At 37.8% G+C, this 144,179-nt stretch overlaps 1 protein-coding gene across 3 annotated transcripts; it reads right to left on the minus strand.

The window, feature by feature from the left end:
• Nucleotides 1-20,707: 20,707 nt before the first annotated feature.
• Nucleotides 20,708-108,798, minus strand: RAB28 (RAB28, member RAS oncogene family). Of its 3 annotated transcripts, none has more exons than XM_045550386.1 (7): nucleotides 108,500-108,763; nucleotides 103,844-103,940; nucleotides 98,631-98,719; nucleotides 85,410-85,539; nucleotides 39,850-39,953; nucleotides 34,836-34,913; nucleotides 20,708-20,967 (listed from the first exon to the last, which is right to left on the minus strand). In XM_045550386.1, the coding sequence occupies exons 1-7, from the start codon at nucleotides 108,572-108,574 to the stop codon at nucleotides 20,926-20,928; spliced, it is 615 nt and encodes a 204-aa protein (XP_045406342.1). In that variant the 5' UTR covers nucleotides 108,575-108,763; the 3' UTR covers nucleotides 20,708-20,925. The 3 variants fall into 3 exon arrangements, with proteins under 3 accessions (XP_045406342.1, XP_045406340.1, XP_045406341.1); XM_045550384.1 differs by lacking the exon at nucleotides 20,708-20,967 and adding an exon at nucleotides 27,347-28,292 and having other exon boundaries at nucleotides 108,500-108,798; XM_045550385.1 differs by lacking the exon at nucleotides 20,708-20,967 and adding an exon at nucleotides 29,542-29,634.
• Nucleotides 108,799-144,179: the final 35,381 nt, after the last annotated feature.

The following is a 144,179-nucleotide window of genomic DNA, read 5'->3' on the forward strand; positions in this document are numbered from 1 at the left end:
TGCTAACACAACCATTGGCAGAGCTGATAAAGAGCAGCTGGACAGAGCTCCCTCCAGCTCTCAGATCACCCCAGCTTTTAGGGGATCAGGAAGTTGAAGGCGTCCAGGATGACAACAGCCAGCAGCAATGAGACTGGTCACTTGATGATAACACCTGCAGGCCACTGCAAAGGCTCACATGCAAAGGCCAAAACCCATGGATCTGCCCCCACTGGCAGAGGAGAAACAATATTGATTCTGCCTCTGCTCACCTTCTAAATCACACCTTAGTGCCTGTCCTTGATGAAATCTAACATGGAACTTGGCTGCAAGGAATTCTGGGGAATGTCATTCAGCCCCTGTGATTTAGAGAAGAGCACAGAGTTTTCACCCTACATGAATGGGAATGGCACTGACATTAGCAATCAACTCTCCTGCATAGTCAACTCGCCGTGATTTTCTACTGATAAATGTTGTTTATGTAATAGTGGGATCCCTTCCCTACTATCCCAGCTCAGCCTAAGTCAGCTGATATGCTCAGTTTAGTGCCCCAAGTTGAGAACCATAGCTTTTATCTCCTAGGTGTCCACAGGTCCCCTGAGTTTTACAGTTGCCCTGAGGGAGTAGCAGGTAGGACTCTCCCAGTGGCAGAACTTAGTTCCCTGGAGGCATGGTCAGGGGTGGGCTATGGATATAGCACTGTTTCCCCTCAGACAAAGCAGTTGGCTGGCACTGACCAGCACAACTGACATTCAGGCTGTCTAATCCTGCTGCTCCTCTCTTCCTTGCAGCTCCAGCCCCACCTCATCCCACCTGACCTCCCACACAGAATTCCCTGGAGCTTATTTAATACCCTCCCAGCCAACCCTAATGTGCCATCAGAAAGAACCTCAGTGGAGCATTAAAAGAGACTCGCTAACTAATAGCAGTGAAAACTGGTTCCCTTCTCCTTAGGGTCCTCCTCTGCACAAAACATCATCCAATTTCTATTCTCCTGGAGAGACATTTCTATCAGTCCTGGGAAAGATTACTCCCCACTTTAGAATGGCCCGAAATATTACTTCTTTGACTTCCAAAAAGGAAGACAAAACAAGTCGAGTGTTCATGTAATTCTGTAAATATTTTAAGGCCATGGAGCACCCCCAGCTTCAGGAGGGTTCCCAGGCACTAAGGTTGAGGCAAAGAAGGAACAATTATGGATGTGAGATCTCCCTGGATTAGGACTCTCCTGCGTTCCGATTGATGAAAATTGTGACAGTCATTCAGGGTTGCACATTCACAGAAGGGCAGCCATGATCAAATCCTATCATGTGCAAATTATATTTTATGGAGAACAGAATTGTCTTTATTTGTTCCAAGTAACTTGACAACATCCCTATCCGTAGACTGTGTAGAGGAAGCGAACCCAAACACAATGTGTCTCCTAATACAACACTGAAATCACAAACACATTTACATTGCAGAGTAAATATTCAAAGCACACTAGTGTGGATGAGGCAAAAATTGTGTTCCTGTGGAAAAACCAAATACTCCACCTTCTTGGGTGTTTAATGTAATCTAATAGATCCATCATATGGTCCTTACTCCTAAGAACACTTTTCTTGACCTTTCTGATCACAGATTCTTTGAGAATGTGGTGAATGGCGAACCCTGCAGTGGCCTGTTTGCTATAATTTTATCTGCTCCGTGTGCTTTCCCAACCCCCTTCTCCTGGACTCTTTTGGGACTCCTCCCCCACTCCATGAGTTTCTATAAGACTGCCAGTATCAATGTTTAGGGATAGGATGCAGAGGCGACCCACGTTGACCAACCAGAATGCCCTAGTCCCAGTAAATGGTGACAGCTGTCCATGTGGCCCATACAGGAGGTTGAGAGTCATTTTCTTGTCACTGGGTGGTACTAAGCTGAAAGTGTGAATGTGGAATCATCCTTAGTGAACCCTGAATCAGAATAAAGTCAGAGGCCAGCTGAGTTGAGAGGTAGAGAAAGAGAGAAACAGCACAACCAGATTTAGCTACTCTGGAAGTTGTTAGAGCCCTGGGTATGAACTCCTGGAAAATAAGCCAATAAATTATTGTTATGCTCAACGTTTGTCTTATCCAACCAAAAAAATTCAGGATTAAAGATTCCCCTCCCTAAAAACCAAAGAAACAAACAAACATGCATGTAACTACGCACACATAAAATAATTCATGCAACTTCAAGAATTTGATGCTTATAATATCAGTGGCTAAAGCCCTTCTAAGTACCATAGGTTAAGAACCCCTGCCTGTCAAGTTTCCTAGATGCCCTTAGAGTAGAGCTGATTTTACCATCAAAACCTTCTTCCTGTGCATCAGGTTCTTTTATATGTTAAAATGTGAGACCCTTGGAAGGTAAATACCACGAACCATTACTAGTGAGTAACAACCATTAACAAACATTCCAAGGATAATAACTGTGATACAGAATAACCTGCATAGAATTATTTGGCCACAAGAGGATGAATAAGTGACACTTGGCTCTTACGATTTGAGTTGGAGCAAGTCATTTTTCCCATCTGAGAAGTTTCACTATTTATATAGTGAAAAGTTTGGACAGGTTTCTAAGGGTCCTTTCACTAATGGACCTGTTAAATTAACCACAAGTGCTTCTCCCATTTTCGATCATAATACAACTTAAAGCCAAGTTGAAAAAGAAAATATTTCTTCCATGAGCATAGCACTTTGCCCATTCCCCATCCGCGAGTCCCAGTGTTATGAAGACTAGCTTTGCTTTCTTCTCCTCCAAAGGAGTTTTTTAGAACAGTATGCAGAAAAGCATAGCAGAATAATAAATGTATCACATTACCCTTTAGTGGCTATTCCTTTAGTTATTCCAGAAAGACGCCAATCTCAATTTCTTTAGGTTCAGCAATCTCCTTAGGAAGCTTGGGAAATGAATGTGCTAATATGTGTATGTAAACCTATTAAAAAACAGAGCAAAGCATTTTAAGATAAAATGCCAAAATGTATTAGAATGTTCTCATTGGAGAAATAAAATCTAGATCTTGTGATTTGAAACATGGAAGTATCTTTGTGCTACACCCATCTCAAGAGAAATTGAGTGGATGAATAATTATAGCTGAAAATAGTGTTTTTCTTTTTTTTTTTTGATACAAAAAGGTTTTATTTATTGTTTACATTATTTACATAATAATATACATATATATATATATACACTTATAGCCTATGCATCTCTATTTACAGACGCAGTGCAATATCATATACCCTTAAAATGTAGGAAATTACAACGGTTTTTAACTTACATTTTCTTGATAATTAGTGATATTGAACATATTGTTCATACACCTTTGGCCATTTTTATGCCTTTTGTGAAAGGTCTATTCAAATCCGGTGCTCATTTTTAAGTTCACTTTTGATTTTTTTACTTTTGAATTGTCTGGAGGGTGTGTGTATGTATGACACACATACACATTTATCTGTGTGTGTATATATATATATATAAATACATATATATGCACACAGATATATACAAACAGCATACACACATATATGTGTGTATGTATATGTATATATACATATATAGAGCTGAAAGGGACATACATATGTCTGTATCCTCATTAGCATTAGCAGAAAGTTTATTAAATCATATACACATTATATTGATCCTTTATCAGAAATACTATTTAAGTATCCTCCTATTCTGTCCATTCTGTAAGTTTTCTCTTCACTCTTCACTTCATTATTTTCTTTGCTGTGCAGTAGAGTTTTAGTGTGATGGTATCTCATATACAAACAATCGTTGTCCATACCAGTGGCAAGGTGTTTTTCATTTCTTTCTTTCTCTTTCTCTCTGTTTCTTTCTTTCCCCTATCCCTCTCTCCTCTTTATTTATTGCATGCCTCCCTCCCTTCCTTTCTTCCTCTCTTGCTCCCTTATTTCTTTTCCTATTTCTTTTGAAACATAGTCTTTCCTTGTCACCTGGGCTAGAGTACAGTAGTGTCATCATAGCTCACTCCAACCTCAACTCCTGGGCTCACGCAATCCTCCTGCCTCCGTCTCCTGATTAGCTGGGACTACAGGCATAACCACAACACCAAGGCAAGGAGATGTTTCCTATGTTTTTTTCTTGTAGATTTACAATTTTATGTCTTGCAGTTACATTTTTATGTCTTACATACTTCTATTTTGAGTTGATTTCTGTGTATGGTTTGAAATAAGTATCTAGTTTTATTATGTTGCATCCTGAGCTTTTGTACCCCCATGATGAGCTGAAATAAAAAAAAAAGAAAAAGAAATAGAGAAATAGAATAAAACTGGAGGAATCACATTATCTGACTACAAAACATAATACGAAGTTAGAGTAATCAAAATTGCATTGCACTGAAACAAAGACAGACATATAGATCAATGGTATAGATTGACAGACCAGAAATAAATCCAGGTACTTAGTTTGACCAAAGCACTAACAATACACATTGAGTAAACACAGTCCCTTCAATCAATGCTATTAAAATAGCAGTATCTATGCAAAATAGTGTTTTTCTTTTCAAAAGAGAGGAGTAGGATCCCAGTCTGTGTGCCCAGCCTAAGAGGTATTCACAGCTGACCATGATGGAGGTGGAGTGGGGACCCAACAGGATATATTTTAATATTGGAGAAAAATAAGAGTGTCCTAGTAGGGAAAAACTCACCCTAAAGAGTGTGTGCTCCTTTTTACAACTGTGGCCAGAGAGGGATGTGTTTGCATCAGGAGAGCAGGTCTAAAACAGCTAGTGCTAAGAGTCAGGCAGCCCCTAGATCCTATGCACAGGGCTCCAGCCTGATTCGTGGTAAGACAGCTGCTATAAAAGAGCAATAGAAGTTAGAAGAATGAAACAAGTGAAGCACAAGGTGTCCTCAGCCTTGAAGCCAACAGCCTAGGCAACAATTGGACATGGTGTGTTTGTGGCTAATTTCAGCAGCCTTGATGCAGCCACTGGTGGGTGTCAGCTGCCGCTGTGAAAGCTTTGGCAGACACTTTCTGGAAGATATGTTGCTTCAAAAATTGAGAGCAATAGATGAACATAGCTGAAGCCACACACTCCAAGAGGACAATTTCTCACAACACACAAGATATACCACCTGCTTCTTGAGATTGTCAGAACCATTTGTAAGACTTTGAGGGGTATCTGAGGAAGTCTAGAGTTTTCCCCTGGTAAGGCAGAGCTGCTTTATTTTTCATATTGTGTGGCATTTTATGCAGAAAGCTACCTTATTTTCCCTCAAGATGGCATGGCCTGGGGAGCCATAGTGCCAGTAAGGTAAGCCAAGTGGAGCTTTGCTCAACAGTGGTCAGAAGATAATCAGAATGTGGAAATCTTGGGTTGGGTTCTAGCATTTCAGACCCTCTGCCCAAATCAAAATTAGAGATCCAAACTGAGACCAGCTGCCAGATTTCCAACTCTCTCTCTCTCCTCTCTGGATTCCCTATTTCTAAACAGATGCTATACTGTTTGCATGGATACCTTTGTACGGACACACCTGGTGATTGTCAAGGTGATGAATTCAGATTGGAACATTCCAGACAGAAATCAATGTAAATGATACTTTAAAACCATGCGATTGAAATGATGGAAGGGTGGGCAGGCTTGTTTGCTGGTGAGTGAATATTCTACAAGTCATGGCTATTACCATTACCTGGTCTGTAATCCAAGAATCTGCACTTTGTACAACCCAACACCACAAAACAAACAGCTCAGTTAAAATATGGGCAAAAGACATGAATAAACATTTGTCCAGAGAAGACATCCAAATGGCCAATAAGCACAAGAAAAGATGCTCAATATCGCTAAGCATTGAGGAAACACAAAATAAAACCACAATGAAATATCATATCACAGCAGATAAATGGATCAACAAAATATGTTATATACATACAATGGAATATCATTCAGCCATAAAAAGGGATGAAAGTCTGACACAGGTTATGACATGGACGAAGCTTGAGGATGTTATGCTAAGTGAAGTAAACCAAACACAAAAGGACAAATATTATGTAACTCCACTTACATAAGGTACCTAGAGTAGTCAAATTTTTAGAGACTGAAAGTAAAATGGTATAGAATGGTGGTTGCCAGAGGGTAGAGGGAGGGAAATGGGGAGCTATTGTTTAATGGGTACAGAATTCCTCTTTGGGAAACTGAAAAAGTTCTGCAGATGAATGGTGGTGATGGTTGAATGTACTTAATGCCACTGAATTATACAATGATGAAAATAGTAAATTTTATGTTATGTATATTCTACCACCATTAAAAAAAAACCGTACTTTTCCTCATTTTCACATGTCTTTGAATAATGATCATGCATCTAGGTTTAGAGTCTTTGGCCTTTGTTGGTCCTATACCATTGGTTAGATGGATGCCCTGTCACCAAGGCCTGGCTTATGTCACCCTGATGAATAAAGTTCTCACTTTGAAGGCTCTCATTTGCAGACATGACTAAGTGGATTCACATGATCCTGTGCAACCCAGGCTACCATCATGTGGCAGAGAACAGGAAGAGACAAAGAAATATTGGACAACTGTGTCAAAATGTTAAGCCCTTGCTGTCTTGAGTGGCTGAAGGAGCCATTAGAGGCTCGGTGCCTACTAGAGGGCGCAGGTATCTCATCAACCAACTTCTTAGCCTACTCGGCTCTAACTTATAGATGTTGGCTTCATATATGTGGCACATGTGGTTTACAAAAAGGAGAAGCAGCAGCAAAGAAAAACCCCCACACCACTCCATATGCTTATGAAGCCCTTGTTTAGAGTGGCTCAAAAGGGAAGTTCTTGAAAAGGAACGTTCTTGGCCTATGATGTCTCTTCCCTGAAATTTCCTTCTGTGTGTATCAGAATTGCTTCCTGTTTTCTACAGCTCTACCTGTCTTTCTGGACATAGTATCTCAGTCCCAGCCTATATAACTTCCAAAGGAAGCAAAGATTTTGCAGGTAGTAAATTCTGAAATTTCTCACCCTGTAAAAGGGACATTGAGTGACATGGTAGATATTTTCAACACTTCTATGGAATATTAAAAATTATACATGGCTTTGTCTCACTTCAATTTCCTCTGCTTATATATTGGAGATTTAGCTGAGTGATACCACAAGACCATTTTCTTTTGGATTCCATTTTCTTTACAGTGGCCAAATTGGGAGTCAAAAGGTCTTCCACTTACAAACTCTTGTCGTATCTCCTGTCCTGTGGAAAAATGCAGGTACCTTGGCAAATCCAGTGAGGAATGAGTTTGTCAGCCTGCACCATGAAGTCCTTCCCTCTCTTGGTAACCCTAATCTCAAGGCCAACGCATCTGACTCTCAGATGCCTGTGGCTGCCTAAACCCTTACCCACTGCCCTCTCCCATTATAGGGTCTAACTAATTGAAAAATGGACAGAAAGTCATGTGGGATAAAATTTCCAACATGATTCACTGGGACTGATGAGGGCAACTTCTCAAAATGCCGCATTCAATTCCCTGCTCCATGATTTGAAGGGAAGAGTGGACAACCACTCCCCCTCCCTGTGTCAGACACAACAGTGAGCATACAAACTGATCTCCGTGGTCTACCACATGCCAGAAGCCAGGCTGGGAAACTCGAGATAAAGCCTACAGAGGGAGAGGAGAAGGGAGGGAAGGGGAGGGACAGGGAGGGCAAGCAAGGACACATTCAGGAGCAATAAACTTTAATACAGTAAATCCAACAGTGACTAATTTAGGATAATAGTCTACTTTTTAAAATAATTCCACTGAGTCAAGTAGCAGACTGTGAGGTGTAGACCCACTTGGCTATTCATTATTTCCCAGTGTGGCAGCCACTATTGGTGGGACAACCCAACTGGCATACTGACATTTCCAGCCCTTCTGTCTTATCTACAGTTTTCATATTACTCTAAAAGCTAAGACCTCATCTCCCAGCCTAACCTGAAACTAGGGGTGGCCTTGTGACAGTCCAGCTCCAGCCAATGAGATGTAGAAAATAGTCCCTGGGGAAGGTGTCTGTGGTAGGCAGAATAATAATTCCCAAAGTTATTTAGAGTTATAGAACATATCTGTAGATATGTTACCTTCCTTGGCAAAAGGGATTTTGCAGATGGGATTAAGGTAAGGATCTTGAAGGAGATTACCTTGGAATACCCAGGCAGGCCCATTGTAATCACAAGGGTCATTATAAGTGAAAAAGGGAGACAGGAGAGTCAGAGAAGATGTGACAACAAAAGCAGAGTCAGGACAGGCATGGTGGCTCATGCCTGTAATCCTACCACTTTGAGAGGCCAAGGCAAGAGGATCACTTAAGGCCAGGAGTTTGAGACTAACTTGGGCAACATAGCAAGACCCCATCTCTACCAAAAATTTTTTTTTAATTAGCCCAGCACAGTGGTGCACAACTGTAGTGCCAGCTACTGCGGAGACTGAGGAAGGAGGATCACTTGAGCCCAAGAGTTTGAGGTTGCAGTGATCTATGATCGCACCACTGCCCTCCAGCTTGAGTAACAGAGCAAGACTCTGTCTCTAAAAAAAAGAAAAGCAGAGTCAGAGTGATGTGAGAAAGGCTCAGGAGACATGCGCAGCCTCTAGAAGATGGTAAAGGCAAGGAATCAGACTGACCCCTACAGCCTCCAGAAGGAGCCCAGCCCTGCTGGCACCAGACTTCAGATCTCCAGAACAGTAAGATAATGAATGTGTGTTGTTTTTAGCCACTGTTGTTTTATGTTAAGTTTTGTGGTAATTTGTCACAGCAGCAATAGAAAACTAAGACAGTGTCTTTTACCAACGGACACATTTCACCTGTTTTCTCCTTCTCCCGTCTTGCTGCAGGGGATGGGGATGTGGATGGGGAGTGGATTGCAGCCATTCACATGAGGATGAAACCCTCAATCTTGGGACATCAGAGCAAAAAGAGTCTGGGTCCCTGATGAGCCACCAGCCCTCAGCTGCCCATCCCTGAACTTCTTGTCACATAAGACAAATGAAATGCATGATGTTTAAGTCACTATAGTGGGACTGTGTGCAGCGGTGTGCTGGAGTGGACTCTTACCAGCTTGTGAGAGGAAATGGTTAAATTTTCAGGAACTTTGTGAGCCGGTTGTTAAACAAAGACATCATTAAAAATTAAGTTGTAGCATCTTGTAATTAAATAAATTACATTTAAAATGAAGGTAATAAATACTCAAAACTCACCACTTGCTAAATATTTTACAAAATATACTGTTATCTATGTGCTTGGGTTTATATGCATTTCTTTTGTCTGAATGTTGGAGATACCATGTATCTCCCAACTCTACCGCTACATATTATAGTACATACCGTACTACATACTATATATCTTCCCAATTCCACATTCAGTGGCATCACATTGGTGGCTTGAAATCTGCCATGCTGGGACAATTTATACCATGGCAATCCGCAGACACTACAAATCAGGCTTTATTTTTCCCCAGAGAGTCCATCATTAAACATTTACTGGCCTGCCACTGGTGGTGTATTTCTACAGCCAAATATTAATACATTTCTAACTAACACAAATATTAATACACTTCTAACTAACACATCCATAATAATGGTACTTAAAAGTTTCTTACTGAGCATGCCGCTTGTAGTAAGATATGAGCTGCAACTTGTCAACTCAAATTTTATTTGTACAGAATTGGATTCTCCTAGTTTTCTCTTTTTAAAAACATTTAGGTACTAGGCACAGTACAAGGCAGATTCTTTCTTAGTCTACCTCACACAATCCTTATTGCATTCCTAGAAGGTAAGCTTTATAACCCCGTCTTACAGATGAGAAAACCAACATTCAGAATAATCAAGGGATATGCCAATGATCTGTGACCAGTTAGCGGCCAAAATAGAATGTGAACATGATTTCGTCTGACTCAGAAATCTGTGTTCATTCTCCAGCAACACAATGTGTTTTAAACATGGTAGTCACCAAATAAATATTTGTTGAGTTGTTTAAACAAAAGGTAACTATTCTAGAGAGTTGGGGGACCCGAAATGCTCGGTTCATGTGCAAGGCGGCGTCTTTACCGTATGTGCAAAAGACATTGGCACCAGGCTGCCTTTCCTGAACATCAAAGAGATCCCAGAAACACTTATGGTTAGAAGATTGAGTTTCATGAAAGTATTAAATTTATGTTTTTTCGAACAGCATCACCGTGGTTACAAGTCTCTCATCTTGAAATAGAGAGTAATTTCTTCCTTTGCTGGTTGTCAGCCTGGCTCCCAATCATTGCCCCCAGAGCTGGCAGAATTTCAATGACTCTAAAATTAATCTGTGGGACAGAGAGTTTATCCAGTGCCTTGAAATTCTGGGAGCTTTGCTGTGGTCTCAAAGTCAGTGCCTGGGATGGGAGGTCAGGAGGTCAAAGGTGAAGTACCAATTCTTTGTCCAGTTGGGGAACCTTGGATAATCCTGCAGATGCATTTCTCCCCTAGTTTTATGATGGGAAACCCCACAAATTATTCTGAACTAGAATGATCATTAACTAACATAAAATTGCTAGACACATACATGGGATTTTAAATTAATTTATTCAATGTTTATTTGAATTCCTGAGGAAGACAGACATGTGAACAGATAAACAATGTGATGTGTGTAGTGAAAACGATATGTACAGGCTGCTAGGATCACACAGAACCTGCAGGTGATTAAGCCCAGTGAGATGGGGAGAAGAGAGCAGACAAATCTTTCTGCAGGAGATGCCCGAGTTTAGGCTTAAAGAAAAAAAATTGAACTGGATAAGAGAGAAAGTATAATAGGAGATTATAGGCAAAGGAAATAATTCACTCACTAAGCAATAAATTGGTTAAATTACAAGCCATTCAGTGTTATAAACCATAAAGTCTAAGACACAGAATGGCAGAAAAACAGCTAGAAGGGAAGCAAGGGCCAGGACCTATGGAGGACCAGGATACCACACGAGGGTACCTGGACTTTACCCCACATGCAATGGGAAGCCATCAAAAGTTTTAATCAGGGGTGGCATAGACACGTTGGTGTTCAGGAACTACACTAGAGGCCCAGAGATCCGTTAAGAGGTTATTGCAAAAGATTAGGCAGGAGATGAGGGCCAAGGATGGAGCCATGTGGGAGGGCAGAGGCTCAGCATATAGAGTCAGAGATGTTTTTCGACATAGGGTTGGGTTAGATCATAGGCCATAGGGATTGAGGTTAGAGCTAGTCTAGAATAGCCCCTGAGTTCCTGGATTGGGCACCTGGCTGGATGATGGAGGAGCAGGTGTGTGTGGGAGAGGAGTTATAGAATGAGTTCAATAATAGCTGTGTGTGTGTCATCCTAATGGAGGTGTCCAATGGGAAATGGAGTTTTCATGGAGGACCCTGCTTGATTCACTTTTGACTCCAATCTAGAGAAAATCCTGGCACACACAAGGCTCTTGACAAATATTTGTAAAATGGAAGGATGGAAGCCTAAATAAATCTTAGGTTAGAGGTAGAAATAGAGATTTTCAGAGTTACCAACTTACTGAGTACAGTGGTTAATTTTATGTGTCAACTTGAGTGGGATAAGGGATACCCACAAAGCTGGTAAAATGTTATTTCTGGGTGTGTCTGCGAGGGTGTTTCCAGAAGCGATTACCATTTGAGTCAGCAGACTCAGTAAAAGACATCTGCCCTCACCAACCCAGTTGGGCACCATCTAATCCACTGAGGAATCATAAAAAACAGAAAGGCAGAGGAGAGAGAATTTGTTCTCTCTTCTTGAGCTGGGACATCCAAGTTTTGCCTTCAGACATTGGCACTTCTGGTTCCTGGGCCTTTGGACTCCACAGCTGACATCAGCCACCTCCCAGTCTCTCAGGCCTTCGGCCTTGGACCGACTTACATAACTGACTTTCCTGATTCTGCAGCTGAAGACGGCATATCTTGGGAGTTAGCCTTCATAATCGTGCGAGCCAATCCCTATAATAAATCCCCTCTTATATTTCTATATATATCCTCTGGTTCTGTTTCTCTAGAGAACCCTAATACACTGAGAGTGGTTAAAACTGAGAATGAATAAAACTGCGGAGGAAGAACATCTCTAGAGCAAGAAGAGAAGAGAGCCAAAAGCAGGGTCCTTGGGAGAAAACGCGTTAGGTAAGACAGACGAGTGCAAGGAGGTAGAGACTGAGGACACAGGCGGGTGGAGGAGGTGGGGCAGAGGCCCAGGAAGCAGGGACATCACAAGATGCAGAAGACACGTCCTACTACACACCCTGAGAAAAGCCCACGAGAGCCCTCTGGGGGCCTTTGCAAGAGCAAGTCCCCAGGGCTGGAAGAGACAGGAGCCAGAATACCCTGAGATGTGATAAGGGGGCGAGGAGAGGAGTTCTAGAGAGTAATAGGAAGACTCAAAGAAAAGTGGGTGATGTTTTAAGACAGGACAGCCTCGAACATGGCTGGAAGTGTTCAAAAGTTGGAAAACAGGAGGCGGGATTGTCTGTGCTGTACGACCCCATAGGAGGTCTGAGGGCCAGAGACTGACAACAAAAGTGCAGGGAATGGCCTGAGACAGAATGAGTGACGCAGCTTCGTCTGAGACTGTGAGAAAATACAGGCTGGGTGTGGAGATTCGTCTGTGAGTGCAGAGGATGCCACCCGCACCATTGGCCATTGCTAAAAAGGTGGAGAAATCCTCTATGTCCAAAAATAGAGCAATGATAATATACTTATGACATACCTACTCAAGTAATCATTTTATACTCATAAAAAAGTTACTTTACATAGGTAACCATATGAAAAAAAGTATTATAAAGTGATGCTGAATTAATTAAAAGGATGGAAGATTACAAATATAATAATTGCAATTATTTTTAAAAAGATATTTCAGAATAAATTCTCAAATAAAAATATTAATACCAACCATGATTGTGTTAAGGTAGAGAGATTTTGTGGGTGCTTCCAGTACTTTGTTTTTTATTTTCTACAATTTTATTGAATTTTTATTTTGAAAATTCAAAAAAAAAAATTGGACTGACTCTATAGTCAGTTTTCCATAGGCCATAGATTCTTTCACATGAATTTATCTAAGAATCAGAGCTTCAGAAATCATTTCCCTCTGCTAGAAATCTTTCTCCCATCCTTCAAGTTATACATGATGGGACCTTCTCTCCTGCCTCATAACTTCGCACCTTTTCCTTCACAGCTCTTCCCCTGGAGAATGTGAAGGCTGCCCCTAGCGTGAATACAGGCCTTCAGCTGGCATGTCCAAAGCAGTGCGGCCAACCCACAGGAAAACTTCTGTCCTCACCATAGGGCAGGTGGCTGAGGTGCCAGCCAGTGCTGAAGTTAGTGTTCCATTTGACACTTTGCCTATGGTCTTGTCTGATTCTGAAATGTAATCAAGCAGGGACTGTAGGAAGGGAACCTAGGGACTGAAGTGAGATAGAACTGGGTTAGAATTTCCCAGCCTTCCTATGAGGGCAAGACAATTATGGAAACAGAGCTTCTGTCTCTGCATTTTCCGATGGAGGTAATGAAACCTACTTCACAGACTTTTGAGAATGAAATAAAAAAGGATCACATATGTGTGTATATGTACATGTTTTATTTTACATATATGACTATGCTTACGTATCTATATCTATATTGGCTTTAGAACTGAGCAGCCTGGAGTTTGCATTTGGATGTGTTCATTTACAAATTATAATGTGTGAGACCTGAAACAAGTTACTTAACTACCTTGTATGTTCGCTCTCATTTGTACAATGGGAATAACATTACTATCTTTGTGGTTGTTTTAAGAACCTAAAAAGTGCCTAGAAATAGGCCCTTCTTAATAAATGGCTTTTATTATTACAAAAGTTGCTAGCACATGGAAGGAGCAAAGAAAAGACAATACTGTGTCTCTTTACAACAGCAATACAATTACAGCCAGGTACATATTTTTCCCTGCTTCTGCTCAACAAGTCTCCAGAGTTAGCAGGGATTCCAGGCTTGTCTCAGGTTGTCTTTTGTTTTAGAGTTGGCACACTGGCTATGCCAACTTGCCAAAGTGTTACAGACTTAATCCGAGAGCAGCGAGAACGGAATCCTGTAGTGCCAGATTGTAAAGGCTATGACAAGCTGGAGAGAAGGAGCACAGCATGCGGGCATATGCGGGGAAATCTCTCTAGAACAGGTCAAATATTAGAGCCTGGCTGCAAAGAAGAGCAACGTGACACTTGTTATCAATGCCACTCATCATCTTTTGAATATATTCCTACTTTCTGCTAAACTCCTACATCATCAGTCCCACCTCTCCAAGCTCAAAGCCATAAAGCTTGCCATCCTAGGCAGGGTTGCCTGTGAGAATCTCTGCCAATGAGCCTATTGAACCCTCGATCCAAGTGACATGGGGGAATTCCTAATCTAAATTATTGTGTTGCTTAGCACTACCTTTTTTTCAATGACTGAAGCATACCTGAACTAGCTTAGGTAAGCCCATGAGTTTCTTTCCAAGATGCTGCCCCTCACAGTACCTAAGGACACAGGTACTGTATTTGGACTCCAGGGCACACTGGAACAGGGATTCAAATGCCATCAAAAACTCTGTCTCCATCTTTCATTTCTAAGCCACTGTTTCATTCTTAAATTCAGTAATCCTAGAGAAGGATTCACCCCTTAGCTGGCCAACTTGTCTAGAGAGGGTGAGTCCCATTGCAACATTCCTGTTCCTGCTTCCATTTGAGGATGAGGTAGAGGCAGAGAGGTCTACTGTAGGCATCAAGTGCTAATTTTAGTATTTATTAAGTGTAGGGCTCTGTGCTAGATTTGGGGAGAGAAGGGCAGCAAGGGTACCAAAAGACTGAAGAAGATCCAGATTCATCCCTCAAGGAGGCTCCCACTTTGGAAGAGAAAATAATATAACAAAGCCTAGCAAGAGCCACCACTACGAGTAGATAGAATCAAATCCCATCATACACAGGCTTGGATTCTGAAGGCAAAAAAGGCCCATAGGCAACTACGTATGCCCGACTTGAATCACACCCAACACGAGATGCTCAGGGCATGAGAGAGAAGCAGAACCAAAGCAACTCAGATAACCCAGGTTCACATCTCCCAGCTCACACTCCAGGTTACATGTTCACTGAATAGACTGGCCAGCAAAATCTCCCACACTATTTGGAGTAGTCCTTCTCCTTGGCATTGTCTTTTACTCAGTACATGGAGGTAAATCTACAGGGCTTAAGTGCACATGGGATGTGATGCATCCACTTACCAAAACCAGGATGCAAGGCCAGGGGTGCCTGACTTTTCAGTCCATGATCCTGCACTTTACACTAGGATGTATCCCAGATTTCCCTCATCCCCCATTCTCTAAGCCTTTTAAAGCTGGAGGTCCTCTCCTCCTCCTTGGAAACCCCTGGCCCCCATCCCAGGAGCAGCACAGAGCTCAGCTCGGGTGGGTCCACATGAATTGGGTTTGGTTGGGCTGAGCTGAATTAGGAGGTCATCTGGACAAGCACAGAGGCACACTGACTTCAGGGCAGCTGGTGGGATGCCATTCGTTTTCCTAGGTTGTATATGCTATAAAGCGCTTATCAAGGGAATGTTTACAAATGGAGGGACCTTGCTGTTTTTAACAGATTAACTGCACCATCTTGGCTCCGTGACCTGACAGCCCATTTACATGAAGTTTTAGTTTACACTTGACTCTTTTCCTGTACAGTAGGCAGATAAAGAGGCCACCGGGTTGGCAGGGAGGAGGCTGGCCATGCCCAGAGCTTCCATTAAGCAGTTAAGCATGGGCTCTTCAAGCTGTGTTACAGCCTAGAATCCAGCGAGAACCCACACTTCACTCTTTCCTAAATAGTGATAGAAAACCTTCCATCCAGCCCTGCTTATCACCCTTTCTGAACAACCCACACCAAGGCTCCTGTCCAAGCAACACAGAGGAATTTTATCGTTGTTGCCTCAATCAAGTGTTCAGGTCGCAATCATGCCCGACAGGCTGTAAGGACCCCGGGGCAGGCCCGTTCTAGTTTCTGATCTGGACTAAGAAAATCTGCCCTCTGGGAAAGTTAACCAACATCCACTGTGCCCTAATCTGTGTCAGCTGCTCTCATTTCCTTGTTCTCCTTTAACCTCAGAACTATCCTGAGAGGTGGGTATTATTACTCTTCATTGTGTGGATAAGAAAACTGAGGCTGAGAGAGATGAAGGTAACCAAAATGACGCAATTTACAGATGGTAGAACTGGAATTCAGACTCAGGTCTGTCACATTTGAACACAATACCACGTGGCCTAATCCAGATATCCTAACTTTTCTAGGAAAAGGAAGTGCTTGTTGTTTTCAGACCCCTTGTGGTAGACGGGGCTGACAGCGAAATCCACTAGGCAGTTATTTTTAATAATCAGTGAGCATAAGAATCAAGGGAGTTTGTTGAAAGTGCAAATCCCCTAGATCTAGAGACTGTGGACCTGTAGTTTAGCCCAAAAGGCTGCATTTTCAATAACGAGCTGCTGCACTGATTCTAGAGTTGGTTGGCTAAAAGTCATTTCGCAATTGCAGGGGAGTCCCATTCGCTCCAGCAGTGTGGGACATCAGGTGAGAGGATTATCTGCTTCCGTCCCATTTCTTTCAAGGGCTTCACTAGCACCCGATGACTGTACCTACACTGTCATATTCTTTTGGATGTCCACCCAATAGTCATGCTTCCCTTTCTAGAATGTCAATTTGGCTAAGATACTTTGGCTGAGAGCTCATCAGAGCTCTCTGGAGTGTTCACGTGTATGTACACACATGTGTGTGTGCGACAGGGCCCCAAGTGAACCCAATTAAATCAGCCTCTAAGGGTAGAACCTAGACATCTGTATTTATTTTAACAGTTTCCCAATTTGTCTTCAGCCAGAGTTGAGAATGACTGGCCCTAACCATTTCCCTGATCACTGGTCTGTGATGAACATTTGGTGAAATTTTGGCCAACAAAAGGGATGAGAAGTCTTCTGGGAGGTGGGGCTTTGTGGAACATTTTCCTCTTTCTTTAAAAGAGATGTGAGGATAGGATGAGACCTCATTCCCTTTCTCACCTTTGAATTGTGTGATGTAAAGATGTGACACCTGGAGTTATTGCAGCTGTCTTGGGGTCATGAGGGAGCAGCCTAATAGCCACAGGCTAAGGAAGGCAGAGAAGAAAGGACAGAACGTGAGAACTTGGTAGTGTCTTTGGGCAAATTCCACAACTCTGGAATCACCTTACCCTGAGAATACTTCTTATGGGAGGTGATTAATATTCTTCAATTGTTTAAGACACATTAAGTTGGATATTCTGTTACTTGCAGCCAAAGAATCTCAACAGATATACCCACTAATAAGTTTCACCCTGCTCACTTCTCTAACAGGGGCATAAGTACATCAGCAGCTGGGGACCACCATGCAGTAAGGCCAGAGCTCAGTCTTGTTGCCCAGAAGGCTGAGTGCAGTGAGCCTTGGGCATTGCCATTAAATAACTAGTTACCTCGAGAGCTATTCCAATAATAACTGTGACATTTATTATGCACTCACTTCGTGCCAGGGAGCTTACAAAGCAAAGTGCTGTAAGTATGCCATCTCATTCCATCCTTAAAATTACCCAGGGAGATAAGCATTATTATTCATGTTTTACACATTAGGAAACTGAGACCCAGAGAAGCTAAGGAATTTGACCACGGCAATTGCATAGCTCGTGAGTGGCAGAGACAGGATGCTAACCCCAATCTGTCAGACTCTCAAGATATTTCTTCTTTCCAGAGACCGTGTTGTTTCATTTCCCTATGACATATGAAGCTCTGTGTGTTCACACATTCACCAAAGTGCTTAACGATTCGAATAAAAGGCATTCATCATTGTAATCCCTAAAGGAGATAACAGAAATATTAGCAAAGGCCGAAGTGAAAACAGTTCAAGTGAGGCCTAATTTTTTACAAGGCCAAGGAATGATTTACTTTATCACAGCAAAGAATTTTATTTGACAAATGCATACTTCATCATCTCTGGTCTGCTGGAAATGTAAGTTTACATTTTTCCTAGCCATAAAATTAAAATAATTCTGGCTCCAGAAACGTAAAAGAAATCCCATTCTGGGTTCAAGTATTTCCCTGGAAATTTAAGTGCTAAATATGGAGGCTGAATGAGCACTGATTCTGTCAGGCAGGGCAGACTCCAGAGTCAGTAAGGGCCGGGTTCAAATCCTGGCTCTGCCTCTCCTCTCGCTCATCATGTGACCTTGGACAAGACACTTCCGTCCTCCAAGTCTCAGCTTCATAATCTCTAAGATGAGAATTACAACTCCCACTGCGTGTCTGGGATGAGGATTAAATCAGATAGCCTGTGTAAACTGTATGGCAAAGTGGGTGTGCTACAAAGTTTGGCTGTTATTAAAAACGTACATAAAGGACCTAATGTGGTACCTGGTGCACAGCGGCTATTCGATATACCTTTGATCCCTTCCCTCTGTCTTCCCTCTTCTGTTCCTCATCTTCAATTGTCTTCGGGGATGGGCCTCCAAACACAGCACCAAAACTGAACTGGGCCAGATCCCCTCCATACTTGGTTATGGAAGGAGTAAGAAGACAACACCCACATCTTGGTTTGCTCAGCATTCTGGCAGGTTTTTACAGCATCATCCCTACCCCCTGACCCTGCACAGGGCGGCTGGCCAGTCTGTTAGCGGGCTACCTGCCAATTTGGAAGACAAATGTGAGAAAAAGTCACAGGATCAGAGCAAGGAACACAATAAGGGCTGGGGTGGAGCGAGAGGAAATGGTTAAGTTGGCGCAAGAGTCAAGCGTTCTCTGGGAAGCTGGAAAGAGACAGTCGCCCACGCCCAAGTCAGAGTGGATTTCAGCAAGTGAGGGGATTTCAAGGCAATCTAGACTGCTGGTGGGAGAAGCAAAAGGCAGGCCTCGGCAGGGGATTACCTGTCCATAATCTAAGGGGGACCCGTTAGTTCTCTGTTAGGGGTGGTTAGCCAAAACTGCACTCCAAGTTGCGCTGAGAAAGGCAGACAGAAAAGACCAATAGTTCACATGCTTGCTTGGAATCATTATGTTTTTCAGGTCCTTCCCCCTCATAATTAGAGCCTCATTTCTACCTCATGAAGTTCTCAGGGTAGTCACCATGGTTACCATCCCCATTTTACGGATTTGCAAACCGAGGCTCACAGCTGGCAATACGCTCTTGGAGAGGTAGCTGTACAGAGAGACAAGTTTGTCTAGTGGTTCCCAAATAGAATCCAGGGCCCTGCATCTGGGGTGGAGCCCAGGTGACTCTTCTGATGATCACCCAGCGTTGGGAATCACTGATGGTACCCAACAAACTCACTGCAGACAAAGAAACGGAGCCTGACACAGGGAGGAAACTGCCCAACATCACTTAGCTGGTTAGCAGCCATGACAAGGTTAGTCCATCCTTCAGCCTACTGTCTTCAGGACAGAGATCTTCCCAGTTCACCCCATAGGCTGTTTAGCTATTCATGACAACCTGCATATAGATAGGTTTCACTCATTCAATAAACCTTTACTGGGGATATTTTGGTGCCAGGTGCCAGGTTATTGGTCTTAGAGAGTTCATGGTCTGAAGGAGAATGGGCCAAACTAGCCTCGTAGCTGCAGCAGGGCATGGTGGTGCCACGAGAGGAGGAAGCTTGATATACAAGCCAGGGGCAAAGAGGGGGGTTAGTAACTTCTGCCTAGTGGGCTTCAGAGGAAGAGAGTAAAAAAATAAGGAAAACAAAGGCTCCTTATATGGGAGCTTGGTTACTTTTGTTTTAATAAGCCACTTGTGTGCCGTGACTTTATACAACTCAAGTTAGAATAAACGATTTTGAGTGAAAGGTTTCTAAGGATATTTACTGGGTATATAAGAAAACAATCTGACATTACTAAAATATGTTAGGACCAAAATAGAGGCACCAGGAAAACTTCCCTCTGGGCATGGATCTTCACTACCGTGCAGAGCTCCTATCTGCCTGTGCTCACGACTGTGGATGAGAGTCAGTCCTCATCAGCGCCGTGCAGGCGACTAGACAGGTCAGCCCGTCCACTAAATTTACGTGAGCAATTTACTGTTTCTAGTGTTGCCAAGGTCACAGGGAAGTGGACACTGTCATCTGTGATTAGCAAGATAAGTTAGAACAATATTTCTGAAAGACAGTTTGGCAAAATTTATGAAAATAAATATTTTCAAAACATCCTTTGAACCAGCCATTCTACTTCTAGGACTTTAACCTGAGGGTAAATACAGAAAGGCAAACATAACAAAAATACAAATAGGATGTTCAACAAAGCATAGTTTATAATAATAGTGAAACATGGGGAAAAAAATGTCCACAGATAAAAGTATGATGAAATAAATGATCATGCAACTAGACACTTGAAAATCATGATGTCATTAATAATGATGATGTGTATTTATGCTTATGGGTGTAGGAAAATGTTTACAATACCATTTGGTACAAAAAACAAATTTCAAATTAGATATTTAACAAGTTATAGCTAAGTATAGTTTCCAGATACGTGTATTTATACATAGTGAGACCTCTTGACAGTGGTTTTTCACCAACATGTCAACCATACTGCACAAGGGAGGTGATGATTTTCATTTCTTTATTTTTCTTGGTATTATTTTATAATATTCATATAATCAGAATAACAGGGTTCCTTTCACTTGGAGATTAAAATTTTTGAAGAAATCTAGTCCAAGGCACTAAGAAACTCCAACCTGATTTAATGGAGATTATAATATTCGTTCTTTATTTTTAAAGGCTTTCCTTATAAACATATACTCATGTAACTCATTTCTATATTCAGTCATGAAAACAGTTTGTTCATTCACTTGTAACCGTTTAATCAGCACCTACTATGAACTGGGCACATGGACAGCGAGGAGTGAGGAGTACAACATGACGGTAAAAAGTCAGGCTTCTGGGCCAGGCACACCTGGATCTGCACCCCTGTTGCATCTCTCCCCAGCTCTACAACCTCAGATGGGCCACGAAACTGCTCTGAGTATCAGTTTCCTCACCTGTCAGAGATCATATAAATACTCACTGTATTAGTTTATCTATTGCTATGAAGGAAATTACCCTAAGAGTTAGAGGCTTAAAACAATGATGATAATTTAGTATTACATCTCATAGTTTCTGTGGGTCAGGAATTTGGGGGCAGCTGAGTGTGTCTAGCTCAGGGTCTTCCATGAAGCTACAGTCACATGAAGGCTTAACCAGAGCTGGAGGATTTGCTTCCAAGCTAGCTGTACCAAAGGACGGGCAAGTTGGTGTTGACTATTGGTGGAATGTCTTCCCTCCGTGGCCCTCTCCACATTGCTGCTTGAGTGTCCTTACAGCATGGTGGCCAGCTTCTCTCAGAAGGAGCCATACCAATCACCAAGGTGGAAGTTGCAATGCCTTTTATGACCTTGTCTTGGAAATCACACACCCTCAGGTCTGTAAGTATTCTATGAGGCACAGGTTAGCTCTGATTTAATGTGAGAGGGGATAACAGAAAGGTGTGAATGCCCAAAGGTGGGGTTCATAGGGGCCTTCTTGAATACATCAGATGAGAGAAAGTTTACACAGAGCTCAGTGGGCTTGTACTGCACCCACAACAAGCCATGGTGGTGGTAAAGAACACACGTATCTGCACTCAACAAATGGGCCCCAGATACCGGCTCTGGTCCAAAGTTCTGGTTTTTCAGATGAGGACAATGAGCCCAGAGAGGTTAAGTGCTTTGACTAGTCATACAGGCAGCTGGTTTCTGAGCTTGGAAAAAAGGCAGGTTTTCTACCTTGCCTCTTCAGCGTCCCTCTTTCCCTAGATGAAATCCCAGCAAAGATGCAGAGGTGAGGGACCACTTACTAGAACAAAGTGCTCAGCAAGTTGCAGATGAACAGATGTTTTAGAAGCAAGAGTGGGGAAGCTGTTAGAGGATTCTGCATGTCAGGCTGAGGAACTCATTTTGCTTTGATGGAAAAAGCTATAGGGAGCCACTGAGGAGTTTTGACTTTGAAAGTGACTTAACTCATTCTCACAGCTGTGAGTGCAACAGAGTGTGGCAATCTCTGAAGGACGAGGCTGTTGGAGCGACCCAGGCATCAGGGGGTGCAGGCAGCAGTAGTAGGAAAGCAGAAGGGGCCTGAGATACACAGTGTCTGGGAATTATATCCATGGCAATCTGTGGACTCCAGGTTAATTAAAAATTGAGGGGCCAAGTCCAAAGGCTTAGGTGAGGGTGACTAAATGAGCTGGTATAGGGACAGTGCTAGCAATGTCTGCCTCCCTCCATCCAGCCTACGGCCCTGAGTCTGCTTTAATCTGCAGCGTGGGAGGCCCAAGAACATTCAATATGACTTGGAAGCAGGACTTTAAAACAAATAGTCCGCCTTTCCTCCTGTTTTCAGCTCTTCAGCGTGGAAAACCAATGTGATGAAGGGCTAGCCAGAATAAAATGTTCTGAGCTCAGCTTAAAGGGCCCCACTCTACTGAAAGGCTCACTTCCCAGGGCTGAGGATGCAATGGCGGGAGAGTTGTCACACTCAAGGCTATCATCGGTCCAAGCCGCGTCTTTCCTTTCCAATCTGCTCTGACCGCATTACTACAAATGGATTCTCTCCCGATAGTTAGGACGCTGCAATGCCCTGCCAACTAGTCTGCTTCCTCCCCCATGTGGAAGCTCCCAGAGGGCAGACACTGTGCCTTTGCAGCCCACATCGCCAAGGCCTTGCCTGAACACTGTGATTTTGCTCTCTGAAAAAGTTTGACAAATAATTTTCTCTCCTAATTTCATCAGTTCTATGGATCCAGAAACAGGTTTACAGTCACAAGGGTTTTAATCTGGCCTCCAGAGGGCTGAATCCATTCACATCACCAGTGTTTGTAGATTTACCACGTTTTCAGGAAGTAAAATGCCTTGTTCTAACAAAATAGTAAGACAATTTTCTAAAAGAGGGAAATAAAGTGACATGAGAAAGAAACCCATGTTTTCTAACTGGCACGAAGCTTCTGTATGGGCTAGGAGTGACCCTATTTGTACGTAGGTGTTAGTTGGCCAATATAACTTGAAAACTGGATTGGAATGGCTTTAGACAGGACATGTGCTCTCCAGCTCCTCAGTCACACATCCTATTGTCTTAGGTGCTTAACTGCTATTTACTTATTTACTTAGCAACCTAGCCTCTGAAGGCACATAAATTTGCAACCCTGCAACACGATACAACACCTCATGAAGCACATAGTAATAACATGTACTGGGTGTCAGGCAGGTGGGTGGGTATATTCACACCTAATGGGTACAGGGCACACTGGGGGATGAACACACTTGAGGCTCTAACTCAGGTCGGGCAAAGGCAATACATGTAACCTAAACATTTGTACCCCTATAATATGCTGAAATAAAAAAAAAGACACCTCATGAAGCAATCCCTTCCATCTTTGGGAAGCTCGTTTGCGAGGTTCTTTCTTAGGCTGAATTGAAATCTTCCCATAGCTTCTACCTATTCATCCTATTTCTGGGGTACTCTATAGATCTTACAGTAAAATGAATCTTTTTCTAAAGCACACACCCTCTTATCTATTTGAAGACTACCAACAGTCTCTCTGAGACCTTCTCTTTTCCGTATTAAGCATACTGTCTTCTTTCAACTGTTTCCTACAACATTGAATCCCCTCACTATAATCAAAATGTGCCTTATATATCTTCTTAAAGAGGGGCATCTACAAAGGGAAAAATTCTACAGGCAGGGTCTAATCCTTTGCAATTCAAAATGTAATCCAAAAGCCAGAAGCATTTGCATCATTTGGGAGTTTATTATAAATACAGAACCGCAGACCCACCCCAGATCTACTGAATCAAGATTCCCCAAGTGATCCATATGCACACACCTACTCAAAAAACAGAGACTCTTTTTGCATTAATGTAGCCTAAAATTGTATTAGTTTGAAGGGCAATTATGTTACACTGTTGACCCTATTTCCTATTATCTGAAATGTCTGGGTTTTTCCACACTTACTGCTAAGCCACATCTCCTTTTATTGTATCACAGTTTTGCATGTATGAGTCTGATTACATTTTAATGAGTTATACATGTGCCTAGACTAAGATCTTGAGGGAGAACACAGACCGTGTGCATCTCTGTCTTTGGTACCAAGCAAAGGCCCTGGTAAATAATTTTTGCTTATGCAAGAAGCAACCAAAAAATAAGATAAACTAACACTAGCTTAAATGATAAAGAAAAATTGACTCATGCTATTAAACAGTTGAAGGCATGGCTTGATCCTGGGCTCAAACATGGTGCCAGGACTCAGGTCTTCCCCACTCTCTACCTCTGCTTCCTTGGTGTCAGCCCTGTCCTTGGGCAGGCTCTCCTGTGGCCTCGAGATGGCTGCCAGAGTCACTCAGGGCTACATCCTTTCGTACTCTAGTCCAGTTGGCAAAGAATCTTCTGAAAACTTCTAAGATGGAAGCTTTTTTTTTTCCTTTCCTTTTTCAGAAACCTCAGCAAACATCCCCTCTGGTTTCATTAGCTCTGATGGGAGATCTCAGCTCCTTTCTGAGCCAACCACTGCTGTGGGGGTCGATTAATATCCTAATGGGTTTAAATTAGTGAGGATCCACTCATAAGGAGGTGGGTGTGGCTGAAAATGGAGGAAGGCTCCATCAGGAAATCGTGACACTTACACGGGGGGAAGTGACATGCACGCTAGGGAGGCAACGCATAGACGTCTCCCCTAATGCTTAACGGGGGGTCTGCATTTCAGTTTCTTTTGAATCTTGCAGCTGTTTTCAGGATATCCAACATCATAGCAATCACTAGCACAGGTTATGGCCAGAAAACTTTTCTATTTTTAAACGACACAAAAAATTCTTATGCTCCATCACGTTTTTTCAGTGATCAACTTTAAAGGGCCCTGGCTTACCTCCCCCTGGAATAATAAAGCAGTCACAGGAGTTCTTTGGGCCACTCCGAAAACCACTCCAGAGCGGTTGGCCGCACATAATAGAGGGTGCACTTGAAGGGCAGTGTCCAATAACCAGTTCGGGTTGAAGACTTTTGTGTTTTTCAAAAGCTCAATAAGCAGCAGAAGTGACCACAATGTGTTTGAAACTCTATAGCATATGTCTTCAGGAGACAAAGTGCCTAAAACTAGATGGAAAGCATTATAATTTTTTAAATTAAAAACTGTAGACAGGAGAGGTAACAGTCAAAGTAAAATAAGCATGAATCCTACGTTTTTGTTTTAAAAATAAAACCTGAGGTATGGGGAAAATTGCAATATGGAATTCAGAAATCTGCTTTGGCCATATGCTGTATTGCATGTTCATTGTGCCTGCCTTCCTTGACCTAAAAGACTCTCAATGAGTGGCCATGCTTAGCTGGGAAACACATAAAACCAGCGAAGGCAGGAAGGGGGTGCAGGGTGGGGGCAACTTTTGTCTTCACTTCAGTTATCAGAGGGAAAACTTACCGCCAGCCCTGTGGACACATGCAGGTAGCCAAGGTAGCTGGTATGAGAGGCTACGTGGCCCAGCACAGGCTCATCACTTCTCAAAAGGCCAACTTAAACCCAGGCCTGTCCAACTCCCAGGAAGGACATCAGTTGTGTGATCTTCACAAATGACAGGCAGCCTAACACTGATGTCAGTCTAGTCCATTCCATCTCAGAAACATTTTGTGTGGCTCCTGGCTCTACCACTTACTCAAGGAGAGACTTTGTATAACAACTTACTCTTAGCTTCAGTTTCCCCTATCAGAGGGGATAATGATTTCCCTCTCACAGATTGGTGTGAAAATGAAACAGCTTGTGTGACAAGTGCCTAGAAATGTCCAGGACAGAACAAACCTACGAAGGTCATTTTCTTCCCTGTCTCCTACTCAGCCCCATTCAGTGGTCTAACTTTATAAACACGCAACTAAAGGATTTTGATCTCACAGAACTTTTGCAATTTCTCTCTGCCTCTTCTGAATGCTTGTAGCACTCAGCTTGTACAATATGTATATGTTAAGTCACACTTTAAAGTACCATAATAATTGTACTAAGGAAAAAAAAGAACTTTTGAAAATCCTCAAGTTTTCACATAGATGTAAAAACAACACAAAATGACCAGAAAGAGCATGGCCTCACCCCTTACTGAATGTAAACCTTGGGCAAGGTTAGTTTAATAGTAGGCTTCAATCAGTCACAGCTTTTAAAATAGCACCACCACCAACAAACATCTCTACCACTCAATTGTAACATCCTTGAGGGGTGAGATACCATTTACTCAACTTTATATTCTCCTAAAGGTCCTAGCCAACTGGCCAGCATATATAAGACAGATGTTGAAAGGAAGGATAAATTATACTAGCTTGAAGAGTTTATCATCTTAGAGGGTTAAATGGCTGCTAAGTTGTTATTAAATGAAAAATGTAAAAATCAAAGTAGAGAGAGGTTGGACCCACTGCCTAATAAGTACAATTACAATTTTAAAAATCTTTTCTTAATTTTTTTTGAATTTTTAAAATCTCTGGACCTAGAGACAGAAGATCAGTTCTAGCTTTGTGATTCCATGACCTCGGGCAAATTGCTTTTTCTCTCCACACTTCAGTCTCCTTAGCCACACAAGGATGTAAAATAAGTTTTACAAAATCCCTTTCAGCTCTAAGATTAAGTGTCCAAAATTTCTACACACACTTGTGGCAAATCTCTTATGAGAAAGGCACTCTACTAGGCACTCTGAGACTCATGAGAGAGAAGAGACCCACAGCTGCCCTTCAATGAGCTCATGGCTTATAAACAAAAGATAGGGACACAAAGAGCTGTGATTCAAGGCAGGAAGGGGTAGTGGCCATCTGAGAGGTACTAACCTGAAACTTTCAGCTGTGGAGATGAGGGCTGGCTTTGTGGAGGGCATGGAATTAGTTACTGCTTCAATGTAGCAAACACAGAGCAGCCATCATGGCAGGCACTGTGCCTTAGCACACACACAAAAAACATACCTATGACCAAGACAAACAAAGCCCTGCCCTCAAGATGCCTAACAGCTGCCTGGCAGGAGGTAGACACTTAGAGACTGGGCGGGGGGTAGGGGGGGTTCCCAGCAGAGGAATCTGTGGAGCAAAGAAAGCAGAGCATCACAAAGCAAACAGGAATGAGCCCCTAGCTCTGCCTGCACAGAGGTAAGGAGTGCACAGTGGAGTGGCATGAGAAAAGATTGAAATGGACCATGCAACTGGTATGGAGCCCCTGAAATGCCAGGCTATGGAGTCTGGATCTTCATCAGTCCAAGAAAATAATCTAACAATTCTAAGTGGCAGAGTGTACATTAAACTCATAGGATCACTTTGTATCCAAATACAATTTGTATCTTATACTTTGTTTTTCTGTAATAAAAAAAGAAGATGGCTGAAAGGAAATTCCCTAAAACAGTAATTTAAATAAATTTATTTGTGAGAGAAAAACATCTGAACATCAGGTACAGTCTGACCCACAATGATCCAACAGTATGTCAAAACTCATTCTGGGAGAACTCTTATGCAGTTTGCAGGAGAAATTCCATGTGGAGCATCAGCTGAACATTTATCAAAATTCAGACAGCCATCTAACCTATTACACAATACATAATGAACATGATACAGTAATAAAAATACAATATCAAATACTCACTACTTTGTGAGTTACAAACTACAATATAAACAATTTAGGCCCCTTTTTAAAAAATGAAAAAATATTTCTGTTACAGCCTTATTTCAAGCATTTTCAGTTAGATACAGCTTTATATATTTTCACTTACAATAGATAGCAAAAGAATGCCTTCTTAAGTATCTGTAGGTAAAATATATTACTTGTTTCATGTTTGCACTCTAGAGTATACTTCAACACATATGAGTTCAGATAAAAGCATGAAACTGTGCTGTGGCAAAATCCTGGCTGGCGATCAAAGACTTGGAGAGTTTTCACATTTAGTTAAAAAAATTTACATCAGGGAAAAAAGAAGCGAGGAGGACGTATAGAAAGCAACATCATTCTTTTTCAGTGAAGCAGTCTAATTCCAGAGAATGGGCTTTGCATTTTGAATTCAAAGTGTGTGGTCCCAAAGTTGAATTCTTTTGAATCCAAGGAGCTGCGGCTGTGAGGCAACACTTAATGATGAAGGGAGTTGGGAGGAAAGTGTTAACTGAACTACAGAGATGGTCACTGATAAAACAAGTTCCTACAAGTCCTCAGGCCCACCCAGAGGTGAAGGGCAGCCAGAACTATCAACACAAAAGAAAAACTTGCTCACTGAACTGCACACATAGAGCTTCTAGGAGGGTTAACAGTTCTTGACAGAGGTTCCTGGTTGTAGTTTACAATATCTGCCTTCACCACCCTCTGTCATAAAAGAAAACAGAGTTATTATCAGGACATCAGAACATTTAGAAAGAGCTCCTTAAAGTATATTTTTATTTTCTGAACTTTGGTGAACTCCTGATGATAGATATCATAAATGAAGCAGAAACTGATATTAAAAGAATCAACTAGAACAAACTAACGGAGAGTTGGATTTTTTTTTTTTTAATAAAGGAGGCCATAGCAACCCTGTTATTGAGTCTTCCCTGGTTTTATTACATTAACTTGAGGTTATCACAAGTCTCATAAAAAAGTGACAAATCAATATGAAAAATCAAACCTTGATTATAATTTAAAGCAGAGGAATTAAAATTAATCATTCACACATATTTGAATTCATAGACAAGACCTCATTGTTTGAAAGTAATGTCATTATTTATTAATATTTCTGTAAGTCATTATACTTAGCCATAACTTTTCTTAGACTGTTTATAGCAGTTTGTGAGTTAGTGAGAAGAGGTATAAATGTTAAAGAGGACTCACATGTAAAGCATATAAGGCAAAAATGTTTTGAGCAACCCATTTTTAAAATTTTCCAATTTTTAAAACTTTCCTCCTAAATTCCTAACTTACTTCCAAATAGTTCATTATTGGGTTATGAATAACAACCCTTAACAAAGTATGATATAATGAGAAATTTTCAAAATTATCTCATATTCATGTTTTTAAAATAATTTAAACCAAAAGATACTTTTAACTCTTCCCTCCTTTCCTCTAACACACACTTCAAGGAAAATCTGAACCGATGAATTTAGCAGTATGTCCTAATATTCATCTCTAAGTAATAATTTAAATGAAAACAAATCCTTTACTGTTTTCAACTCTTTTACCAAGTCTGCACACACAAGCAGACAAAGAAGGGTAATTCAAGGCAAATTTTAAAAATGCTCTTTCAATTACCAGGCTATTTCAAAAATTGGTAAGGAATAACTAATGAAATAACTGTCTCAATTCTCCACTTCACTGCACGTGTAATAAACACAACCATAAAGACAAATATGTTTGAAAGTAACTGAAATGTTATTTTAATTTGTTCCCAATTTCTTGTATAATTCATAAGTCTCCTGGCAAAGGACCAATTTTTCGGTTCTAAAACAGGACTTATGCAGCATTAATTTCCAATAATGTATAATAATCTGAATTTCCCTATTCATAAGGAATAAAGAACAAGATAGCATTCACTAGTTCTCCCCCCCACACACACAAAATTATAATTTATCCATTAATACCTGCACTACTGTACTGAACAGATTCTGCTCTGAGCAGAGCTGGTATGTTGATTATCTTCTTCCGGATACTTCACTATTTCTGCCCTGACAATACGCTGTCAATTCCGTACAACATAAACAAGACAGAATAAAGAATAAAAAAAACAGACAAAATTGAAAAGTATGTTCAATGACTGAAAATAGAAGAGAACACTAAAGTAGAAAAAGAAAATTAACATATAAGTTTAAACATCTCACCAAAGAAACAGCAAAATTCATAAAAAAGGCAAGAAAACGAACAAAGACCTAAGAAACATTATTCTTTACAATTCTATTTAATTATTGAAATAGATATGTCCACTGAGCTTCCCACACTGTGAGTTCCATTTCTGATAACAATTCCATATAACATGCATAATGCCCAGTCTTTAAGAAAACTATGAAGAATTATGGGGTTTTTCTATGCTAAAGTACAGAAAAAGTATTAATTCAATTTGTAAAAGCATTAATTCCTTTTTAAAAACATTGATTCCTTTGACAAACTTTACTGAGGATCTACCACGTGCCCATCACTCCATACTGGGAATGTACGGGTCAATTACACAGGGTCTAATGGAATGAGAAACACATACACAACGAATTGTCACACAAGTGAAGCACTTTACTAGTGGATTTATAATATGCTGTGGGAACACAGAAGGAGGAGTAATTAATTATTTTTGAAGGTGAGGAGAGGAATGCCATGTGCTATTTATAAATTTTTATATTTAATAAATTTTATTACTTGTCCAAGACTTCCTTTCTATGATCACTCCCCCATTCCTCCTAACCCTAACCTCCATGCTTCCAAATTCCATATAGAAATAGACAATTTTAAATGGGTAGGTCATGTAACAAAATTCATGAAATATAATATTTAAGCACAATAGCTGTTGCTTTCAAATATCTAAGAGTTTTGCTAAAGAATTATTTGTTAGTGCATTGTTACATTTTTAATTGCTATACCCCTTACGATGAAAAGACCACATGGGACAAATATGTATACAGACATAATATGCTGCCCAGTGCTTTCAGATTTGAAACTATCTTCATTTTTCCATATGATTATAAATATCTTATTTTAGAAACCTGCCCTTCATAATAGCATCTATTAATTTATTAGCATGTATAGAAAAGCATCTTGATATGGGCTGCTGTTTGCGATGACATTCATAAATAAAGATTCAATAAACAATTGAGAGTAATCAAGAGGGTGCTAATGCACATTAATTAGCCTTAGGGGGCTTCTGCTTAAGTTCTCTAGCAAGCAGCATTAACTTTTGGACAAGACTCATGATTTACTAGGCACTCAGCCTGATGCTATCAACAGAAGCATTACCAACTGCCAAATGAGGTATGAGAGGGGTACATAAGTGAAATATTGTACACCACTATCTGACCTCCCCAAACCTAATTGTTTCATGCCAAATTATGGGTTACAATGAAGAGAAGGGATTTTTATAATCAGTAAGCAACTCATTAATCTAACAAGAGGTTGGTTTAAACCCTATCCTATAAACATAACTAGGTTACTGATCTAGTGCTCAAGACATTTTCGGCAAAGCATTGACTAACATAAATGACTTGGATTTTCATTATTAATTTTCATCAAATTAATGAAGAATTAACAAAGCAGCATCTTTCTCAGGGGTCTTGACTGTTTAACATAAAGCTTTGTACAATGTTTCTGAACTGGAATTTATCATACCTAAGGCTCTACAGATTTAAAACTTTGCTTTCTATGAGTAGAATAACATAATTTCCATGTCATAAACTTCATGGTAGGTGGTTTCACTGTAGTTGGCTTGTTTATGAGCCACTTACTGAAGTTTTCAGAGAAAATGTTACCTACAAAACACCAATGTTTATTTTTGGCACCACAAAGCACATTTAATTATTCTCTGCTATTAGTCAATGGAGTAAAAATAATGAAATGGCCATAGAAGAAAGGAGTTGTGTGGGTAAATGCCAGCTTACCCCTGATTTTGTTAGAGCACTTGCAAGTGGATACTGGAAATGGAAGTGGTAACTATCCAGGCTATAAGCAAGAAAGCAACCTAGAGGTTGGGGCAAAAAGGTGCAAGGAGTATAGATGGACTCTTGGAAAGACACTAAAAAGATAAATTTGGTTGATCATGCACCTACATCTTAATCCAGATAGTAGTAATGTATTTATCATTGCAAAAGCCATAGTTTGTCATGGAGTAACACACTCTGAGAGCTAAACCATCTGTCACTATCATTCATTCAAAACCAGTCACTATCCTAGGTATTGTAGACATTCAGGTAAATAATGCATGATCTCTGTTTTTGAGATGCCTAAAATTCTAGCATGGAAAACAGTAAAGCATTAAAGAATGTTCTGATTGATATACATTAAAAGTACAACAAGATTACAGATCACCAGTTAAAGCATGGATATAGCATGTTAAAAAGCATAGTTCGTTGCACACAGCAGGAGCTTAAAAAAAAAAAGCTACTCTTCTTCCATATAATAAATGGGCTATTATATGTTACCAGTAACATTCATAACTTTGGGAAAGTTATTTCACCTCTTCAGTCTTCACAATCTCATAATCTATAAAAACAAGGTTTATCTAGATGATCTCTGAAGTCCTATCTGGTTTTGAAATTTTATTTAAAAAATTTAAAAGATGAATAGAAGAAAACAAATTTGGGACACGATATGGAAATCCATTAAGCAATGTTCAATATCTGAAGGTTAGAGCAGTATGTAAGAAATAAGTATATTCTTCAAGGAAGACAAGTGGTGTTTAGGATAAGAAAAGAATTCCAGCACAGTTTTCACAAATATATTGGAGGAAATAATAAAAACATTAACATTTGGGTAAGAAGAAGCTAAGTTTCTTAAGGGGTCCTTAAGAAGTCAGTATTTAGTAAAGCTGAAAAGTAGGGAGGGCCCTTAGGATCAAGGGTTAAATGGGTGCTTTTTTTGTACAGTTCTATGCTAATTAAGACTCAACTAAAATCTTGAGCATGCCTACTATACGCCAGGCCCTATGTTAGACACTTTCATATATAATATGAAAATAATCTGAGGGGACAATAAGAAGTACGTATTTTTAGCAAGTTTAGTGAATATCTTAGATACTACAGAAATTTTTGTTTTTAAGAAACTAATGCATACCTAGTTCAAACCAAACAGAAATTAACTGTCAAATAAAATGTCAAGGCTTAAAAAGGTATCAAGACCTCTTAACACCAAGTATATATGCCAAAACCTCCTTGCAATTCAGACTGAAAGAGACATGATACAGAACTATGCACTGTCTTCATAGATTATCTAATGTGTTATTAAAGAGCTGAATGCTGGACTTCCTAGAGAACAGCAGTTATAAATTTATTTTTTCTCTAAAGTTTGACCACCTTGCAAATAAAAAACATCTGAACAATCTGAGAAACTAGAACCCTTGGTAACAATAGTCCCAATTTTTACAATAGTTGGGAGGAGAAAGGGGGAGACTAGATAAATAATACAAATAAAACTATTAACTAAATTGAGGAGTGTGAAAAATGAATCTATCCCATCCAACCACACACAAAAATAACCCATCATATTAATCTATCTAAAAGCTGCTTTTATTTATTTCCCTGCCTAAAAATGATTTCCCACTGTCCATAGGTTAGATAAAATTCATCAACTTGGGATTCATAAATCCCCATAATCCGTTCTCAAACTATCTTTATTCTCCAACAATGAACGGTCATTTATTTTAACCAAAGTGCTCCTCTGTTCCCAAAATACAACCTATGCTTTTCTAGCCAGGAGTATTGTTCATACCAACTCCTCTTTCAGCCCTTTTCTTCCCCTTCACTCCAAACTGCCCAGTATACTTTCCCTGGAGGGGAAATGCTAGGGCACTGTGTCCGATAGATGTGGGTTCAAATTCTAGCACCACTGCTGACTAAGTGATCAAGTTACTTAACCTCTCCAAAGTCTCAGTTTCCTGACCATAAAATGATGACATTTCATCTGCCCCACCAAGTTATTGTAAGGATTAAGTGAGATAACACAGTCCTGGTACATAATACATTAATTTTCTTCACTGAAGTCAGGAACTACATTTTAAAGTCCTTTAAATCTTCTTTAGACTCACCAATATACTGAGTATATATGATCAATAAATTGTTTATGATTGCTTGACAATCATTCATAGACTCTCTAATTAATCAAAAACAAACATCATTCAGAAAGAGAAGTTAAAAGGAGAGGAATCACTTGACCTCTGGGGTCTGCCAAGGTCTGTGTGATCAAGCAGATCATGGTAATTTCTCTTGTATCTCCTAGGCCAAAACTTTTATGTATCTGGGAGTTATTTAAACAGCACAAAATATCTTAGCACTGTGTCTGGCCATAGCAAATACTGAAATAAATGTCTTTGAATGATGAGAATTAAAAGTATTAAATTTCCAGAATTCCAAATATTTTAATTAAGTCCTAGAAATAGACAGTCTAACAATTTTCAACTGATATTAGCTCTAATCGCTTTAATACACATACACACACACACACACACACACACACACACACACTCTCACCATGAGAATAAGATACAGAACTACTAACTCCAGAAGAATTCAAAAATTTAAAGATAGGAAAAGATAATTATACCTTTTCAGCTGCACAGGGCAGGGATAGAGTGGAGGAAATTGAGGGAAAATGTAATTAATTTGTTGCTTCTAACCAAACTGTTTCTGAAACTTAACTTTAAACTATAAGCTCTTGCTCTTATTTTTCATTCTATCAAACATAGGAATTACTGTGCAATTATACTGGTATTTTTAAGTTCTTGACTGCTGGTAGGCATGTTTACTTCTTAGTCTCATAGAACTATCTAGGAATAGTGAAAGAACTCAGAAATCCCCAATAATTAATAATACTATTAAATTAAACAATAAAATATCATTAAGAACTAATATCATTACAGTCGAAGATGATTAAGCTCTGAAAGAACTTATATAAAGAAGTACAAAACAATATGGTCAGTACTTTAACCCATTAATTAACCACTGATGAAACGTTTATTATATTAGTATCTTTTTTCCAACAAAAGGGACAAAATGAGGTTTCAAGGTTATTATAATTTGGCAAAAAGTTAACATTCTTCATCTTCTACAATAAAGACTGATCTCACACACACACAAATCTTTTAGGGATATGTACATAGAATGCATAAATGGGAAAGGATTCATGTGTAGAAATTAATGTCTTGTAATAAACCCATTAAATTTTTAAATAGAAGTTTAAGATAATCACCTGTGACTGCTCTATTTCTGCTTTGTTTAATTTGATTCCAAGGATTTCAGCAGCAACTTTCTGAAAACACAGGAAGACCTACATAACAAAAATAGGTTTAAGTGATTTAAAACAGGCATGCTTAAGTTACCTTCAAATAAATTGAATTTTCTAAAAAATGATAAATAGCAAGAATTGCAAAAATAAAATGTAGCAATTCCAAAAATAGCTTTATTTGTCAAATATACAGACATTTTAAATGTAATAATTTTTTTTAAATGATTAAACCATAATTTGAAAATCCAAGCAATTCACTGCATTGGTCTAAACTTACATTTATCTCTAAAAACACACATTTTTAAAGATATAACATGACAATTTCAGCTACCACTTTAAAAAACAGCAAAAAACAACTAAAAATCCCACACCTACCAGCATAAAAACTCCCATAATTCCTGAGGAACATGAAAATAAATCAATCTGTACTTTACTACCCTGGTTTTTCCGTGCCAATTCTATGTTGATCTTTTGAGCTGATTTTAGTCTATCTTAAAAGGTCTTACTTTCCAACCCTTTAATAATCTTTGTGGCTCTCATATCAATTTAAACTCAAGATTCTCCACATCTCTTGAGTAAAGCAACTTGGTATTTACTCTTTACTGTATTTTATCAGTTCAAAATACAGAAACAATATATTCTTGAACAAGAATCAGTAGATTCTTGAACAAAAATCTACAAATACTTTTCTAATAAGCAGCCTTTCATAGTCAGCTCATGTGGGGTCAACTATGAGTATTAGAGCTCCAATCTAACATTTACTATAATATAACTTATCTTTGCTTCATAAGTGTCCTGCCATATTCTTACCTCTATTCATCTCATGAATACTTACTGAATATTTACTACAAATTCACTAATTTTATTTCTAATCAAAAAGAGATACATATCCCTGAAAGGCTTATGCCATTTGTACCCCAGAAAGCATAATATATTTTAGTTCACTGATGGTCAGTACTCAAGGAACAACAGGAAAGCTACTGTGGTGAAGTGGAGGGAAAGAGTAATTATAAAAGAAGGTGAGCAAAGAGATGAAGGGAGTACCAAGCATGTAGGATCTGGCGGGCTATTGGAAAGACTCTGGCATTTATTCTGAGTGAAAAGAAAGCCACGGGAGAGAAGCCTGATGTGATTTTTATTTTAACGGGATCAACCTAGCTGTTGTATTGAACATTCATCAGAGAAGATCAAGAGTACAAAAAGAAAAATCAGCAAGGAGACTAATGTAAGAGATTACGGAGGCTGAACCAAAGTGGAAGAAGAGATGGTAAGAAATAGTCACCAGGTTATGGATACATTTTTAAAGTAGAGCCAGCAGGATTTGGTGATAGCTGGATGTAGGGTATGAGAGAAGGAGAGGAGTCAAGGACAACTCCTTGGCCCAAGCTTAACTGATAGAATAGATGTACTATTTGTTGAAGTGGGGAAGACTGTGAGAGATCTGAGGAGGGAACAGTAAGAGCTCAGTTCTGGATGTGATAAACCTGCAGCCTATTAGACATCTAAGTGGAGATGCTGAGCAGGCAGTTGGATACATGAGTCTGTAGTTCAGGGAGGAGGTCTAGGCAAAGCTGTGAGACTAAATCAAGTCACTAAGGGAATAAGTTTAGGAAAAGGAATATCCAAGGACTGAACCTATATTTAGGGGTTGGAGAGATAAGAGGGAATCAGTCAAGGGAACTGAGAGAGTAGTTAATGAGGTCAGAGGAAAACCCAGGAGATTAAGTATCCTGGAGGCTAAGTGATTAAAGTATTTCAAAGAGGAGAATGTGATCAAGTATTTTCTATGCTGCTACTAAATCAAGATGAGGACTGAAAACTGACCATTGGATTCAGCAAAAAGGAGATCACTGTTGACCTGGATAACAGGAGTTTAGGTAAAATACTGGGGCAAAATTCTGCTGGAAGTGTTGAAAAGAAATTGGAAGGAGAAGAACTGGAGATAAGCCTTTCAAAACATCCTGCTGGAAAGTGAAGGAAAGAAAGAAAGCAATAGCTAAAGAAAGATGTGAGATCAACAGTTTTCTTGTTTTTAAAATAAGTCATAATATTTTGTATGCTGAAAGAATAATCCAGCAGATGGAAAAAAATCTGATGCAGGAAAGAGAGAGAACTGCTAAAGCAATATCCTCTATTAGGCAAAGAGAAATGGAACTATTACACAATGGAGGAGTTGGCCCTAGCTAGGAGCGTAGATCCCATGGTAACCAAAGGGAAGATAGAAGATACGAGAACAGATGGGGTTGTGGGGTAGGATGAGGGTAGATGTGGTGGCTGGAGTATGTGGAAGTTATCTTCCGTTTGTTTCAAATTTCTTATAAAATAGGAAACAAGGTCATCATCTGAAAGAACAGATGAAGATGTTCTGAACATATGAAGATAGAAGAGAAGCTATGAAAATAGTCATGTAGGTGAGGGGGAGAATGATAGACTAGGGACTAGGGATATATAGTATAGTTACCAAGCAACATTAAGGGTTCACTTGAGGTTATTGACTGTGATGCAAAATGAAACATCCACTATGCCTCTGTAATTTTCTCTGGTCATGTTCATGGCTGCAGCCATAGAAAAGTGGAAGTTTGGTTTATGGCAGAATTAAGGTTTAGCCAAGTGAATCTGACAAAGTAAAAGAGGGAAAGAGAGTTGAGGATGTATGCATGGCAATAATTTTGACTGCCATGAGATTTAAGTTTGGAAGACAGGAAAATGAAGACATGGAAGGTGGTTAGGGATTTTGAAAAGGTGTTAGGATCAACGTCTTGTTGGTCTTGCTAGGCTTAAAGAATGATTGGATTCTCTGTCTCCAAGAATAAGAGACAGAGGATAATTGGTGGTTAGTGAATAGAATGCCTTATACTGAGGTAATAGAAGGGCAGTAGTAATTTGTAATGATAAGATCTGAGGTATGTACAGGAGTGAGCGGCTGTGGTGGTGTGGAGGAGAAACAAAGGTACTGAAATCACTAAGAATTATGACAGAGGTAGTATGAGAGAAAGTACAGTAAGCTAGGAGCTCAACTCCTTAAGCAATGAGGGGCAGTAACCTGGAGTTGGAATTGATTACCAGTCTACATGTGATTCCACAAGAACAAATCGATTCAAAGTAACATTTAAAAAGAAAACAATGAGATTTTTTAATAGTGGTTAAACATAAGCACACAAAAAATACTAAGTGGTTAAAAACAAGCTAAAATACTAAACATTAAAATAATTCTAAAACAGCAAAAGACCCCTAGGAAGTTAAGTGAGGGTAGAAGCACAATCAATCCATGAGTTTATCAAGAATTATTGATACTGAATTTTCTTAAATGGCATGTGTGGGTATGTACCCATGTTCATATTATCCTGGGGGAAAGGCTTCCAGGAGACCATATTTTTAATGGGCTTGACCCCCAAAAAAGATTAAGCACTCTTTATGTTATTTAATATTTATCCTATGCATAAAAATTATAAAGGATATCATAAATATAAAACATCAAAAAGATTAAACCATAGAAAAATTTCAAACTTCTTTTGGGTGAAAAATGTCAGGAAAATTAACAAACAAAAAATGGGGCAGTGGGGAATATTTGCAAAAATTATGACAAATGGCTGTTATCTGTAACATAAAAATGGTCATAGAAATTAATTTTTTTAAAAAATAGAAAATTATAAACAGGTAATAAGCAGAAAATAGTTGATAAAATTTTAAAAATTTCAACCTCAATTGTAATCAGAATTTAAAAACTGAAGTGGTTTTTTTTTTTCTTAATATGGTTTGGCCTACCAATGTGACAAAGATTTAAAAATAAATAAATAAATCCTGAATGTTAAAAAGGCAATCATACAATGCTGGTGATAGTATAAATTAATTTAGCCTTTCTGGTGGTAATTTGGCAATGTTCAATCCCTTTTAAGGACTTTATCTAAAGAAAATAACCAAAACATCAAAAACTTATAGATAAAATTTTATACTTAGAACATTAGGTCCAAAACTTAGAAACACCCTATATATTCAAGAATAGGAATATGGTTGAATAAATTTTTGAACATTTATTTAATGGATTATTAAATCTATTTAATGATGCTGAATGACATGGGAAATTTTTCTACATACAAAAATATTAAGTAAAAGGGTAAAATAGACCGGGCACAGTGGCTCACGCCTATAATCCTAGCACTTTTGAGAGGTCAAGGCTGAGGCAGGAGGATCGCTTGAGGTCAGGAGTTCAAGACCAGTCTGAGCAAGAGCAAGACCCCCTCTCTGCCAAAAACAGAAAAAATTAGCCGGCCTGGTGGTACCTGAGCCAGCTACTTGGGAGGCTGATGCAGGAGGATCCCTTGAACCCAGGAGTTTGAGGTTGCAGTGAGCTATGATGATGCCACTGCACTTTACCCTGGGGTGACAGAATGAGAGTTTTTCTCAAAAAAAAAAAAAAAAAAAAAAGTAAAACAAAATTATATTTATATTTTGGTCCTAATTTTTTAAATAAATATTATTGTGGTTAAGACGGTGAGCCCTGGAGTGTCACTACTTGGGTTCATAAATCCTCTCGCTACCACTTCCTAGCTGTGTAACCTAGACCCCATTACATAACTTCTCTAAAATGGAGATAATCAGAGTAGTCCAGTGCCTATAACAAAGTAAACACTCAATAAATGCCATCTGCTAGCAGCAAGCAGCAGCACTAGTATTTTTGAGCATCAGAAAAAGATTAGACGAAATCATATAAGATTATGAATGGTCATCTGTAGATGCTGGGATTATGAATGGTTACATTCATTTTAATTCTCTGCATTTTAAAATTCCCTAAAATAACCATAAAATTATGTTAAATGAATTATAATATAAACAGAATAGACATGTTATAGCTCACCTATTTTAAGCCTTCAATAGGAATGAATTTTCTCCAAAAGTAATGGAAACATACTTCCTATGAATGTTAGTAAATAAAAGTAAAACATCACTTTTAAAATGCAATATTCATTATTTTACTTACAGAGTCTCCTGTCTTGGCTGAGACAAAGTGACTACTAAAACCATTTTCCTGGCAAAACCGTAAGTGTTTTTCAGGTTTTACTGTTCGCATATGCTCCAAATCAACTAGAAAGGTGTTAAAGAGAGAACAGAACTCAATATAATATTAGTCAATCAAAACATTTTTAACATGTTTAAGTTTGACTTACTTTCCAACATCATATCCCAGCTTTGACACTAGCTGTGCAATCTTGGGCAACTTATTTAACCTCTTTATACTTCAGTTTCCACATCTATAAAATGGGAATAATAAATATATATACCTATCTTGTATAGAGTTATTTGAGAATTAATCCATGTATAGTGCACAATGACCAGCACATAATTGCTAAAAAAAAAGTGAGCTATCATTATTATCTATATAGGTTCAGGCACATTGATGTTGCTCAAAAAAGATCTACTTAATATAATAGTACATTTAAGCATGGTGATTAATTGAAGTCAAAGTGTACTTACCCAAGCATATTTAGTTTAAAACAGTTTAATCACTTTAATAATTATAAGAGTTATCTAATCTCTATAAACTTTAATGTTAACACAAATACATAATTAATTTTCTGTTAAAAAGCAATCAATATTATATTACATCTTTAATTTGTTTATAGCTGCCATGGTTTAATTTCACAAAAATACAGTTCAGTTCCTTTCCAAACTAAAATACCAATTTTGAAAATAATGGGCAAAGATATATTTCCTTGAATAGTTGTAGGTGCTTTAAAGCAAAGTATGGTACTCATATCCAATACTAGTTGTATCCGGGACAGTCTATTTTTTCAAATGTGATCCTTTTTTACAACACTACAGATCCTATAAGGGTGTTGACTCAATGCTGTCAATTATAAGGCAAATATATTCACAGGATTTAAGGACAACTAGGCTCTTTGAGTCAACATAGGAAAAAAACTTAAACTGATTTCCTGAGGAAGGGACCCAACTGACTTGTAAAAACTTGTAAATTTCCAAATCTAGTAAGCCTACATAATAGTGGCAATTGATTATCAACTAAAAAATGCTCTCATACTACATAAAAGGCTTTATGTAAAATTATATTGAAGGTCTGTAGTTTGTACGCTCAAGAGATATTTCTCTAGGAGATTTTTGATCTGGTGGGGGGATGCCTCAGTCCCATTTATATTGCTTACTTCGGAAAATATGTAGGTTTTTTTCTTTTCTGGACACAAGTTTCTGTTCCTTAAACATCACTGAGACTTTATTTATAAGAACAGGCCGAAAAACGTCCAGATACCACAGGCATCAATTTGTGGAAGATTAAAATACTAATCTATTAGCACTGACATTTATACATCTAGTTTCTCATAATATTGACATTAAAATACTTTCCTAACTCAATAAGAGTAAGAACAAATCATGTCACTAGGAAAAATCTCTAATGAGGTCCCCATCCAATTAAAAAGACATAAAGTTGTGTCTTTTATGTGTGTGTGCATTTGTCTTTCTAACGAAATAGTCTATCTTTATTGTTTTTTCTTTCCATTTTTTTTTCTCTCCCTCCTCCCAACTCTCCACCCATCACATAAGTTTATGTATAGCGTTGAGGGATTTTACTATTCAAACAAAAGTTTTTTTCCTAATAATGATAACCATGAAGAGAATAGTACTATCACTGCTCAACCAAAAGTTTGTTACTAAACAAACATTTATTGAGCACCTATTGGTATGGTGGTAGTCAGTGAGAATCCAAACATGAAAAATAATATAATCCAGTACCTCAAAAAGTCACCACCAGTATTATGAACATAAAAGAATATTAATAATCATAAAAATTATTTTAAATAGCTGAGATTCTCACAAATGAGACAGCAGATATAAAAGAAAAGGCCGTCCTAGCACTTTCCTACAAAACTTTCCTCTGTTGTGCTAGTATTTATTTAGTAGGCGACATCTAAGAGGACTCAGTTGCCAGGTGCTATGGTCTGAATGTATCCCCCCAAAATTCAGATATTGAAATTTAATCACCAACATGATAGTATTAATAGGTGGAACCTTAAGGAGGTGATTTAGCCATGAGGGCTGAGCCTTCATGGATGGGATTAGAACCCTTATAAAAGGGCTTGAAGGAATAGGCTTGCTCAATTCTTGGGCTCGTCTGCCACATGAAGACATAGCGTTCAAGGTGCTATCTTGGAAGCAGAGATGGGACCCTTACTAGACACCAGACCTGCCAGTGCCTTGATCTTGGCCTTTTCAGTTTCTAGAAGTGTGAGAAATAAATTTCTCTTGTTTATAAATTACCCAGTCTCAGGTATTTTATTATGGCAGCACTAAGCTTAAGTAACTAGAGTACCTCATTCTAAATAATCCACAGATGTACATTACGGAAATGAAGTTACAGAGAGACACTGGTAAAATCTTTCTTTTCTTCTACTTTTAAGAGTTCTTTCTTTCCTTTCTTATATTTTTAAGATCATCCTTAAAATTATTATCCAGTACCCATCTATCAAACATGTGATAACATCCTTACTGTTATAATGATTTAATTTCCTTACATCCTTCACTTAACTACATCATTTTTCTAGATCTTACATTTTTTTTTTCAAAATGGAATTAAAACTTCTTGATAACAGTCATATATGCTCCTTTCTTAAATATTCGGAAAAACAATTATAAAAATGAAATTTAAAAAATGCCATTAACTAGAGACAACTACAATTAACAATCTGGCATATATCGTTCTAATATCTAAACAACTAAAGAGACAAGGGCATTAATATTGTATATATGTAATTTCTTTTACTTCAACACTACTACCCCATGCTTAAACACATGCTTAATAAATCCAATAGTCAACTGCCTCATTGATCATTCATTCAACAAATATTTAGGTGCCTTCTATGGCCAGGTACTATTCTGGGTGTTGCAGATATAACGATGAACATACATTTTAACAAAGACAAAAGAACTAACAAGTAAAATATATAATATGGTAAATGCTGATAAATCTTATGGAGAAAAAAGTTACATGAGGGAAACTACTATTTTAAATAGATAGGTCAAAGATCTTAAACAGGCTAGGGAGCAAGGAAATCTGAGGGAAGCCTTCCAAGCAGAACAAACTACAATGACACAGCCCCTAGTACAGGATTATGCTTGGCAGATTCAAAAAAAGCCAGAAGGTCAGAATGGCTGAAGAGCTAGCAGGAGAGGGAAAAAGTGAAAAATGAGGTTAGAAGGTCCTATGGTTTGGATGTGGTTTATCCCCGCCAAAACTCATGTTGAAATTTGATTCTCAATGCGACAGTGTTGGGAGGTGAGGCCGAGAATGAGGTGTTTTGGGTCATAGGGGCAGATTCCTCATAAAGAGATTAATGCCAACTTGCAGAAGTGAGTTCTTGCTCTCACAGGACTGGATTAGATATCATGAGAGCAGGTTGTTTCTGCTTGTGTTTGGCCTGTTTGCACACACACAGTCCCTCTTCCACTTTCTACCATGAGGTGAAGCAGCATGAGACCCTCACCAGAATGGCTGCCCAATCTTGGACTCCCTAGCCTCCAGACCTGTGAATTAATTAAACTTCTTTTCTTTATACATTATCCAGTCTCAGGTATTCTGTTTTGGCAACAAAAACCAGACTAGGACAGAGGCATAGTAAGCCAAGAACCAGATCACACAGGGCACAGAGGCCACTATAATAGAGATGGGAAGTTACTGGAGAGTTTTGAACAAAAAGTGGAGAAAAAAGAAGATGCTATCTGACATATTTTAAAAGGTTCACTTTGACTGCTTTGTTGAAATTAAAATACAGGAGGCCAAATGTAAAACAAAGAAACCACTGAGGAGGCTACTATAAAAATCCAGGGAGGAGTTAATCCTCTCAAACTCTGGCACTGCTTTAATAACTAAGTTTACGTAATATTCTACACCCTTTGTAGTCTTATCAACAATGTTCACAGCATCTTCACCAGGAGTAGATTCTATCTCAAGAAACCTCTTTCTTTGCTCATCCATAAGAAGGAATTCATCATTCGTTTAAGTTTTATGAGGAGACTGCAGCAATTCAGCGACATCTTCAGGCTCCAGTTCTAATTCTTTTGCTATTTCCACCACATCTGCAGTTACTTCCTTCACTAAAGCCTTGAACCCCTCAAAATCATCCTTGAGGGTTGGAATCAACTTCTTCCAAACTCCTGTTTAAGTTGATATTTTGACCTCCTCCAATGAGTCATCAATGTTTTTAATGGCATCTAAAATGGTGAATCCTTTCCAGAAAGTTTTCAATTACTTTGTCCAGATCCATCAGAGGAATCACTATCTATGGCAGTTAGAGCCTTACAAAATGTATTTCTTAAATAATAAGACTTGAAAGTCAAAGTCAAAATTACTCCTTGATCCGTGGGCTACAGAATATATGTTGTGTTAGCGATCATGAAAACAACATTATTCTCCTTGTACATCTCCATCAGAGCTCTTGGGTGACTAGGTGCATTGTCAATGAGCAGTAATATTTTAAAAGGATTCTTTCTTTCTGAGGAATACCTATTAATAGTGGGCTTAAAATATTCAGTAAACCATGCTGTAGACAGATGTGCTGTCTGTCATCCAGGCTTTGTTATTCCATTTATAGAGCACAAGCAGAGTCAATTTAACATCATTTTTAGGGGCCCTAGGATTTTCAGAATGGTAAATGAGCACTGGCTTCTACTTAAAGTTACCAGCTGCATTAGCCTCTAACAAAAGAGTCAGCCTGTCCTTTGAAACTTTGATGCCAGACATTGACTACTCCTCTCTAGCTATGCAAGTCCTAGATGTCATCTTCTTCCAATAGAAGGCTGGTTTGTCCACATTGAAAACCTGTTATGAAGTGTAGCCACCTTCATCAATGATCTTAGCTAGATCTTCTGGATAACTTGCTGCAGCTCCTCCATCAGCACTTACTACTTCACCTTGCACTTTTATGTTATGGAGATGGCCTCTTTCCTAAAACCTCATGAACTCAAACTCTTCTAGCTTTAAACTTTTCTTCTGCAGCTTCCTCACCTCTCTCAGCCTTCACAGAATTGAAGAGAGGTAAGACCTTGCTCTGGATTTGGTTTTGGTTTTGGTTTAACAAAATGTGGTGACTGGTTTGATCTTCTGTCCAGATCACTTAAACCTTCTCCATATCAGTAATAAGGTTATTTTACTTTCTTATCATTCGTGTGTTCACTGAAGTAGCACTTTGAAATTCCTTCAAGAACTTTTCCTTTGCATTTTACAACTTGGCTAACTGGCACAAGAGGCCTAGCTTTTAGCCTATCTCAGATTTCCACATACCTTCTTCACCAAATGTAATCCTTTCTAGCCTTTGACTTAAAGTGAGAGATATATGATTCTTCCTTTCACTTCAACACTTAGAGATCACTGTAGGGTTATTAATTGACCTAACTTGAATAATACTGTGTCTCAGGGAATAAGGAGGCCTGAGGAGAGGGAAAGAAATGGGGAGAATGGCCAATCGGTGGAGCAGTCAGAACACATACAGCATTTATAGATTAAGTTTGCCATCTTATACGGGTGCAGCTTGTGGCACCCCGAATCAATTGCAATAGTAACATCACAGAATACTGATCACAGATCACCATAACAGATATAACAAAGTTTGAAATTTTGCGAGAATTACCAAAATGTGACACAGAGACACAAATAAGTACATGTTGTTGGAGAAACGGCACTGATAGACTTACTTGATGCAGGGTTTTCACAAACCTTCAATTTGTAAAAGATGTAGTATCTATAAAGCACAATAAAGCAAAGCACAGTAAAATGAGGTATGTCTGTATTGGTCTTGAGTTATGAACTAATGCTAATATGAAGTTATCATGATTAGCAAGACAAGGAAAATTAAGTATTATAATTGCCTCTGTGATTTTGGTCATGTTATATACAATCAAATAATCATAAAATTACATAAAATTTAATTATAAACTGTGATGCCTCCTTTGTGTTTTTACTTAATAGGGAAAAATAAAATAAACAAAACTTATATTATTGGAGAAATGTTCTTCCCTCTGGCATTAAATAGCTTAAATGATACATGAAAAACAGCATGAAAACAAAAACACATTCTCCATTGACAATACATTTTGTTGGAAGATACAAGGAAAGCAAAGCTGGAGTATTAGAAGCTAATATACAGTGTGGAAGGTGTGCTGTACATTTAAATGAAAGTAGAGATGGCTTGAACACATCAACTTAGGGTATTCACTAGATTCTCCTTCAACAATGAAGTCTAAAGAAGATGCCTTTTGTGAAGAACTAAAGAAAAACATTTTATGTTCTCAACACGATTAATTCTTCAATTAAAAAAATTATTTGGATGGAGTGGCTACTTTGACTGGAATGAAAACATAATTCTGAAAAGACAGCATGATCACTTTTTGAACATCAAAAAGTATATGTCCTTCTAAAGACACTGCCCATTCAATGAAAAAATAGTTAAGGGAACTGCTAATTTTTCCTCCCTGCTTTTCCCCAAGTCAAATTACGAACTTCATAACACAAGAACTCCCAATGCCAATTTTCACCCATCACTATTACTCAGTCTCTTGTAAAATCTTTCAATAAATGTGGTGTTATTCTAATATCTCTGCTTTTAGACAGCAAGATTTACTTGGAGAGCCAGATAAGTCATAAAAGAAATGACAATTAAGAGCATCATTTCATTGCTTAAACTCATAGCCTTCCAAATAGAACAGAGAGCCCAGAAATAAACCTCATGTATATGGTCAAATGATCTTCCACACGGGAGCCAAGACCACTCAATGGGAAAAGGACAGTCTTCAACAAATGATGTTGGGAAAACCGAATATCCACACACACAAAAAAAGAAGTTGGACCCTTATCTTATACTATGTACAAAAATTAACTCAAAATTAATAAAAGACCTAAATGTAAAACACAAAACTATAAAACTCCTAGAAGAAAAAAAAAAGTACATGGACCCCTTTAAAAGAGGTAAAACAATGTCTCAAATTTATTAAATAAATATGAGTATCTATTATATGCCAAATACTATGCTAATACACAAGCAATAAATTCAGGAATAATATAGACATTATCCTTACCCTCAGATTAATGAGGAAGAAAAAAATCATAAATAAATAAAATATGTAAAGATGTAAATAACTGAGGCAATTACAATTCTCATACTTTGAAATGGGGGTGTGGGATAGGAAGATGATCAGATAGAAAGCAACTGAGTGAAAGAGAAGGACAGGAGCCAGGATAGCAATTATGACAATTTTATATAAGGTAGCCATGGAAGATCTTTTTGATCTGAGATCTAAAGGACAAGAATAAGCCAAACAAGTTAATAGGAGAGTGGAGGAAAAAAGCTGTTTCTATCATTGGGAAAAAGACAAAAACCTGGAAGAGGAAAAAGATTGAGTACAACTGAGGAAAACAAAGAAGCATAATGCATAAGAGTGGTACCAGTATTATAATGAGGATCTTACTCAAGTATAGGAATGGAAAGCCATTGGAAGGTGGTAGCCAAAGGCACAATATAATCTTTGCATTTTAAAAATTACTCTGGTTGCTTTGAGGAGAAAGGATGTCCAAGGGTAAAAATAGAAACAGAGAAATCATGTTTAAGAGATTTCTGAAACAACCTAAATTCTTTCAAAATTTTCAGAACCCTTTGGGGCTTCACAAAAAGCTTGGCAAATAGATATAAACATTGTCCTAATTTCACATGCAAAAACAACAAGGTTTAGAGTGACTTAACCAAAGTCCTAAGTCTAGTCATTGGTAGTACCAGAATTAAAACCACGCTATCTGCTTCAAATCCAGTTAGATGCTCCCAATGAAGAAAGAGCATCAACTTTAGGGATGATCACTTTAAGTCTGACTTTTATTTAGAATTTTAATTAAAATAATAAAGATACATAAATGTTAAATAACCACTATTTTAAAAAGTGAACTATTATATAACTGGCGATTTACTTGTTAGTTCTTTAAAAATATTAATAATAAATCATAAAACTGAAGCCATAAGCATTATGGAAGAATATAAGATATGCTTTGCCTTAGCACTTGATTATATAAAGTCTTTTATAAAGTACTTGCAGCTGTACATACAAGTTGTGAAATTACATAATGTTTAAAAATGATCCATCATGATTAGCCCAAACATGACAAGTAAAATTCCCTTAACAATTTATTAAATTTGATTTACATGTGCTTAAAATTATGTATATATTTTGACTTCTAAAACATACACACTAATGCTAATAGCCGAGTATATAACAACTTCTCTTCTTAAGTCCTATTTGTTTACTGGCATTCAGGATTCCTTCCTTATTCAGGATCTCCATTGCATCTACATATATGATTACTGGCAACAATGGACAGAACAGTCTCTAAAGATACGGTATTAAATGTAATAGCTTTTAAAAAACCTAGATACAGCAAATGTATTATAATCAGAGCTACTGATCAGACTAAATGATGTAAAGTTTTAAGTTAAGTAAAATTTTAAAATTCTGAAACACTTTACAATAGTATCCATATTATTTGGCCTGGGGCTTCATAATGTTTCTATTTTCCCAAATATTTATTTTTCAACATGCTGTAAAGAACATACTCTATAATAAATACGACTTTTTTCATTCAAACTAGAATATTAGTTCATGTTTTTAAAAGGGGAAAGTATTATGTTAATTAACTATATTATTAATGTCTACTCCCTCTCAATGGAAAGAAAGCATTAAAAGTATCAACTACTTTTGCCCCTCAATCCATATACAATGGCAGGAACAGAATATTCTTGGTGAAATGAGTGTGAAAAATGTCACTGGCTAACTTAAAAGAAGTAAAAGCAAAATATAAATATAGCACTTGTACAGATTTTCACAGTAATTTTTAGGTTATCAAGGAAACATCTAGAGCGTTGATCTGGTTATACTCAATTCAAACAAACTACTTGTCACATTAACTACCTCCAGGAAGTTACTCCAAACACAAAATAAACTGTTTATGCCCCTACTCAGATAGATAACATGACAGATTGTTATTAGTTGAAGACAGATGAAATACATTAATTTGATTGTGAGCATGTGTTTAATTTTACCGTGTCATGTACACTCTTCTAATGCTGTCTTTCTATAATATGATGACATAGTAAATCAGGCCATATTAAAAGAATTGCTAATGTAAGAAATTAAAAAATTACCAGAACTTGACTTTGACTTTGTAGATTCTTAAACTAACCTTCTTACAAATATAACTGCCTGAAAATCACTGCGCTCTACAGATAAAGACAAAAAGAAAAAAGAAGTTATCAAAGAAATTAATTTTTAATATAAAGACCTCAATGCAGTTTAACATTTTTTCTGTATACTAGCTTTTATATTTCCTTGTGAAATGTCTGTTCCTTCCTATTCCCATTTTCTACTGAGTTTTAAATGTTTATGTAATCAGTTTGTGTATATACTTTCTATAATAAGCACACTTGCCACATTTGTTCCAAACATTTCCCTCAGGTTAAGATTCTCCTTTTAAATGTTTTATGGGGCTTCTGAAACACAGAAATTAAAATTCTATGAAGCCAAATACTCTGAGATAATATTAATAAGTTCATTACTATTTAAGCTATGCTTACTTGGTTTTATTGTTACATGCAACTCAAAACAAAAAGGAACAAAAAAAGCACATAATAGCCACTCACAAAGTATTTGTTGAGTGAAGAAAATATTTTTTGTCTCTTAAAATAAATACAAATTGTCAATTTGTCTAAAATAATATTTATTTCTTCACTTTACAGGAATACTATACAGGACTGAAAATCAATAAACTGGAGCAGCAGTCTCCAACCTTTTTGGCACCAGGGACTGGTTTTATGGAAGACAATTTTTCCACGGACTGGCGGGGGTGGGGTTGTCTTGGAGGTGGTAGTGGGGGTGCGGAGCTCAGGAGGCGATGTGCAACCTGTCTCCTAACAGGCCAAGGACTGGGGACTGGTACTGGGGTGTAGCCTGGGAGTTGGGGACCACAAAACTAGACTGTCACACTACAATAAGAATGAATTTCACAAATGTAGTGAGATATGCAAGACACAAAGAATATACATAAATGATTACATTCATGTGAAATTTTAAAATGGCAAAACTAAGTATTACTTGGTGACACATAATACAGATGATGAAACTAAAAAGACAAGCAAGGGCAAAATCAGGACAAAGGATAATAGTTACTTTTGAGGGTAGAAAGGAGATGGATAAAGGCACCTGGTAGGCCTCTGGGATGCTGGCAATGCTCTATTTCCTGACTTGGAAATAGTTATTCTTTAAACTATATACATATTTTACATACTTTTCTGTGTGTATATCTCATTATATTAAAACATAATAACAATATGACATTCTTCTCTTCAAATCTAATTTTTCATATAATCATATGTAAAGGTCATTGTTGCAAAAATATTCATGGTTTTCATTTTTCCCAAGGACCTCTACTAATCCATAATCATCATATTGTACTTTTTTGACCTACCTATGTATGTCATGAACCTTGTAAATTTTCTCTTCAATTATTATCTGCCAGATTCTCATTTGTTAATTTCTTTGCTTCTAGCAATTCTCCAACACTTTAATAGATTTTGCATATTGTTGCAAGATTTGCCTAATCAATTTGCATTGTATTTATACTGTACAGTCACATAAGTATCCACAAACTAACTTATAAGGATTCTGAGAGAATAACAATGAATATTCTTAACTCTGTAGAGTCACCAAAACAATACCAACAGCAGCCAATATCAAGAGAACAGAGAAAGGAGTACATAAGAATTCACATTTCCTCAATTTGACTAACTAGAATACCTAAATCTCTTCTAGTAATGGATAATGCATAACTACTTCTCCTCTCACCTCAAGTTAAAATGAAGTAATAAGTCTAAATGAAGGCACAACAATTATCTAGTAAGTAAATCTTTCTATATTTGTGGCTGTCTACAACTTTTGTTGCTTTGTCTAACATTTGTGCATAAATCAATCATGAAGATTAGCATTTGCTCACATACCAAATGCCTAAAGGAACTAGAAAATTAACAAACTGCCTTTACTTATTTTAATTCCTATTTTATGTATCTCCCATAGGAATTCTTATTAGACAATTTCATAGTGGCACAGTACTATATAGGTTTATTTGCAAAGTCCTATATAATAGGTAAATATAAGAAGGCCTAAATTATCTTACACCATTCATACATAGACTTACATGAAAAAAAAAAAAAAGAAATGTATTGTCTTGCCTAGACACTAGTATACCCTGGCATCCTGCAAAGAACAGAAGCTATAGTAAGAACTGTCTCAATTGGGCAATTATATTATGGTTGTTTAACTCTTTTTAAAAAAGTTTTCTATTTTCCAATTACCAACAATGACCATATCTTAGCTCTATTGGGAGGGGAGGAGTGATAGAACATAATTTAAAATAACACCAAAAAGTAAAGAAAGAGTAAACAGAAAACTTCCCCCAATAGCACCACACATAGGAACTTTACATATATTAAATCATTTAATCCTCACAACAACCGTCATTTGACAAATGAGAAAACTGAGGTGTGGAGAGGATAAATGACTTATGTAAGGTTACACATCTAATAAGTGGTGGAGTCACAACTTAACCTCCAGGCACTCTAGCTCCAAAGTGTGCATTCTTAATTACCACACTGCTTTTTCGTCATATGTGTAGTCTTCTGGGTCTAGTGTTTTACATGCAATATTGTTTCATCCATGTCATCCCAATGAAGTATAGTTCATTCATTGTCATTGCCATATAACACAACTTTGTATGAATCAATGCAATTTATACATCTCTTCTCCAATTGATGAACACTTAAAATTGTTTCCAACTGTTCGATACTAACAATGAGGAAGCCATGAATTTCTTAGCACATGTCACCTAACAACATGCATAGCTGGCTCTCTAAAATATAAGCAGAATAGAACTGCTGAATCATAGTCTGTGAATGTTCAACTTTACAGAATGCCAAATTGTTTTCAAAGTAGTTGTACCAATTTATAATTTATCTAGCAGTACATATGAGTTTCTGCAGATTCATATTAGTATCACTTGTTATTCTTAGGGTTCTAGATTTGTGCCAATCTAGTAAGTTTAAGTATCTCATTCTGGTCTTATTTTGTATTTCTTTGATTTGTGATAAGATCTCACTTATTTTTTCATGTCTTTGGGCCATTTGTCTTTCTTCTTCTGTTAAATTCCTATTTATGCTTTATGTCCTTTTTTTAATGAGTTGCCTTTCTCTGATGGATTTGTAAAAGTATACAGTTATCATTTGTCAGTTATTGTGTCATACACACCTTCTCCCAGTTTGTAGTTTGTCTTTGTGAATTTTCTGTGTCATTTCATAGAACAAATGTGTTTATCTCCTGTAGTTGATATGTTCAATATTTAAATTTAGCAACTGCATCTTGTTTAAGAAATTCTTCCACACCCCAACATAGGAAAGATATTTGTTTCTTCTAAAAAGTCGCGTCATTAACATTGCAACCTTTAATCTATTTGGAACTGATTTTCATGTATGATGTAAAACCCATCTTATTTTTCTCCATAAAAATAAACTGACTACTTATTAAACATTCTCTTCTTTCTTCTTTCGCAAAGATTTCTGATGCCACCTCCACTATAATATCCAATATGAGGATTTGTTTCCAGTGTCTCAATTCTGTTTCCTTGGATGAATCCTATATTGTCTTTGTAACAAGCTATTGCTAAAAAGTCTTGATAATTGGCATGGCAAATGCTCCTTACTTGTATTAATATTTCAGGAAAATACTGACTATTATTCATCTTCTATTCTTCCACATACATTTTGGATCTAGTTTGCTTAAACACCACGCAGCACACAAATACCATTTAGGCTTTTGATGAAATTATGTTGAATGTATAAATCAATTTGAGGAAAACTGGCATCTTTATATTGAATCTTTGTATCCTTAAATAGAGTATTTGCTATCTTTCATTTACACCTTATTTTTGTTTTTATGCCTTATATTAAAATTGTATAATATCTCTATGTAGCTAATCATACCATCTGAGAATCGAGTAGTTTTATTTCTTCTTTTTCAATCTGTATGTCTTATATATCTTTTTCTTGCTGTTTTGTAATACCAGGACCTTAAGAATAGTGTTGAACATGGGTAGTGAAAGTGGATTTCTTTGCCTTGTACCTCATCTTAGGTGAAAAGCTGATTCACTCTTTCATCATTAAGTATGACATTAACCATAGGTTTTTCACAAATGCCATTTATCAAGTTGAAGAAGTTTCTTCTCATTCCTGGTTTGCTGAGCATTTTTTTTTAATCATGGATGTTGAATTTTATTAAATGCTTTTTATGTATCTATTTAATCAGCATATGGTTTTTTTTTTATTTAGCCTACTGATATGGTAAATTACATTAAATGATTTCAAATATTATACTATCCCTGCATTTCCAGGACAAACTCCACTTGGTTGTGATATGGTATCCTTTTTAAATATTGCTGAATTCAATTTGTTAGTTAGTATTTTATAAAGGTATCTTTGCATCTATGTTCCTGAGGGACGTTGGTCTGTAGTTTTCTTATAGTGTCTTTACCTTATTTTAATATCAGATTATTACAATAGTATCATAAAATGAGTTGGGAAGTGCTCCATCATCTTTGGTTTTCTGGGACAGTTTGCATACAAATAGTATCATCACATACATGTTTGTAAGAATTTACCAGTAAAACCATCTGTTTTCTGGGAGAGTTTGCATACGATGAGTATTATTTATTTCATACATGTTTGATAGAATTCACCAATAAACCTATCATTTTCTTTGTGGGAACATCTTAAATTATGAATTCAAATTTTTGCATAAATATAGCAGTATTCAGATTATCTATTTCTTCTTGAGTGAACTCTGTCAGTTTGTGTTTTTAAAATAATTTGTTCATTTAATCTGTCAATCAATGAAAGTGAAAGTTTTCATAGTATTCCCTTACACTCTTTATTGCCTGAAGCATTTGTAGTGATTTCCCCACTTTCATTCCTGATATTGTAATTTGTATCTTTTCTTTTCTTTTCATGGTCAGTTTGGCTAGAGGTTTATTAATTTTATTGATTTTTTCAAAGGACAAGCTTTGGTTTCATTGATTTCTTTACTGTTTTTATTCATATTCTTTTACTTTTTCCTTTCTTCTGCTTGCTTTGGGTTTAATTTGTCTTTCATTTTTCTTAAGTGGAAACCTAGGTCACTGATTTTGAGAAGATTTTTCTTTTCAAATATAAGCATTTAATAATGCTAAACATATTTCTCTAAACAATGCTTTAACTACCTGTCATAAATTTTGACATCTGGTGTAGTGTTTTCATTTTTGTTCAATTCAAAACTTTTTAAAGGTTTTCATGATTTCCTCTATGAACCATACCCTATTTAGCAGTGAGTTGTTCTATAATTTTCTGTCACTGATTTCCAGTTTAATTCCATTATTGTCAGAGAATATATTAAATTCTTTTAAATTTGTTAATGCTCTTTTATAGGCCAAAATATGGTCTATCATGACAAATGTTCCATCTACACTTGAAAGCAACATGTATTCTCCTGTTATCAGATGGAATGTTCTATAAATGTCAGTTAGATCCAGGTGGTTGATGATATATTCACAGCTTCTATATCCCTACTGATTATCTGTCTACATGTTCTGTTATATGAAAGGAGTGTTGAAATTTCAGCTGCAATAATGATGGATTGGTCTATTTCTCATTTCTGTTTTATCAGTTTTTACTTTATGTATTTTGAAGTTCTGTCAGTAGCTTTATATACATTTAGAATTATGCTTTTTTTGTGAGTTGAACTTTTGATCATTTTATAATGTCCTCTATCTCTACTATATTACTTGTTTCTGGTGTTAATATAGCTACTCCAACTTTCTTTTGATTAGTGTTTCCAAAATATATCTTTTCCCATCTTTTTACTGTTACCTATTATATCTTTTAAACTATTATATCATTATATTTACAGTGGGTTTTTTATAAACAGCATATAGTAGTTGGGTCTTACTTTTCTATCCAATATGGAGATTTATACTATCTCTATATTTTAATTGGTATATTTAAGCCAGATATCAGAAATTTTTTTCTGTAAAGAGCCAGATAGCAAATTATTTTAGGCTCTGTGGGTCATACATTCGTTGAAGCAACTACTTGACTCTGCTAAAAGCAGCCATAGAAAAGATGTAAACAGATAAATGTTGACTCTGTCCCAGTAAAACTATGTATGGACATAAAATTTTGATTTTCAAATTATTTTCAGGTTTCATTAATTATTATACTGCTTTTGATCTTTTCCCCCAACCATTTAAAATTGTAAAAACCATTCTTAGATAGTGGGCCATACAAAAACAAGTCGTGGGCCATAGTTTGCTGACTTTTGCTCTCACTGCTCAAATCACCTCTCTGCCTAGAAACCTTCACTGGCTTTCTATAGTGCTTATGATGAAATCCAAACTACTTAAATAATTTTGTCTCTGTTTCTCAACTCTTTCTGCCTTATACCTTCTGCTCCAGCTGTGGAAAAATATTGTAAATTCTCCTTATATTCCAGAGTATCTCCTAACTTTTGCAGCTCTATTCATTCTTTTACTTCTTCCTGGACTGTCCTTTCTCACCCTTCTCTTTATGGCATATTTTCACATATCCCTTAAGTTTCTGTTTAAATATTCCTTCTGCTGTAAAACCTTCCCTGATCACTACTTCCTGTAAAATGCACCTATATACTAAGTATATCACTCTAAGACAACACTATCATACTGTCTTTCCTATCATTGTGCTTGGTATATAAAAGGCACTCATGAATGAATAAATGAATGAATACTTTAAAATATAAAAGGAAAATAATATGTACAAATGCTTGAATACATAAGAACAAAGTAAAATTCCAACATATATTATGTACTTATAATCATCAAAATGCATTTTAACCAAACTAATTTTTTTGGGGGGGGGACAGAGTCTCACTTTGTTGCCCGGGCTAGAGTGAGTATCGTGGCGTCAGCCTAGCTCACAGCAACCTCAAACTCCTAGGCTTAAGTGATCCTACTGCCTTAGCCTCCCGAGTAGCTGGGACTACAGGCATGCGCCACCATGCCTGGCTAATTTTTTCTATATATATTTTTAGTTGGCCAGATAATTTTTATCTCTATTCTTAGTAGAGACAGGATCTCACTCAGGCTGGTCTCAAACTCCTGACCTCGAGCGATCCATCCGCCACGGCCTCCCAGAGGGCTAGGATTACAGGTGTGAGCCACCACGCCCAGCCCCAAACTAATTTTTAAAAACTTTTAAATTCCCAAACTGAAATCATTTTCTCAATTATAAGATATCCCTCAGATTTTTACTGTAATGTAACAAACTCTCAGAAGATGGTGCTAGCCTAATATGTTAATAAACAGAGAAATAAATAATAAAGACAACTGTTCAAAAAAAATGCTTCCTCCAAAAAAAATAATGGATCTTTTTAAGCAAAAGGCACAAGTAAAGATAATTTCCTAACAGTAAACCTCTTTTGAAAGAGGAAATATCCATTCCTCAACCTAAGACTAAATATAAAATGTAACCAATTTTTATCAATTTTTATCAAAACATAGAATAAGGGTCAGTAAACTTTAATGCTTAAAAAAGAAAAGATCCTAAAGAAAGAGGGAACTTAATTTCAATCCTAGAAAACATTCTTGGTTTGAAACATCTCCATTGCAAAGAATTCAGTTCATAGTCTCAATACATTAGCATATCAAATTATAACTTTATGGATATAAATGGCAGTGGTGGGGAAAAAGTTGGAATAAGGAAGGAAACAAAATTATACCAGCCAATTTTGATGTCCAGTTTTAAACCAAAGAACACTTTTTTATAGAAACTAAAATGGACAAATTCAGTTGTTAAGTTTTAACAATACTAATCTGTTTCTTGTTTGTCTTCAGATACCCACCATTTTGTTTTGGTTTTGTTAAAACTGAACTGGCCACTTCGTACTTTTTGGTTAATTCCAAATTGCAGAATATTCTAAAATAGAATTTGATAATCCCTCCTAAAGATTGTTAAAACTCCACATTCAAGTATAAATTTTCAAAAAAGATTCAGCATTTTTGTATAGTATCTCTGTCTCCTAATGAGAATTTTAATCCCTATTTGAGAGGTAAATGGCTTATTCTGAAAGATCAACTGAAAATTTTCGGACCTGGGAGGAGACAAATATACATAGTCAAAATCTCAATCTAGACCAGGCGCCGTGGCTCATGCCTGTAATCCTAGTACTCTCAGAGGCTGAGGCGGGTGGATCACTCGAGGTCAGGATTTCGAGACCAACCTGAGCAAGAGCGAGAACCCATCTCTACTAAAAATAGAAACAAATTATCTGGCCAACTAAAAAATATATATATATATATATATATAAAAAATTAGCCGGGCATGGTGGCGCATGTCTGTAGTCCCAGCTACTCAGGAGGCTGAGGCAGGAGGATCGCTTAAGCCCAGGAGTGTGAGGTTGCTATGAGCTAGGCTGACGCCATGGCACTCACTCTAGCCAGGGCAACAAAGCGACACTCAGTCTCAAAAAAAAAAAAAAAAAAATCTCAATCTAAGAATATCTGATTTTAAACTAGTAGTCTTTCTTTTACTGGGGTGTATTACCAAATGATACATTATACCACTGAAATACATTCAAATATAGCACATGGTACTTCTTATTTAAAATTAAACCCTGGAAGCATATCTCATGGGTGCAATATGTTCTATGAAGCTGAAACAATAAACATATGAGTTTACACTTAAAAGAAACAAAAGAAAGCTGTCAGCCTATAATAAATATATAGTAAATTAAAGAGACCACAGAAAACGCACTTGAAAACTACAGGTCTTTGGATAGGTAACTGTTCTTACGTTAATGAATCATTTAGTTCTAACTGAGGCTGTTATATAATACATTCCTTTTACTGAATACTGCAAGAAAAAAACTTTTGATCAGAAAAGTTGACAAGCTTTCTTCCCATTATATGTCAAAATACAATCATTATTTATGGGCCAGGCATGGTGGCTCATGCCTGCAGTCCCACTGATTTGTGAGGTCGAGCTGGGAGGATCACTTGAGGCCAGGAGTTTGAGGATGCAGTGAGCTAAGAACATACTACTGCACTGCAGCCTGGGCAACAGGGAGGGAGGGAGGGAGGGAGGGAAGGAAGGAAGGAAGGAGGGAAGGAGGGAAGGAGGGAAGGAGGGAAGGAGGGAAGGAGGGAAGGAGGGAAGGAGGGAAGGAGGGAAGGAGGGAAGGAGGGAAGGAGGGAAGGAGGGAGGGAGGGAGGGAAGGAAGGAAGGGAGGGAGGGAGGGAGGAAGGAAGGAAGGAAGGAAGGAAGGAAGGAAGGAAGGAAGGAAGGAGAAAGAGAAATACAATCAGTATTTACGGATAAATTTCTTAATTAGTTCTATAATCATGGGGGAGCAATGAAAGGAGAACTACTGAACTCTGATTCCCATTTTTCATAACATTCACTATTTGAAGAATACAGGAAGACTACACTGTGAGAATTTAGAACAAATAAGCATTACAGCTTTTCAGGTTAGAACACTAACAAGTATTTTCCATTCCTCAGCAGTCAATTCTATTACTTTCTCAGTTTACTGAGATCTATTATTCATTTAAGTTTGACTCTTGATAAATTTTCTCCTTTATAATACATTATAAAAGCTATTTTTTAAATTCAGAAATAATCATAAACAGAAAAATGAGAAAAGTATGGGAAATCCAATCAAAGAAAATTTTAGTGAGCTCTTCAAAACAAACCTTTTAAGGAACCTATATAATAATATCAAATACGTGGGTTAAAAACCTTGAATGAAAAAACATATACATGAAAAAGATTGAAAAAGTACACATATGTATTAACAAATGGTTGGCTCTGTGGGATAGAACTATGAGTGATTATTTTTTCTTTCTAGGTTTCTGCATTTTCCAGATTTTATAAGTTGAATATGTACTGGTAACTCTCTACTTTAAAATTCTAAAAAATACATATATAAATCCTAAAATATATATATATATATATATATATATATATATATGAGAATACTTCCCACTGCATCAATGCCTTAGAATTTATTACACAAGTGATATATTTTAAATAATTTGCTATGCTAGTATTTCAAGAGACATAGATATATGGAAATAAAAGTGCTTTTAAAGTAAGCAATCAATGATATCTTACATGCTAAGAAGTTACGAAGTTATTTCACCAATACTTAATAGTATTTTTAATTAAATTTAGTAATATTTTTGAACCCCCCAATTTGGAATAATGTAGTCAACAATTATTTATTACACTCTCTTTTAGACATAAGTACCTCAGAAGAAAATAAAACATTACAATAAAATTTTATTTGGGGCCAAAAGTGACATTAATTAACTTGTATGGCTACAAACAATTCTGCCTATTTCCAACAAATCCAGTGCACTCTCAAAAAGCAAAAATAGATCTGAAAAAAAATGACATTGGTATTTTAATGGAGATTGCATTAAGTCTATAAATCACTTTGGGTAGTGTAGACATTTTAACAATGTTGATTCTGCCAATCCATGAACATGATATGTCTTCCCATTTGTTTACATCCTCTGTGATTTCCTTCCTTAGTGTTTCATAGTTTTCCATGTAGAGATCTTTCACCACCTTGGTTAAATATATTCCTAGGTACTTTATTTTCTTTGTTGCTATTGTGAAAGGTACTACATCTTTGATTTGATTCTCATCTTTTGTTGGTGCATAGGAATGCTACTGATATGTGTACATTGATTTTTTTTAATTCAGGATATTATGGGGTAACAAACATTTTGGTTACATATAATGCATTTGCCTCGCCCAAGCCAGGGCAACAAGCATGTCCTTCCCCCAGTGTGCTCCACTTCTATTAGCTGTGGGTTTACCACCCCTAACCCCCCACCCCCCAGAACTGACCGGCACCCAGTGATTATTAGTACCATGTGAACACCTTAGTGTTGATCAGTTAGTACCAATTTGATGGTGAGTACATGTGGTAAATGTTTTTCCATCCTTGTGATATCTCACTTCAAAGGATGGGCTCAATCTCTATCCAAGATAATATAAGAGGTGCAGCCAGGCGTGGTAGCTCATGCCTGTAATCCTAGCATTCTGGGAGGCCGAGGCAGGAGGATCACTCGAGGTCAGGAGTTTGAGACCAGCCTGAGAAAAAGTGAGACCCCGTCTCTACTAAAAAATAGAAATTATCTGGACAACTAAAAATATATAGAAAAAATTAGCCAGGCATGGTGGCACATGCCTGTAGTCCCAGCTACTCAGGAGGCTGAGGCAAAAGGATTGCTTAAGCCCAGGAGTTTGAGGTTGCTGTGAGCGAGGCTGACACCAGGGCACTCTAGCCAGGGCAAAAGAGCGAGACTGTCTCCAAAAAAATAAAAAGAGGTGCTAGTTCACCATGATTTTTGTAGTTGAGTAATATTCCATGGTATACATATACCACATTTTATTAACATACTCATGTATTTATGGGCACATGGGTTGTTTCCAGATCTTTCCAATTGTGAATTGTGCTGCTATAAACATTCAAGTGCAGATGTCTTTATTACAGAATGTCTTTTTTTCCTTTGGACAGATGCCTAGTAGTGGGATTGCTGGATCAAATGGTATTTCTATTTTTAGCTCTTTGAGGTATCTCCAAATTACTTTCCACAGGGATTGTACTAATTTGCAGTCCCACCAGCAGTGTAAGAGTCTTCCAATCTCTCCACATCCACGCCAGCATTTGTTATTTTGGTACTTTTTGATAGAGGCCATTCTCACTGGAGTTAGGTGATACCTGATTGTAGTTTTAATTTGCATTTCCCTAATGATTAGAGATGTTGAGCATTTTTTAATATGTTTGCTGGCCATTAGTCTGTCTTCTTTTGAAAAGTTTCTGTTCATGTCCTTTGCCCATTTATTGGTGGGGATGGGGTTGTTTGATTGTACATTGATTTTGTAAGCTAAGATTTTGCTGAATTTATTTATCAATTCCAGGAGTATGTTGGTGGAATCTTTGGGGTTTTCTAGATATAAAATCACATCCTCAGCAAAGAACGACAGTTTGACTTCTTCTTTCCCCATTTGGATAGCCTTGATTTCCTTCTCTTGCCTGATTGCTCTGGCTAGGACTTCTAGCACCATGTTGAACAGAAGTGGTGACAGTGAGCAACCTTGTCTGGTTCCAGGTCTAAGCAGGAATGCTTTCAATTTTTCCCATTCAGTATGATGTTGACTGTGGGACCAGAAAAGACTCTGAATAGCCAAAGCAACCTTAAGCAAAAAGAAAAAATTGGGAGGCATCACTTTACCAGACTTCAAGCAGTACTACAAGGCTACAGTAACAAAAACAGCATGGTACTGGCATAAGAACACAGACCTAGACCAATGGATCAGAACAGAGAACCCAGGTAAACCATCCTCATATAGCTATCTGCTCTTTGACAAAGCAGACAAAAACGTACACTGGGGAAAAGAAGCCCTATTCAATAAATGGTGCTGGAAAAATCGGATAGCCACATGTAGAAGACTGAAACAGGATCTGCACCTCTCACTACTCATAAAAATTAATTCATGATGGATAACAGACATAAACCTAAGGCAGGAAACTATAAGAATTCTAGAAGAAGAGATTGGAAAAAAATCTTACAGATATCAGCCTAGGCAAAGAATTTATGAGGAAAACTACAAAGGCAATCACAGCAACAACAAAAATAAATAAACGGGACCTGATCAAATTAAAAAGGTTCTGCACAGCCAAGGAAACAATCAATAGAGTGAATAGACAACCTATAGAATGGGAGAAAATATTTGCATGCTATACATCCAATAAAGGACTAATAACCACATTCTACAAAGAACTCAAGCAAACCAGCAAGAAAATATCAAACAATACCATTAAAAAGTAGGCAGAAGACATGAACAGAAGCTTTTGAAAAAAGACAGACTAATGGCCAATAAGCATATGAAAAAATGCTCACCATCTCTAATCATCAGGGAAATGCAAATCAAAACCACAATGAGATATCACCTAACTCCAGTGAGAATGGCTTTTATAAAAACGTTACAAAACAACAGATGCCGGCATGGATGCAGAGAGACAGGAACATTTATACAGTGTTGGTGGGACTGCAAACTAATACAACTTCTACGGAAAGTAGTATGGAGATACCTCAACGAACTAAAAGTAGACCTACCATTTAATCCAGCAATCCCATTACTGGGTATTTACCCAAAGGAAAACAAAAACATTTTATAAAAAAGACACTTGCACTAGAATGTTTATAGCAGCACAATTGACAATAGCAAAGATATGGAAACAACCCAAGTGCCAATCAATATGTGAGTGGATTAATAAAATGTGGTATATTTGTATTATTCAGTATTATTCAGACATAAAAAAAGGTGAAATAATACCTTTTGTAACAAACTGGATGGAACTGGAGACCATCCTTTTAGTGAAGTACTGCAAGAATGGAAAAACAAACACCACATGTACTAACTACTAAATGGGAACTAAATGATCAACACTCTTGTGCACATATGGTAGTAAAAATTCAACAGAAATCAAGCAGGTGGGAGGGGGGAGTAGGGGATGGGTAAATTCACACCTAATGGATACAATGCACACTATCTGGGTGATGGACACATACAACTTTGACTCAAACTGTACAAAAGCAATTCATGTAACCAAAACTTTTGTACCTCCATAAAATTCTGAAATTAAAAAAAATGAGAATAGCAAAAGCAATGCCTATTTAAAATAAGTTATGTCTTTTAAAAAATATGTCTTTTAAAAAATATCAGTTACATAAGAATAAAAAAAGTAAAAATATACTACCTTTGATAGTAAATAAATAATCACGGTGAAAACAAAAAGATACTGAAGTCAATTCCAATGAAAAATCACATGTCATTGAAACAGGTGCTCAAACTTAAAAAGTTTCCAAAAAGGACAAGTTTTAGATACTACTTTATAATTGATCGCATCACATATTACATTATATATCTACAGCATAATGTGAAAATGCATCTGAATGTTGGTTGTCAAACACCACTCACTAAGCCTTTATCATAGTGCTGATTTAAAATGACACTTCTATCTCACTCTAGGCCATTTAAATGTAAAAACTTCTTTGGGCTTCTTTTTACAATCTCTAGCTCACTGTTTTGTTAAATGAGTCTTTATCATGAAAAGACTGCAATGGTTTTTAAGATTGTTACATCTGTTTAAATGTTTTAAAAACCAATAATCAAGCACAATGATAATTTTTAATCTAAACTATTATAATAATCAAGGTTCAAAATACTATTGATAAGCCAGATGAAATATTGAAAATCAGAATAGATAGCAGCACTGAAAAAAAAAATTGAAAAGGTGCCAAGAATAGAAGAGAAACATGAAAAATTTCTCAAAGATAAAATTAACTGATAGAAATAATTCTCTAAATAGGGGATCTAATATAAAAGTATATTATGAACTCCAGAAATAGGTAAAGTGTATCAATTAGGGTCCTATTAAAGAAGCAGAACCACTATGAGTGGTTAAAAAAAGAAGAATTTTTTTATAGGGTTAGACCTTCCCTAATTGTCAGAACTGGCAGAGCAGGTGAAGGCTATTGCCTCTGCATATATTCTTGAGCCTGAAGTCATCATAGGTCAGCTAGATCAGCAATCATAAAGGGAACTGGATAAGGGATAAGAACAAGGACAAATTAGAACCTGCAAGGATAAGATGGAACTGATAAAGACAACTGAAATCCACAAGAACAAACTAGAACCTGTGAGGACAACAGGAACTAGCAATGACAAACTGGAACTCACATCTGTCTCTCAACAACTCCAACCCTGATGCCAACAGTGACCTAAGGGAGAAGCTTGCATCACTCACCAGGGAGTTGCATATGTGGGGCAAGTACTCAGAGAAGCTAAAGGGGCAGATTTGGCAGGAGCTAGAGGAACTGCTCGTCCACATGCTTTCTCACACTTACAAGGTGAACTAACAAATCAGTTACAAGGTGTGAGAGCTGTTACCATACCTGGTACTTAGCACTGACCCTCAGAGAGTCAAAAAGTATGCCTGACACTTCACTTCCTCTTTACAAATTTTGTGCAAAATGTCTCTTCTGGCCAACACTAACCAGAACAATACAGATAAGAAAATTCTGGGAATGTGTTTCCAGATTAGCCAAGTTTACCTAAAACACAACAGTGCCATCAAAGAGAGAAACAATTCAGCATCCTCATGTAGCCTGAAGCTATTAAAAAGAAATAAAGGAAGAACAACTGGACACAGTGGTAATATACCCTAAATCAGTCCAAGGTAATTCCTCCGTACCTTCTACAATGGATGTGGGGGTGGTGGTCTCTGTCTGCCAACCTATTGCCTGCCTACATACCCATATTAGGAGCTTGATTGCCGATATGCCACTGATACTTTATAATCAGCATAAGATATACTGCAAACTTACCTGGAAGAAGTCATGTGCTTGGAGTTGCAAAAGGTGAGAAAACTAAAACCAAGACTAGTAAAAAGCCATGAATCTATAAGAAATGCTCTGTCCATTAAAAATGGGCCTAAAAAACATTCGATACATTAGCCAATGAAAATGTCAAGAGAGCTTACCATCAAGTCTTAGGTCAAAGAAAGTTTTTTCAAATATCCATAAGAAATCAGAACATCAACCCTTTCCCCTCTTCCTATTTTCAATATATATAACTGTATTAACAGTTTCCTAGGGCTGCTATAACAAAGTATTACAAACTGGTGGTTTAAAACAACAGAAATTTATTTTCTCATAGTTCCAGAGACCACAAGTCACAAATCAAGGTGTTGACAGGGCCACATTCCCTATGAAGGCTCTAGAGAAGAATCCTCCCTGCCTCTTCCTAGCTACTTGTGGTTACCCACAAACCTTAGCATTCCTTGGCCCGTAGCTTCATCACTCTAACCTCTGCCTCCATCTTCACGAGTTTCTTCCTATGCGTCTGTGTCTTGGTCAAAATTTCTCTCTTCTTATAAGTCATTGGATTTAGGGCCTACCCTAATCAAGTATTACTTCATCTTAACTGATTACATCTGTAAAGACCCTATTACCAAAAAAGGTCACATCCACAGGTACTAGAGGTTAGTACTTCAACATATCTTTTGGGAAGACACAAATCAACCCACAACAAAGACTATGCTTCCTATTTCACTGAGAAACTAAAAACAGTCAAGAGACATTTTACATGTCACCAGATCTACACACCAAACACAGTAAAGACAATTACCTATACTCCTGTTGCTATGGATCAATAAGTGCTTTATGCTATTACCTAATAAAGCCAAAACCTCTATTTGTACACTAGATCCCATCCCCTCTCCATCACTCCAACAATTGTAAACTTTCTCTCCTTCCTACATCATCAATTCTTCTCTACTTCATTTCTATCAGCACGCAAACATATTTCTTCCATCTTAAAAATGAAAGCAAAACAATTTTAAAATTCCTAACCCAGGTCCCTCCCTTCTATTTCTCTGCTTTTTTAATAGCAAAATCCCAGAAGTATACTCTATACTTATTGCTGCCAATCTGGCTTTTCTTCTCACCACATCACCAAATTATTCTTATAAAGATAAGCAATGAAGTGTTGCTAAATCCAATAGTAAATTATTGATCCTCTTTTATCTATCAGCAGCATTTGACATATTAATTTCTCCCTCCGTAAAACATTCTCCTCATCAGGCTTCTAGAATATCATACTCTTGGTATCAAAACCAAAAAAAAAAAAATTCTTTGATATGTTCTAGAACTACAATGAAATGTAGTACCTTTAAAGCATTCTTTGATGTTACAATATGAATTTTATCAGCAAGCCTGGCAATTGATTCAGAAATTAAATAATTTCCCTTAAATTAATACTAAACTTAAGGACTGAATCTCATGTAAAACTATTTCAACAAATGTCTTCCTGAAATCCTTCACAGTAAGTTAATACAGATCTTTCTGCTTCAAAATTCAAACATTAGCAGATTCAATTTCTAGCATAATGAAAAGGACTCAAGATCCCTGCATTAAAGTGGTGTATGTGTGCATGGGCACACATATGTACACATGCAATAGAGAAGGAGGAATTCTTAGAGAAAGCCAAATTTGGTCCATATCCATTTTTTCAAGATCTTGATGATTTTGGCAATATAGGAGGATTAATGAAAACTTTTAACCTCTAGCAAAGTTCTTGGCTTTTATAGGTCCTGGCAGTCTTGTTTAAATTTAACACATGAACATATGCACTTCTGTGGCAACACAAATCTGACAGTACAGCAATCACACTTTGGATCTGCGTCAATTCTAAATAATACACAAGTGATTATCCTCATAGGATTAGCAGTTTGAGATACTACTTCCTCCTTCCATTCCTGTTCAACATCTGCTTGTATTATTGTATTATAGTAGTGAAATACAAAAAAAAAAAATAGAGAGAAATTAAAGCTTAAAGGCAAGATGGGATTTAAAATGTCACATTGATAACTTTAAGTTTTATGACTATCTTATTACTATCAAATTCAATATCTCTGAAGATTTAAATGAGATAATGTTCTAAAATGAAGACAACAAAAATTTTCCTAATTGCTTAGCTTCAAACTAAAGATCATCTCTTTGACATTCTCATCTTTTTGATAAAATTCCCATGAGATTTTCATATTCAATGCAAAAGCCTTAATGGGGAAGTTAGGGCAAAGGAGAATTAATTCATCCTCTTCTTAATCTCAGGTTACCACCTAGTCTCATCCAATCTGATAGGACTAATGTACTTATTTGGATGCAATCTTGAAAAAGAATCTCTGAGGAGGGGACCATGGAGGGAGACCTTGAGACAATGAGAACCATGAGGAAAAAGTTTAGATGCTTTCATAAGACCCCAAACAATGCTATATTCATGTCTATGATTTTGACTTTTGTTCCACAATATTTACATGGTACTAATCCCTATACCTCAATCCCCATTTAATATCCCAGTCTTGCCTTCTCTCTGTCCATAAACTGGCCACTGTCCATTTTTAATCCTACAAATCCAACCTTCCTCATAATTTTATGGCTATACCTTGAAAACTTTGCCCTTAAGTGTAGAGACCATGTCCTGTTCTTTTTAAATTCCCATTATTTAGCATGATTTCTGGACATAACAGGCCCTCAACAGATGTTTGCTAAATAAACATACTACCTTACTATACTGATGAAATTATATTCACATTATTCAACAGGGTTAATAAAAACATTTGGTTGACCTTTAAAATATCTTACTGTTGGTTTTAATCTTGGTAACCTTTACTTTCAACATAATGAGTAATGAGAATATTTTTACCCTATAGCTAGTCTAACTTGATTCAGAGGCTGCAACATGTACTTTAGAGGTTGGGTTTTCAAGGCCAGCCACTCCTTTAAAAAACGTTTTGATTTGTGTGGGCTTTTAACCATCATTAACATCCTACTTTTTGTCTTAATTTTGCATGAAATCGGGATGTGTATGATGTAAGAAAATGGCTCGGTCTCACAATCCACATGATCAGAATTCCCCATAGACCTGATATTCTAAAATGAATTGATCTACTACTGAGATTTTCTAATTGTTTCTAATTTTTAAAATTTCTTCATTGAAAACAGCTACCCCCAAATGTATGTATAATTCATATTTATTTGAAATACAGATTTGAAGATATAAAACATTTTGAAAATATAAAATATTTGAAGATTTAAAAACCTTAAAATACTACTGCTTCCAGCTTTGGTAGAATAACTAGGATAAAATTTTCCTCTTGGTGTAAAACAACTAGAAAACTGGACAAAATATATAAAGCAATTTTTTTCAGAAACTCAACATCAGGCAAAACAAGCATGTGAACCCTGAGAGATAAGAAACAAACAAAATGAGCTTTATAATCACTCTAACTTAGTACCTAGAGGCACTTACCATACCAAAGAGAAGGAGAACACAAGAAGAATATGATGAGCTTGCTAAATAGAGGGAGATGAGATTGCAGTTCAAATCAGTGGAAACACCTAGGATTTTGTGAACCAGATTACCAGAAATGAAAGTTCTACAAAGAAAAAAAGGTCCTGAAATCTTTATAAGAGTTTTCTTCAGTCTGCTCTTGACTACTAAGCAGCATACGTATATGGCAAAACTCCATGAGACTAGGCAAAGAAGAACTAGGGAGCTACAACCAGAAAAATTCCCAAAATGCAAACAGATCTGGGAGATACTTAACTGGGAGAGAGGAAAGAACTCATTCAATACTCAGGGTATTCAATGGAAAACAGAGAACAGTAAAACCTTTGGAATGGGGCTAATCTAGGCTTAGAGTATAGGCACTCCAACAAAGAGTGAAAACAAGCCTTGCAGTCACAAGTTATAAATAATTTAAAATGCCTGCAAAGTACAAAAGAGAAGAAAATCCAGCACTCAAGAATGTAAAATGTCCAAGACTCAATAAAGGAGTATTACTACATGTGAAGAAAATAAAAATGAGCAACAAAATAGGATAAAAATCAATCAGAGACACAGATCTAGAAATGACAAAAATCATGGAATTAATTAACAAGCACTTTTTAAATGAAAAATTCACTAGAGGAGCTAAACAGCAGATACCAGCAGACAGATGAAATAATCAGTGGATTTGAAGATAGATCAATTGAGATTATCCAGTCTGAAGAACAGAAAGGAAAAAAAAAATGAAGAAAAATTAACCAAGCCTTAGAGAACTGTGGGACACCACCAAGTATTCCTCTCCAGGAATACTTGAAATACAAGAAAAATGCAGAAAGACTATTTAAGAAAATTATGGCCAAAAACTTCCCAAATTTGATGGAAAACATTAATCCACACATTCAGGAAGCTCATCAAACTCAAAGAGATCTACACCTAGACACATCATAATCAAACTGAAATAAAGGAAAAATAAAACAAATTATTATCTCAATCGACATACAAAAAGCATTTGATAAAAAATCTAACACTTTAATCTTATATATTGAAAATCTTTCAGAATCCACAAGAAAAAACTATTAGAGCTAATAAACTAATAAACTTTCAGCAAGGTTGTAGATGTAAGGGCCATTCACAAAATTCAGTTTTATTTCTATACACTATCAACAAACAATTCAAAATGAAATTAAGAAAACATTTTCATTTACAATATTACACCAGCATTGTTGTCAGGACTGCTGTAAAAAGAATAAAGTACTTAGCAATAAATTTAACAAAAGAAGTGCAAATTTTATATTTTTAAGACTATAAAACATTATTGAAAAAAATCTTTTTTAAAAACTATATGAATGGAAAGACTTCCCATGTTCATGGACTAGAAGATGATATTGTTAAGATGGCAATACTCCCCAAATGATCTACAGATTCAACACAATACTGATCAAATTCCCAGCTGACTTCTTCATAGAAAGTGACAAGCTCATCCTAAAATTCATATGAAAATACAAGGGACACAGAATAGTCAAAACAATAATGAAAAGTAGAAAGAATCACACTTCCTGATTTCAAACACTACAGTAATCTACTTAATTCAAAACTACTTAATCTAAGTAATTTCAAAACTTAACTACAGTAGTCTAAAGTACATTACACTAATCACAATAGTATTATACTGGTATAAGGACAAACAGATAAATCAATGAAATAGAAGAGTTCTAAAATAAACCCACACATCACTGATTTTTGACAAGGATTTGAAGACCATTCAATGGGAAAAGAACAGTCATTTCAACAAATGATGCCAGCACAACAGGATTTCCACATGCAAAAGAATGAATTCAGACCCCTACTCATACCATATAAAAAAATTTACTCAAAATGGATCAAAGACCTAAATGTAAGAGCTAAAACCATAAATCTCTTAGAAGAAAACACAAGTATAAATCATCATGACCTTGGGTTAGGCAACTGTTTTGTTTTTTGGGCTTTTTTATTCTTTATCTTTTTAGAGAAGGGGTCTCTCTCTGTTACCCAGCCTGGAGTACAGTGGTGTGATCATAGCTTACTGCAGCCTTGAATTGCTGGGCTAAAGTGATCCTCTTGCCTCAGCTTTCTGAGTTGCTGGGATTACAGGTATAAGCCACTGAGCAGGCAACAGTGTCTTAAATATTAATATAATATCTAAAGCATAAGCAACCAAAGAAAATATAAATCAAATTACATCAAAATTAAAAATTTTGTGCATCAGAGGACAATACCAAGAAAATGAAAAGGGCTGTAGAGAGAAAAAATACTTATAAATCATATATCTGATAAGAATATAATATCCTATAAAGAACATTTAATATTCAACAAAAAGACAAAAAAAAAAAAACAATTTAAAAATGGGCAAAGGATTTCTCCAAAGAAGATAAAAAAAAAAAAAAAAAAAAAGAGCTGCGTGAGGTGGTTCACACTTGTAATCTAAACTACTTGGGAGGCTGAAGCTGGAGGATCACTTGAGGCCAGGAGTTTGAGACTAACCTGGGCAACATAATAAGACCCCATCTTAGAAAGGAAAGAAAGAAGGAAGGAAGGAAGGGGGGAGAGAGAGAGAGAGAGAGAGAGAGAAAGAAAGACAAAAGGAAGAGAGAGAGAGAGAGAGGGAGGGGAAAGGAAAGGAAAGGAAAGGAAAGGAAGGGAAGGGAAGGGAAAGGAAAGGAAGAAAAGAAAGAAAGAGAAAGAAAGAAGGAGGAAGAAAGGGAGAAAGAAAGAAAAAGAAGGGAGGGAGGGAGGAAAGAAAGAAATTTTTTAAATAAAAGTACACAAAAAGGTAATCATCATTAATCTTGTTAGGGAAATGTAAATCAAAACCATAATGAGACACCACTTCACACCTGCCAGGATGGCTATAATCAAAAAAAGAGTAAAATAACAAGTGCTAGTAAGGCTGTGGATAAATTGCAGCCCTCACACATTGCTGGTGGAAATGTAAAATTGTGCAGCTGCTATGGAAAACAGTTTGGCAGTTCCTTAAAAAGTCAGAGAACTACATGACCCAGCAATTCCACTCCTAGGTATCTTTCCAAGAGAAATGTTAAAAACAGTATTGTTTATAATAGCCAAAAAGTAGAAACAACCCAAATGTCTATCAACTGATGAATGGATAAATGGGGAAAAAATGGATTATTACTTGGCCATAAAAAGGAATGAAGTACTGATAATATGCTATAACATGGATGAACTTTTAAAATATTATTATAAATAAAAGAACCCAGGCACAAAAGGCCACATTTCATGATTCCATTTATATGAAATGTCCAGAATAAGTAAACCCATAAAAACAAAAAGTAGACTAGGGGCCGGGGAGATGAGGAGAAGGGGAGGGAAGGGTAGGTAAGTGATTGCCAATAATTGCAAGGTTTCTTTCTAGGGTGCTAAAAATGATTTGGAATTGGATAGTGGTAATGGTTGCACAATCTAGTGAATACACTAAAAACTGTACACTGAAAAATGTTGAATTTTATGATATATCAATTATGTCTCAATAAAAAAAAGATGCCACAACTATAACATCTTCAAATTTTTTAAGTATAATATGGTTAACAGTCTCATGGGATGATAGAAAATGTTTTGATTCATATTTTACCAATCTGGATTAATACACAGACAACAAAACTTTAAATCATGCATACAAAACTTCTAAGACCTCTCTTAATCTTCAAATTTTTTTCAGTACAACACATGATGAATAATACCCTCAAATATAATTATATATTATATATAGAATTCTCAAAGCACTAGCAGTATCTCCATCCTCTTCTCCCTCTCTCTCTTTAGAAGGTATATCGGAATACAAGGTAACATTATTGATATATTTACATCTACTTTATTATTATTACATTATTTATAATACAGAACACAACTAATCATAACATATCAAGTGTGTCATGACTGCTCTGTTGCACCTGATAATTTTCTCTGGGACGATCCATTTGGAAAAAAAAAAAAAGCTATCAGGCTGGGCACAGTGGCTCACGCCTGTAATCCTAGCACTCTGGGAGGCCGAGGTGGGTGGATCATTTGAGCTCAGGAGTTCGAGACCAGCCTGAACAAGAGCGAGACTCCATCTCTACTAAAAAAAATAGAAAGAAATTAGATGGACAACTAAAAATATATACAGAAAAAATTAGCCGGGCATGCTGGCACATGCCTGTAGTCCCAGCTACTGGGGAGGCTGAGGCAAGAGGATTGCTTGAGCCCAGGAGTTCGAGGTTGCTGTGAGCTAGGCTGACGCCACGGCACTCTAGCCTGGGCAACAGAGTGAGACTCTGTCTCAAAAAAAAAAAAAAAAAAAAAGCTATCAACATCAAAATATTTGATTATATAGAGACTGACAAATTATAACAATACTAATTTAAGTAGAGCTTCTTATAAAAAAGTTACCTTTCATATATGTCCAATAGATTCTTAGACAGTTAATTTATACCTCACCTTCTTCCAAAAATGATTTTAAAGGTGATGTTCCATATGCTTCATATTTATTGAATCTGAGAAAAGTGGCTGGGCATGGTGGCTCACGCCTGTAATCAATCCTAGCACTCTGGGAGGCCAAGGTGGGAGGATAGCTTGAGGTCAAGAGTTCGAGACCAGCCTGAGCAAGTAGGAGACCTCATCTCTACTAAAAATAGAAACAAAAATTAGCCAGACAACTAAAAATAGAAAAAATTAGCCAGGCATGGTGGCTCATGCCTGCAGTCCCAGCTACTCAGGCGGCTGAGGCAGGAGGATCATTTGAGCTCAGGAGTTTGAGACCAACCTGAGCAAGAGCAAGACCCTGTCTCTGCTAAAAACAGAAAAATTAGCCCGGCGTGGCATGCTCCTGTAGTCCCAGCTACTTGGGAGACTGAGGCAGGAGAATCACTTAAGACCAGGAGTTTGAGGTTGCAGTGAGCTATGATGACACTACTGCACTCTAGCTTGGGGCAAAAAAGCGAGACTCTGTCTCCAAAAAAAAAAAAAAAAGGAAGTTTGCTACTGGACTTTCTGCTTAATTTAAAAGTATTTCAAATGAGGGACTCAGACTATGCCTTTAATTTAATACATATATAGATTCACACACAGAGTTGAAAGCATACTAATAAAGAATCACTTCATTTAGCCTAATTAATCACCTAATAATTGTTTAAAAGTAATTCTTAGATAAAATACAGACCACAATATTTATTCTTATTTTTTCCATTGTTAGCAATATATCTCTGTTACAGTCTACAGTAATCTCTACCATTCCCTGAATAATGATAATATATTTTCACAGTAGCAATTGGTGACATTTCTATAAATCAATGTGCTGCAATGATACCTAAATAAAAGCTTATTTCACTATAATGATGCTTCCAGGCTTCCCTAAAGTCAGGTGGTTACTTGCAGTTAATGATCTGTGACATACCACACAAGAAGTCCTAAAAAGACTTATTATCCATTGCATGTGCAACAATATTTGCTTTATGGATGGCTAAATGAATGAAGACATTCAATGTAACTGTAAAAGTAAAATCAAAAGAAAACTTACAAGTAACATGTTTTCTTTAAGTAAAAGGGCTGTGACCATTTTCCATTAATACTTAACCTTTTGCTGGAGCAGTGCAATCACATATAATGTTCAAATCCATAAAGCCCAAGAGCTGTTCTGGGTTAATGCTAATTAACTGCCCCCAATCAAAAGAGCAGTAACTTTCCAAAAATTTGAGATCAGCAGCCTCTATTGTTGACATCAAAGTCACATCACAAAGCTTAAAAAACACTAAAAAAGACAAATATGCTTTAATATATAACTTGAGAGCACATCTTTTAATCAAATTTATATATACAAATATGATACAAACATACCAGAAAAAAATTACACAGTACAAAAAATTTGCTAATCTCAAATACTCTATCTTTCATAGCTGCCAGACTTTGTAGACATTCACATATTTACCATGTATAATTTTATTTCACTTACTAGACTCAGCTTTTGTCCACCATATGTCCACTGTGAATTAACTATTCCCTTAGGTACAATTAAGGACTTTCCATTTGTTGTAAGAGGAGCTAAGTGTGAAGAACACAGCCAGAAATAACATTTATACCTCAACCAAAAACAGAAGCACATTCAAACTCAAATGATGGTTTATGCAGCATCTTTTTTTTATTAGACACATGTCTACATAGCAAAATAAACTGAAGATAAAAATTCATGGCAACAGTACAACACCTTTCACCATTTAGATTAGATATCAAAATTATATCATCTCTATCAATTGAATTTAAACAAATTTTCAGAAAAAAATACTTCTAAGCTATAAGTTAACTGGTAGTTTAGCTTCTAAACATTAATTATAACAAAAATTTTAATCATTATGCATTTCATATCATAGACATTTCATAAAATTTTTAAAGTCTTTGATTTTTAAATCCTTACATTAGAAAAATATATATATTTAACAGAACCTCCTCCCATTACTCATAAGTAGAGGACAGGATTTGAAGCTAGAATAGGCAAGACAGTAACAGCTAACACATATAGCCCTATTATATAACAGGCATGGTTTTAGGAGCTTTATATACATTTCATTCTTACAACTTCCTTATGAGGTAGGTGCTATTATTAGTCCCACTTTACAGATGAGAAAACTGAGTTACAAAAAGGGTGAGTACCTTACCACAATCACACAGTTAATAAGTTAAACTCATATCAGAATCTAAGTGGTCTTAATTAGGAGTCTGTGCCCTTAACTACACTACCTACTCATACTGTCTCCCTCTATTAGATATTAAAGTAGGAGAATACACTATAAAATAAATAGCATTAAAGAAAAATACAATTTCTCATCTTTTGAAACTTGAAATTGTGAATGAAAATTAAGAGATTAATTAGGGTTAAGAGTTTAGTTATCAAAACAACTATGTGTGTAACATAAAATGCTTTTTCCACGATCTTATGTGGTACTAAGTCATAAACACTAAGTTAGGCTCTTATTATTTTTCTCCAGCTTTATTAAAGTATAATTGACAAATAAAAATTGTTTATATTTATCTTATACAACATGATGTTTAGTATATGTATAGTTGTCAATGATTAAATCTAACTAATTAATACATCCATCACCTTACATACTTACGTTTTTGTGGTGAGAACATTTAAGATCTACTCTCTTAGCAATTTTCAAGTATGCATTATTGTTAACTGTAGTTACCATATTGTACAACAGTCTCCCAGAACTTATTTGCCCTGTCCAAGTGAAACTTTGTAACCTTTGACCAACATCTCCCCATTATCTCCTGCCTCCCAGTCCCTGAAAACCGCTATTCTACTCTCTGCTTTTGAGGGTTCAACTTTTTTAAGATTCTACATATAAATATCATATAATATCTGTTTTTCTGTGCCTGGCTTATTTGACGTAGCATGATGTCCTCTAAGTCCATCTATATTGCCCCAAATGACAGTATTTCCTTCTTTTAAGGCTGAATAATATTCCAAATCTGACTTTTTTTTTTTTTCATTCATTTATCCATTGGTGGACACTGACGCTGACTCTGTATCTTGGCTATTGTAAATAATGCTGTAATGAACATGGGAGTAAATATTATCTCTTCAACACACTGGTTTCATTTCCTTTAGATATATAACTACAAGTGAAGTTGCTGGATCATATTTTTTGAGGAACCTCCATACTGTTTTCCATAATAGCTGTACTAATTTACATGTCCAATAGTGGACAAGAGTTCCTTTTCCTCCACATCCTTACCAACACTTATCTTTTGTCTTTTTTGGAATAGCCATTCTAAGAAGTGCTTAGTGATATGTTATTATGGTTTTAATACTCTAAAGCATGGGTATAGCCCAAAGCTTAATCTTTGGACTCCTTCTCTTTTTAAACTCATTCCTTTGGTAAAGTTCATACAGTCTCATAGCTTTAAATATCATCAAGATACTGGTGATGCCCCAACTTTTATCTCTAGACCACATCTTATCTCTGAACTCCAGACTCGTGTATATTCAACCACCTACTAAATACCTCCACAAAGATACTTAATAAGCACCTCAAACTTAGTATGTCCAAAGCCAAACTTTTGATCCTTACTTAAAACTTACTCCTCCTGCAATCTTCCTCATCTCAGTAAACGGAACTTTAGCCTTCCAGATCCTTGGGCCAAAATATTCTCTTGCTTCTTTTCCCCTCTACTCCAAACCAATCTTTGAGAAAATCTATCAGCTCTACCTTCAAAATATATCCAGAAGCCAACCACTTCTCACTACTTCCACTGCTATCACCCTGGTCCATGCAACCATTACTTCTCATCTGGATTATGTTAAAAGCCTACTATCTAGTCTCCCTGCTTCCACTATTTTCCACTATAGTACACTCTCAAAATTAGAGCTGTAGTGATCTTTTCCAAATACAAGTTAAATCACTTCACTCTGCTCAAAACCCTCAGGGCCTTTCTATCTCATTCAGAGTAAAAGCTAAAGCGCTTACAATGGCCTACAGAGTATTTCTTGATCTGTCCTCTACCTAGATTCTTCCCTTGTATCTTTAACTTCTCCTATACTATTCCTTTCAAGGAAAACACACCTTCTGTAGTTGGGGGGTAGCTGGGGGGCAGGGAAACAACAACCAAAATACTACCTCAAGGCCTTGCACCTATTGTTCCTCTCTACTTGGATAACTGTCTCCCAGCATGCCTGCCTCTCTCTCTCTCTCTCTCACTTCCTTTACCTCTTTGGTCAAAGGTCACCTTCTCAGGCTCTCCCTGAATTCCATATTTAAAATCTTAACACCCTCCCTCAAAACTTTCTTTTTCTCCCTTTTCTGCTTTATCTATCTCTATAGTACTTATCACAATTTAACATATTATATATTTTACTTATTGCTTTAGTGCCTGTCTTCCCCACTGGAATACAGCTAGATTAAGTCAGGGATTTTTGTTTGCTCATTTCTGCATCCTTAAGACCTAGAGGGGTATGTGCTCAATAAATATTTATTGAATGAATGAATGAATGAGAAAAGAAATAAGAAAGTAAAGAAACAAAGAAAATACCTGCTGAGACATAATTAAGTTAAAGATCTTAAAATGTGATTATTCTGGATTTAAATCCACTGACTGGTGTTCTTATAATAGAAAGGAGAGGGAGACTTGACACATGCAGGAAGAAAGCCACATGAAGATGGAAGCAGACAGAGATTGGAGTAGTGCTGCCACATACCAAGGAAAGCAGTAGTCACTAGAATCTAGAAAAGCTAAGGAAGGATTCTCCTTTAGAACCTTAAGAGGCAGTGAGGTCCTGCTTATGTCTTGGTTTCATATTTCTGGTCTTGGCTTTATACTTCTGAGCCTTGAGATAATAAATTTCTATTGTGTAATTAAAAAAGAAAATATCTGCTGTATTGCCTTATACTGAAAAACTAGACATTCATTTGAAATTTCAGAAAATAATGTCACATAAAATGGAAAGTAATTAAATTCTAAATTCAGGAACAATTTTAAGAAAAAAAAGACAAGCTATTTTTAGAGCTCCCCTAAATGCCCCAAAGTTGGTCATATTTCAGAATGTGCTTGACAAATAGTAAAAATTCAATAAATGCAGGTTTATTATTAAATAGCTATATTATTATTGTGTACCTATCCGTGTACTGTATATAAACAGGATTCTTAATAATCAAACAATTGAATGATACATGTGCCAAAGAAATCATTTCTACAAAAATAAAAAGAACCGGTTGAAATTATAAATGAAGTTAAAAATTAAACTCTTTTACAAACTGGCAATAAGTATGTTCAATTAAGCAAGCTTATAACTAAACATAGTTGGGTCATCAAATTTTAGGAGTCAAAGGTACTTAGGTATTACCTTGTACAAACCCCTCATTTTATACATGGGGATGACCCTAAGTGGTTACATGAATTGCTCATGCTCACACAGCTAGATAAAATGATAGCACCAGAAATCTCAAGTTTTCTGATCCCCAATATACTGTTCCTTTAAATTATACTGACTTTGTATACCATGGAATACTACTCAGCCATAAAAAAGGTGATCTAGTATCTTTTGTAACAACTGGGATGGAACTGGAGACCATTCTTCTAAGTGAAGTATTGCAAGAATGAAAAAACAAACACCACATGTACTCAATACTAAATTGGAACTAATCGATCAATACTTATGTGCACATACAGAAGCAAAACTCAATGGAAATCAAGTAGGTGGGAGGGGGTGGAGGGGATGGGTAAATTCACACCTTACGGGTAAAAATGCACACTATCTGGATGAAGGGCACACTTACAAATTTGACTCAAACTATACAAAAGGAAATCATGTTAACCAAAATACGTATACCCCCCGTAATATTCTGAAATTTTTTTTTAAATTATATTCACTTGGTTCCACAATCACTACAGGTAAAAATTAAAATACATTATCAAAGGGGCTTAAATTATATTAATGAAAATTTCCAAATTCTCTTTTCATAAAACAATCTGTTTTTATAACTGTTTATTTAATATTAATTTAGTATTTAATAATTGCTTCTAAAATTTAAAATCTGAGATTCATCATAAAAGAAACAAAAATAAGATGGATTATGCTTTTTTAAAGCATTCTAGCATTTAATAAACCTTCTCTTTGTGACAAAGGGAAGATAGATAGAAAGAATCTAAACAGACTGTTATGACCAAAATGCTCATACAACTCCCCCCAAACCAAAGAAAACATAACCACAAAAACCATAGTACTTCTTAGGCTAAGTAAATTATAGTACTGTCAAAATGGTGTGGGGTAGGCTATCTAAAAAGCAACTATGAAATAACAAAATAACATCACTTCAACAATGGTCAGGTGAAAATTAGTTTTTGATTAGTATTATGAAATAGCACTCATTTGATATTTTGTTCCCCAACAGTTGTCAATGACACCACCAGTCTGAAGGCAAGCTTTTGCATTTGACTTGGAGGTTCTACTCAACCAATTAAACTTGAAATGCTATCAACAGGTCCTGAAAGTACAGTAGGAGTGTGAAGTATCATGTAAGAGAACAGCTTTAAGTATGTATGTTAAAATATTTTCTCACTCAATATATAGAAATGCTCTCAGTATTTTCAAGTAAATGATCATTTGAGAAATTTACATGTAGAAAGAAGTTTTAAAAAGAGAGAGAGAGAAAGAAGAGAAAAAGAAGCAGAAATAGAAACAGAAATATTGGGTCCATCTTCAAAAGACACTTGGATCTGATACTTTGGGATTACTATTATCTGGAACAAAAAAAGAAGCAAAGTAGTAAAAGAAATGGGGGATGGGGTAGAATGTTTTCGTTTAAAATGTATAAACAGAATGAACTTTTCAAATCCTCAAAAGAGTTTTTGTTTGTCCTTTATAAATTACAAGCTCTGTTAAACAAATTGGTAACAATGACTTGTTCACTTTGGTATAATACTGTAGGTGATGAATTTCATAGAACTTGATATGAATCTTTTAAAATAAGAATCAAATTAAATGTTACGTATTTAATAGTTTCACATGTCTTCTCTATGGATAAAATAAGAACTTTTGAAGACCCAAAAGAGTCACAGTATAGGCAAGTACTTTCATTTAAATTCCAATGAAATTTTTCAAATTAGATGTATAACCATTTCTTATATTTCTCTATTACTAAGAAAAAAAGAATAGTCTGTTAAAAGTCTGCTGATAATTTTATTGAGAGCATCAGTAAAATTTTCAACTTGAAATTTACTTGTTTTACTAATACATTTCCATTGAGTTCAGGAATACAACTTACAGGGTACATTAAAATGTAACCTTTAAACCTCCCAATGTAAAACATCACTTCCTGGGCAGAGATAGTACTCTAAGAACAATCAATCACTGTTAAGAAGAATATACACTCAACATTGTTAATTAGTGTTGATGCACTCTTCTCTATGCCCTCATCTGTCATGAAGATTGTTTAAAAATCTGAGTTATTAGTCTTTATTTGCGAAAGGATCTGGTTAATATCTTTAAGAGTAGAAATCACTCATCCATCCACTCTATACTGGAGCGTGATAATTCCTACCTCCAGTACAAGTTACTGATAACCACCACCCCTCCACTAACTAAGAAGCTATAAATCAAGAAGAGGGCAGCTTCTATGCAACCCCTGTTAATTCTGTTTACAATCTATCCAACTGAGAATGTTAGCTAGTCAGGAGAGAAACTAGCTGATGGATCAGATAGTAGAAAAGCATAACAGATTAAAGATAGAAAATAACAAAATGACAAATTAAAACAACAGCCATGTGATTATAAAATATGGATTGAATTTAAAATTAATCTTTTAAAAAATATTCCTAAATTTTCATTTCAATTATATCTTTGTCTGAAACACTGAAAGAAAAATTAAAACTGTACTTCAGTGAAGACTATGATTTTTCAAATTAAACACAAAAATAAAAACCTTGTAAATAAAAAGTCAAATGTGTAGGTTTCTAAGATTATGTAAAAGTCACAAGTTAGGAAAAAGAAGCAAACTTCCAAATATTTACATTTATTTAACCTAAAATCATGACATACAATCTATGACATTTTATTTCATGTATGATCTAGTATAATACAACTGTGATGTATTTCCTAAGAAAGTCACTGACATTATTCACCAGGGTGGAATTCAGCAGGACAGTTGGCACTGAAGGCCATCTAATGGATTCTCTATAGCTACAGATTTATTTTTCCTCATTAAGAAAATCATTTTCCCTGAATACCACATCGAGGGTCATAAACACTTCTAATTTCAACAATCTTCACGAAAAGGCTTTTATTCATTCATTCAGTATTCATTCAGACACTGTTTTAAATGATGAGGTCCTTAGCCTTCACAGAGCTTAGATTTTAGTGGGAAAACAAAGGAATTTCAAGCAAAAGAAACTCTGAGTACAAATGAACTTGGAATGTTTTAGGAACAGGAAAAAAAAAAGATAAATGTGCTTTGCACTTATAGCAGGCAAGGAAGTGTGTAGAAGATGAGGTCTGTGAAGTAGGTAAGAGCCAGATTACCTAGACCTTGGTAAACTAGGATAAGGAGTTTGGATTTCATTCAATGTATAATGAAAAACTACCAAAGGATTTTAAGCAGAAGAGTCATATAATACGATTTGCCATTTGGGAACTGGATTGTAGGAGAGCAAAGTTAGGAGCAAGAAGACCACTTAGGAAGGTACTGTAGTAGTTTGCAAGAGTGGTGATGTTGGTACGCTAGGCTATGGCCAGGTCTAGACCCTTAGGTGGACGTCAATTAAAAACCCCTAGGCTCTGCAGTGCAGGCTCTGATCAAATGAGAGTGCCCCAAAGTTGGAAGAACAAGACTTTCAAAGCCAGGAAACCAGGTATGAGGCCTCATAGATTTGGCTCCCTGCCGGCAGAAGTAGCCTTACATGGCAATATATTAATAATTGTTTTCAGGTGCTATCTGAAAGGCTGGATCTATGACCTTTCAGATATCTCACTCCATATGGGGCTGCAGAGATCATTAAATTCAGTCAAACTGTGATATGCACAGAGTAAGGAGATGACTTATCTTCTTTCTCATTCTAAAATTTACCTATCAGGAATTTATTTTTTACCTCACTAAAGTAAAAGTATGGCCTTACATGAAGATTTGAAAATGACTTTATTTTTTCTGATTAGCTGCTCAGTCGCTCAGAAAACTTGCCTGCTTGGGAGACGGTATGCAACTATTTGGCTGGCTCAAAGGTGGGTTCTCCATGGGCAGGACTGCCATACTGCTCCCCTGGCTTGAAGTGCAAGCAGAGGGGGTCAGTTTCCCTGCTGTGTAAGACCAAAGTCACAGTCAATCCTCAGCCCAGACTCTGAGCAGCTGGGACTGTGGTGTGTAGCCACATATGTGAGGTTGCTGGAATGCATATGGAGCCCCAGTGCTGGAAAGGTGGAGTGGCTACTGACCCCCAGAGGAAGGCACACTCCAGAGGTGGCTCTGGCCTCAAGATGGCACCATACTGGAGCAGCTTGGCTCACAGAGGGTGGGTAGGGGGTGGAGAGTACACACCTTGTTCTCCTAATTCAGAGCAATGCAGCTACATGAATTCCTGGCAGCTCAGGGATTTCAAGGACTGTGGGATTCTTCTATAGCTAGGTATTTGCGGTGGCAATGTGGGCTGGGGAAGTTCTGCTTATCTTTTCTCCTGTCTCAGGGCCCATCTGATTCAGGCAGAGGAGAAGGGGCTGCAGAGGCTGAGTGCCTTCATGCTGTCCTCCTGTGCTACCAATTACCAAAGGAGCTTCTCCATTCCCCTGCTGAACTCTAGCACTTTCCCTTTAACACTCTAATCAAATCTTAGCTGTTTATTCACTGCCTTGGTGCTTTCTTGTGGGAGAAACAAGTGCCAGGCATTTTTACTCAGTCTTATTGCTAACACTCATAACTGTATTGATTAATCTCAACAACCAGACAGAGCAAAAAAAAGGCAGTCAGATTTTTAAAGAACTTGAAGATGGCAGACAAAAAATAAATAAACTTAAGACCCAGGTTGGCAGTTCCCAATCATTTCTTAAGGACTCTCCTTGGCTCAACCTTTGAGCAAATTAACAATGGCTAACTTAAGACATTGATATAATTTGGATATTTGTCCACTCCAAATCACATGTTTAGATAATGAGCATAGTAATCCAGTTTCAGATGTCTTTCCATGTGTCTCCTGCTTTGCCTTTAACCAATGTGAAAAGTGTTTGTTAATTTTATTGCTTTTTAATATAATTACATTCCTATACTATGATGTTATACTAATGTGACATCAATTTTAAAACAGAAATCATAAAATATTCAGGAAACTCAGAGTTAAAACCCTAATAGGCTTAACCACAGAAGGATCTTTCATTACGTGATCACATGAAATTGGGCCAGTGACAGATTATGCAGTAAATAATATCCAGGAAAATATTCATCTATCTCTTCATTTTACATACAACATTCTGTGTGACTGCATACTCTGTTATATGATCTCATTCTGAAAGACAGTATTATAAATACATACAAGAAAGGGGTTATAGCTAAGTCAAAAGTGAAAAAACTCTTAACTCTTAAGCTATTAAATTTCAAACACAGTAGCGTATTAAATTTTTGCATAAATTCAAATAACTTATATAAATAGTTGTTTTTAAAACTTAAGCATGGCAACACCAGCCCAGTCCAATAGCCCATCTAAGTCTGATACCCTGTCTTTGACAGTGACCAATGGTAAATGCCTCACAGGATAGCATAAATATATAACATAATGTATATAATTATACACCACTATACCTTTATCCCAAATGGTGGTTAGAATGTATCCTGAAAGAAATGAAAATAAATCCCAATCCCTCTCTCCCTCCTCTACTCTATAATTCCCCATAAGGTGATGGGAAATCTCCAATAAAGCACAAATTCAACCATAATCTAAGCCAATGCTTTATATGACCATCGACAAAGAAATGATCTCCTAAAATGAAAAGCTGCACCCAGAAATAGAACTTAAGTTCATCAAAACTTACAATTTGTAAAAGAGGATTTTCAATGAAATGAAAATCATCTGATTCACTCCATTAAAGAATTATTTATAAAACGGATGAGCAAAATTTAACTAAAGCTTTAAAAAAAGCAAACTAGAATTTCTATCCAAGCCATGCCATTTTGTGATATTGTAATACTGTTTTCTAGAGTGCATGATAATGTCTGTATTTTTCAGTCTTCAGAGAAATAACATTTGCACCTTTTTCACAATGGTTTTAAATTAAAGTTTGGATTTATTAAATGCTCATCTCAGTGCACAAAACTACATAATGCAGAAATCTGGGTTTGGTCCTTCAGGAAGCACTATTTTCTAAACAATTATAGAGGAAAAAATGTACTATGTTTTTAAAGACCTTTGGAGAAGATAATTCTCATGGTAGTATAAGTAAGTATTTATTTAACAGCGCTTGTAGTCAGGAAATAGTTCCTAACCTAAATCCTCCATGGTATAATTTGAATTCATTTTCTCTTTTTCTGACCTCAACTAAGTTGTAGATCAGATTATATCATAATTATTTCATATACAGTCATGTACCACATAATGATGTTTCCATCAGCAATGGACTGGCATTATATTATGGTGATTCCATAAAATCACAATGGAGCTTTTATATTGCATTTTTACTATACATTTTCTATGTTTAGATACACAAATACTTACCATTGTGTTATAATTGCCTGCTGTATTCAGTACAGTAACATGCTATACAAGTTCATGGCCTAGGATCAACAGGCTATACCATATAGCCTAGGTGTATAGCAGGCTGTACCATATAGGTTTGTGTAAGTACACTCCATGGTGTTAGCACACAACAAAATTGCCTACAAATGCACTTCTTAGAACGTATCCTCACTGTTATGTGGCACGTGACTGTACCTGAAAACCCTTACTAATGTTTCCTTTTCCAAGTTACTGCATTACAGAACTATGAACCAAATAACAGTCATGTACTGTGTTCAGTTTTATGATTTTTATATGCTATATATCATAGCCCGAGACAGATCTCAAAAATTACTTATCTATAATTTTTACCAAGAACTGCTCCTCTCCCTAATATAATACACTCTTTCTCAAAAAGAATTATCTATATTCAGAACAAATCCCAAAACTTCAGAAAAGGAAGTTTATAAGAGATGGGAGCAAGGCACAATGCTTATAAAATTCTATGTAGACACCACTTCTTTCCCTAAAATAGGGGATCATTTAATGAAATGTATCTCTCAACACCTCTGGGACACAGCTGAAATTGCAATATAATATCATAAAATCTGCAGCTGTGTTGCTGTTCTTAATAGTCCACGCTGCTTCCTTAGACCACAGGAAGCCAAAACACATACTTTCAGAACCGAATTTACCTTTACAGGAATTGGCCAAAGCAGCAGTGCAGTTATGATAGATCACGCATCAAAAGAATTATCAAAAAGATCATATACACCCTTAGGAATCTTCTATTCAATTTGCTCACTCCAGAAATACTATTTCCAAATATAAAATCTTTTTTTCATGATTAAAAACTACGGGTATAGGCAAAAATGTCTTAGTAAGTTCTAAGTTCTGGTGGCCTAAAAAGCAAACATTATGTCTCACAGTTCTGAAGACTGGGAAGTTCAAGATCAAGGTGCAGGCAGATTCAGCATCTAGTGAGGGCACTCTTCCTGGTTTACAGATGGCCACCTTCTTGCCATACTCTCACATGGCACACAGAGACATTATCTCTCTCATGTCTCTTCTTACAAAGGCATTAATCCTATCCACGAGGGTTCTGCTCTCATGACTTAATACCCCATAAAGGCCCCACCTCTAAATACCATCAACCCATTAAGGATTGGGTCTTCAACTTATGAATCAGGGAGGTAGGAGGACACAAACATTCAGTCTGTAATAGCAAATAAATTTTACTATACATAAATAAGCAAGAACAACTTACTTTTATTTCCAACCAAAGCAACCAGTGGCTGAGCTTCTGACTCCTCACTCACTTTCTTCACCACAGTATACCAATCTTCCAAATTCTCAAAGCTTTGATGATTTGTAATATCATATACCAAAAGGATTCCCTGTCACAAAAGAATTATAGAATATCTGTAAAGTGCTACTTGGAAAAAAAAAGGAATACTCCTAAGTAATGCTTCAGATATGTCAAATTGAGTATAAAATTATAAATTGAGTGTTTCATATACAAATTGACTTCAATTTAGTTACTAGGAGATAAATAATACTAAAAGTTTTTATTCAAGATAAATCCAGAAATTAGAATGTAATGCAAGCTGAAATATAATTTTATCAAAATTATAAGTGGTTTCCCAGTAAGATACCTGGAACATGTTTGGGAAGTTATAGTAAATACAAGGAAATCATATCACATAAGTTGAAAAGGCTGAAAGGCTTACAATCCTGCCTCTCACGTTTATGAGGTCAAACATTTAAACTTTTCAATAAATAACCATCTGCTGCTATTCTTTTTAAATATTTTAAAAAATGGAGATTCCATGATATCCCTTGATAGTCAATTTTAGTGTTTAACACAGTTTTCTTTAAATGAAATGTCGATTTCCTCTTTTAGTCCTCTGTGCATTTGGAGAACAAACTTGAGAGTATCCTTCTTATAATAATCCTTCATAGACTTGAAGATAGTTAAGTAACTCCTTTACCGTCTCCTTTCCAGAGTAAACAAACTCAGTTCCTTATGCTTTCCTCAAAGGGCCTATTTTCTGTCCCTTTAATCATAGTTGTTGATTCTTCCCAGGACACACTACATATAGTTTTTGACATCCTCTTTAAAATGAGCAATGTAAAACTGGACATAATACTGTAATAAGAGTCTGAGCAAAGCCAAATATAACAGAGAGATTGCTTCCTGCCTCTTATATATCATATTCCTTTTAATTTATCCCATTATTTTGTATGGGAAGGATGAGAAGTATATACACACACAAAAATAACAGTACCACATTCTTGATTCTCATCCAGTTTGTAGTCAAACACTTAATACAAAGCTCTACATGTAAGTCTGGACCCTAATGGCATTTATGTCTACTTCACAGGTTATAAAAATAAAAATCAACTACGTTTTTGCACCTACTATGTACAAGAAACATGTCTAGGTCTTTTCATTAATGCTTACAACAATCATGAAAGGCTAGTATTATTATTCCCATTTTACTAATAAACAAAGGTTAAAATAACCAAGGCCGAACAAATAAGTAAGTGATGAAGCCAGGATTTGAATCAAGGACTAAATGAATAAAAACATTTGTCTGTCAACTATACTCCAAGCATTGTGCTGGATGCTAGGGATTTAAGTTCTAAACCTCAAGGAACTCAGTCTTATAGCAAAACCAGACAAGTATTTAAGACCATAGTCACAGCCAGTGATATGCCAGTAAATATTAATTGACTGGCTTGGGGTTCAGGGCACATTGGGGTGGGGTGGGAGTATTATTTGTTACATTTGCCAATTTGCACGGTTTAAATACTCCCCTGTGACCATTTTTAAGCTATCAGTGTGACATCACTGAACATGGAGTTGGTTAAGACACCATTATATAACATTTCTATCATACAGATATACACGCAAAAAACCTCAAGAGCATTAATAACAGAAATATATAGTAAAATAATTGGTAAATGCTATATTTTGAACATATAATATCTTTGTTTTAATATAATTTATGATTATTTTTATGCAAAATCACTTGTGATGTTCGTTTCAGTAACTTGGACATCTATTATTAATACTTCTGTCTCCTACGATGCTTTGAAATACTGTCCAACACAGAATTACCTAAAATAATGAGAATAATCTCACTTTTTTTATTAAGAATAAAGCCCCAAAACTGACCTCTGAAAAAGGCTAATCTTCAATCTACTGACCCCACCTCCAGTTGCCATGAATGATACTATATATTGTTTGTTGAAAAGAGCCCTACCCTGGAATTACGGTCACTATTCGATGCCAGTCCTGGCGCCACCAACTACTGATCTTGGGCAACGCTCCTGTTATTTCATTTTCAAAATAATGGACATGCCTATGTGGTAAAATGAAATAATAAAAATAGACTTATTTTTAAATTAACATAAAAACAATTGCAGGGTATTTTTTTTGTTATTATTCTGAGTGAATGAGAATTACATATTCATGGCAACTTTGAGATAGGCTTTAAACTCATAAATAGAGCCTCGACCTATGATTCTTAAACCTTAACACTTTTGGAACCCTGCTGATTAACAAACAAAAATCTTCATCCCAACATAGGATAATATCTAAATATGAGAAAGTATATGCAAATAAAACATGGCCACCATCTATTGATAATCACTACTAGGTCAAAGATATGAAACAAATTAAAAACTACTGATCTAGAACACAGGTTGGTAAAATATGGCCCACAGGTCAAATCTGGCTCACAGTTTGTATTTATAGATAAACTTTTACTGAAACATGGTCCCACTCATTTGTTTAAGTATTATCAATGGCTGCTTTTGTGCTACAACTGCAGAGTTGAGTAGTTGCAACAGAGATAGTATGGCCTGAGAAGCTTAAAATATTTGCTATCTAGCTCTTTTTAGGAAAAATCTGCCAATCCCTGATCTAGACCAATGTGTCCCAATATTTTTCAGTCAATGATTCCTATGAATCTTTCAGGATTCATAAAAAAGACAGAAGGAAAAACTCCTACTCACTCATCCATCAACTAACCCAACTATCTCTGTGTTCATATTCTCAGTACTATTTAATGCAAAAACTATTATTTTGCCTTTGCTCTTACCATCACAAATAGTACCAGTTTTGATCTTTACCACTGTGGTAAAAATCTGAGAAGGAAAATGAGAAAACCAAAAATATTAAAATATAAAAGGAATTTCAGGACTTTCGGTTTCAGCTTTGACAGCTGAAAGCTTGCAAGTCATCACCCTTGTCCTTACAATAAGAAAAAGTCTGAATAAACTGAAAATGAAGGACTTTTCTTGCACTCAGCAGAGAACTGAGATAGCAGGGCAAATTGCCACCCTGGAATCTGGAGAGACAGGCAGATCCAGAGAGTTATAGCCAAGATCTGTTTGCCTGGAGCAGCAGGCACTACAGGTAGTAAATGATAGGAACATCTAAATGGTAATTATGACCAATTGCTGGAGGCTGTGGTCTAGCTTAAGAGTGAGAAACTCCCAGGGGCCCCACAGTCTTAGGGCAACCCCACACTTTTATGCGTTTTACCTCCAGAAACCACACCATATCCTCATGGTAAAGGACCAAGAAAGATACCCTCATGACTCTGGCATGAAGAGGGAGAAGGTAATCATTATGAAGTATACCCATAGCATTATCCATAAAAAAGGCATACTCTCCAAAAGAAAAAGCTTAATCAGAGCCTTATATGGTAAGGGGTAAGGGAAGTTCCCAACTCCAGCCCCCTCTAGCCATTTTGTCTCATCTAAGTGAGAAGAGCAAAGAAACACTTGTGAAGTCAAAGCCCAAAGACAAAGGCCCACTAAAAAACTGAGACTTTATCATAAGAACATAGAATGTTTACCCTCCCCCATACTTTACCACAATGCCAACAGGTTACCAGTATAATAGCAGTGGATTATAGCTGAAAGAGCTAAAAGTGCCGCAAGACACAGACTTCAGCTATGCAGGAGTTCTTTAAGATATCCAAAAGGACTGGGAGAAAACAAGGACACTAGAGGAATCTGAAACCTGCTGGCACCTACAGCTACAGTAAACATTAAATATGGCCTAGTTCTAGCCAAATCAACATAAAACCTCACATTCCAGGCCTATTTATGTGAATTCTTATTCAACACATGATGTCCAGCTTTCAATATAAGATTATGAAGCATTCCAAAAGGCAGTTCAAAGAGAAAAAGCCAGCATCAGAACCAGACTCAGATATGATACAGGCTACAATTACTAGACAAGCAATTTAAAATAACTATGATTAATATGTTAAGGGTTCTAAATGAAAAAGTAGACAACATACCACCCACAGGGGGGTAATGTCAGCAGAGAGATGGAAACACTAAGGAATAATAAAAAGGGAATGGTAACTATCAAAAGCATTGTAACAGAAATAAAGAATGTCATTGGACACAGCCTAGAAAAGAATCAGTGGGCTTAAAGATAGGACAATAAAAACTTCTAAAACTAAAATGTTAAAAGAAAAATGAATAAAACTGAACAGGACATCAAAGAAAAGTGGGACAATCCCAATCCCAAGTGGAATATCATATGAATAACTGGAATACCAGAAGAAGAGAAAATCCAGCTTAAGAAATATCTGTAGTAATATTTGCCAAGAAATTATCAAAATTAATTACAGACACCAAGCCACATATCCAAGAATTTCAGAGAACACTAACTAGGATAAATACCAAAATTTCTATACCTTTTGCATATTCAAACTGCACAAAAGACAAATAAAAAATCTTGAAAGAAACCAAAGGAGGGGAAAAAACACCTTATCTATAAATGAACAAGGATAAGAATTACAAAAAACTTCTCATCAGAAACCATGCAAATAAGAAGATGATGAAGTAAAATATTAAAGTGTTGACAGAAAGAAAAAAACTTACCTAGAATTCTATATCCAGCAAAACTATCAGAAGTAAAGGAGAAATAAAGACTCATGAAAAACAAAAATTGAAGGAATTTATCACTAGCAAACCTGCTCTGAAAGAAATATTTAATAGTAAAAGAGGTTCTTCAGGGAAAAGGAAAATGATGTGGGTCAGAAACTAAGTTGTACATAAGAAGAAAAACCAAATAAACAAAGCAAACATGAGCAAAAAACAAAACAAAAAAACAAAGCTGAGGGATCACACTACCTGATTTCAAACTATACTACAAAGCTATAGTAACTATAACAGCATGGTATTAGCAAAAAAACAGACACATCAACCAACATGTACAGTCAACAGATTTTTGACAAAGGTGCCTAAAATACACAATGGGAAAAGGATAGTCTGTTCCATAAATGTTTTAGGGAAAACTAGATATCCACATGCAGAAGAAAAAAACTGGACCCTTATCTCATACCATATACAAATATCATCTCAAAATGGATTAAAGACTTAAACATAAGACCAAAAACTGTAAAACCACTAGAAGAAAACATAGGAAAAAAACCAAACAACATTGGTCTGGCAATAATTTTTTGGATTTGACCTCAAAAGCATAGGCAACAGAAGCAAAAATAACAAATGGGATTGCATAAAACTAAAAAGTTTCTATACAGCAAAGGAAACAATTAACAGTGTACAAAGATAACGTAAGGATTGGGAGAAAATATTTGCAAGCCATACATCTAGTAAAGGATTAATATCAAAAATATACATGCAGCTCAAACAACTCAATAGCTAGAAAACAAAAAATCCAATTTAAAAATGGGCAAAAGACCTGAATAGACATTTCTCAGAAGACATACAAACAGCCAACAGATACATGAAAAAATGCTCAACATCATTCATCATCAGAGAAAGGCAAATTAAAACCACAATGAGATATCTTCTCACACCTTTCAGAATGACTATTATCAAAAAGATAAAAGATAAACACTGGCCACAATGTGAAAAAAAGGGAAGGCTTGTACTTTATTGGTGTAAATGTAAATTAGTACATTAAGGGAAACTGTATGGAGGTTCCTTAAAAAACTAAAAATAGAATTACCATATGATCCAGCAATCCCACTTCTGGGTATTCACCCAAAAGATCTGAAATCAGTTTGTCAAAGAGATGTCTGCCCTCCCATGTTTATTGTAGCACTATTCACAATAGCCAAGTTATGGAATCAATCCAGGTGTCTATTAATGGATGAACAGATAAAGAAAATGTGGTATATACACACAAAGGAATGTTTTCAGCCTTACAAAAGGGAAATTCTGTCATTTGCGACAACATGGATGGAATTTGGGAACATTATGCTAAGTGCAATGGGCACTGAAGACAAATACCATATGTTCTCACCTACACATGGAATCTAAAGCAATCAAACTCATAGAAGCAGAGAGTAGAATGGTGGTTACAGAGGCTGGTGTAGGGAGGTGGGGATGGGGAGATAACAGCAAAGGGTACAAAATCTAAGACAAAAGAAATAAAGGTTTTTTGGGTTTCTTACATCTATTGCAGCACATGGTGAATACAGTTAATAATGGCACAATGTACATTTCCAAATTGCTAAAAGAGTGAATTTCAAATGTTCTCAACACACACAAAAGTAAGTGTTTGAGGTAATGGGCATATAAATTAGCCTGAATTAATTATTTCACATTGAATTGATAAATCATAACTCCACTTTGTATCCCATAAATACATACAATTATAAATTATCAATTAATAATAAAATAAAAACAGAGAAGCATACAGAATGTAAAAAGACAGAAAGAGCAGTGGAGAAGGAATAAATGAGAGTAAAATAAAATCACTTTTTTCTTATTGTTAACTGATCCAAAATTCAACTGTTTAAAGAAATAATAGCAACAATGCATTGGATGATTATAGCATATAGATAGATAAGTGATATGAATGACAGCAGTGTCATAAGGGACAGAAAGGATGAATTAAGAATATGCTGAGCTATCTACATTACATGTAAAGCAATATAGGGTTATTCAAAGGTGGACTTAGATTAGTTAAAAATATATATTGCAAACTCTAGGATAACCACTAAAAACAATTATAAAGAAGGATAATTGCTATGTTAAGAGAGGAGATAAAATACTCAAAACCAGAGAAGGCAGAAAAAGAGGGGGGATAAGAAATGAAGAACACATGTAAAAAAAACAGAAAACAAACAAGATAGATGTTAACCAATACCTACTTTGGATGTCAATGGTCTAAATGCACCAATTAAAAGACAGGGATTGTCAGAATGGTTGAGAAAAACAAGTCTCAACCATATGTTGCCTACAGAAAACTCACTTTAAATATGAAAACACAGACAGATTGTTAAGTAAAGGGATAAAAAAAATACCATGAAAACATTAACAAAAAGAAAGCTGGAGTAGCCATATTAATTTCAGACAAAGCAGACTTCAGAATAAGGAAAATGATCAAGTATAAAGACTGGCATAACAATAAAGAGGTCAGTTGTCCAAGAAGATATAATAATCCTCTATGTATATGCACATAACAACAGAGCATCAAGTTACATGAGGTCAAAACTGACAGAACTGCAAGGAGTTCCAATCCACAGATCCACTATTATAGCTGGATATACAGCCTTTTTTCATTAATTGACACATCATGCAAACAGAAAATCAGTAAGGATATAGTTGACCTAAATAGAATTAACAATCAACTTCATCTAATTGACATTTATAGAACATTCAATTCAACTACATCAAAATACAGACTCTTCTCAAGCTCTCATAGAACATTCACCAAGGTAAACTACATTCTGGGCCATAAAACATACCTTAACAAATGTATAAGACTAGATAATTGTGCAAAGTATGTTCTCAAACTACAGTGGAATTAAACTAGAAACCAATAACAGAAAGATAGCTTGAAGAACTCAAAATATTTGGAGATTAAGCAATATATTTCTAAATAACACATGAATCAAAGAAGTCCCAAGATTAATTTTTAAATATTTTGAACTAATAAAAATACAATCTACCAAAACTTGTGGGATGCAGCAAAAGCAGGGATTACAGGAAAATGTTTAGCATTGAATACATATAGTAGAACAGAAGAAAGATCATTAATCTAAGCTTCTACTATAGTAAACTAAAAAAAGAAGAGCAATTTCAGCCTAAAGCAAGCAGAAAAAAATAATAATAAAAATTAGAGCAGAAGGCCGGGTGCGGTGGCTCATGCTTGTAATCCTAGCACTCTGGGAGGCCAAGGCGGGTGGATCACTTGAGGTCAGGAGTTCGAGACCAGCCTCAGCAAGAGCAAGACTCCATCTCTACTAAAAATAGAAAAAAATTAGCTGGCCAACTAAAAATATATATAGAAAAAATCAGCCGGGCATGGTGGTGCATGCCTGTAGTCCCAGCTACTCGGGAGGCTGAGGCAGTAGGATAGCTTAAGCCCAGGAGTTTGAGGTTGCTGTGGGCTAGGCTGACGCCACGGCACTCACTCTAGCCCAGGCAACAGAGCAAGACTCTGTCTCAAAAAAAAAAAAAAAAAAAAAAAAAATTAGAGCAGAAGTCATTGAAATTGAAAAGATGAAAACAATAAAGAAAATTGATAAAACCAAAAGCTGGTTCTTTAAAACGATCAATAAAATAGACAAACCTCTAGCCAAGCTAATAAAAAAAAAAAAAAAGTCTGGGGGTGGGGGTGGGACATATTACCAATGAAATGAATGGTCATCATTATTGATCCCATAAACATTACAAGGACAGTAATGTGAACAACTCTACGGTCACAAATTTGATAATATAAATAAAAGGAACCAATTTTTGAAAGATACATATTACCAAAACTATTGGCTTCTAGGGCCTCTATCCACCAGTCTCAGCACAAAAAGGCCAGACTTCTAAGTACTTACCTCTTTGGAAGCCTATAATACAAGGACCCTCAAATCCCTACATCTCTCACCACATCAGTCAATCCAGAACTCTTCTGACTCCCTCCGGAAAACTATCAGAATATTCCCAGCTACAAGAAAGTACAACTCTCTCAGAAAAACCATACCTTGGCCTCAACTGAAGTCTATGAACAATCTACTTGGGGACCACTGGATCTAATTTTCTTGGCAAACTTGTGGTCATCTAAACCTATCACCATGTCTCATGTCCCAGATACCTTCTGTTACCACCCATCTATCTGCTGTTTATGTTTCTCCTATGTCTTCATCCTCACACCAGCTTGTGCTTCCTCTTCCCAAAATATCCTTCAACTGCTTCTCTTCCCAAACCTTTACATGACCTCTGGAAATTAGATTTCAAGTTTAAAAAATCTTTAACAAAAATTTCTTCCATTTTTTGTGCTTTAACTGCACTTCCCCCGCCCCCACCCTGCTGCCACTTTCAATTCCAAGAAGACACTACACTACTGTCCCTTCTCTTTGTAAATTTCAATACTGTTCGTAAATATTATGTAAGGTTAGTTTATGCAGTACTTTCTTTTCATCTACTTCACTTATCACCGTATGTAATAAGAATGATGAGTCAGTAAATCAAATGGATACCGTTTTCAAAGTTATAACTGGCAGAAGTTTTTAAAGAATAAACACTGGTGGCAACATTTAACAGTCTTGTGAGGTACTGCATAGATTTAGTTCCGTAATTTAACAGGCGCTAAACACAGTACACACGCTATTTACCCTTCTCAAAAATGAAAAGTTCCCCCATTCCCAAAATGTGGGCTATTTTTTCTCCTGATCTGCAAAATAAACAATCTAGTTTATAGTTATATATAGAAATGAATTGAATCATAAAGATTATACAATAGCCATAACAACATATACCTTGCTGCACAAAAGTGCAACCTATAAGAAACACTAATGCAAAAGAGGCCTATAAACATAATCAGTTATATGTTAGCAAATATGCACCAAAAGTTCATAACAAAACAATGGATCTCAGGGAGTCTCGTTTTGAGATGTGCTCTCTCCCCAGTCGTCCTATAAGCACCAAACCCTTTTGCTGATAATTAACAGGCAGGCTCATCCATGTGGGGAACTGGCACACAATAGTAGTTGTGTTCTACCTCACAAATACTACACTTCATTGAGTTTATGCTCAGTGGGGCAGTGTTTGCAAACTACTTAGATTCCAGAGCAGAAAGAGCTACAAAAAATGAAACACCCAGTCCTTTTCTGAGGTTTGTTATTAGCCTCTGTTAGCCACAGGTTACAGGGCACTAAACACTATGTACTGTGTGTTTGCTCCTAACCACTATGAAAAATAGCCTATAACATCTTTCTAAAGACTCCTAGAAATTTTTAAGTTAATTTAAATCTGGGAATTTAACTGGAATATATTTCAATTCTTAGAACTAGTTCTCGTCAAAATACCTCACTAATTCTTTTTTGGGTGTCAATTCAATTTGGTTTCGCCCAATACTTTCAATAGACTATTGCTAAAGTTTAATGCTAACCAAGGGTGGGGAGGGAGTAAAGAGGGTAAAATAATCAGTTTTATTTGGATCCAAGTTAACTTGCAGCCTACAAATAAGCTTCTTTCTGGATGTTAATAAACGCTTTTAAAAAATGGATTCCTTAGTTTAATAGCACAGATACATATAATTCTTTCTATATGTATTATGTAAGTTGGAGATCCTAAATAACACATTAAACTTATGTCTTCAAAATACCTTGTCTAAACATTATTTGTGAAAGATTTCTGCCCTGTAGCATGGGTACCAAAAACCAAAGTATTCATGATAGGCAATATAAAGAAAGCATCTGCAATTCTAGAAGCAATATAGATCTACTTTGAAGAATAATTATGTGACTATATAATATAAAGTTATTAAGTATATTAATATACTATTAGAATGTTTTGAAAGTATTATTTTTGAAAAGTAACATTTTCCCTAATTTATGATAGTAAATAATGAGTCAGAGCTTCTGTGGCCGAGATATATAATTTAAATACATTTTAACAAAACAGACTACTGGTAATGTACTTCACGTACTTTATATAACATTTAATTTGGAATCCTGGAAAGCAGAAAAAAATTATTATTTTAGCATAAATTTATGACAATTGATTTCATCATCTCAGAATTCCCAGTTTCCTGAGACAATTTCATGAAAATGTTCATGAATTTCTCGGAAGTACTGTACTACACTGTTGTTTAATACAGAGTATATGCTTTTAACAGTCACAGAAATCACAAAAGTGTAAACAATATAAAGTACCAGCAAAAGAGAAAAAAAGTCAACATGTACCTTCAAGATAGAAACCTTATATGACAAGTTCTAAGAAGGAATGCAACATTTACTTTCTCCTAAGAAATAAAGAAACTTAGAAGAGAATAGAGACATGTTACTAAACTTAAGTACTCTTGGAAAAGATGAAAATTCTTCAGATTTCTACAAATTTTTCCATTAATGCCTGCTGAATACAGGCAGCTATGTAATAACACAAAATATACACTGCTAAAAATTGACTTAAGGAGATGGTTACACAATATTGTGAATATACTAAATGCCACTGATTATACACTTTGGAATGATTAATTTTATATGATGTGATTTTCACATCAATACTAATTTTTATATAATAGTAAGATACTTTAAATAATTTGAATACATTAAATAATAAATTTTTAAATGATTTGTACTAAGGTGGAGTTAACAGAATCTAATTAATGGGCATTATATTCCCCTAATTTTTAAGTGAAGAAATATATATTAATTGAATTTTATATTATTATTTACCCTGAGATGCATAAAGTCCTCCTGTTCTCCACTAACTTTAGCTATACTTATAAATCATAAAAGGCCATTCTATTTGACACCAAGAGTCAAACATCATTAGAAGTTAGGCCACTCTAATTTTTCATCTTTTTAAAATCCTATATATGGCTTTGAAGATAGATTTTATGAAGCAAAGAGAAAAGGGTGTTATTTTCAAATCCCATTTTTTCAACCATGTGAGTGAAACAAGGACTGCGGCTTCCCACCAATCTCTGTCCAATAAGTTTTCTTTAGATTGGTATCCACTTTAAACCTAATCAGTTTAAAACAGAAAAAATAAAACAATTAACAAATAAGCCAGATACAAAAATCTGAAATGTACTTTTTAAGAGAAAAATGACATGCACAAAATATCAAGTCATTTGATCATAGATGAAACTGTTAAACATGAGCAGAAAGATTTTGTAGGAGACAATAATATAAAAGAGAACACAAAGAAGAAAGAGTTGTAAGAGCCAAATCTATATATCAATAATTCAAAAAACAAAACTCTAGGGCCTTTATACATGATTCAGAACCATATTAGCCTCATTTATCCTTCTCTGCATATTTTACAAAATAAGTCAGAATCTAGTTTCCATCTAAAATTAAGGCAGTGGTATTTGACAAGAACCAAACTTTGTACAGCAAAGTGCTTAACATTCTCTATCTTTATCCTACAGATTCATTTCTTCTGAGCAACATAACTCCATGTCACCAAGTTATGCTTCTGCCACTTAAAATATCAAATTCCAATAAGGACCTAAATGAAGATTTTGAAGTATTATCCTTATAACGTCTCATGATGATGTGAGGATACACACTAATTAAAAGTGGAAGAAAAAGCAAAAATAAAGAAATAGCCTATCAAAGAGTATTATCTACAGAGCCTCATAAGCACCATGTACTCCATATTCAGCTATATACCACATATTCTACGTCATCAGATTACATTCAATGGCATTAACATGTTTCTAAACTCTCTGTCATTAAGTCCAAAGCACTCTGCCAAAGCATTAAAAAGACAATTATTCTTCATCGAACATGTTCAGAGAGAAATAATTAACTTTTAAAGTATGTTACAACTATGCATATTTTCTACATGTATAATACTTTTATTTAAAAACTCAAAAATTATGTCTATATAATATCATGTTGCCAAACAATTATGTAATTATTCAAGTGATTTTTTTCTGCTCTACATAGATTTTCTGAAAATACATCATCATATTAAATTATTATAAGTGCTTCATACACATAATTAGTCATACTTAGTTGTTTGATACAAACTATTGGTATATCCATTAAATCTGAAAAATGATAAATATTTGGTAGAATTCATAGCACAAAAATATAGACATATAGATATACTTTTTATCCTTGCAACTTACAATGAAATTAAATTTTCCCTTTTCATTCAGTTTATATGAAAGTAGCCACTACAACCAAATCAGCTAATAAATATCAAAATATCATTTATCACTGCATTTATTCAATTGCTAACAATAATGTCTAGTAATATAAGTAGCATATGAATGCTATTAAGAGTTTTTCAGTTTACACCAATTAGTGTCACCAGTTTCGTCATCCAAATCATTCCAAACATAATTTGAGCAGATTCAAACCAAAGGATTATCACAAATATAAAATTAGTCTCTTTACATATCAGATAAAAACCAAGTAAGAAAGAATGTGTATAAGTGTGTGTGTTTGTATGTGTGTGTATATCAGCATGTGTGCTTATTAAGGGGAGTATTTTCAATATTGGAATAATCATAGAATTCATGTCATACCTGTGCTCCATAGATATATTTATCCAACATTTTGCCTCCTATTGTCTGCCCTCCTATATCCCAAACTTGAAGAGTAACATTCAGGTTTCCTAGAATATAAAAATAATAATACAAAAAAAAAAGTTAAGTAGCAATAGAACAACTGAACACAGTTTCACAGAACACTAAGTCACAATGATAAACTCTGAACCCAATTTGCCTTTACTCTGCAGGCTCATATGATCAGAAGTTTGAAATTGTGAATATAATGTTGTCAAAAGAAACCATAGTAGGGAATCTACATTGATCCTTTCATTTTATTTCCACGGAACCACATTTACAGTCACCTTCAAAACAAAAGAAAATAAAGTAAGCTTTAACTTATAAACTTAATGCCTTAAATTTTTTCTGTTAGAGACTACAACAATAAAGCACATGTGCATGGAGTAAGAAATACACTTTAAAAATAAAAATTGAAGCTTTATATATTCACCCACCCAATTGTACATATGAATTTTGATGTAGGTTCTCAACTTTATGGGTTCTAAAACTTACAGAATAATAGCAGACTAGAAAAATGCACTCATAATTTCAACTCAAATGAATGAATCTTTTTTTAATTTGAATGTCAGCTATTATATATGATGGCAAGCATAATTTAAAAAGTACATGTTTTCAAATGTAACCCATAAAATAGAAACACATTTGATAGCCCTGTTCAGAAATAATGAAGGAGACATACCAACTATATCACTAAATATTGTGATGCATTCATACCTGTTCAAAGCATTTCCTTTGAAACAAATTATGTGCTTCCAAGCCTTCATAAAATAATATAACTATTAATAATCTTCTTCCCCATACAAGCATTATAAAAGCATTCTAAAACACTAAAAGGAAATCTTTAAAATTCTTTTGTGCATTTTGCAAAATATTTGGTTGCTATAAAAATTTGAGATAAGCTATTCTCTCTTATCAAAGCAACTAAGGAATGAGATACAAAAGGCAAGGAGCAGTGTCTGATATGCTTTTTACTTTAACATTTCAAACTTTCTCATAAAATTATGCAGTTGTCTCTAAAGTCTCAATTAGCAGTTTCTGAATGATTTGCAAATCAAAAAATTCAAAATAAAAACTTAGGAACTAAAAAAATGATCTCACTTCAAAAACAAAAAACAATTATAAAGACATAAATTTATATACCAATGTAAAACAGAAAAATCAGAGAATGTTAGTCACATCATTTAACTACACAACTGAAAAGAAAGTAAGACACTGGATTAACCAGCACAGTTTTACCCTTAACTCTAAATTTTTGTGGGTTTGTATTACAGTCTCTCCATTATTTAAACATAGGTCTGTTCCATGTACCAGGCAGAGGATTTCCATGAGGAACTTCCATTAGCATTAATGAGAGTTACTGAAGTTTATCACCCATCATCATTCCCACAGACACACACTTTCAACGCTCACAGAGTAATCACCAAAACGCTCTTAAAGCCCCGTGAATACAAAAACAAAAATGTCACAGACTAAGATTTGTCCAACATCTTGTATAAACCCAATTTCTTAAAAACCTAAATTTTTTGAGATTCAAAGGTAAAATCATTCTCCCATAATGCCGTCTCAAATTAAGCAGGTAAGAAAGGGCTAGCCGTTACTAGAGGTATATAAAATAGTTTCAGATGCCCCTCCTGGATGGGCAGTAGTCTATTCATTTTACTTGCACAACTCTTTGCAGTCATTTGTCTATTTCAAAAGACAGTGCTTAACAATATTAACTTTCATAGAGTAAGATTTCAGGCAACAATTTAATAATTATTAAAAGGTATTTATTCCCATTTCTTCAAGGCCAATAATCCCTATCACTTAACCTTGCATCAAGACAACTTTTTAAAGAAAAAGTTTCTTTCGTTAAGGTCTGATATTTAGATCCAACCTGAATTAGGTATTGTGAATACTGCAGCTATAACTTTCAGAACATGATCTTCATTATGTGTTTCCAAATTCTGACTATAATCATTTCAAAACTTTAATTCATCTATTCAATTGTCTCCCATCTAAGAAGTTCATATTCTTGTGTTAAGAGTACTTTTTAAAGCCATACCTTTCCCAATATACACTCTTGTTGTTATTTGCTCGTTTTTTTTAAATACATAAATTTTAGTGACTCAGAAATAAAAATAGCTATGCACTACTGATAATCCACTAATACAGAATGCTAGAAAAAATTATCATTATAGCTTCAACAAATAATATTAATTTCATGTTGTTTCATATATCTAGAAATATATTTTCTAACTTCCACATTTGCATTGTAGCCTTATTAACACATAAAACTAAAAATAAAATGTGGATTTCCTATTTGAGGAACAAAATCATATAAAAGATATGATACAAATCAATATTCACTTTAATTTTTGCAGGCATAAACATATGAAGTCTCCTAGTATGTTTTCAAGATACTATACATATAAAGCTATATAAGAATATTCAAATAATCAATACTATGAATTTTTTTAAATCAAGAATCCATCTAATACAAATTTCTGTCTAATAAAGAACATTAAAAAAATTGTCAGAAATCTAATTCCAAATGCAAAATGCTAGAAAATTCCTCCACTTCTGTAAGAAATGGCATGTAACTAGAGGAAAAAATAAAATAAATGAGGTGACAAAACACAGGTAAGTTGCTTTTGGTATGAATCAAAGCCACCAAGAGGATTCAACAGTGACCCTGTAAAAGTACACTTGGTGCCTTGGTTAACCTTACTTAAAGTGCTGCATAGTCAGGATGGAACTAAAAACACAAGTCTGCCCACTTCTTGTACTAAAGATTCAGAAATCCTTTTCACAGTAGAACGCTGTTTACTGGACTGTACCCACAAGCTTCCTGAAAGTATTTTGACTAAGGCTCTTAAGAAGCTCTATCAGCAGAATCTCTGACTAACAGATACACTATTTTAAGCAGTAAAATCTGCACAGTGGTTGCAGCCAGACTATACAGCATACCGGATCATGAAATATACTAAAATGGATGAGTATTTGCAAAGTAATGACCTTGAAAACCTGCACGAAGAGAATGTGAATAGATGGACAAGAGGTTTACATCCCTAATAATCTGGTCAGAAGACTTACAAGACTACTAACAAATACCAAATTCATCTACTGTGCTGCTTCACTATAAATTCAATAATGCTGCCTGTAAAGTTTTATTTAGCAAGTGATACAAATATTAATCATCTTACATTTGATAATTACAATGAATTAAAATTAGGACTAAAGTATATAAAGGATATACTATAAACCTTGTAATTTATTCACCTCATTTCTTAATATACCTACTAATTAGATAAAAACAAGATATATTAAAACAATTTTTTCCTACTGAAATTTTGACTATAATTTTGACTCTCTTATGTGGCATAAAACCAAATGCTTTAAAAAAATACAGAACTTTTTTCCTGGAAATCTGCCCATCAAAATAAAAACTTAATCAGAAAAATTAAAATGTACATTAAGACTATACATGTCCTGATGTCATTTTTTAACTTAAATGCTTTCTAAGTCTAAAATATTATACTGTAAATTTGGACTTCAAGAATCTCAAAGTTTTTTTTACACAGTAATCAAAATTTTAAAATTGGTAGTACTCTGCAACAGGTCAGAAATCATCAAACACATCACATGTATAAAATATCTAAAACCAGTCTTTGTTTTTAATATTTGAGTAGGTGCTTGTTCCTTTACTTAAGCCTTTCAACTAAAAAATCAGAAAAATGAAAACCAGTGAAACAAAAAATTGCTGATTCTGCCAATTAAGCATCAAAACAAAACAGCTAATAACGAAATACTACTTTGAGGCTCTCTGTGTATAACAACTGCATCTCTAAAAAAATTATTGCTGTAAAAATAAGTTTTCAGCATGTATATTATGTGATTTGTACATGTATTCTGCTACTAACTGCTGTAAATATTCTGAATGTAGCAATGATTATCCATAAGGGTGAGAATAAAACTGAAATGAGATTTGCAGCTTTGAATACATTAAAAGAAAATACACATGAAACAAAATACACGTTTCTCATGAACCCTCTTGCTGAACAATAACTTACTAATGGAAAAATCGGAATTTTTTTTTGTCATGCTGTATCTCCTCATCTGTTTTTCTTTGGTAGCCAAGTACAAGCCATCAAAAAATATAACAGAGTATATTACTAATGAGATATGAAGAATACCTCCAATTACCAAGAGTTTTCATAAGCTGCTGGAAAACTTTCATTTGGAGTTGTCTGATAGATGGAGTGTTTCAGAGCTTAACATATTTCAATAATATTGGAATTTATTAAACTTCTTCCCACTACATCACTCACGTTCCAGTATATGAATCTGACATTACATTACCCTTGCAACCGTTTTATTCAAATGTGTTTCCTCATAGAGGAGAGGGATGGACAGCTTTTAAAGTCAATCAAGATAAACTGCCTTTAATAAAATACTTTAAACATACAATTTAACCATTGAAATTGAATGGATAGAGCATTTTAAAGCACCAATTGTTCAGAAACTAACTTAAAACATAAACCACTCTTTTTTGTTGTTATTATTTCCCTGTATTTCCCCCAAAATGTGCTGCAACTGGCATCTAAATAGTTTCTCTGCATGGTGAACTGAAACATCTTGAATGCTCAAACTGTATTTTTATGAGTGCCTAGGGACCCTAAATTTTAGTGGTCTATTAAATGCCAGCAATTTCATGCTGCCTTGCATAAAACAGCATTCACATATTAGAGCACAGTAGTTCCATAGCTACATTATACTTCTGTTCCAACATTTAAACAAAAAACTGAAGCAGAGGTGAAACAAAATAATATTTTAAAAAATAATCCTTCCCAATCTTTTCACATTTAGTTAATATAGTATCTGTTGACAAATACATAGCATTTAATTTTTTAAAAGCTTTTAACAATTTTATAAGCAACTATTGTTTATTCTCGAAAAATGTATGGTAGCCAAAAACAGTGAGGGGGTGGGGCAGTGTAAAAGCTTTTTCTCATACCCATGGACAATATGTCTTCACAGTAGATTGTGATGAAAGTTAACCTCTCTAAATTTACTGATTCCATATATTTTCATGCAGAAGAGCCCCAAAATTTACTTTACACATTTCTGCCTTATGCTACTTATCGTAAGATTTGTACAATCTTCTATGTCAAGACTTTTTAGTCTCTTACCTGGCAATGTTATCCTTCTCAAAAAGAAATCCAGTCCTATAGTCTGTTTGTACTGTTTCCCAAAAGTTTCTTGAGCAAAACACGTAGCTAAGGAGGTCTAAAAAATTGATGCACAGAATATCAAAATTAATCTCTTTGTTTAAGAAATGTAAACATAAGACCACTACTAAATCTTATTAAGTAATCTTAACATTTATACTGCAATTAATCCAACAAGCAACTTTAAGCAGCTCTAATCAGTTACAAGGGGAGGAGGGACTTGATACTACCAGGTAAATTTCACTTGCCAGCAGCTATCAGTGGGGACAACAGACTAATCAGTTAGATCTCTTTAAATCCCCTGATTGTCAAGCTCCTTCTCCTTGCTGGAAATTAGAATTTGAGAATTATCAGCAGAAAAAATGAAAACAACATAATTAAAGATCAGAACCTTATACATAAGTTCAATAAAAAATTTCAGAGAACACTAATAAGTTTTATTTCTGAGGTTAAATATTCTGAAGGTAGTTGTGTTCTCCGTTAATAATAAGCACTAATTAAGGAAGAGAAAACCTGCTTACAGACTTTCTTTTCTTTTGTCCCACAAGAAAAGCAACTTAAGTGTCTAATTTTTCTCTACATTAAAGATGTTAAGTGAAAGTTATTCTATAGAATGACTGTGATAATATGCATCTTTTAAATAAAGAAGTTGGTATTTTTAAGATTAATATAAAGCAGACCCAATAAATAGTTTCTATCCAAGAACCACAATACTAAGAAGTCACAAGATATTATAACCACAACAGATATACATTTACTGTTTTTTAATAACAATTCAAAGTTTTATTCAAAAACTCTGGATCTTACTTTGAGAGTACCATTTCTTATCAAAGCAAAATAATCATTAACCATTCTGGTAACTAAATTAACTCAATAACTCAGACTTCTTAAACATTTTAAATTCACTATTCTTATTTGTAAACTTCCCTTCAAAAAAAGAGAAAGACAGCTTCATTAAACTTTTATGTTTCTCAAGATAGACTCCCAAAGTTAGGAAGAAATAATCCTTTTTTAATTTTAAAAGTTAAAATTAGATGCCAACTCTTAATGAAAACTAAGATTATATTTCCAGGATAGCTCAGTATAGTTAATTTTGACATAAGGACAGCAGTGCAAAACAACCCTTGGCCAAATTTCAATTCCTTTTAACAAGATGATCTAAAATTCCTTTTACACCAAACCATATTTTTCACACAAATGGCAATATCCACACCATCACTCCAAATTTTTTAATATTTAAATACCCAGCATTTGTAATAAATGTATAGGATATTTTGTCAAGTATTTATTGAGTACTACCATATGAAAGATGTTCTGGAAGACATTTAGAAATAAACTCACTACATGTTACATCCTTGAAGCATGTAACAATATCCTTGAAACATATAACAATACCAAAACTGAGAGATAAGAATTAAAAAGGTAAGTATCTCTTTTTAAAGACTTCTGTTTTTCATTTACCTTAATTATGCCATCGAGCTTGTATAACTTAGAGCACAAAATTATCTGTGAAAGGGTTCAGAATTTTAGAGAGAAGTAACTATCACTACATATACTATTACAGGTATTTCAAAATGTTTCATATACGGATGATTGAAACACTTAAAAGTCAAAGACAAATTGAGGGCACATGTAACATCATCATCATGTCATTTAAGATAATTTTTCACTTTCATTAAAGATTCTCAGAGTTCAATATTTTCATATTTGAGAATATTCAGAAAAATGTTAAGTAAGGTTCTTTTCTTGGAAAAAGGACATCTAGATTTTAACAGCCCTGCCCTCACACTTCTGAGGCAAACATAAAACTATAATTTTCAATTGAAATAAAGTGTCAAAAGTATAGGTCATTGGATCATACAGAGTATTAAAATAAGTTCTTATACTATCTCCTGACATCTTGCTAAAAAATTAAACAGAGAATCAACTGAACAGTGGGGGCACTTCCTCTTCAATAATCTAGATTTCATGCCATCTTTCACATTCAATGATTTCTCGCAAGTCAAGGGTATAAATACCCTTCTTAAACAACTATACGTATGAAGTGAACAACCAGCTACCATATCTGAAATATTTGTATCTGATTCTTTATACAACCATACTACATTTACCAACACTGAAAAGATAACAAAATATTTTGTCTCAAAAAAACTTGAGAAAATGTGTAATAAAAGCAAAAGTATCAATCAGAACAGGAAAGAAAGAGAAACACATGTTACTAGAGGGAGGAGCTAAATTTCTCTTTAAGAAACTGTTAGTGGTCATCTCAATACGCTATTGCTTCTATCAGTGTGTACAAAAATGCCAGAGTTAGAACCAGTAGGAAAAAACTAATACTAGAAAAAATAGCCAAGAGTTAACTCAGGATACAAATAAGAATGAAAGAGAGGCTCAATTCATAGAAAAGGACAGTAAGGGAAATAATGGGAACGTTTGTAGCTGTCAATAATTTGAGAGGTGAATAAGGTATGGAGAAAAAAAATGCGAGCAATAAGAATAATGAAAGATTAGGTGTCAGATGCTTATGTCAGGAAATTTCTGGCAGAAAAAGCTATTACAGTTTTAAAATAGATTATTTTGTCAAGATGATGAAGACTTAAGTCAGAGCACCATAAAAAATAGCACTGCTATTCTTTGAAGCAGAAAGATAGTCCTAATTCAACAATATGGAAATGAAAAAATTATGCTTTGCCTTACACCAGGCAGAATTTTAAACAGAGATGAAAAACTATAATTATTCACACTAAATAAGCAACAAGGGAAAACACATATGATAGACTAAATAAAAAACTTAGATACAAACTTATGAACAAACATCAACTGAGTGATCCAAGTAGGATACACACATACTGGAAGAAAAATGAACAAAAGTTTAAAAAATTATAAATATGTACAATACCAGGCAATTTTTGTGTCTTTTTATAAATGTATTATGTTATAGTCATTATGATTTTAAATGCAAAATAAATTTGGTTTTGAAATAAGATTTTGAAAAATTAGGTGGCCTTCAAAAGAAAACCTAAATAAGAAAACTATAAAAATCTAACTTAAAATTTTTATTGAATTAAGTTGTCAGAAACAATGCTGATTTACTTGTAACTCAACCATTCAAAAAATTTAAGCATAAAAATTCATACAATACTTTATAAAGAAAAACGACTCCAAGTTCTCTTTTTCCCCAAACTGTTTAAACATAATCAGAGCATATTAAGTTGTTTTCCTCATTAATACAAATGGATAACAAAGTATCCAGGAAGACAAGAAAGAAATACGCAGAATACTCCAAATTTTCCATGTGAATGACATCTTTCCCAGGGGCCCTCAGATGTCAGAACCAAAGACAGGAGCAGCTGTTCAATGCCAACTGCCAGGGAGGATGCAAAGAGAAGCCGTCACCACAGAAACCAGGGTCCAAACTATACCAGCAACACGGAAATGTGAAGCTGAGAACAGGAAACTGGCAGCAATAAGAACCTACATTTCTGAAGACTATGGTTGGGAACAGGAAGAGGAGTAGAAAGAAAACAAACTCTTTCCCAGAAAAAGTTTTGGCACTTTTGACAGAAGCACAGGTATGAAGGCATCCCAAGAGGAGGCTCTTCACTTTATTTTGGGGGAAAGGGGTCATAGACCCCTCTGAGATCTTATGTTCCCTCTTCCCAAAGCAAGTACTGGGCAACGTTTATTTCATTTCAGGAATTCCACAACCTTGGGTTAAGAAACCCTGCTGAGGAGTTTAAGGAGACTGACTAGCTGCCTGACATTCTCACGCACCCATTCGTTCAACCAGCCCTGGCAGGAGGCTAGACTTTAAGGCAGGGATTCTCTCTGTTAGGCTGGCAGCTCTGCCTCAGCATCCAGTCCATAAGAAGAGTTCAACAAACATTTGTTGAATGAATGCTTGTACGGACAGGTGCTGTGCTGGGGACAGAGATGATGAACAGGTATAATACGAAAACGGCAACTAATGTTTATTGAGTGCACACTGTGTTCTAAAAGTTTTCTGTGTATTTTCACATTTAATGTGTATTTTCACATTTCTCCCCTCGCGGTGGCCCCTATCAATACCCATCTTACAGATGAAGCACCAACAGGTTGGCAATTTGCCCTCCAATCATCCAGTAAGTGACGGCGCCCCAATTCTCACCCCGGGAATCTGATTCCAGAGCCAGCCTCTTGGGAGCTCACAGTACAGTGGAGGCATCAGAAACGGTGACTGGGAGAGGGAGGGAGGAGCAAAGTGTGACCCGGTCTACAAGTAAAAGGAGGTAGTAAGATGCCCTGGCAGATTCTTGCCAGTCCTGAGAGGCGAGAAGCTGCAAAGCTGCCCGGGGAGGCGCGATGCTGGCCTGAGTCTTGACGGAGTTCGCAATGTCCAGGCAGGGAGTTGGGAAGTGACTTTTTTTTTTTTTAAGGGGGCGCTGGATAGCTCCCGTCGGGTTTCACCAGCGCCCACTTCGTGTCCGCCCCGGGTCTTAACCAGACGCGCCCGGGCCCAGAGGCCCCGGGGCCTGGGGTAATGAGGCGCCGCCGGGAGGCGGGGAAGAGGCCGGGGGGCGCCGGGGCCGCGCCGGGGATCCTGCGGGCGTGGGACGGCGGGCCCGCTCGAGGACTGACCTTCCCGGAGGTGCCGTCCCCCAGCACGATGATTTTCAGTTGCCGGTCCTGGCTCTCCTCCTCGGAGTCCGACATGGTGTCCCGGGAACCAGGCCCGCCCCCCGAGGTGGAGGGAGGAAGGGAAGGAGGAGGCTTCCAGGGGCGGGGGAGAGGAGGAAGGGAAACAGTGGGGGCAGGACCCCCCGCCCCGGTGTCTCAGCAGCCGCTGGAGGGATTGGAGAGGATTACTCGCCAGACGCCATCTTGCCCTCCTCCCCTCCGCCCCCCCCCCCCCCCGCTCGGGTCCCGCCCCCCACGCGTCACGCCGGGCGCGCGCCCCCGCCTGTGCGCCAGCGCGCGGGCACCGCGGGGGCCGCCTGGCGGGACGCCCCACTCGCAGGCCTGGGCTGGGGGGCAGCGTTCGGGCGGGAGAGAAGAGCCGCTGCGCTCTTTGCAGAGGCGGTTGGCTAGGGGAAAACTAGCAGGGTATCTTTCAAATTACGTGGGAAACCATGGAAGCGGAGTAGTTCCTAGGCGTTCTACCAAATTCCCTTGTTTCCCTCCCCACTGGCTAAGGTCCCTGACGGGAATGGTTTCGCCCGAGGGGGGCGGAGGGGGACGCGTGGGCCGCGCCCCGCGGTTGCCATGGAAGCCGGGAGGCCGCGGAGACGCGCAGCGGGGCGGCGGAGTCGGGGCCCCCTCGACGTGGGTCGCCTGGCGGGGCGCTCGGGGGAGAGGCCCCTGGAGCTGACGCGGGCTCGGGCGGTCGCGCGCCGGAAGAACGACCTCTGGGAAGAGGGCGCGACTGGCCGGAGACGCGGGCGGCGGAGGGCAGAGGCTGCGGGGAGGCCGCAGTCGCGGCCGAGAGCGTGATGGAGCCATGGCGCTGCCTGCGGTCTCTCGTTCGTTCATCAAGCATTGCCAGCGCTCACCCCGTAGCCCTTGGACCCTAGGACAGCGGTTCTCAAAGTGTGGTTCGGGGATAAAGTCAAAACAATTCTGATAACACCGCAGACACTTTCTTGGCCTTTTTCACATTCATTCTCTCACAAGTTTACAGTTTTCCGGAGAATACACGTAGTGTATGACGTAATCACCGTGGCAGCTAGGGGGGCGGGTGCTTGTTACTCTGTTTTTAAACATTTCTCAATTTTAATTTCGACGCAGTAAAGATAGGTATAACCCACATAGACATAAGCTCTTTGGATTCCACGGTAATTCTTAAGCGTATGGAGGGACCCAGAGTCCGAAAAATTTGAGAACTGCTGCCCTGAATGATCTCAGTCCAAGAGGGTGAGTAAATGGCATAACTGAAAATTACAATATAGTGAGATAAATTCTACAATAATGATGCAAGCCTGCTATGTTTGTTAATCACTTTACATCTATTGTTACCTTTACTCCTCATAGGAATCCTATAAGGTAGGTAGAATTATACCCATTTTACAGATGAGGAAGCCTAGCTCAGAGGCAGTGGTCCTGGAGAGAATATGGGAATTAGAATTGGAAAGCAGGACAGTATAAAGAAATGTCCAACGCGGAGGCAGCACTGGAGTTGTATTCACAGACCTGCACTTCCTAGATATGTGCCCTTGAGCCACAATTTCTTCATCTGTAAAATAGACTAGCTCCTCTGTAGGGTTGAGAATTAAATGAAATAATCAGTATTAAGTAGCATGGAGATCATGATGCCTGGCATGTAGTAAACACTCAGTATTAACCTGTCGCGCCCGCCTCGCCAGCAAGGAAGACGCGGCAACAGGAGTTCTTCTACAGTGCTTTATTGGGGATCCCTCTAAGCTTCAAGATGCGGAAGACCCTGAGCACAAGCTTTCACACAGTAATATACCCTCAGGGAAACAGGAAGTAACAGTGATAGGCCACAATCAATCACAAGCGGTCACCAATAGGCCAAGCCAGAAAACCTCATATGCATACTTATGTAACAGACCTACAGATGTACTACGCATGCGCCACACTTGTTTACCTCAGCCAAGCCACCGGAAATCGGCGCCATCTTGTAATGGCGTCCGCGCTCCCCACATCTCCCCCTACTTTATTATTTAAGAAGGCCTGCCAGACTGGAAACCGCCTCGTCTCGTGCAATGAGCGAACTCGGAGACGTGCAGAGGCCGGTTATAAAGGCGGCCATGGGTAAGGCCTCTGTCTTAGGCTACGCGGGCTGCCTCCCGGCCTGGCACCAACTGGTGTGCCTCCAGGCGCGGGACCCACGCATTCCCGTCATGGAGGTACCTTACAGCCGAGAGAGGGGGGAGAGCAGGCAAGTCACGGAACGCCTATAACCTGGCCATCCACACGTGGGGGTCCTGGCCGAGTTGCAGTGCGGCAAAGGCTTGTTGCAGCAACATTTGGTTGCGCCGATTGCGACGTGCCATACGGGTAAGGGCCACAAATCCTATCAGGGCCACAGTCGCGAGCAAGGCTAACAAACAGCCCATTCCCGCCCACTCTTTCACATGGTTAGCCACTTGCCACACCCAATCCGACAGTCCTTGGGCAAAGTTCACGTCGACTCGCGTAGAGTTGACGTGAACTATACTAGCCTGCAGCTGTTCCATCAGAGTCTCAAACTCATTGGACCATGCACCCAACAACTGCTGTGACAGGGTTCGTGATAGGTTAGCTGCCCGGGAAGCGTTCTGAAAAGGGATAGAGGTGACACACATGCCAGGCAGGCGCCACTCGCATCCGAGCTGCATGACCTGCATCAACAAGTCCACTTGTTCTTGAACCAAGTCCACTCTTTGATTGAGAATCATGATGCCTCCTTTCAGCTGAGCGTTGACGTTTGATTGGGTCGCCAGGGCGGTCGCCACCCCCGACGATAAGTTGTTCAAGGCGGTGGCCGTCTGCACCGAAGTGGTGAGCGCAACTGCAGCCGTCGCCGCGGCAGCCACCGCGGCCGCTACGGCGGCAACTATGGCTGCGGTGATGCCAAAGTCGCGTCGCTGCCGATACAGCATTGTGGCCGAGGGCGCCTCCACAGGGATATCAAACGGGAGGAAAGGTAGTTCTAGAGACTCGTTGGTGGTAAAAAAGCGGGGAAAAACTGTGGCGTCATGCCGGACGGGCATCGGCAGAGGGAAGACATCCATCAGGGCCCAGCGCGCTTCCGGTACCGCCGTCGCCGTCGTTAGGACTCCCGCCAGCATCAGCATCTGCAGTGACGCCATCCTGGCCCGCCGGACGCTCGTCCTCCTCAGCCGTGGTGTGCACCGAGCGGGTCAAGCGCGTCGGAACCCAAATAGGGTCCTCGTGATCCTGCGGGAAAACACAAACAGCTCCCCTGGACCTGGCTATAACCGGATCCGGGCCTCTCCACTGGCTCGTTAAGACGTCCTTCCATTTTACCGCCTCGCGGTGAGCCACCGGGGGGGACGTGTGTCTCTCTGCCGCAGAGCGGCCGGACACATCCAAAGTCAAAAAATTTAAGGTAAAAAGGGCAAGGGAAATGGTACCTTTAGGGGACCTCTGTATGGCCTCCAGGGCATCTCCCCCTTTCTGTTTTTGTAAATAAGCCTTGAGCGTGCCATGGGCACGCTCCACAATGCCTTGGGCCTGAGGATTGTAGGGGAGGCCAGTGAGATGTTTGACTCCGAGGCGGGCACAAAATTGTTGAAAAACTCTGGAGGTATAAGCGGGGCCATTGTCTGTTTTAATAGTACTTGGCTTGCCCCAGGCAGCCCAAGCCTCCAAGCAATGGATGATGACATGACTGGCTTTTTCCCCCGTTAGTGGCGTGGCGTGGAGGACACCAGAACAGGTATCTATGGAGACATGAACAAACTGAGTTTTTCCCAGAGAGGGAATATGAGTGACGTCCATTTGCCACAATTGTAATGGTCGCAGACCCCTGGGATTTACTCCCGTATGCGCGACATTGCGAAAAGGAGCACAAGCGTGGCACTGCAAGACAATCTCACGCGCCTCGGCACGCGAGATGTGAAATCGGAGACGCAAGGTCTCAGCTGGCACATGGTAAAGTGTATGAAAATCTTTGGCGGCAGCAAGATTATCGGCCACCCAAAGAGCGCGGGTGGCCCGGTCTGCCATTGCATTTCCCGCCGCCATGGGTCCAGGCAAGAGAGAGTGTGCTCTGATGTGGTGAATAGAGAATGGGCTGGTCCTACTCAGGATGATGCTTCTGAGGTCCGTGAATAAGGAGAAAACTGTACTTTTAGGAAGGATATAAGGGGAAGTTTCCAAAACCTTCACTGCGTTAACCACGTAGCAAGAGTCTGAGATGATATTAATGGGATCGGTGATGGTGCTGAGAACCAGGCCAACTATTGCACACTCCACCAGCTGAGGGGAGGCGTAAGGGAATTGCTTAGTAAACACCTGGTCCCGGACAACATAACTCCCAATGCCTGTTTTAGAGCCATCAGTATAGACATCCAGGGCATTAGGCAGTGGGTGTGCCGAAGTCACCTTCAGGAAAATGAGGTCATTTCTCATAGCAAATTGTAATAGGGGATGTTTGGGGTAATGATTGTCAATGCCTCCTGGGAAAGCGCACCGCAGCACTGCCCATGCATCAAGAGTGGCACATAAGGTGTCTATCTGGTTAGAAGTGTATGGACAGATGAGGCTCTCTGGGTAGCGCCCGAAGTGGGAGAGAGCCATGTGAAGGCCCTTTAATGCGAGGTCAGCTACACAGGTCGGGTAGTGACCAATCACCTTTCCCGGAGAGGCTTGAGGATGTACCCAGAGAAGGGGACCATCCTGCCAAAGCACTGCTGTAGGAAGTGTAGGAGAGGGGAGCAGACAGAGAAGAAAAGGGTCCTGGTGACGAATGCGTACCAGATGCGCACTCTTAATGGCTTCCTCAACCCTATGCAAGACCTTTAGGGCTTCCGGAGTCAAGGTTCTAGGGGATGTGATATGAGGGTCTCCCTCAAGAATTTGAAATAAAGGCTTTAGTTCAGCGGTGGTAAGACCCAGAAAAGGCCGAAGCCAATTGATGTCTCCTAATAATCGCTGGAAATCATTTAAAGTTCTCAAAGCATCTCTTCGAATGGACAGCCTCTGAGACACAATTTTATCAGGAAAGATGCTACTGCCAAGAAATGAGCCCACTTCCCCTTCCTGCACTTTATCGGGAGCTATGGACAGCCCCCTTTCCTTTAACTGAGCGTGAAGGAAGGCAAAGACCTGAAGCAACAACTGGGCATCCCGATGGCATAGTAGAATGTCATCCATGTAATGGATGATTCTTACCTTAGGGTACCTCTGTCGAACAGGCTGGAGAGCCGCGCTCACGTAAATCTGGCATAGAGTGGGACTGTTAGCCATGCCCTGAGGCAGGACCCGCCAGTGGTACCTTTCATCAGGCTGCTCATGGTTCATGGAAGGGAGTGTAAATGCAAATCTAATTTTGTCAGATGAGTGAAGGGGAATAGAGAAAAAACAGTCTTTAATATCCAAAATGATCAGATTCCAATGCTTGGGCAAGGCAGAAAGAAGGGGCAACCCTCGCTGGACAGGCCCCATTAGGCGCATCTGGGCGTTGACTGCCCTTAGGTCCTGCAGTAAGCGCCACTTTCCTGACCTTTTCTTAATCACAAAAATAGGGGTGTTCCAAGGCGAGTGAGAGGGTTCAAGGTGCCCAAGAGTGAGCTGCTCCTGCACCAACTCACGGGCTGCAAGCAGTTTGTCGGAGGGTAATGGCCACTGAGACACCCACACCGGGTCCTCCGAAACCCAGGGAATGGGCAAGGCAGTGTCAGCGGCCCCTAGGAAAAACCCAGCCCCTGTCTACCGGGATTGGGAGTAGGCATAAGTGGTGTTGACCTGCCTTGCAAATTCTTTCCTAAGCCCTTACCCGGGACCCATCCCATGGTACTCATCATGTCTTGGCTCTGAGCAGAATACTCATTTGTTAACTTAAGGTTTAACTGTCTCAGAACGTCTCTGCCCCAGAGATTCACTGGTAAGGGGAGAACAAAAGGCTTAAAACTACCCCTACCGCCTTCAAGATCACTCCAAGACAGAGTTCGGGCACTCACAGCTGGGGCCGAAGCGTAACCCAGGCCCTGTAAAGTTGCCTCTGAGCGGGTGAGCGGCCAGCCTTTAGGCCACCACCGCTCAGATATGATGCTAGTGTCCGCTCCCGTATCCAGCAAACCCTCAAATTTTATTCCCTGAACAGTCAATACAAGGGTCGGACGGGTGTTTAAATCCAAAGACAAAAATGTACAAGTGCCTCCGGACGACCCGAACGCCTTACTACCACGTGGCTCCTGCTTGCTGGGGAACCAAGCGTGAAGGCTAGGGAGAAGCAGGAGCTGAGCAAATCGGTCTCCAGGGTGGATGGAGATAATTCCCCGAGGTGATGAGCACATGACCTTTATTGGCCCCTGGAAGTCTGAGTCTATAACCCCCGGGTGGACAATCAGCCCTTTTAAGGTAGCCGATGACCTCCCAAGCACTAATCCCACAGTATGATTGGGCAGAGGTCCTTTAAAGTCTGAAGGGATAGGTTGACATCCTAACCCAGGTGTCAAAACTGTGAGGGTGGTGGCACGGAGGTCCAATCCTGCGGAACCGGGGGTGGCCCTCCTAGGTTCCCCCCCGGTAGCGCCGGATTCAAGGAGGGACGAGTCCCCGGGGTCAGCAGAGACGGGCCCGGGGGCCCCTGGGGGCTGTCCTGCGCCAGCATCGCCCCATATGTTTGCGGGCCCTGGGGTCGTGGGCCCCGCCTCCCGTTTTTTGGCAGTGCAACCATGCTGCCGCTAGGCCCTCGGGAGATGGGCCGGCCTTCCTTGTCTTTAACGGATCGGCACTCTGCGGCCCAGTGCCGACCTTTCTGGCACACGGGGCAAACCCCCGGCTGTGAAGATGATTGCTTCACCTTACTTGGCGCTCGGCACTGTCTTCTCAAGTGACCGGGCTTGCCGCAGTTGTAGCAACAGCGTTGTTGCTGGGCTTGTGCTGCTATGACCGCGGCCGCCAGGCCTTGATTAGTCAGAGGACCCCCAATCTCCCTGCAAGCCTTCAGCCATGCATTTAATCCTTTACTTTTCCATGGCGTAATAGCATTCCGACATTCCGAAGTGGCCTGCTCATAAACTAGTTGCTCAACCAACGGCAAGGCCGAGTCTAGGTCCTCAAAAATCTTTCCCGCGGCATCCATCATGCGGGCCACAAAATCCGAAAACGGCTCTGCCGGAGCCTGGACAATTTTTGTCAGATTGCCACGCACCTCCCCCCGTTTGGGCAAACACTTCCAAGCCTTAATGGCTATCTGATTTATCTGGAGATACACCTCCTCCGGGTAGGCTGTTTGATTATTGGCCCACTGTCCCTGTCCGGTGAGCATGTCAAAAGTCCACGCTGCTCTGCCGCCTCCCTGGGCTGCATTCGCACAGGCCTGCGCGGCACACCCGTCATGATACATGGACTTCCAGTCTAGATATTGGCCCGTGGTTAGCGCCGCGCGCACCACCTGCTGCCAATCCGTGGGCGTTAGGGCACTAGCGGCAAGCCTCTCCAGCAGTACTAAAGTGTAGGCTGCGCTATGCCCCCAGTTGCGGACCGCCTCTGCAAATTCCTTTAATTGCTTATGGTCCACAGGTTGCCAATATCTCTGCTGATTATTGTCCACATACACAGGGAAAGCAAATCCTAGCTCTCTCCGCGCTTCTGGGGGGAGGAGAGACGCTCCACCCCCCGGTGCGGGCCCAACGAGGGGCGCTGTAGGTGGGGGCAGGGAATACGGGGGAGGCCAGGTCTCTATATCGAGCCTGGGCGGGGCCTGCCTTCTTGGCTGGGCCACATCCTGTTTTTTGAGTTCCCGTACTTCTTTTCTCAACTGCTGAAAAGAAAGGGTGGCTTCTTCCCCTTCCGAGGCGGACGATTCATCTTCCGCCTGGGACACATGCAAATTCTCAAATTCTGGCAACAGCGGGTCGTCACCCGTTCGCCGGTTCTCTACTTGACCTGACTGATCGTCCTTAACCGTTGCAACTCCTTCCCCTCTCCCTCCTTCTGAGAGCTGGGACTGCACTTCCGCAAGCTGTTCTGCTGCACTCTGCGAACCCTGCGGATCGCACTTTAGGCAATCCATAACTAACCTATGAAGTATCAAGACGCCAGGCCTTAAATCTAACGCCTCGCGTAGATCATGGCCCACCTTCCTCCAAGATGGTATGGTGAGCGAGCCGGAGGCTAGGAACCAAGGGGATACCCGGTCCACCTCCCTCAACAATCTCTTTAGGTCATGATCCTCAACATGGATTTTATTTTCAGCAAGCAGAGTTTTCAGAGGCCACAGAAACCGGCGTAGTGGTATGTTGCCCATGTCTCTCTTGGGGGCGGGGAAATTGGCCGTCCCACACTGTAGTTCTGAACTCACCTCACAAGAGGTCGTCTCCGCTGGTGCCCTGGTGGTACAGGTCCCGGGTTTCGGCACCACTTGTCGCGCCCGCCTCGCCAGCAAGGAAGACGCGGCAACAGGAGTTCTTCTACAGTGCTTTATTGGGGATCCCTCTAAGCTTCAAGATGCGGAAGACCCTGAGCACAAGCTTTCACACAGTAATATACCCTCAGGGAAACAGGAAGTAACAGTGATAGGCCACAATCAATCACAAGCGGTCACCAATAGGCCAAGCCAGAAAACCTCATATGCATACTTATATAACAGACCTACAGATGTACTACGCATGCGCCACACTTGTTTACCTCAGCCAAGCCACCGGAAATCGGCGCCATCTTGTAATGGCGTCCGCGCTCCCCACATTAACCAGTGTGATTATCACCCTCATCATCATCATCATTAAATGTCGGTCCATGTTGGAAGCACCACTACTTTCTAGCCATGTTACCTTAGACAAGTTTCTTGTGTAGAGCCTCAGTCTCCTCATCTGCAGATATGTCTGGTCCACAATAAAAGGTACCTAGTTAGCATTAGTACCCAGTTCCTTCCCCACTCTCCCACTACTACTGCCACCACCAACTTTCTAATCACTGGATTTGTTAATGAGAATCAGAAGAAAGAGGGTATGTGAAAGGCTTTGTCAAGTTCTTTATAATTGTTGGCTTGAGGAATCTGCTTTTAGTGAGGACAGACTTAACCTCTTCTTGTCCATGAGGAAAGTTAAAATGCCAGGAATTTGCTTTTTCACCCTTCCTTGATGGAGATGGCTATGTGATCCACCTGACCAATGAGATAGAAGACAGTGTCCTTTGAGATACATTTGGAAAAAGATATCCACCCACCCCTACCCCACCAGATTAAAAAAAAGGAAAGTAAAACAGGAGAGATGCAGAAGAGCCTTCCTCCTCCCTTCCCTTGCTTTCATTACTGGGTGAGAATAGGATATTTGGAAGTACCAGAGCTTCTTCAGCCTATCATCTGGGCTTCTTGTTATGGGAAATAATACTAAGGCACTTTAGTGATGTATTCCATTGCTTGCAAACAAAAACATCCCAACTGACATAACTATAATACTTTGGCCAAAATCTGTATTCAGCTAAAATCATAGGACTGATTTTCATGTGTAGAATTATATGAAGGGAAATGTAGAAGAAAACTTCCCATTTTCTAATTATCGGTTTCCAAGATGACTGCCCTGATGGAGAGACAACTTTTACTTGGATATGAGTGTATCACTGGGATGGTATTGCTATATAAAACAAAAAGTCAGTTGCATTATTTTAGTGACCATATTTTGCACATATATGGCAAGTTTCTGGGTTTAAAATTAGAATTTGAAGACTTAGAGCCATTTTTGAAAATTAAAAAAAAAAAAAATCTTCCTCTGTGTAGAGGACCATATTAATATTGAGAGCTTCCAGTATGGTACTTTAACATTCTAAAGAGAAAGAGAGCTGATCCACAGAAAAGGAAATGTCTGTGTAGGTTCTCAGGTACAATGCCCATAACAGAGTCATAGACTAGAAGAATGGTTTTCAGTGGTTTTAAAACAAACAAAAGGTTTAGAAAAGAATTCTAGACATTTCAAGAAACTAGGCTTCTTTAGAACCCTAATTTTAAAATATCTTCCCTAGCATCCCTAACAGATAATCATCCAATTTTTATTTGAAAACATCCATATTCAAGGAGTTTATTTCTTCATGAAGCAATCTGGACTATGGATGGATAGGCTTGGTTGTTAGAATATTCTCTCTGATGATAAGCCAAAGTTTATCACTATAAATTTCAGCTAATGGTATTAGGTATGTCCTCTGGAGTAAAACAAAATCTTCCCATTCTACAGGAAGATGTTCAAAGTGATTCATTAATAATTAATGATTACAGTGACAAATGTTTAATGAATGCCTATTTAGTATTAGGATTCTTATTCACAACTCTTCTAAGCACTGAGGCACAAAAGTGAACAAAACATACCAGGGCTCTGCTCCCATGTAATTTACAAACTGATAGAGAGGTCTAGTAGGCTGAATAATAGTCATGCAGAGATATCAGGTCCTAATCAGTGGAATCTGTAAATGTTACTTTGTTTTTTTATTTTTTTTTTAAAAAAGCATCTTTCAGATGTGATTAAATTAAGCCTCTTGAGATGGGGAGACTATCCTGGATTATCTGGGTAGACCCTGAATACAATCACATGTGTCCTTATTAGAGAGGAGTAGAAGGAGATTTGGTCCAGACAGAAAAGGAGAAGGGAATATAAACGTAGAGACAGACACTGCAGTGATGCAGCCACAAGCCAAGAAATGCTGGCAGCCACTAGTAGCTGGAAAAGGCAAAATAAATTCTCTCCTGGAGCTTCTGGAGGGAGCACAACCCTGCTGACTCCTTGATTTGAGTCTGGTGACATTGATTTATGACTTCTGTCCTCCAGAACTGTGAGAAAATAAATTTATGTTGTTTTAAGCTACCAAGTTTATGGTAATTTGTTACAACAGCCACAGAAAACTTATACAAGAGATCTTCAAAAAGTTCATAGAAAGTGCATATTATGAAAATTTATGCATGGATTTCAAAAATTTTTTGCACCAAAATAACTTGTAGTAACTTGTTATAACATGACTAAACAGGATCTAGTTTGAAGCGCAAAGAAGCACAAGCCATCAGTTTGAAAGGAGCCCCTATCAGAACAACATGAATTCTACTGAAATTGAAACAAGGACAAATATCAAATTGATGGTGAAGGGCTGGGCGCGGTGGCTCACGCCTGTAATCCTAGCACTCTGAGAGGCTGAGGCGGGTGGATTGTTTGAGCTCAGGAGTTCGAGACCAGCCTGAGCAAGAGCGAGTCCCCGTCTCTACTAAAAATAGAAAGAAATTATCTGGCCAACTAAAATATATATATAGAAAAAATTAGCGGGGCCTGGTGGAACATGCCTGTAGTCCCAGCTACTCGGGAGGCTGAGGCAGTAGGATCATTTAAGCCCAGGAGTTTGAGGTTGCTGTGAGCGAGGCTGACGCCACGGCACTCACTCTAGCCTGGGCAACAAAGCGAGACTCTGTCTCAAAAAAAAAAAAAAAAAAAAAAAGATTGATGGTGAAGCTTGAATGGAAAGATGGTGAAATCATTGAAACTTTGATAAATGAGAGAGTGTGTATGATAGTATATATCAAAGAGGAAAGAGGTGACAGTTGGAAACCATATTGGAAAAGAAATAAAATTGGAATTCTATATTTCATCATACACATAAATTAATAAATTCCACTTGAATAAGAATTTAAATGTGAAAAAAATTTAAATACTATGAGGAGGCCATCTTTCTTATCTTAGGATTGAGAAGGATTTCTTGATCAAGACACAAAGAGTTCCTCATAAAAGAAAAAAATCAAGAAAATTGCATTAAAACTAAAAACTACTGGTCATCAAAGTATACCATAAAAAAGTGAACATATAAACCACAAACCAGGGGGAGATATATTCAATATATAAAATTTATAGCCATCGTTTGAGCTCAGGAGTTTGAGACCAGCCTGAGAAGAGCGAGACTCCATCTCTACTAAAAAAATAGAAAAGAAATTAGCTGGAAAACTAAAAATATATTGTCGCGCCGCACTCGCCTGCAAGGACGACGCAACAAACTGGAGTTCTTCCAACAGCAGTTTAATGAGGCATCTAGTCTAGTTACATGGCGAGAGACCCCGAACAGGAAGGACAGTGGGCTTATATACCATTGCAGGTAGTCGTGGCGGGAAGTGATTGGTAGAGGGCCCTGACAAGGCTCCCAGCAATGATTCTATTGGCTATGTGCTCACCCGTAATCAGAGACCGCTCCCAACAGCTCCCCCTTTTGTTTTGCAACACAAGCTTTGGGGACTCCAACCTCAAGGTCCGGATCCAGGGGGTGGAGTCCCTGAAGCAGGTGCAAAGGCCACCGTCTCCCGTGCAATGAGCAGAGACTCTGGGAGGTGCAACAGCTGGTAAGGGGGTGACACGCCACAATCTGGTGCAATGGGGAAACCCCTCAGAGTGCATGGGCCATGTCACGCTGTGCGAGAGGGGAGGCGGTCTTGACCTTCGGAGCGTAACATTTGTAGCCAGATGCCAGGGGATTGACCACACTCGAGGGCGGCTAGGGCTTGGGTAACCACCACTCGGTCCCTGCGGCGCTGTGCACGAACGCGCAGGAACCCCCAGATCACGAAACCTGCTCCCAGGATCCCCATGAACCCTAGGGACCCCAGGCCAGCCCAGTCCCGAAGTCCTCGGACTATTGACTGAAATGTAGGAAAGAGACCATTGGTCACTGTCAAGTCCAGGCGTGTGGAGTTAACTGCCGGGTCAATGCGGTAAATTGACTAGACCAGTGTCCTGTCAACATAACAGATAATTGACGAGACTTGTTGGCCGCGGCGGAAGCATTATCAAATGGTACCGCGGTAATGCATAGTCCTGTGAAACGCCATTCGCAGCCCAGCTGTGCCAGCTGCCATAAGGCATCTATTTGCTCCTGGACCACGTCCACACGTTGGTTCAGTATCATGATACCACCCTTCAGGTGCGCGTTGACGGTGGATTGTGTGTCCAGAGCTGTAGCCACAGATGCCGATAGGTTGTTCAGCGTCTGTGCTGTCTGAACAGAGCCTACCGCTGCAGCCGTAGCGGCTGCCAGTGCGGCAGTCACTGCCAATGTGGAAATTACAGCTGCAGTAACGCCAAAATCTCTTCGCTGTCGGAAAAGGGTCAAGAAGCTAGGAGCCTCCACCGGCCAAGGAATATGCCGAGGCATACGGGCAACAATTGCCATGGACTGGCTGGAGGCATTCCAGCAACGGGCATAGGAGCAGTTTGCCGTGGAGCAATTGAGAACACCAGGACCAGAGGAAGTAGCAGTGATCCAGATAAAAGGGGGCCAGAGGCAAACAGGTGTGGAGGGGAAAGACAGATTACGCTGCTGAATAGCGTGGACCGACGTCTCAAATGTTGAGGAGGAGTTCCATGTAAGATTGGCAAGGCCCAGCGCCGGTCCGTCGTCACCGATGCGGCCAGCAGCAGAAAGGTCAGGAGCAGCAGCATCCCCGGCAGCGGACGCCCCATCATCTGCATCCTCCACATCCGCCAACCGCTGCACTCGCCGCGTTAAGCGTGCTGGGACCCACACTGGATCAGGAGTGTCCTGCGGGAAAACACAGACAGCTCCCCTGGACCGGCTCACAACCGGATCCGGGCCTTTCCATTTGTTAAGCAGGACATCCTTCCACAAGACCTGCTCTGATAAAGGGGAACCGGGGTTGGCGTGGCGGTCCGCAGCAGAGCGCCCCTGATCATCCAGCAAAAGAAAATTTAAAGTGAACAAGGTGAGAGAGAGCACAGGCTTAGGGGTACGTAAGCCCAAAGGGCTCGTCCCCGTCTCCCCCTTTTGTTTTTTGAGATAGGCCTTTAAGGTGCCATGGGCACGCTCTATGATACCCTGGGCCTGGGGGTTGTAGGGAAGGCCCGTGCGGTGCTCCACGCCTAGGCGTGTGCAGAATTGACGAAAAGCTTGTGAGGTATAGGCAGGGCCATTGTCAGTTTTGATAACCTGAGGTTTACCCCAGGCAGCCCAAGCCTCTAAGCAGTGGGTGATGACATGACTTACCTTTTCACCTGTCAAGGGAGTGGCATGAATTATGCCAGAGCAGGTATCAACAGAAACATGGACATAAGAAAGAGAACCAAAGGAGGAGTAATGAGTAACATCCATTTGCCACAAGTGGAGTGGCCGAAGACCACGAGGATTGACACCTACATGAGGTGCTGGACGAAAAGGTGCACAGGCCGCGCACTGCAGCACAATATCGCGTGCGGCTGCCCGCGAGAGGCCAAATTTGAGACGTAACGTCAGTGAAGGAGTATGGTATAGAGAATGAAACTGGCGAGCTGCCTCCAATGGAGAGCCAACCCAATAAGCGTGAGTGGCATGATCCGCCAGGGCATTGCCGCGCGCCATGGGGCCCGGCAAAAGGGAATGGGCCCGAATGTGCATTATAAAAAATGGGGACCGGCGCGAATGGATGGCAGCACGGATAGCACAGAATAAGGAGAACACCGTGCTGCGAGAGGTAAGAGAATGGGCTGTTTCCAAGTGACGGACAGCCTGAACAACATAAGCAGAATCAGAGATTATATTAAGGGGCTCTGGCACGGTTCGGAGAACCAATTCAACGATAGCACATTCAACGTGTTGGGGAGAAGAGTAAGCGAAGCGGGCCGTAAACACCTGATCATTGATTACATAGCTACCGGTGCCTGTGGATGACCCGTCAGTATAAACAATGGTAGCCCCAATTAGAGGCTCAGGGGAAGTCAGATGAGGAAAGATAAGCTGATTGCGAAGTGCAAACTGAAGAAGGGGATGTTTAGGGTAATCTAGGTGTTCGTGAAAGCGATGTTGATTAGCGTCCTCAAAGACGGGGAAAGCAAACTCCCTCTGTATCTTCTTTCTAGCTCGGGGAGGCACAAACGAGGTTCCGCCCTCCATATTTAGAGGGGCGGATCCCGCAACGGGAAAAGGAGGGGCAGTAGCATACGGGGGCGGGCGATTACGCTCCGCCTCATATCTAGCCGCCGCCTCCTCCAGCTCCGCCTTCTCCTGCGGAGACAGCCCCTCCTCCGCCTCGCGAGAACGCGAACGGGAAGAAGAGCGAGACGATGAAGAAGAACAGGAAGAAGAAGGACGAGAGGAAGAAGAGGAAGAAGAGGAAGCCGACATGTGGAGGGAGGCCATTTTGAGAGCCACCTCCTCCATGTCCCTTTCAGGCAGCGGGCGTCCCCGCCGTTCCTGTTTACCCGCAGACTTACGTTTCCTTTCCGGCCTTTTCCTCGGCTGCTCCGGCCGAGCCGGACCCACTTTGCCTCTCTCAGACATACTATCCTGATGATCACTGAGTACTTGCTGACCTTCCCGGACCGGACCGCTGCAATGGTCGTCCTCTAAACAGGAGCGCACCAGTGCCCACACAGGGAGAACACACTCCCAAAGGGGACCAGACTCTCGGGCACGGCGAAGGTCCTGCTCTAGCTTATCCCAACTCGGAACCGTTAAAGACCCCGAGTGGAGAAACCATGGGGCCACCCGGTCCACGTCCTGCACAAAATGGCGCAGGACACGGTCAGGGATACGAAACTCCCGGGTGGCCAGAAGACCCCGCAGGGCCCGCAACAGGTGACAACTAGGAGAGTTCCCCATGGGGTAGGTCACAAACACCCGGTGCCGGCGTCAGAAGAGGGCAGGGGTCCAAAATAAAACCGCCCCGGCTGCTGTGGTTCTGAACTCACCTCCAAAGAGGTCGTCTCCGCCGGTGCCAGAAGTTCCCGGGTTTCGGCACCACTTGTCGCGCCGCACTCGCCTGCAAGGACGACGCAACAAACTGGAGTTCTTCCAACAGCAGTTTAATGAGGCATCTAGTCTAGTTACATGGCGAGAGACCCCGAACAGGAAGGACAGTGGGCTTATATACCATTGCAGGTAGTCGTGGCGGGAAGTGATTGGTAGAGGGCCCTGACAAGGCTCCCAGCAATGATTCTATTGGCTATGTGCTCACCCGTAATCAGAGACCGCTCCCAACAATATATATAGAAAAAAAATTAGACAGGCATGATGGTACGTGGCTGTTAGTCCCAGCTACTCCGGAGGCTGAGGCAGGAGGATTGCTTGAGCCCAGGAGTTTGAGGTTACTGTGAGCTAAGCTGATGCCACGGCACTCCACCCCAGGCAACAGGGTGAGACTTTGTCTAAAAAAAAAAAAAAAAAAAAACTTATAGCCAGTTGCTATCCAGAATCTACAAAAAACTACAAATCCTTAGGAAAAAAAAATTTCAGTGGGAAAATGAGCAAACAAAATGAAACAACGCTTTAGAGAAGAGAAAACATGTATGGTGAATAAACTTATGGAAAAAATGTCCAACCTCCTTAATATAACCAGAAAAACACAAAAAGGGGCTTTATGAGATACCATTTCATACCCAGTATATTAGCAAAAACTAAAAAGTCCAACAATTTCTTCATCAGTCAAGAAAATAAAAAACACACGAGTTAACAAACAAAAATAAGTAAATATAGAGAATTGGTTACAAGGTGTCGAAGGACAGAAAAAAACAAAAAGGAAATGGGGTAGCACAAAGTTACTGCAAGAAGCAGCTACAACCTTTTAGACTAGGGGAACAAAGGGAAAGGTTGAGGTTATCATAACTTTGAAGCTGAAAGGAGAAGGCCTGGAGATTTGAGACCCAGACTTTTGCGTTGCCGCTACTGTTCTTTAGGAATGTGCAGGAAGAATCCAAGGAGCGAGACTCAGACTTCTGAGGATGAAGTTGCATTGGCTGCTACTGGCCATACATTGGTAGATCCCAATGTTTAGGGGTCCCACAGAGCTGGAACTCACCTCTGAGGAGAGGACGCTGCTCAGCTGCTTCTAGTGCCTCTAAATGAGCACAGTGAGGCTGATTCAGGGAGTGTGGAAATAATCACAGCTATAACCTGCTACTGCTGCTCAGGCAAAATGCCACTTTTAGAAGAACACTGATAGGAATACCAAGCAAACAGGAAAGAATGCCCCTTCTGCCTCCTCCTACCTTCCAAACTCCCTCTTGTGGCCCCCATTAGGAGAAACTAAAAGGAAGCAAGCTGGCAAAAGAAAAATGTAAATTTGGGAAGTATTAGCCCCATCTTAAGTCAGTACAGAATGTATGTAAGTTTGGAGATTAAAGCCAATACCTTTATAACTGGCACAATACCAATTGTTAAGGAGCATGTAGATCAACAGGAACTCTTATACGCTTCTTGTAGAAAATATTTGAAACCACTTTAGAAACAATTTGTCATTACTTCATAAAGTTAAAGATCTGCATGCCCTGTGACCCAGCAATTCCACTCCTAAGCATGTACCCTGGAAATTTCATGCATAAATACAGCAGGAGAAATGTTCAGGAATTGTCATAAGCTCATTTTCATTAGAAAAATAATCCAAAAGCCTTTCAAAAGTAGATAGATTTTGGCATATTCACACAAGAAAATATAGAGCATTAAAAAACAAACACACTACAGCTATATGGGTTTATCACAGAAACACAATATCAAGTGAAAAAAAGCTAATCTGAAAAGAGCTCATACAGTATGATACCATATTTATAAAGCTCTAAAAAAAGAGCTCAAAATTAAATGTAAATATGTATGTATGTACATGTATAATAAAAAAAAATCCAACAAGAGAATGGTAAAAGAAAGTGGATGAAATAGAAAAGGAACAGAAGAGGAGATACAGGTTATAATTATTTTATTTGGGGGGTTAGATAATGTCTTAGTCATTTTCTGTTGTTTATAACTGAATACCAGAAACTGGATAAGTTATAAAGAAAAAAAATATTTCTTACAGTTAAGGCTGAAAAGTTCAAGGTTGATGGTCTGAATCCAGTAAGATCCTTCTTGCTGGTGGGTACACTGAAGAATCCTGAGTTGGTACAAGGCATCACATAGGGAAAGGGCTGAGTGTGCTCATGTGCTAGCTCAGAGGTCTCTTCTTCTTATAAAGCCACCAGTTCCCTCCCATTAATCCATTATCCCATTAATCCATGAGTGGATTAATCCATTAATGAAGGCAGAGCCTTATGAGCAGATCACTTCTTAAAGACCCCACCTCTCACTGCTGCCACACTGGTGATTAAATTTCAACATGAGTTTTGGAGAACACAGTCAAGCCACAGCAGATGTTGATTGTACAAGTATTCATTATTTGATTATGCTGTGTAACTTATTTATATCTTAATTAAATTATTTGCTATATATCTAAAAGAAAATTAAATGATACCTGTGTAATCTTTTAAGTATTGAAAAGAAATGAGAACTTCAAGATATTTTTTTAAATATTATTAAACTACCAAAATTAAAATTGTGTGGAATAGACACCAGAATAGATAGATGGATTCTTTCAACAGAAAAATTTAGAAAGGTCCCACTATATGAAAAATTAACTGGTTAGTAACGGTAATGTTTCTAATCAGTGGGGAAAACATGGGAATAATTTTTAAAACTGAGTATTCTGGGCTGGGTGTGGTGGTTTATGCCTATAATCCTAGCACTGTTGGAGGCCGAGGCAGGAAGATGGCCTGAGGCCAGGAGTTTGAGACCAGCATGAGCAAGATCGACTGCATATTTACCAAAAAAAAAAAATTAGCAGGATGTGGTGTAATGCCCTGGTAGTCCCAGCTACTTGAGAGACTGAGGCAGGAGGATCACTTGAGCCCAGGAGTTTGAGGTTGCAGTCAGTTAAGATGACGCCACTGCACACTCTAACAACAGAGTATCTATGTCATTTCTTCCTTCAAAATGAATTCTGCATGAAATTAAAGCATATTTTAAAAATGAAGCCATAACAAACTAGAAAAAAGTAGATAAATATGTATAATCTGAAGTGGAAATATCTCCTCTAAGCATGGCACGAAGCTCAAGTCACAAAATTAAAGACCAATAATTTTTGTATATAGAATTTTACACATCCATGTAGCCAAAAGCACTATTAGGATCATATAAACTTCCAGCAAAGACAGATTAGATGATTTGTAACAATCTTCCCACTGAGGACACCTAGAAAATCTAGACATAATATTTTTTAATCTGTTTGAAATTATCAGAGAGTTACCAAATTATAGTATGGGAAATTGGGCTAATATTTAGGTGAGGAAAAAAGCCCAAAAAGCAGCATTGGGAGCAACTCTTCCAAGTCAGTATGTGCTAATTCAAAAAATAGAGCTGAGAGAGAGAAAAGATAAGTAGCACTTTTAACACCCTCATAAAACTGGGAGGAGAAGAGGTTAACATTGGAATTCAAGGCACATCAAGGAGGAGGGGCCTTAGTAAACTAGACCCCTGTTCTTTAGATTGGGGCCCTGAAAAGCTACATCTTAAAAGAAAGAGTGGGTGTGGCAGAAATAGATGGTCTCTGTGGGAACTGAAGCCAATTTTTGAATTATCTCAATTCCTCATTAAATTAAGATGATCTGGGGTTGCTGGTGTCCCTAAGTAAACCAAAGAAGCATAGGTATATTCTCTCTGGATGAAGATAATATCAGATTATCTCTATAATTTTCCATAATCAATATCTGACACTCAGTCAAATATTTGTGGTATGAGCAAGACTTTGTGACTTAAAAGAATTTAGGAACAAAAGGAGTATACTACAGGAATCCAGATAATGGAGATATAAAATATGGGCTTTAAGTAGCTAATATGTTTAAAGGATTAAACAAGAAGATTGAGAATTCTGTCAAGGAAGTTGAAACTATAAAAAAAGAATCATATGGAAATTAGTGATAAAAATATAATACCTGAAATTAACCCAATGAGTAAGTGTTATAACTGGTTAGACACAGTTTAAGAGAGGAATAATAAGGTAGAAATAAATCAGAAGAAAATATCCAAACTGAAGGACACAAAGACAATAGAATAAAAAATATAGAAAATATGATGATAAACATATAGAGTGTGGTCAAAGTGTATAATTGGAGTTCCAGAAGATATATATGTTTTTTCTTGATCCATCACAAAGTTGGCACTCCAGAGTAGTGAGGGAGAGAAGGACCTTCTTTTCGATATATGGTCTTGGGCCAATTGTATATTCATACAGAACAAAAGTGAATCTTGAATCCTGCTTTATACCATTTTCAAAAATCAAAATCAATTCTAGCCATTTCATAAAACTAAGTCTGAAGTGAGAAAACTTTTAAAAGATTACATAAAATATTTTCATGATCATGGACTGGCCAAAGATTTCTTAACGGAGACACACATACACACACAGAAAACAACCTTTAAGGGAAAAGTTGATTAACTGAGTAACATTAAAATTATTTTAAAATTCTCCTCATCAGAAGATACCTTTAAGTAAATTTAAATGAAAACTTCAGAGCAGAAGAAGTTATTTTTAATACATATAACTCATAGATATTTATTTGTGTCTAGAATTGGAAAGTACACCTACATCAGTAAGAAATAGACACAAATAACCCAATAGAATATTGGATGTGAGGCCAGGGAAGCACTTCACAAAATAGTAAGATGAAAAGGTTCTCAATTTCATTAGTAATCAGGTAAATGCAAATTAAAACTGCAATCAGCTAACACTGCACATCCACCACAATGGCTAAAATTACAAAAGCTGACATTGCCAGGAGTTGGAGAAGATGTGGAGCCATTAAATTTTCCATGCACTACTCATAGGACTGTAAATTTCTGTAACCACTTTGGAAATATGTTTGGCATTATCTGGTAAAGCTGAATATATGCATCCTATAGTCTAGCAATTTTATTTCTTAGTACCTACCCAACCAAAATACATCCAAAGATATGTACAAGAATGTTCGTAGCGGCATTATGCATAACCCCAAAACTGAACCAGGTCAAATGTTCATCAACAGTTGAGTTGTGGCATATTCACACAGTGGGATATTATGCAACAATGGAAATGAATGAATTGCTATATGTTACAATACAAAAGAATCACATCAATATAATATTGAATGAAAGAAGCCAAACAAAAGAGAACGTCCTATGTGGTTCCATTTATAAAATAAAGTTTAAAAAAAACCCACTAATATTAGCAAAGTAATGGCTACCTCTGATTGAGAAGCTTTGGAAATACTGGTAATATTCTATTTCTTCACTGGGGTGGTGGTCACATGGGTGTGTCTGTTTATTATAATTCACTAAGGGTATGCACTTAAGATTTGTACAATTTTCTGTATGTTTTACTTACATTAAAATTATAAATAACACATACATGGCTGATATTAAATGTGTGTAAAATTAAATCTAGAAGAATACAAACCAAATTATGAATAGGTATTAATAGTAGTGAGATTATAGGGAACTATCTTTTTCCATGTTACATTTTGGTATTGTATGGATTTTTTACAATGAACATAAATTTGATTTGAAATTGGAAAAGAAAGAATGAATCAATAGATCAACAATAATGAAAGACTAATATTAGCAGGAGTCTTTTTCACAGTGGGCGGACAAGAACTTAGTCATTTTAATCGCATTAATTAGCAGTATATTCTGCTAATACATACAAAACCTGTTAGTTTAATAACCATCTAAAAGCCTTTGTCTGAAAAGAAAAACTCTCGCTTGTAACAGAACCCCAAGCTGGTTTGTGAGCTGCAATTTTCCAGCTGTCCACAGTTCTGCCTCATTGCCTGGGGATGTGCTTCATTGATTCCTAAAGCATAGCTCCAGACAAAACTAAAAATCTGTAGAGCAGGAGAGTTCTCAAGCTCTGTGAAAAAAGACCTAACACAACTCACTGGCAAGGCTGGAATGGTTAAATAAGGTAATACGTGTAGAAGTGTTTTGAAAAATCGGAGTTGTGGTACAAATGCAAACTATTATTTGAAGCTTGATTGCGGGAGCTTTTAGGACGTGAATTTCCTTGACCATCAAGAACCAGCGAATTCCGTGATTCTAGGGAAACTCTCATTTCCAGAGTCCACGGGATGGCAGTGCTACAAATGTTCTCCAAGTCACAATATCCTTTACTTTGATCCCTCCTGAAACCTTGTTTTACACACCTCTCCTCTAATCCATAACTGCCTTACCTATGATGACCTTTAGCTGTGTCATCTGGGTTTTCCAGTTTATCTGTGTGGGTAAATTTAGGTTTAAGACATTCAGACAAGTGGGATGCTATTACAAAGTGTTATTATCTTAATGTTGGGATGACATTTCTCAAAAGTGAGTTCTTTGGGACACTGGTTGCATGAATTGCTGTTCAAATAAAGTTTGAAAACACCTATAGCTACCCCACATTTGGAAAGTGACAATACAATTAAACAGATCATAGTCAGAGAAATATTGCAATAAACAATATCTTTGTACCTTTTTAACCTGATATTACTTGGAAAAAGTGTTCTTTGGTCAAATAAGTTTTTGGAAATTTCCCAAACTTACTTGACCAAAGAAACCTTTTCCCAAGTAATATTTGCTAATATATAGAATTAATATTGCATAAAACAGTATTTTGGAAGCCCTACTTTAAAACTAAAAAAATCCAGGAGAGAAAGAAATGTTACACATAGTGAAGAAACTGATTTCTAATATCTAAATCCTCATTACAGAAGGGCTTATATGCAAAAGGCTTCAGTTTGTTCCCAAATATATGGAGAGTTCAGTTTTATGATATACAAATATTTTGATTCACAATGTGTTTAAAGCTTTCTCAGTGCCTTAGTCATTATTACTAAAACAAATTAATATCATAAGATTATGAACAGATGTTCAATCATAGTGGTTAAAACAGTAGCTTAGATTTGAATAGGTCTGATTTTCATTTATAGTCATGTTTACGACCTTGAACAAATAATCTATATATTGAAAGCTTCAATTTTCTCATCTACAAAATAGAGATTATAGTAATAGTACTTACTTCATAGGGTTTTTATGAAGTTTACCAACAATACATATATGGTATGCTGAGTATAACACTAAATGTATGTTAGAACCTATTATTAAAATATCTTATTTTGATCAAGTAAGCACATTAGAACATAAATATCCAAATGAGTTTTGTCTGTAAAGCATTCACCATGGCAAGCCATACAGTTAAGCCAGTGATGCTAATATTTTCCAAATATCTTTTTTGCAAGGTGAGTGAAAGGATATAGAGTAAGCTTTCTGACTAAATATGAATAAAGTTTAGTGTGATATGGAAGAATCATTTTCCTAAAGAAATTTAAATGAATTCAATAAAACATTGTATATAGCTCATGTGCACATAAAGCCGTGGATTAATATACTGCATGCTGCGTGATGGTTAATTTTCAAAAACTGAGGTTTCCTGGAAAAGAAGAAATTCTAGCTTAAGACGGCAACAGTCTAGAAATCCTGACTGAGTTTCCAGCCAGCAGCCTGCTCTACGACTTTCAGAGTTTGCAGTGTCCACAATCACATAAGCCAATTCTTTAAAATTTCTCTTTCTCTCTCTCTTTCTCTCTCTCTATCGCTCTCCCCCCCGACACACATAGACACACACACATAGACACACCACACTAGTGGTTCTGTTTCTCTGAAGAATCCTGACAGATACGTGCTATGAGGGATACAAAGATGAATTATGACTTCATTTGATTAGTAGGTACGCTCTTTGCAAATAAAAGAATTTCCCAATTTTTCTTTTCTTGAGCACCGATTATGAACCAGACACCTCATGAAGAACTAGAACATACATTGTCTAACTTCCTTCATATTGATCCAACAAAAGTAAGAAGGAGTAGATCTTAAATTATTATAAATTGCAATTTATTAATTGCTTTACAGAGCATAAATCCCTGAAAGCCACGGTGGAAATGGGGAAAAAATAAAGCAGGAAGTAAGGAAATGTAGAAATGAAGAAAATAAGTAGGAAAAAAGAAATTACCTTGAAAATCCATTGTCATTTACTCAGGAAACATTTTGAGTTATCTTAGGCTGAGCCTAATTAGCTTTTTCCAAAAAAAAAGTTTAATTTCTATTATATATAATGGATTAAAGCACACCTTTCCCTAATTACTCGACCCTCTGCTGCTCCATGGCATGTTCATGAAAATTATTTAAGGATATATGCTACAAAAAGTATAATGAAAGTAACAAAACATGCACTTACTTTCAGCTCTACTCATTAATAACTTGCAAGCCTTTGGTAGACCTCTTAGCCTCAGTTTTGTTACCCATAAAATAGAAATAAGAGTAAACACCTCACAAGAGTACTATGAAGATCAAATTAAATACTACTATTTTAAAGAATTCCAAGGGAGATGACAGCACTGTAGCCTCAGTAAAAGCCTTAAATAGCATAGATATTTCAGTTTTTCTGATCTTGTTAAAGAACTACAATGTGTGTGATGGTAGCAACGGACTAGTATTATGAGGGGTCATCACAACAGAATAAAAAAAAATAAATATAAATGCTAGATAGAGCATCTGTATTATACAAACCATGGTATATTTCAACAATGCTAAGTAGACTCATCAACTATCAGTCCCTTACATCCATTAATTAAATCACTATGTCCAGAGATGGCTAGGTGTCAATCTTTCTAAATTCTTTAAACCTGTGTGTGTAGTCTGCAATAGGAATTTCATTTATGGTAATTTTGTATGCATCCTCCTCACAATAAACAGGCATCTTAAGCAAAAGATTAAATATTAAAAAAGTAACTCTGGAAAGTATACAAGAATATGCAAGTTGGTTTTGTTCATTTGAACTTCCTGGTTATTTTATTTTCTTTTTTCCTACACTTTGTGTGTACTAGCAGAGATTTAAAAAGAAGCTAAATTCTGATTCTAGCAGTTTTACAAACTACAAATTCTATGAATTCCTCCCAACATAAAACTAATGACTTTTAAAAACTAACAACTCTGCTTTTTTTAAAATCAATCTTTCAGAACTGAAAATTACAATCATTGAAATTAAAATCTCAGTGAATGGCTTAAATGGTAAATTTGAAACAGCTTTGTAACTGGAAGATAGATATAATGTAATTACCCAGAATGTAACACAAATTTTATTAAATATATATATTTTAAAAATGAAAGCAGAATTAAGAAACATGGAGAACATGAGAAGTTACAACATATAACTAGAGCTGGAGAAAGAGAAGAGAGACAGGATATGGAAGAGGCAATAAGGTAAAGCCTGAGGATTTTCTAGAACTAAGGAAAGGAATTAAAATGCAGATAAAGGAAATACAATATAATAAACAATAATAGAAAGTGACACCTATATTCATTGTGGTAACACTTCATAACCTACCAAAAACTGGAAAAAAATTGTTATGTATATGCTAATCACAGACTCAAATTAATTAATTTTTCTGTAACCAGGAAAATGCAAAATATTATAATAACGTGTCATAATGATCTATTTAAGTGCTATTTTTAAAGCATTTGGTGTTTTTCTTGCGTATTTTTAATTTTTTCTCTCTTTCTCTCTGTATCAGTCCAATTCATTACATGCTAAAAGTCATAGCACAAAGCATTTTTGCCAACTATTTATGTTCTTTCCTTACTTAGGTAAAGTAAATCCCATACTTTCTCAGTGGGGTTAAGGTCAGGACTCTGAGGGGAGCCACTCCTTCCTAATTAGTTCCCCAGACTCCTCTTTTTTTCCCTCCTTTAAATGGCCACAACAGTCTAGAAAAATGTTTGGAGTCATAATCCCCCTGATAAATGAATCCCTGATCAAGCAGCTGGTTTCCAGAAGGGACTCCTTGCTGTGCGCAATTATGTTGAAGCTGAACTCCAGTGGTTAGGTCACAGCTGAAGGACTGGAGGGAAAAATACCTATCTCTGAGCTCCAGTGTATGACACACTAAGCTAAGAGACTCCTGCTTCTTCCCTCTAAAGCCCTCACCCAAAAGACCAGTATTCTTGTTAGTTATCGAGAAAAATATTTAATGATGTAAAAGCATGTGCAGGTCCCCCACTGGTGACCCATGGCAGGGGAAGATCCATGCTTTCAGTGAGTACAGGCAATTTAAAACTCATCCTAGAAATCTTGAAAATGATTTTCTATGTATTAGGTAATGTACTTAATTTCTGAGCTACTAAACAGTCATCTATTGACAGTTAGCAGAGACATATTACTTGAGATTTTGCGGTTAAAAGCATTCCAAAGGAAAATATACACTTATATGTTATACTAAGAAACGTAAAATACAGGGAATTAGAAAAGGCTATATCTTAAATGCTAGAAACAGTGGCACTTTAAAACATACACACACACACAGAGAGACACAAGAAAACACACAGAAGCACACACAGAATTTTTCACCTGGGCACTAGCTGAATGTATAGATTTCAGCAACCTTTCCATAACTCTTATAAATTTATCTTCCCTCCCTGATTCTTCTAGGGCAATAAAAATGCTATATTCATGTTCCATGTAAAAGTTCAGTCCTTCCTCATTTGATATTGTCAATAATATTTTATTAAATATGAAGTTGATTTATATTTATGCCAATGTTAACTTCTCTATATTGTGTGTCCAACTAAAGGTAATTAACTTTCCTTGAGACCATTATGACTCTACTTTTATCTTAATTTCAAACAAAAAAATTCAAATCTTTCCAGAAAAAAAAAGATATTTTAAAAGACAATGAGATTCTTATTGTGTAAAAAAAGACGACAATCCTCCCTATTCCACACTAAAAGACAAGAGAACAGAGTTGAGTGGAGGTTCTGGGCAAGATGGCTGACCGGAGACACCAGCTGCTAGAGCATCTCAGTAAGAAGGAGAAGTTTTAAATGAAAGAGAAAACAAACAGACAGAAAAACATAGATCAGATGTGGGTCTGAAGGAAGGGTGCCAGAACCTTTAGGAGACTCCACAGGAAGAAGTTGCAATGTAGAACAAGAAGGAGCAAGGTACTGGCAAAGATTAACCCCTGAGAGTCTTGGTGTTCAGCGAGAAGGGTAGGTGGAGTGGTTTGTTTCTCCCTCCCTCGCATCTCTGATAGTTGAAGGGTTCCTGAGCTGCTGTAGAGAATTTCTGTCCACCTAAGACCAGAGGCAGCTGCAGCCAGTGAGCTAGGAACTTCTTGTGAACAGAGCACAAGGCTCCCAGTCCCCTTGAGGCACTTCCCACCCTCACAGAGACCTGAGCCAGTATGGCAGGTGCCATATTGCTTCCCCACTCACTGTACACCTTTGTCCTCCCCAGGGGACTTCAACTCCTCAGGTTTCATCCTGCTCATTCCCACACAGACACTTCCCAAATCTGGCCTAGACTGCAGGAGCCATGGGCATTCAGTGGGTCCTGGGTGATCTGCATGACTCCAGAGCCTGGACATCCTGGGCAGACTGCCTCCCAGAGAGAGGGTTGAAGATGACCGGAGTGCTAGCTTTCCTCCAGCCAGACTGTTTTTCTCCCCTTCCTTTCCCCCACCATGGCTGCTGAGAGAGACAAGTGAGCTACCACACCGAGGCTTCCACAGAGAGTGGAGCTCAGGCTTTTCTTCTTGGGTCCTGAAGTGGACAGAAGGGTGCTCAGACTATGAGCTCCCTGATCGCTGTCCTTCTCTTGTGCTGCTTGCCTGGTGACTCCATCAGAGCAGGGGATGCCCTGAGGTGGAGGGACAACGATCCTGCTTGGACACCCCATGGATGACTTGAGACCCACATGCTTCTCCCTGCCATGGTCAGGGATTGAGCTTCTTGGTCTTAGGAGGTGAGGAAGCCCACATAGGCAGATCTGGGGGCAGCATGCAGTGGGGGTCCTAGCTGTGGCATGCTGATGGGGCACCACTTCCCCAATGGGAGGGCCACACCATCAGCTCAGGCTGGGATCCTGGTTGGGGGACCTCCCAGCCCACAACACAGTCATGGGAAAGCTCAACTGGCTTGGGCTCCTGCCTGCCAACAGATGCTGGGGTAAGACTGTGGAGCAGAGGAGTGGGGAGAGGAGTGAAGCCCACTGCAGACTGACAGTTTGTGAATCTCAGATGGACCTCCCTCCACAAGCAGACTTTTTGGTTGGATGGGGCCACTTCAGTCCCCCTCTGGTGCCTCTGCCCAGCAGCTGGAAGCAGACCTTTGACCCCTGCCAAAACAGCTACCTTTCCAGCTTTTGTGCAGGCTGAGGGCAAGCCCACCAAACCCAGCCCTGCCCAGCTGCTCTCCCCCCACCCACCTCTGCTGTGGCAGAGAATAAGAGTTCACTGGGAAATTTCAGGGCCCCACCCACCACCTGGGGCATTTGAGTGCTCCTGAGAGACTAGAGACAGTTACAGGACCCAAAAACAACATTGTACATTATTGCCTCCCGCAAGTGCCTCCTACTGACAGGGAGGTCAATTTTCATGCCCTTTACAGCATTTACTGACTCAATTTTACAGGATGTGAGGGGGTAAAAGCAGTGGTCCTTTGGGGGACTGCCTCCAACTCCCCACAGATAAACTGTGCTACTGGATAAGGGCAGAAAGAACCAAGCCTGGGGCCTCGGCATGTAAGTGTTTAGCATCCCCCCCCCGCCCCCCACCCATGAATAGCCCTCCCAGTTTGGAGAGCTTGCCCTGACTCTCCTACCAGCAGCTCCCTTGAGTGGCCAGAAAAGCAACTTCTGAGCCGCCCAAGGCTTGGCAAAGCCTTTCAGGCTCCTACAACCTAGCCGTGAACTGCCTTGTTCCTCCCTTCACGTCAGTGGTGATGGGGATCAAGAAACCCCCTGGGAGCTACAGGGTCCCTTCTAAAGCTTGGGGCACTCGAGTACTCCATCTGGGGGACCAGCGTCTACCACGGACACAAAAGAGCATCATGGCAGCTGGCTCTATCACACAAACATCAACCAATGACAGGGAGAACAATGCTATAGCTCATCATAGAATCTTCCAACTCAAGCAAACAGAGTGTGGCTGGTTCACACAAGTAACACATTCCATCACAAAGAGTAAACTGGGGGACATAATTCTCTACATGCTGTTGGGAAGAGGTGAAGACAGCAGGTCACAGGTAATCCAAGAGATACACCAAACCTGCTGGAACACTCCATAGGCAACTCAGGACCAGCACTCCTCTTCCTGGCATGCTTTTTGGGGAATGAGACAGGCCCATAAGCCATGCCTAACACACCCAGGTTTTGACCAAGAGGCCAGATGAGAAAGAATCAGTGAAATAACTCCAGAAACATGAAAAATCAGAATGAAAGGACACCCCCAAGAGAAAAAAATAAACTCATTATCAATGGATACCAACCAAAATGAAAAGACTGAAATGACAGATAAAGAATTCCAAATGTGAATTGTAAGGAAGCTCAATGAAATGCAAGAGAAAATAGAAACCCAATACAAAGAAACCATAAAAACAATACAGGAAATGAATGAAAAATTTACTAAGGAAATTGAATTGTTAAAAAAAACCAAAACACAACTTCTTAAAATGAAAAACTCATTCAAAGAAATACAAAGCACAGTGGAAAGCCTTAAGAATAGGCTAGATCAGGCAGAAGAAAGCATCTCAGAACTTGAAGATGACACCTTTGAGTTAAATAAGTCAGCCAAGGAGAAAGATCAGAGAAACATGAGGAACAAACAAAACCTACAAGAAATATGGGATTATGTAAAGATGCCTAACATAAGCATCATAGGCATCCCTGAGGGCAAAGAAGAAAATACACCAGGGTTGGAAAACCTATTTGAGGGAATAACTGAGGAAACTTTCCCTGGCCTTGCTACAAATCTAGATATCCATGTACAAAAAGATCGAAGGGCCCCTGAGAGACTCATTAACCAGTCATCAGACTGGCCAAAGTAAACGTGAAAGAGGTCCTGCTATGAACTATAAGGCAAAAGCAGCAGGTAGCTTACAAAGGAAAAGCCATCAGACTAACTGTAGACTTGTCAACTGAGACCTTACAAGCCAGAAGGGATTGGGGCTACGTTCTCAGTCTTCTCAAACAGAATTTTGTATCCTCCAAAACTAAGTTTCTTACATGAGGGAGAAAGAAAGACTTTCTCAGACAAGCAAACACTGAAAGAATTTATCAAGACTAGACCTGGTAAAACTTTTGAAACATTTTTAAACTGGGAGTAAACAAGCAAGGAAGCTTGCCATTATGTTTTCCATTCAGCACTATAAGACTAATAAACGTTGGAAAGACAGCATTGTCTCTGTAGATGATATGATCACCTACATAGAAAAGACAAGAAAATCTCCTAATAAACTCATGGAACTAAAAAGAGCTCATTAAGATTGCTGGATAAAAGATAAACATACAAAAAGTAATGATATTTCTACACATCAACTAAATCAACTGGAAAATATAAAGAAAAATGAAAAGATGTCATTCACAAACACAAAATTATAAGGTAATGAGAAACAAAAGATGTTCAAAAACTCTGTGGAGCAACTATAACACATCACTGAAAAAATAGATGAAGATATATACTATATTCATAGATAGAAAGACTCAATATTTTTTAAAAAGTTATTATGGTAAAAATAACCCTAACTCTACACAAAATCTATATAAATTCAATTGCAATTAAATTTCAAACCAGTTTTAATGTGGTACTTGGTAGGATGATCTTAAATTTTGGTTGCCAAGTAATTTTGAAAAAGAAGAACAAGGCTTGCAGACAATGTAGAGGTAAAGGCATCAGTGGAACAGAACATGGAGCCCCCAAACAGACTTGGACATACGTGGGAACACGGCATTCAAATCAGTGAGGAAAAGGATGCTGTATTTAATAAATGGTGCTTGGACTGTTGGATATTTGTAAGGAAAAAATAAATGAATTTTCTACTTCATAGTATCAATACAAATAATTTACAGATAGGAAAATCAAAACTTTAAAATATTGTAGATGAAAATAAAGACTATAACTTGGATTAGGGAAGGAGCTCTTTAGACATAAAAAATAAAACTATAAAGGAAAATGCTAATGTCTATCATAAAGTTGAAAAAAAACTTTAATTCAGTTTAAAAAAACACTATAAGCAAAGTTAAAAGATAAACTCTGAGGGAAGATATATGCCACTTACATAACTGGTAAAATTCAAGCCAACTATTTAGCTTAAAGTGGGTCTCCAATCTTAGTGCCCCTAGGCACACAGAAGAAACACAATCATCTAGGCAGGAAGGCACTTTTACCCTATGCCACAACAAATCCAAAATTAATTTTCTAAGAGAAATGGGCAGTTCACAGACAAAGATATCTCTGAACACATGGAAATAAGGCCCTGTAAATGACAATCAGCTGAAACCACGAACAGCATAAACAGATCTAAAATGGCTAATACAATGAAATTATTAACATAGATTAGGAAGAAATTCTGCTTATGTTTAGAAATAAAAGACTTGGATATATTTATAGGGAAGGGGAATTTATTAAAAATAACATAGCAGATATAAAAAATCAAATAGCATTTCTCAACATGAAATATAAAATAATTGAGATTAAAAACACAACAGATTTGAAACATTAAAAAAAAAGAATTTTTGAATTAAAGGAGGGTCCAGATGGCAGTATCTAGAATGGAGTACAGAAAAAAAGAGAAGAAAAATACAAAATAAATGTTGAAAGAGATGTAGAATAAAGTGAAAATGAGTTCCAGAACACAGTGAAAAAGAAAAACAGGGCAGTTGCAACGTTTGTAGTGATAAAAAGGGAGGTTTCAAAAAACTGGTGAAAGATATCCATCCGCTCATTCAAGAATCTCAATGAATCTGAACAAGTTAAATAAAAAGAAATCCACACCCAGTCACATCCTATGAAAATGCAGAAACTCAAAGACAAAGAGAAGGCCTTAAAGGTTGTCACTGAAGAAGTAGCATACTAACCCTGACTTCTCAACAGCAACAATGGAAGTCAAACTAAGGACTGGGATCTTCAATGTTCTATCAGAAAATAACAGCCATGCTAGATTTCTATAAACAGAAAAAATATTGTACAAGAAGGGAGATAAAATAAAGATATTTTCATGCTAACAAAAAATGATGTACCATCGTTAGACTGACTCTAAAGGAAATTTTAAAAGAAATACTTTAGGCAGGGAAAAGGTGATCACATATGAAGAATTTGCTCTTCATAAGAGATCATTGAGTATATAAGATATTGATAATAATATCCTGTGGTGTTTAAAAGGGTATAATTAAAATACATGACAACAATAACATACAAGTTCAAGAAAGAACTGTATAGATGGAGTAAAGTGGTTTAAAGTCATAGCCAGGCACAGTGGCATGCACCTTTAGTCACAGCTACTTGGGAGGGTGAGGCAGCAGATTGCTTAAGCCCAGGAGTTTGAGTTATGAGTGTACCATGCTATGATCACAGCTGTGAATAGCCACTGCACTGTAGTCTGGGCAACATAGCATGACCTTGTCTCTTAAAAACAAAGTGGTAATGAAGTAGTGCAAGGTTGGTTTGACATTATAAAAGTAAACAATGTAATATACAATCTAAAGATTAAAGAATAAAAATTATGACCATCTCAACAGATGGAATAAAAGATTATAATTTGATAAAATTCAACATATATTTATGATTTTTTAAAAATACTTTTAGCAAACTAGAAATAGGAGGGAACTCCCCTAACCTGACAAAGGAATTTACAAAAAAACCTACCGCAAATATTTTACTTAGTGGTAAAATGTTGAAAGCATTTCCTTTGAGACTGGGAAGAAAAGGATTCCCATTAATACTAACACTATTCATTGATGTATAGGAAATCATAGCTAGCAGCATAACTTTCAAAAAAGAAGTAATTATAATGATCAGAAATGAAGAAATAAAGCTGTCTTTATCTGAAGTTGATATAATTACATGCAATGAAAATCCAAAAGAATTATAGATGAATTATTAACTTTAATAAGTGAGTTTAGCAAGTCTCCTAGATAAAAAAAATCAATATTCAAGAATCACTTGCAGTTCTATATACTAGCAACAAACTAGAAAATTAAATGAAAAGAAAAAGATAACTTTGATAAAAGCTTTCACAATAATACATATAATGCATTTAAGAATATATCTAACAGAAGATATACAAGATTACTTTTATATGTACTTGAAAATTTCTATAACAAAAGGTTGAAATTATATAGGTTGTTATTAAGAGGAGTTCAATAAGCTATTCAAACAAAAGAAAAATAATACCTTACACATAACAAATTCTAGGTAACTTAAGGACTTCAACATAAACAGAAAAACTATAATGTTTTAGAAGCTAATATATGGAAAATATCTTTATGGGCTCAGAAGAAAGAAATATTTTATAAACTAAAGCCAATAAGCATTAACTATAGACAAAAAATATGATAGATAAAACTGCATTAAACCATGAACTTCTATCAGAAAACATCATAAGGAGAGTGAAAAGACAAGCCAGAGTGAGGAGAATTTTTAGTACACATAGAACTTTTAAGTATGAGTAAGAAACTAAAAAAGGACTCACTTGTATTCACAATATATAAGACATATATCAATAAGTAAATGAGCAACAGATTTGGAATTGGCACTTCAAAACAGGAGAAATTCAAATAGTCAATAAACACATGAAAATTTTATCAACCTCCTTTGAAATCAAGGCAATGTAATTTAAAATAATGATTAGTTATCACTTTGTACCCAGCAGATGGGAAAAAATTTAAAAGTTTGACAATAACAAATCATGAAGAGAACATAGAGTAACAGGTGCTATTATACACTGCTGATGGGAATGTAAGTTGATATAACATCCTTAGGTGTCAGTTTAGCATTTTATAATAATGGTGAAGATACACATATTATGATCTAGTAATGCCACTTCTAGTTATGTCTTGGAAATCTGCTCACAATCACAAGGAAATATATATGGTTTATTGCAGCATTGTTCAAAATAGCACAAAACTGATAAAAATGTCCATCCCCTAAAGAATCAACAAATTAATGTATATTATATAATGATATTCTACAAAATATTTTTTTAAAAAAAAAACTACAGCTACTCCTAAGATTATTGAAACTCAGAAATATAACATTGAGCTAAAGAGGCAAGTCATAAAAGAAAACACACACAAACAGAATTATTCCATGTATGTAAAGTTTAAGGACAAGGAAAATAAATCTATAGTGTATAAGGGAGCACCCATACATGGCAAGACTTTAAAGAAAAGCAAATAAATAATTATCATTAATAAAATAAAACAGAGTAGATACGTATAGAGGGGAGAAGTGATGTGATGGGATTGTGGCAAGTCCATGAGGGACTTCCAAGGTTCTGACAATATTGGCAATATTCTATTTTGTTACTTCTGTAGTCTTTACACTGGTGTCTAGTTCATAATTATTTGTTTATTTATATATAGTTAAATACATATATATAGTATATACTCGATTTTTGTTGTACCTCACTAAAAGTAATATTTTTTACTGTTAATTCTAGACCATACAACAAAAGAAAATAAGAAGGCAGTATATAGGAGAGACACTTACACCGAGAAAAATTCCATCAGGTTCAATATTTAAATGAAAGTTATTCTCTTTGAGCAAAATCAAAGAAGTTGAGTAGTTCTCTCTTCTCTTTGTCATCTTTTAACCTTTTCTTATCTCTCTGCTGGGTGGTTTGTTTTCTCTTTATTTTGCTTCTACCTCCAAACATACTTTTAAAACTTAAATTTTGAAACAAATTTTCACTCCATAGTCTTTCTCATATGCTTACAATTCTGTGCTATTCATTTCGTATTTATCCTTGATTATGGTCCCTCCTTTCATCTTTTGTTTTATATATTCTTTTTACATCTAAGGTCCTAAGAAAGTTCTCTATGTGAATATTCATTTTAAAAATGGCTTCTTTTATCCCCATTAGTGTGATTCACAATTGAACTATCAAAATTTTATTCTAGAGTTTCATGACTAACTCCTATCTCTTGAAACACTTTTTTTCAGTCTTAAATCATAGGATTACATATACTTTACCTTGATGTTTAAAAATTTGTTTCCTTAGAATGTACAGTGCTTGCCATACTCAATATCAACTTCAAATTCCAAAAAAAAAACAGTCACTTTCTTCCAAAGTTCCCATCAGTTACGGAATTCAACTGTATTAGTCTTCTTTGAGTACAGAACAAGTGACTACAAACCTTGTGGCTGGAAGCAACACTGATTTGGGTGCTCACAGTTTTCCTGGTGAGAAGTCTGTGCATGATATGGCTGGGTTTTCTACACAGGGTCTCATGAGGCTGAGATCAAGGTGTTGACGAGCCTACTTTCCCATTTGGAGCCCAGAGTCCTCTTTCAAGTTCCTGTAGTTGTGACAGGGTTCAGTTCCTTACAGATGTAGAAATGAAATCTTCATTTCCTTTTACCATGTGGCTTTCTCCATCTTCAAAGCCAACAACAAGAGTGTTGAATCCCTTTCATACTTTGAATCCCTTTAATTAGGAAGAGTCCAGTCCCTTTTAAGGATTCATCTGATTAGCTTAGGTCTACCCAGAATAAGTTCCTGTTTATAAAGTCAACTGTACCTTAGAACAGAGCCTAATCCTGGGAGAGACTGTCCCATGATAGTCATATATACAGTGTGTACACCAGAGGTTGGGTAGGGTTCTTGAGAGCCATTTTAAAATACAATTCCACACCAACTAATTTTCCCAGTAGTTTAGAATTAAACTAGAGTATTGAGCTTTCTACTTTTTAACTTATCCATATTCGGGCTTATATTATGGACTGGATATTTTGTTAGGTGATGCATATTAGCTTATTTAATCTCTTAACAACTCTATGAAATAGGTACAATTATCCGTATTTGTAGATGAGAATAC

This window comes from Lemur catta, chromosome 4 (assembly GCF_020740605.2).
Source record: "Lemur catta isolate mLemCat1 chromosome 4, mLemCat1.pri, whole genome shotgun sequence".
In the NCBI taxonomy this organism is placed as follows: domain Eukaryota; kingdom Metazoa; phylum Chordata; class Mammalia; order Primates; family Lemuridae; genus Lemur; species Lemur catta.

Coding starts and splice junctions, on each gene's coding strand:
- RAB28 (XM_045550384.1), bottom strand. CDS start 108,574: ATGTCGGACTCCGAGGAGGAGAGCCAGGACCGGCAACTGAAAATCATC. Junction 85,540..98,630: donor AATATATCTATGGAGCACAG/GTATGACATGAA, acceptor CTTTTGTGACAG/GGAATCCTTTTGGTATATGA. Junction 34,914..39,849: donor CAGCCAAGACAGGAGACTCT/GTAAGTAAAATA, acceptor TTTGTTATGTAG/GTCTTCCTGTGTTTTCAGAA.